Here is a 125046-nt window from a genome sequence, read left to right as displayed (position 1 = left end):
GTGAACGGAGTTGCCATTCTCCACAGGAATACATATATGTATCCAGGAAGCCAGCTTATAAACTCATTGTCCCTGTAATATACCTATAACAACCCCATAACATCTCTAAGGAGAAATGGTGGCATAAATGTTCTAGATCAGTGTCGGCCAAGCTAAAGTCCCGTGAGCAAGATGCAAAATGGAGAAAGTCTTAATTTTGCCCACAAAATCATACATGGTATTTGGTCTCATTCGCTATTGCCCTGGGGTAATCTGCTTGGAGCAAAGTGACCAAGTGCAGTGCAAATATTATGTAGAATTCACCTCTGTATGTCAGTAGAACCTTTTGCTATCTAATAAATATGGGTATTTCCCCTGTTGTTTGACAGGTGCAGCATTTTGTATTTGGTCATCAGGAATGGAATGGAAACAACACAAGGAAGAAGGCTTATGTCCCACCCACAGTTGCTGTCACCCTCCCACCTGTCCCCACCCGCCTTGCAGGAAGCACCCACATTGGAGGAGAACCTGCCATTCTCTCGTACCCCCCCATTGCTGAGCAGTGCCGCACCCGTAGCCCACCTTCTTGCCTCTCCATGTACCTCAAGGCCTATTCTACAGCACCCGACCTACAGTCTGTCTCACCCTAGTGGCGTCGTTACCAAGTTGCCGTGGGCATCAATCCCCGCCTCATACCCTCCCCAACCATCCATCAGACTCAGTTCAAACCAATGGTTCCATCCCATTCGTACATCATGGCGTCCAATGAGCCTACGAAACTCAGTCAGTATCCATACATGTGAGATCTCAAGAACGCTCGGAGGAAGATCAAAGATTCAGACTTATTTCAAAAAAGAATTTAAACACATGGCCTTGTAGCAAATATGCCATGGCACAAGAAATTAAGGATATTTTTTAAAAATCATGTAGACGGGTGCAGTTTAAACAATATTAAGCTATAAATAAAGAAAAATATTTGCACATTTGGTATAAATTGTCTTTGGTCCTGTTCTCTTCTTCTATAGTAAATCTAGACAGGTGACTTAAGGTGCCCATACTCGGGCCGATTGTAGCTGCCAATATCAGTCCCTAAGACCAATTCGGCAGCTTATCGGCCTGTGTAGGGGCACAAACGACAGGCCTGCCCAACCGACATCTGACCTGAAATCATCCACATAGCGATCGGGCAGGTTAAAAAATGTAAGTTGCATTGGGAACCAAATCGCCTCGTTAATGCGGTCCCCAAACCAACTGGGCCTATTCCGGTATTTTGTCCCCTGTCTGTGTAGCTACAAACCATCCCGTATCACCACACGTTGTCCCTTGTGCTCATTAAGGAAACCACAAGGCAATGCTGGAAAAAAAATACAAGCAAATTGAAAAAAAAGATAAAATAGTAGTATATTCCCATTCCAACAGGAGGCCCAAAGTTTCCCAGAAGCCTTATACTTGATAGGCCTTATTTCTTATAGCTTAGTCCCCCCAGCTCTTGTGCCAAGTCATTGCTGCAGTCTCTATCTCGCCTATGTGACAATAGTACTCAGCGCTAAACGGGTCCCTTTAAATAAAAACTTCTTATCATGTGCTGAAAATTGCTTGCAGCTTCCTTGCAGTCCACTTCAATAATGCCTCAAGACGTATCCGAAACAACCGTATAGGAAGCGCATGAAAAATAAAAACAATATAAAACAAATAGTGTAAAGGCTAAATATAAGATATTACACCCTAAGTGTATGTGTAACACGCTAAAACCCTTTTAAGTGCTTAGTGCAACTTAAATTCCTCCACCCGGATGGTTAGGTAAGTGTGCGCACTTACAACAAAAGGTCCAATTGTTAGGGGTGAATGAACTCCTCCTCTCCAACAATACGATAAAAAAGAGAAACAAGTGTATATAATGTAACCCTGTTTATTAGAAAAGGTAAAATCCCGTACAGTGCAGGCTACTCACAAGCTTGTGTTATAAATGGAGCTCTCTCTTTCTTTCATCCTCCTGAGGAAGCGCGGCGGCATCACGTGAAACGCGCTGAGCTATAGCTATATTGGATCAAGATCGCTGTTTGAGCTGGATTCTGATCACGCTTCCTCAGGAGCACAAAGAAAGAGATAGGCTCCATTTTATAACACAAGCTTGTGAGTAGCCTGCACTTACGGGATTTTGCCTATTCTAATAAACGGGGTTACATTATATACACTTTAAGCAGACTTGGGCCATAAAAATACTTGTGGAGGGCCATATCTGCCCCTGGAGCCTCCAGTTGGACAGCTTAGACTAACCCATTCAATGATTATGTGACCTAAGGGCTAAGTCTGATTCCCTGTCTCTTAGTTAGTGGCGCTCAGACATCTTTTACCGTCACTGCCATACAGTGGCAAACAGTGACCATAAATTGCTTGTGTCTGTTAATTGCGCTTCCTGATGATGTTCTGCGGCTGTACCTCCTTACATGCCAGTAGCTTTCAGGCAGATAGCTGGCGAGTGGAGAAATCCAAATCAGACTGCCGTGTCCATTCTGGCCCTTTACTGCCATAGAGCCCCTAACAGCACCATAGTTTATCCCCCAGTTCCTTGGGGATAGTGATGAAAGGATTTAGGCAGTAGAGGGCTGTTCATTTGCTGGGCTCTGGCTGCTCATGGTCAGTAATACAATATATAATCACTTTATGGCAGAGAATGTAGAATTCCCTTTCACTGGCCACCTGTTGCCACATACCTTCCTATTATATACTGCCCCCTAGAGGAAGTAGATAACAGGTAATGGTAAGTGGGAATTTTGATTTGCTATGGTGGTGCAAAAAATACTCTCCCATTGGCTGCTGGTTGCTCGGCCCCAATGGCTAAACTTGCAGGGTGTTTCCTCCTGCAGAAACTCCTCCTTAATGTGCAAGTGTGTGTATATGTGTGTATGAGTGTGGGTGTATTATATCATCATATAGCCCATATATATAAAGGTTTATGTAAGTGCCCTGTAATTTGGGAAGGCCTTTAATGAACCTTTTAGAATAAAATCCTTTTGAACCTCTACAAAAACCACCTTTATCCGGCATTGGCCTCATACCTGCCCCCATGTTACCCTCTCCCTTTGCTGGGTGGAGCTGCCATACCACTTGCCTCTTCCATTTTTCATTGACACCAGGAAAGCAGAGTAATTAATGCTCCTGTGAATGAACACTCAGATGTGGCAGCAATATGGCAATTTCTACTAATATGTCAGATGTGAGTGTGTTGCACAGTGTGAGCTTAATGCAGTTGGTCTGTTCAATAGGAAAATAAACACAACCATAATTCTAAATTGGTTTATTTCTCATTATTGTAACGCTAATATCCCAGTGACTCAAACAGGGGTATCCAATGGTGCCTGAACTTTTATGTTACCGCTCGGCAAGTCAGGGGTCGGGAATGATGGGAATCTTCAGCCGAGGGGGGGGAACTCATCGCTGGGAACCTTTTGTGATATTTTTATATTTATTATACCTACTGTGGCTCCATCATTGGGCCGTCATCTAATGTATCTTTCTCTTTTTAAACAGCATAATTTAAGGGACAGGTCTCAGCCGCCATTTCCCTGCCACCAACGCTCACTCTGGCACTTGCACCTGATTTCTCATTTTTATTTCTGGGATCAGAGGTGGGTGGAGCACTGATACACTGGGGGGGGGGGGGCATTAAGGGAAATAATGGCAGAAACTAGAGAGGTACATTTCCTGAAGAAAATGTGAGTGGTGCTTGTCGTGGCAAAAACTCGTGCCACAATATTACAATGTTTCACACTTCACAATGTTTCACACTTCAGTGTTGCTGAAACATTAAAATCAACATTGCCCTTGCGGGGGCAATTAACCGCCCACCCCTCAGAAAAGTCATAGCACCCCATTCCTGAATAAGCCACACGGTTTGAAAACTCATTCATGGCTCTACAACAAACTAGTTATTCGCCAAAATCCCCATTATAAAAAAAAATCAATAGGTGAAGTCTGATTGGCTGTTGGTGGCTCCACCCACTTTTTCTAATTCTGAACCACAGTTACCAGGTGACTAGCTGTGCAAAGCTTGGAGACCTTAGTATTAATATTTAAAGAATGGCAGCAGTTTAAATTTAAACATATGAAGTCTATAGGTGAAATCTGATTGGTTGTTGTTCACCCCGCCCACTTTTCTAAACTTGGAACATAGTCACCCAGTGACAAACTGTGCAAAGTTTGGGGACCCTGACATGAAATATGTGAGAATGGCAGCAGTTAAAATTTCCCCACTGGAAACAATGAAAGAAATGTGATTGGCTTCTGGTGGCCCCGCCCACTTTTTCTAACCTTGAGTACGAAGTCACGCAGTGACTGACTGTGCAAAGTTTGGGAACTCTGGCATCAAACCAATAAAAATCAATAGGTGAAATTTGATTGGCTGTTCACAGCTCCGCCCACTTTTGGGAATCCAACAATCATCATATTTTCATATATTTGACCTTTCTACAAAATTCGCTCTCTCTGCTACAATCCGTCAAAGTTGGTCTCAATGTTAAGTCCCGCAGGGGGCAATTAACTGCCCACCCCCTCAGAAAGGTCATAGCACCCCATTCCCGAATAACCCGCACAGTTTGACACCTCATAAAACATATACCCTTGTGCGGGGTATCTTCTGACACAGGTTGCAAACCTCTTCAAATGTGGTAAATTTCACCACAGTTTGACACCTCATTCATAGGTCTACGACAAACGGTGTGGGACTCAGTCAAAGTTGGTCTCAATGTTAAGTCTATGGGTGGATAATTGCCCCCTGCTGGGGCAATTAACTGCCCACCCCTCAGAAAAGTCATAGCACCCCATTCCCAAATAAGCTGCACAGGTTTACACCTCATTCATGGGTCTACGACAAACGGTGGTTAATTGCCCGCTGCTGGGGCAATTAACTGCCCACCCCTCAGAAAAGTCATAGCACCCCATTCCCGAATAAGCCGCACGGTTTGATACCTCATTCATGGGTCTACGACAAACGGTGGTTAATTGCCCCCTGCTGGGGCAATTAACTGCCCACCCCTCAGAAAAGTCATAGCACCCCATTCCCGAATAAGCCACATGGTTTGACACCTCATTCATGGGTCTACGACAAACGGTGGTTAATTGCCCCCTGCTGGGGCAATTAATTGCCTACCCCTCAGAAAAGTCATAGCACCCCATTCCCAAATAAGCCACATGGTTTGACACCTCATTCATGGGTCTACGACAAACGGTGGTTAATTGCCCCCTGCTGGGGCAATTACCTCCCACCCCTCAGAAAAGTCATAGCACCCCATTCCCGAATAAGCCGCACAGTTTGACACCTCATTCATGGGTCTACGACAAACGGTGCGGGACTCAGTCAAAGTTGGTCTCAATGTTAAGTCTATGGGCGGATAATTGCCCCCTGCTGGGGCAATTAATCGCCTACCCCTCAGAAAAGTAATAGCACCCCATTCCCGAATAAGCCGCACGGTTTGACACCTCATTCATGGGTCTACGACAAATGGTGGTTAATTGCCCCCTGCTGGGGCAATTACCTCCTACCCCTCAGAAAAGTCATAGCACCCCATTCCCGAATAAGCCGCACGGTTTGACACCTCATTCATGGGTCTAGGACAAATGGTGGTTAATTGCCCCCTGCTGGCCATATGGTTTGACACCTCATTCATGGGTCTACGACAAACAGTGGTTAATTGCCCCCTGCTGGGGCAATTACCTCCCACCCCTCAGAAAAGTCATAGCACCCCATTCCCGAATAAGCCGCACAGTTTGATACCTCATTCATGGGTCTACGACAAACGGTGGTTAATTGCCCCCTGCTGGGGCAATTAACCGCCCACCCCTCAGAAAAGTCATAGCACCCCATTCCCGAATAAGCCACATGGTTTGACACCTCATTCATGGGTCTACGACAAACGGTGGTTAATTGCCCCCTGCTGGGGCAATTACCTCCCACCCCTCAGAAGTCATAGCACCCCATTCCCGAATAAGCCGCACAGTTTGACACCTCATTCATGGGTCTACGACAAACGGTGCGGGACTCAGTCAAAGTTGGTCTCAATGTTAAGTCTATTGGCGGATAATTGCCCCCCACTGGGGCAATTAATCGCCTACCCCTCAGAAAAGTAATAGCACCCCATTCCGGAATAAGCCACACGGTTTGACACCTCATTCATGGGTCTACGACAAATGGTGGTTAATTGCCCCCTGCTGGGGCAATTACCTCCCACCCCTCAGAAAAGTCATAGCACCCCATTCCCGAATAAGCCACATGGTTTGACACCTCATTCATGGGTCTACGACAAACAGTGGTTAATTGCCCCCTGCTGGGGCAATTACCTCCCACCCCTCAGAAAAGTCATAGCACCCCATTCCCGAATAAGCCGCACAGTTTGACACCTCATTCATGGGTCTACGACAAACGGTGGTTAATTGCACCCTGCTGGGGCAATTAACCGCCCACCCCTCAGAAAAGTCATAGCACCCCATTCCCGAATAAGCCACATGGTTTGACACCTCATTCATGGGTCTACGACAAACGGTGGTTAATTGCCCCCTGCTGGGGCAATTACCTCCCACCCCTCAGAAGTCATAGCACCCCATTCCCGAATAAGCCGCACAGTTTGACACCTCATTCATGGGTCTACGACAAACGGTGCGGGACTCAGTCAAAGTTGGTCTCAATGTTAAGTCTATTGGTGGATAATTGCCCCCTGCTGGGGCAATTAATCGCCTACCCCTCAGAAAAGTAATAGCACCCCATTCCCAAATAAGCCACACGGTTTGACACCTCATTCATGGGTCTACGACAAATGGTGGTTAATTGCCCCCTGCTGGGGCAATTACCTCCCACCCTTCAGAAAAGTCATAGCACCCCATTCCCAAATAAGCCGCACGGTTTGACACCTCATTCATGGGTCTACGACAAACGGTGGTTAATTGCCCCCTGCTGGGGCAATTAACCGCCCACCCCTCAGAAAAGTCATAGCACCCCATTCCCGAATAAGCCACATGGTTTGACACCTCATTCATGGGTCTACGACAAACAGTGGTTAATTGCCCCCTGCTGGGGCAATTACCTCCCACCCCTCAGAAAAGTCATAGCACCCCATTCCCAAATTAGCCGCACGGTTTGACACCTCATTCATGGGTCTACGACAAACGGTGGTTAATTGCCCCCTGCTGGGCAATTAACCGCCTACCCCTCAGAAAAGTCATAGCACCCCATTCCCGAATAAGCCACATGGTTTGACACCTCATTCATGGGTCTACGACAAACAGTGGTTAATTGCCCCCTGCTGGGGCAATTACCTCCCACCCCTCAGAAAAGTCATAGCACCCCATTCCCGAATAAGCCGCACAGATTGATACCTCAGTCATGGGTCTACGACAAACGGTGGTTAATTGCCCCCTGCTGGCGCTGCCATAAGTCTGGCGCCGCCATAAGTCTGACGCCGCCATAAGTCTGACGCCGCCATAAGTCTGACGCCGCCATAAGTCTGACGCCGCCATAAGTCTGACGCTGCCATAAGTCTGATGGCTGACGGTTGGTACTTGCCTGGGAGAGACCACGGGCTGAAGTAAGGGAGACAGTAATGATTGTCTTTAATTGCTCTGCTCCCCAGTTTAGTTTTAACTGTCACTTGGTTGCTAGGGTCCCACTTACAAGTGTAGCAAACTTGCAGCCAATCACAGTGGGAATAGGAAAGCACATTGGCCGCACGGCTTACTGTCAGTTAAAATAACGGTTTTCTCACTTTCATTTCTGGCATCAGAGGTAAGTGGAGCGCGCCACACGCTGGGGGGGGACATTTCAGGAAAATAATGGCATAAATGCATAAAATGGCTATGTAATTGCGTCACTAGGTAGCGCCTGGGATATTGGCGTTGGTTTTGCACATATTCTGTCAGTTTAATAAATATAAAATGGGATTATGGGAGGGTTGGGGTTGGGGAGCAGGGAGACTACAAACCTCTCAGGATAAATACAAGGAAAACATCATATTTGGGGTTCAGATTCATCTTCTAATATTAATATTCACATTTCCCTGTATTTTTATGTGTATTTTAAAATGTGTAAGTTTAAAACTTATTGGGGAAAAGTCTGGAATGTCCCATTGTCCCACCCACTAACGGGCGCTCTGGTTTGGGGGACAGTTGGGCACTTGGTCTTCAGGTTCCGCTTCTAATGCTATTAATACTCCTATTTCTCTCTGTATCTCACTTTGTATATTAAATTACTTTCTGTAAATGATATTTAGGGAGAAATCTCAGAGTTGTCACTTCCCAGACACTAATGCTCCCCCTGACGCTGCCTGAGGCTGGTGACAGTTAATGACAGTTAATGACAGTTAATGGCAGCCATTGCTTTCCTCTGATCTGAAACTTACAATGCTCCCTCCATCCTCCAATCAGACCTGCAGCCTGTAGTCCTATAACTGTCACTGACCTACATGTCCCAGCATCCCCTATCAGACCTTCTGCCTGTAGTCCTGTAACTGTCACTGACCTACATGTCCCAGCATCCCCTATCAGACCTGCAGCCTGTAGTCCTATAACTGTTACTGGCCTACATGTCCCAGCATCCCCTATCAGACCTGCAGTCTGTGTCCCTTGTCATCTGGTTGTCGGTGTCCCATTCACTTTTGTACCATTTAATGATGTGATCCAGCAGCCAATTACAGTTGGGCTATGAATGTAGACTGTGATTGGCTGTTACCCATACAGGTATATTAATCTGTACTATAGAGGTGGGTGGAACATACAGACACTCACACAGGGGATACAGTTAAGCAGCCCCATCATTCCCAACCCATTGGCCTTTATATTTCATGAAACCCAAATAAGTGCCTGTAATCCTCCCCTCGCTTTCTATGGGATCCCCTCTATTTGAGAGCTGCCATTATTGCTACTCCCCCTATGTGCAGATTGATACCCCCCGGCCCATGTATTGGTACATTCTGTTTAACACTCAGACTCTCAGTATCTCTTGCTAGTAATGATGGCATCACATGGGCTGGAGCAAGGGATTGTGGGAGTTCTAGTAACAGCTGAGCGCTTCATGTTATGTAGCCATGCTCTCTAACAGGAGGGCCCCCACCAATCACAACTGGCATATACCACTACCCAAAGGCCCTGCTTTATCTATGCCCATTCTAATGGGAACCCCTAAAAGCTGGGGGGGATTTAAAGGGGCAAATGATCAGATATTATTTTACAGATGGGTGAGATTTAGATGGGAACAGATCAGCAGGTCCCCTCACTATCCGGCATCAGTTTATAGGCCCGGCCATTTGTTTCCTAGAAGTTCTGCTCTGCCCAGAGATTTGCCCACAGTTATTTTGCTCCTATATATATATATTAGGCAGGTAGGAGGTCAGTACAAGATGGCACATCTGCCCCATCAGCCGCTCCTTACAGCTGGGTGCCATGTATAATGCCAGGCATGACAGGAGCGCATTGGAGTATAACAGTGTCAGTTCCCCAACCTGTGGCCCCCCAGCTGTTGCTACGGCTCCCTGCTTCCCTGTCAGATCTCCAACCTATGGCGCTCAGTTGTTTGTGACCAATAAAGTATGGTGGGGATATCGTGCTGCTGTGAGGCTGCTCCCCATCAGCAGGGACTGGGCCTCATGTTATAATAGAAGGGAGGAGGGATGGTGCCAAATACAGGGCAATGCTGCAACCTGTTTCACTCTCATTTCAAGGGGAACTTCACCTTATATGCTGTTATTGCACAGATTTATGTTTAGGATTCAAACCTGAGACAGTATCACATTGCAGAAAAATATCATCTCACAATTTTTACTGAACAACATATTCATTTAGGGTCTGTTTGTAAAATGAGAGAACTGGTCGAGGGTGTGAGTACTTATATAAGGCAGTGTATCCTGATGTGTGTAGCAGAGAGGGCCGGTATATATGAGCTCACAATCTCTTTTTTCCTTCTCCCCATAAAGTGAAAACGAGTGACCCCGAGAGATTCTGAGCGATTCTGAGCGATTCCGATCGACTCTGAGCGACTTTGGCGAGATTTATTGTGATTTTTTTTTTTAGAGATATTCAGCGAGTTTCCAACTCATTTTTGACGCTTTTAGGAAATAACATCTTCCATAGACGTCTGCTGATATCTCTATTTTATACCCAACTGCTCTTTTAAGAGCAAGAAGACCGGGGCGCAATGCCATCCTGCGCCCCCTGGAGGAAGGTAAGGGAGCCGCTACGGTTACATTTGAATGAAGGGTCTGGATGTACAGAGTATAGAATGTAACAGAATCTTTCTCTTTTCCCTCAGCGAGAGGCAGGATCAAGACCCCTCTCCGAGATTTATAAGGTGAGTAGAAAAGAGGGTAAAACTGTGCCCCACTCACTGCTACTGCTGTAGGGGCTGCAGGTTTTGTACCACCGGGGAATATTATGTCATCAATAAAATCCCCCTTTTATTCTATTTTCCAGCCTCCTGATGGTCGGCTGACCAAGGGTGTGCTCCTCGGACAGGGCGGCGCTGCAGCCGTTTACAAGGTAAGGGGTCAGGGGTGAAAGTGCTGCCCCTGCTGTGCCCAGAAACCCATTGATTTGGCTCATCACACATTGGGCTGCTTTAGGCAGGCATATCAGACTGCTGTTTTAGGGCCACATGGGGCCCTTTCTTGAATATAAGTGACACCTTTCTGTCTGTGTTACAGGGTCTCCATCATCGCAGAGGAGTGGTGGCCGTGAAGATGGCGAACATCAGCTGGGTAGGGAATCTTTCTAGTTCCATTCTCCATAATCATTCCTATTGGTGGGGTTGCCTATGGGAGCTAAAGGGGTTTTTTATTATTCCACCCCAGGATGAGGAGTCGGTGTGTAGGGAGCTGAGGTTTCTCCGGCAGTTCGGCGGCCACAAGAACGTCGCCGATTTCCACGGAGCCTATTACCAGGCTCCACTGAGGGAGGGCCAATCGGAGTTCCTGGAAGTAAGGAATTATTTGCTGTATCTTGTTCCTCCCTCTTGTGCCAAAGAGATCTCCATTGGAGGAGATATAATCCCCGGCCTGACACCATTTCTTTCTATTGTAGGTTGTTCTTGAGTTCTGTGAGGGAGGCTCCCTCCACGATCTCATCAACAACAACGGCCAATCCCTGAAGGAGCCCTGGATTGGCTACATCTGCAGGGAAGTATTAAAGGTAAGGCCAGAATAACCCCTTAAAGACTCATCTATGATTCTGCATTACATATATATTTATTTATTTTTTACAGATCATCATTCTGCTAAAATGTCTTACACTCTTGGGAATATTTAGATTTATGTCCGTTATATTCTTATAACCTACATCTCAATCCCCCCAGGGGCTCCACCACATCCACCAGCACCGGGCCGTACATAGGGACATCAAGGGCCCGAACATCATGCTGACGAAGGAGGGGAGAGTGAAGCTGAGTGAGTAAAACTTCACCATTCAGGTTTTTATTATATTGTATTTAAAAAAATATATTTTTTCATTGATAAATATAATCTGTCATTTCAGTCGACTTTGGACTCTGCTGGGACCTGGACCCACAGACTGGACTGTGCAAGGAGCCTGACGGGACTGCACACTGGATGGCACCCGAGACCTTTAGGTGGAACGGCGAGGAACCGGCATATGACACCAAAGTGAGTTGTATCTATAATACTTGCACAATGCACAACAGGGTGCATTTACCTATCAATGTTAATGGGACATAGAAGCAGTGGGAGGAGCCGATGGCACTTTCCTTCAGCCTCTCCCCTCCTCTCTGCACAAATGGGTGCTGCATTCAGTTAGGGGCACTTCAGGTTACAAGGGAACTAAACATAAAGCCATTGGGGCCATTTCTTCCATCACTGCTAAGCAGGCCCGGATGGGGATTCACTATAGGCCCTGCTATTCCAAGTGCACAGAGGCCCAAACAGCCCCCCACAAGCCCAATAAATAGTGACTGTCTATGGCATCTTACAGCAGCCCCTCTGGCATTTGCCAGCATCCACAGATTGCCAGTCTGGGCCTGGTGCTAAGTGACCCAGTTCTAATTGATTCTACATTTTCCATTCATTGTATGCAGGCACTGATGGAAGAACCACCCCAGTAACAACTGAAACACCCACTAACCCAGTTCTCTCCTTCTAATGCTCTTTGGTGTCTCTTTTTCCAGTGTGACATCTGGTCGCTGGGGATAACCGCCATCGAAATGGCCGAGGGAAAGCCACGTAAGTAAATCACAACAATTGTGGGTACTTGTGGATATTTATTCTATACTTTGAGCAGCCGATATTCTGTAGCAGAATGGGAAGAACTGGGATTTATTCGCTATTTTCAGCTAAAATACCCACTTTTTTCTTTAGATAAAATAAATAGTATAGTATATAGACATGGATGGATCTGATATATGCGTTTTTGTCTTTCAGCACACTACAACCATAAAAATCCAGAGGACATCATAATCCAGAGCCGACCACCGCAGCTTCGAGCCAACACCTGGTGAGTCCTTCCCAGCTCATGTCACTAGATGTTCCCATAACTCAGAGCTGAATGAAATGGGCTCTGTATTCACCAGATAAAGCTAAAAGCTCTTTTTCCTTTTTTCCCAGGTCTCAACAATTCGTGTCCTTCTTGGACTCCTGTCTGAAGAAGGATCCTGCGGAGCGATGGAGCGCTGAGGAGCTCCTGCAGCACCCCTTCATCGCTGGACTGCTGCCTAAGAAGATTGTCAGGGCTGAGATTCGGGAACATCTTCAGGTCCCGCAGAAGCGGCCATCCAGGATATACACCATCCTATGTGGTACGACTGCACCATCACGAACACTAAACTGAGAAGCTGTTGGGCTTATTATAGTGGCACTAGGAATAATGAACATATTTTGAGGGCTACATCACCTTAATATTACATTTTAGTATAAAATTGACAAGACAACTTTCATTGGGTCACAGATTGTTGCAGTTGCCCTCACAACTGTTGCACCAGCCAGAGGTTACACAAGATGCAGCAATACCCATACTAATTAGCAGAGTTTTTTCCAAGATGAGTGCAGATTGGTCACAATTTCTGACAATTCTGTGTGATGATTGGTTTGTGTGCAGGGACCCAAGGGAGTAATATGGCCGATTATACTGGTACCATCACACCACAAGTTTGGGTCTGGCCATGCTCATATTAAAGTATACTCTGTCTTATGTATTTCGAAATAACTGAACAAAAGGAACGTAATTTTGGCTATTTCCTTACTATGACTTTATTTTCTATACAGGAGTGAAGGAAGCAGCTCTGCGGGCAAGAGCCAGGGCCAGAAAACAGCTGCGTCGCACTTGGGACTTCTGCGCACACAAGACCTTGGCAGAAGAAAAAGCGGCTCAGCAAATGGCACTGGAGGGCTTTCCTTGTTGTTGAGCCTGTGGCCAATAACATCTAAAGCCCAGGATGAGTCTCCGCAATAAGATCCTCGGAGAAACACCCACAGAGAAAGGTACCGTCTCCATTAAATATCCCTATACATTGGGCCTACAGAGCCTTAGGCCAACACTTCCTTTGCCGATGGACAAATTCCAATTTGGGCCCCTATTACCCACTGTGTGTGTGTGTGTATTGGCAGGAATGTTAGTGTCTAAGAGGTGGATTTTGGGTAACGAGTGCATTTCTTGGCTGAAATATACATTATTTTATATATGTAATCTCTGGCACCCATTGTACTGTAAACCAGTCCTGTGCAACGGAGCATTCAGTGTGAGCATAAAAGTATTTTTAATGCCATTGTTGTTAATGAATATTTATAATAATATATGACTTTTTTATTTTATGTTACAGCTCCAGGATCAGCCGCTACTTGTGAGACTACCGGAGCTACATCAGTGATGCCTTTGCTTAAGATCATGCAACACAAGCAGCAGTCTCACTTTCAAGGGCCACATCTCCACCAGTGGTACTTTCCAACTAACACCATTCCACCCATGGCTTTTACTTTTGATACAGCTCTGCCTCCAGCCCCTTCTCTGTCTACTGCTCCTCAGTTCCATCATGTCACCACAGCTCCAGCTTCATCTGCCACAACACCTCCAGCACCTACAGCTCCATCTGCCATCATACCTCCAGCACCTACAGCTCCATCTGCCACCACACCTCCAGCACCTACAGCTCCATCTGCCACCACACCTACAGCTCCATCTGCCACCACACCTCCAGCACCTACAGCTCCATCTGCCCCCACACCTCCAGCTCAAACTGCCACCACACCTCCAGCACCTACAGCTCCATCTGCCACCACACCTCCAGCACCTACAGCTCCATCTGCCACCACACCTCCATCTGCCACCACACCTCAAGCACCTACAGCTCCATCTGCCACCACACCTACAGCTCCATCTGCCACCACACCTACAGCACCTACAGCTCCATCTGCCACCACACCTCCAGCTCCATCTGCCACCACATCTCCCACCATCTCTCACCATATTTATTTCCACCAGTGGTGTCTTCTATTGACAGTACTGCAACTCCACACAGGGGAGGGCCAAGCTGACTGGGCGCCCTAGGCAACCCGGCCGGCTCCTCTGCAGGCAGAACATCATGCTGATACACCACCAGCACTTCCACCTACCTCAGCTCAAACAGTGCCTCCTTTTACAGCTTAATTATCATTATCTTATTTATAGACTACCACAGCTCCACTAGTGGAACCCTAATTACTAATTACTATACCTCCACCCATGGCCCCCTTTCTTCATTCAACATTAGCTCTGTAAAAATGCTGCCCATACATTATTTAGCTTAAACAAAGGATTACATACAGGGACACTGACATAAACATATAAACCCATAGTAGAAGTTGATACAGGGACTTGTCCGATTGCCCTTTGGGAGTCAGGAAGGAATTTTTCCCCCTCTGAGGCAAATTGGCTCCGGCTTCAAATGGGGGTTTTTGCCTTCCTCTGTATCAACTACTAAATAGGAACCTTCCATCTACACTAAAACTTTAACTTAATGGAAGTAAGCCCTTTCCAACCTAAATTGATATAAATAACTCTAAAATACATAAATATAATATCTATTTTATAAATAAATATTTTAATACATATTTGAATGGTGTTTTGCATTTTTATGGTATTGCTGGGGAAGTTTACAGAGGGTGGAGACCTGTGGGGCAAGGGGAAAGGGTAACTAAAGAGAAAGTGAAATCAGGCGGCAGGGGAGGGATATAAAGGATAAAGAAATAAAAATCAGAGAATAAGTCTGAACCCAGTCATAGTGATCTTTATCATAGCGCCTGCTTTAGTCTTACGACGGGGGAGGGAGATCTTGGGACGGGGGAGCGCCACAGAGATTGGGTCTGGGGCAGGGGAAACTAGGGCCCCGGACCCACTGGGGTTTTTTCCAGTGCCCCTCCGGCCCACTCTGACCCTGAAGAGGAATCAAACTACAGCGTTTTGAATTGGCATCAGTAGGAGGGCTGGGTGGCAGTGCCTGTAGGTCAGATCCATTGGGCACATGGGGTCTTCAGCCCAAGACTTTGTGTGCTTTATGTCTCTACATTTCATTGCTACTAATAGTCCCCCAGTACTGTGCCTCGTGGTACTAATTTAGCCTGATATGGAACAAGGCTGGGCTGTTGGCTGTCCTGATGGTGTTGAACATCTGTATGAAATACCTTGTAGCTCGGATATGTGTTTCTCTATATATCTATATCTCTATATGTAATATGGATTTATAGTTTGACCCTGTATAACCGTCCCCCTGTATATTATACTTAGTCCCTTCTATACACACAACCCATCCGTTCCCACCAATATAACATAGCCCCTCCTCATATACTTCTTACTGTACTACACACAATACCATCAATTTTCTGTGATGAAACCAACAGGCAAAAAAGTATATTTGGCCCAAGCCCTATTCATTGCACTACAACTCCCTGTACCTGCAGTGAGACAGGAGAACAGGTGAGGGCAGTAAAGTTCTAGCTAGTTTAAATGGGAAATACTACCTATTATTCTGAAATCAGTAATATACAGTCATTGGATCCATTATCTGGAAACCAGTTATCCAGAAAGCTCCCAATTACGGGAAGGCCATGTCCCATAGACTCAATTTTGATCAAATAATTCAAATTTTAAAAAAAAGAGATATTCTTTTCCCTGTAATAATAAAACAGTACCATGTATGTGATCCCAACTAAGATATAATTAATTCTAATTGGAGGCAAAACAATTATTATTATGTCTGGGTTCTATGTATAAATTATTTTTTAGTAGCCTTAAGGTATGCAGATCCAAATTATGGTTAGATCCCTTATCCGGAAAACCTCAGGGCTAAAGTATTTTGGATAACAGGTCCCCATGGTTGCTATCGGTGAGGCCCACTAGGGTCAGGGCTCCCGGTTAGTAGGTGGGCCAGTCCGACCCTAATCAAGGGCATGGCCGTGTGTGCGCATCATTGTTTTGTTATTGGGGCCCCATAGTGTCATTCATCTGGTCCCCCTCACACACATGGTCATACCCCTGATCTGCCCTAGTCATTCCAAATTCATGCCCATGATCCACCCAAACCCCATCCAGCCATTTATTTGAACATGGAGAACAGCCTAACACCTTACTTATAGGGTCAGCTTAAAATGCCTGGACCTATTATTATAATCACACATTACATGCTCCGCACATGGAGGATACCTGCAATGCATTGTGGGATTAAATACTGCTAATGCTCTGCTGGGATCTGGCAATATATAGAATCTGGCAAATGCCAGGGGGGCTGCTGTAAGGTGCCATAGACAGTCACTATTTATTGGGCCTGGGGGGGTCTGTTTGGGCCTCTGTGTGCTTGAAATGCCAGGGGCTATTCTGAGTCTGGGCCTGGGTATTTATACAGTAGGCAGCCTGGTAGCCTTCCAAGGGCAGTGCCCTATAGTATCTCTCTATACAGGCTATGGGCACAGTTAGGGGGCTGTTCTTTCTGAAATAGACACACTGCCATGGTGTTACTGTATCTCCCCCTATATACAGGCTATGAGCAAACACAGAGGGCTGTTCCTGCTGGCTAATGCTTAGTACCAAGGAATACCCTTGCTGGTATAGTGTTATGGCATCTCTTTGTACAGGCCACACAAACTCCTCATATTAGAATTGGTATCAAATTTGGCCCAGTCTGGTGCTACTGGTGCCATGTGCCATGGATGTGACAGTCAAAGTGATATTAAAGGGGCAGTTAGGAGAGTCAGGAACTCACCCAGACTGGCATTATAGCTTTGCAACAGCGCAGAGTTACATACAGGTGTATGTGAGTGGGAATTGCCAGCATCAACATCAGTAACACAAGTGAGACAGCATCAGGTTGTTCTTTGGGGCAGGGATGTGTATGAACCTCTACGCTCCTATAGACTCCCATGAATCTCTATGCTCCTATAGTCTCCCATGACCCTCTGCGCTCCTATAGACTCCCATGAACCTCTGGGCTCCTCTAGACTCTCATGACCCTCTGCTCTTCTATAGACTCCCATGATCCTCTACACTCCTATAGACTCCCATGACCCTTTACACTCCAATAGACTCCCATGACCCTCTACACTCCTATAAACTCCCATGACCCGCTACGCTCCTATAGATTAACAAGAATCTCTACGCTCCTATAGACTCCCATGACCCTCTACGCTCCTATAGATTAACAGGAATTTCTACGCTCCTATAGACTCCCATGACCCATTACGCTCCTATAGACTCCCATGACCCTTTGCGCTCCTATAGACTCCCATGACCCTTTACGCTCCTATAGACTCCCATGACCCTTTACGCTCCTATAGACTCCCATGACCCTTTACGCTCCTATAGTCTCCCATGACCCTTTACGCTCCTATAGACTCCCATGACCCTTTACGCTCCTATAGACTCCCATGACCCTTTACGCTCCTATAGACTCCCATGACCCTTTACGCTCCTATAGACTCCCATGACCCATTACGCTCCTATAGACTCCCATGACCCTTTACGCTCCTATAGACTCCCATGAACCTCTGCGCTCCTATAGACTCCCATGACCCTTTACGCTCCTATAGTCTCCCATGACCCTTTACGCTCCTATAGACTCCCATGACCCTTTACGCTCCTATAGACTCCCATGGCCCTTTACGCTCCTATAGACTCCCATGACCCTTTACGCTCCTATAGACTCCCATGAACCTCTGCGCTCCTATAGACTCCCATGACCCTTTACGCTCCTATAGACTCCCATGAACCTCTGCGCTCCTATAGACTCCCATGACCCTTTACGCTCCTATAGACTCCCATGACCCTTTACGCTCCTATAGACTCCCATGACCCTTTACGCTCCTATAGACTCCCATGACCCTTTACGCTCCTATAGATTCACATCTGTTCTAATATTTGCATTCCGCTACCCTATTGCGCCCGGCTATGCACTTGCACTATTCCGCCACTAGGTGTCTCCCTTCCCCAGACGTTCGGTGTCCTCACATTTTCCTGCCTGCGACGTGATCCCTTTCTCAATGAAAAGCCGTCTCTAGGCTGCAATGACAGTTTCATCCCCAAAGCAACAGCAAACGGTGAGCGATCGATCCCACCTCCAGCCGGCCAAGCCAACCCTACCTGGGCCGACCTGTCCCCACCTGAGCCAGTGCCAAGCCGGCAGTATGTGCCCCTAACGCTGCAGCGGAGGATCTCCCGGGGGGCCGGCAACCTGACTGCCAATGAGTCGCAACGTTCCGGAGCTGTGACCCAGAGGGGTTGGATCCCCTGGGGTAGATGTGCGATCCCCCCACTGATGGCTCCGGCGGGGACTGTGGGAGATGAGGGGCGGTGCATTGGGTGCATAGGCAGAGGCTGGCAGGGGTGCCCGACAGCTGCAATGCCATGGGCAAGGTGGGCATCGCTGCTCCTCTTTGTAGCTGTGATGGCAGCTCTGCAGATGCCCGTACGGGCCATGGAAGGTAAGACTGGCACTAATGGGGGCCCTAATGTACCTGTGTAGTCTTGTCATATTGCAGGATTCCCCTATCTGCCCCATACACCGATACAGGCATATCCCAGTTACCCCCCCTTAGCCTGGCTGCTGCCCCTCTACCCCCATCCAGGGGCTTCTGTTTCTCCCACCAAATGCTTTTGTCTCCTTATCCCCAATGGTGTGCTACCTCCTGATGTTAAACCACAACTCCCACCATAGGCTGATGGGGGATGCTGGGAATTGTAGTACAACAGCAGCTGGCAATTAGACACAGATTGGGCAGATCTGAATTGAATGATGCAAGCTTGGGGGTTGTGCCTGCACTGTGCCCTTATTGTATGCCAGCCCTGGCACCACTGTGTTGTACCTTCTTAGTAGGCATTTATTTGCAAGCATGTGTAACCACTGCACAGCACTGATGGGGTTAAAAGTCAAACTGCACATACAGAGTTAAAATTGCCATTATGTGTTACATAGTTACATAGTTACATAGTTACATAGGGTTGAAAAAAGACCTGTGTCCATCAAGTTCAACCCATCCAAGTAAACCCAGCACACCTAACCCACACCTACCAATCTATACTCACATACATAAACTATAAATACAACCACTAGTACTAACTGTAGATATTAGTATCACAATAGCCTTGGATATTCTGATTGATCAAGAACTCATCCAGGCCCCTCTTAAAGGCATTAACAGAATCTGCCATTACCACATCACTAGGAAGGGCATTCCATAACCTCACTGCCCTCACCGTGAAAAACCACCTACGCTGCTTCAAATGGAAGCTCCGTTCCTCTAATCTAAAGGGGTGACCTCTGGTGCGTTGATTGTTTTTATGGGAAAAAAGAACATCCCCCAACTGCCTATAATCCCCTCTAATGTACTTGTACAGAGTAATCATGTCCCCTCGCAAGCGCCTCTTTTCCAGAGAAAACAACCCCAACCTCGACAGTCTAACCTCATAGTTTAAATCTTCCATCCCCTTAACCAGTTTAGTTGCACGTCTCTGCACTCTCTCCAGCTCATTAATATCCTTCTTAAGGACTGGAGCCCAAAACTGCACTGCATACTCAAGGTGAGGCCTTACCAGGGACCTATAAAGGGGCAAAATTATGTTCTCATCCCTTGAGTCAATGCCCTTTTTTATACAAGACAGCACTTTATTTGCTTTAGTAGCCACAGAATGACACTGCCTGGAATTAGACAACTTGTTATCAACAAAAACCCCTAGATCCTTCTCCATTAAGGAAACCCCCAACACACTACCATTCAGTAGATAGTTTGCGTTTATATTATTTCTACCAAAGTGCATAACTTTGCACTTATCAACATTGAACCTCATTTTCCAGTTTGCTGCCCAGTTATCTAATTTTGTCAAATCGCTCTGCAAAGCGGCAGCATCCTGCATGGAACTTATAGTTTTGCACAATTTTGTGTCATCAGCAAAAATAGAAACAATACTGTCTATGCCCACCTCCAGGTCATTAATAAACAAGTTAAACAGCAAAGGCCCAAGGACTGACCCCTGCGGTACTCCACTAACCACACTGGTCCAATTAGAAAATGTTCCATTTACAACCACTCTTTGTACTCTATCCTTCAGCCAGTTCTCTATCCAATTACAAATATTATGTTCTAGGCCAATATTCCTTAATTTGATCATTAACCTTCTGTGAGGTACTGTATCAAACGCTTTAGCAAAGTCCAAGTAGATGACATCAACTGCCATTCCAGCATCAAGGTTCCTACTCACCTCCTCATAAAAGGCAACTAAATTAGTCTGGCAAGATCTGTTACGCATAAAACCATGCTGGCACAAACTAATAGTATTGTGAACTGCAATGTATTCAAGTACCCTATCCCTTATTACCCCTTCCAAAAGTTTTCCTACTACTGATGTCAGACTAACAGGCCTATAGTTTTCAGGCTGAGAACGGGATCCCTTTTTAAATAACGGCACCACATTAGCAATCCGCCAGTCTCTTGGCACCATGCCAGACCTCAATGAATCCTGAAAAATTAAGTGAAGAGGTTTGGCAATCACAGCGCTCAGCTCATTTAATACCCTGGGATGAATCCCATCCGGCCCTGGACCTTTGTTTACCTTTACATGTTCAAGTCTCTTTTGAATTTCCTCCCGAGTGACCCATGCGTCAGTAGCTAAATTACTAGAACTGGGCATATTACAAGGGAAGCCTTCATTATCTGGCTCCTCAGATGTATAGACAGATGAAAAATAAGAGTTCAAAATTTCAGCTTTTTCCCCGTTTTCATCAACCAACGTACCCCCCCGTGATAATAAAGTTCCCACCCCTTCTTGCTTCATTTTTTTACTATTCACATAATTAAAAAATAATTTTGGATTCTTTTTACTCCTAGCAGCAATATCCCTTTCCATCTCTATTTTAGCTTGCCTGATAGCTTTTTTGCATGCTTTATTTGCTTCCTTGTACCTGATGAAAGTTTCTGCTGTCCCAGCTAACTTGAATGCCCTAAAAGCACGTTTTTTCTTACCAACCTCGACAATAACACTTTTATTCAGCCATAAAGGTTTTGCTTTGCGATGCCTCTCCTTGCTTACTAGGGGGATATACTGTTGCGTATACCTACAAAGCACTGTTTTAAAGATGTTCCATTTTCCTTCTGTGTCTAACCCCATGAAAAGCCTTTCCCAGTTGACACATTGCAGAGATGCCCTTATACTGGCAAAGTCTGCACGTCTAAAATTGAGTGTTTTAGTTACTCCCTTATAGCGCTGTCTCTGCAGCATTATCTCAAAGGAGACCATGTTGTGATCACTGTTCCCCAAATGCTCACCCACACAAATGTTAGAGATAAGTTCATTATTATTAGAAATCACCAGGTCCAAAATAGCGTCATTCCTAGTGGGTTCTTGAACCGCCTGAAATAAAAAGTTGTCATTTAGCATATTTACTGAATATATACAGTATGTGCCAGTGCAGGGTATGAGTGGCTATGTGCAGGGTGCCAGTGTGAGTATTGGCCCAATAGAATAGTCCCTTATATGATGAGAATGCCTGTCCCTAGGCTGTATATATGGGGCCTATTCACTATATGTGTAGCGTCTTCTGTGCGCAGTGTCTGTGCTGTGGGACCTTCCATGCTAAAACCCATTGCAGAGCAGAACCCCCCCAGGAGGGGCCTATAGGGCTTTATTGATGGGATCTATTCTTTATATATAGCAGGCATTATTCAGTGAGAGAATAAACTTATCGGAATTGGCCGCTTTATTCCTATTGGCTCCTAAACCTAAAGAATGGCAATATAAATACACATATAGGGGCTTGTGCCCCCCCCTTTGCTTTGCTTTGCTTGTGTATTGTATATTCTGGCACCTGATTTATTTAAGAGACTCACAGATACAATGATAAGAGCCGGCACTAATGGCTCTGTTTGTCCTGCTGCTGCCTGTAATTCCCATATCAGCCTCTGCCCAGAATGGAGAGACAAGGTTGGTTTTGGGGTAGGGCAGAAAGGAATTTCCTGGGGGGGTGTGGGGTTTTTTTTCTCAATGGGCAGTAGTCATCTTTGGCCACTTACAATTCCACTGGTTAGCCACATTGGCTATTAGAGCCAGGCAGGTCTGAGCACAACTGTTTGAATGGATTAGTCCGTTTCCCATAGGCAATGATTGGTGCCACTGGCAGAACTGGCTCGGCCCATCCTATCAGATCTTGCTTTCATTGATAAAGGTGATAAGTGGAAAGAGTTAATGTCAATGTAGAATATATTGACTCAAATTATTCAGAGAGTTAAGAGGGGAATTATTCTCCTTTTTGTTTATGGGACATTTTCCATTGGTTTCAACACAGTGGCGCTTTGTATTGTATTTGACTCTGTTACCATTTGTATCCTCACTATTCCAATGCTCTGATTGGCTACAGGTTGGTTCTGTACCGCTGTTTCAACACTTTGGGTTTTACACACTGACACAGAACAAAGTGATTACTTGACAGTTTAGGGGCACTTGTAAAACACGCAAGTTGCAGGGCGTCTGCATTGAATGCAAGATCTGTAGCTGAAGTTTTCCCATGAAACAGCACCTCTAGTGGTCAACAAATAATACTTAGCAATCCTGATGCAAACTATGGAGAATGTTAGTTGGAGCTGTGGCACTGAGTAGTGACTGGGGGCAATGCTGGGGGTGCCAACTGGGTCCTAGGTGCAGTCCTGGTCCCTCCCGCCCCCTCACCTATGCATTCGGCACATATGCAGGGCACATAGGAGAGGGCTACTTACCCTCCACCTCCATAAACCCACCATGAATGAATAAATGAGATGAATGGTTCCGTATTTATCCAAAAGTGTGGCAGGCACAGGGATTTTTAAATATTGCATTTTTTTCTGTATATGCACCTTGGGTGCCTATATAAAATATATGGCCCTGGCTGGAGAAGACCTGTCTGAAGGTGAGATGTGGGTAGAATATCTAGTTGCTCATCTACTGTAGATACTCCTGGAAGCCCAGTTTGACGGTCACTTAGGGTAAGAACTGAAATGAACACTCACTTGCTGTTCTAGATAGTCTGGGAATTATGAGGGAATGACCCATACAGCAATGTCTTCCATTTAATGGGGACCTGACCATATTTTGGACCTCAAAGGTGGGCAGATTTCAGAAAATCACCAACCTAGACTGTAGAGTGGGCTAACAGGGAGCTTCTAACATTATTATTGTAGTCATACATGTCCTTTACAAAGACATCTGTCAGTCATTAGAAATAAATGGTATGTGGGTGGGGGTGCTGATGTTGTGGTGTTTCAGGTTCTCGACACGGCAATATCTCTTTCTGGGCATAGAAACGTTCTACTGGGATGGGTGCTTGTGTGTAGAAATAGTGCTGGGAGCTATCTCCTACACATAATAGTGTGCTACACATTGGTCATTGACAATGGCCACACACACTGGCAATGCACCCTATATAATATCTAATCAGTGGATAGGGCTGTGGCCCATTTGGTTCCATCGCTTGGTGTAAGAGCAGTAAGTACCGTCCCTACATGGCCAGTTTGGGCTCACTGGTTCTCACTATACTGCTCAGCCACCTGGGCATGTATCTTATTCCAGGGAGTCGGACACCTGCAATGAAGGGGACAACCACCATCTTCTCCCTGGCTCCCAGTTGTCTCCTGCTTGAGTTCACACATGGCATATGTTCTGTATTGCCCGTGATTGTGCCCTGGAAAGAGGACACCCGACAGCCAGGAACAAGATGGCGGTGGCCCACTCAGCAGAAGAGTAGTACCTTGGGATGGTGCCCTTTTTAAAGAAGAGGTTCACCGGACGGGGTAGGAGGTAAGACAATTAGTGTCGCTAGTGGGGAACAATTTCCCCTTCTATGAGCTGATATTTCCTTCTATTTAAATGAAAGAAGAGGCCATAGCTGATCCCTCACAGAGGGCGACACGTTGGCTCTTAGAAGGAGAATGTGCCCCCGGTGAGTAGGTGAGACCCATATACATGAATGTATTTTTAGCTGCCAGTGTGCCAGTCATTACATATTTAGCAGAGGTTGCCAAGGGGCCAAAATCAGTTTATTAAAAACCGCAGGCGATCTTATACCCAGGGCACAATTTCATGCTGTTATGATACCGGCAGTGGCATTGTGCTGGGAATTTAACCATTAATTGTTTTATTGAATAATAAAACTCATTGTTTTATTGAATAATCATTCAACCAATCAGGCTTCCGAAAAACATACAGGCATAATGACCGTAGTGTGTGTGAATGTGATAGGGACCTTAGATTGTAAGCTTCTCTGGGCAGGAACAGATGTGAATGATGAATAATCTCTGTAAAACACAGCGGAAATGTGTCGGCGCTATATAAATAACTGGGAATAAATAATAATAATAAATAAGGTTTCTGTTAATGTAGAACTGAGGGGAACCTGAGGTATTTTATGTCTCTAGAGCTGCAAAGGGGAATTAACCTATAGAGTGCCATGGAGGCATATAAGGATGCGGCCCCTTAGCGGAATAACTTAATTTGATTATTTTAACTACTTCCCATCATTTCCATTGCTAAACCCTCACCCCCCTGTGCCACTGTGTATCTTGGCAAATGAAAAACCTTTTCCCCAAACCGGTCCCCCCACGAGGGCCAGGGCCCACCAGACTAGTGCCCCAATGTCTTGGCCCCCAGTCAGACCCAGTTTTTCTCCTCGCCATGCTTTGCTCTGTATCGGGCACTGGATTTTTTCATTTTAAAAAACACACTGGCACTGCGTCGGCCTGGGTGCAGATACATGGGGCAGATATTGGCGTGAAAAAGGGCAACTAGGCATCGGGCATCAGAGAAAGCGCAGGCGGAGAGAAGCCGAGGCACAGCTCTGTGTGCCATATAGTAACTCTGCCTGTGTGTATTTATATGTATATGTGTATATCCCCCTCTGGCAGCGGCCCCATGCACAGTTACTTACTGTCTCTTTAACTTCTGACTTTTGCCTATAGGCACCAGTGTTGCTGGGGAGAGGGGTCCGTGTGTATTCATGGGATGTAGAACTGGGGCCGTAATGGGCGGCACTATGGCTGTGGCTACATAGCCATATCAGTATGAAGGCAATGGAAACAAGGTTCCTACTATAACAAGCATAGGCAGATTTTCAATAAGGCTAGAGGGTAAAGCTGGCCATACACGCACCGATACTATCGTACGAAACCTCGTTTCGTACGATATTCGGTGCGTGTATGGCATGTCGGCGAGTCGACCGATATCACAGGAAGCTGCTGATATCGGCCGACTCGCCGATTGACCAGGTTAGAAAATTTTGATCGGGCGCCTGACCAAAATCTGCCGGCAGGACTGAATCGGCACAAGGAGGTAGAAATCCTATTGTTTCTACCTCCTTATCTGCTGTTTCAGCCCTGACGGTGTGTGGCGGATCTGACCGATGGTCGCACGAAACATCGTCAGATCGCCACGTGTGTGGCCACCTTAAGCCTCCCCAAACCTTCATTGGCACCTTAAAAAAAAAAAAAAAAAACCTGGCTCCGTTTCTGCACTGCCCTGCAAATCTTCTCCGGGTTCTGCAGAAATTAGCTGTGCTCTGATCTTTTGACCAATCAAGGCGCAGATGCAGACAGGGATCGGGAGATTTTGCAAACTGGAGGCAAGTGCAGAATTGAAGACTAAAAAAAGAAGAATCTGCAGGCTGTAAACTTTACCCAAGAACCAACTTTGAACTTTTGCTGCAGTTTTCATCCCACAGGTACTATACACAGGTACTATACTGTATATGTTCTAAAGACTGACCCACTAGCTGAAATTAAATTGTTTTTTGTCACCTGACATCTACAGTACCTAAGAGGCGGGGCATACAATGTATGATTGACATCTGGCATTTATTAATGAAGTTATAATTTGTATGGATGTGTTAATAAAAAATCATAATTTGGCTTTCATGTTTAATTTGAAAAGTACTTTTATTGTACAGCTTTTTATATCTGGGTGAGGGGTCCCCTTTAAATGGCTAACGAAATGTTAGTCAAGGGGAGTTTTTAGCACTCAATAATAAGAAATCCAAGTCTGGCTTGGGACTCCTCCAGTTACATGGGAGTAGGAGAAACAATAGGTTAGCTGAAAGCAGTTCTAATGTGTAGCGCTGGCTCCTTCTGAAAGCTCAGACTCAGGCACAATGCACTGAGATGGCGGCTACACACCAATATTACAGCTACAAATACATTTGTTGGTTCAAGAATAAAATGTTAAATGGCAGAGTGAATTATTTGCTATAAAAACAGTGTAATTTAGAAATAAAAAGTACCCCATAAAAATCATGGCAGTATCCCTTTAAGGATGTCTGTAGCATGGCTGTTATTGGGTTTATATAGAGCTCAATTAGAATGATGCATTTTGGGACCTCCCCTAATCTGTCAAACTCGCTGCAGAGATTTGTAAGCTGTGCACCCATATAAGTTCCAAATATGAAAAGTAAAAATCTAATGATGTCATTTTACAGAATTTAAAAAATAATCCAGACACCACCTTTTATTCTTTTTACCTGCACTTATTCCAAGCCCCACATTTTTATTTATATAATACCAGACAGGCCAGAAATACAGGGGAGCTTTGTGTAATACCATGTACAGACCCGGCAGCATTACTCTACTTGGCTCCATGGGCGTCCGCAGAAAATTTTCCAAGGGGGGGCAAGTAAGCTAGCATCATCCTGCAACAGATAAATATATATATATATATATATTTTTTTTTTTTTTTTTTGCAGGATGATACTAGGGGAGGCTAAATATGGCCCATACACAGACTGACCTACAGCTAATGTGACACTTAGTGGATTCGCTGCTGACGTAAAAAGTTAACCTCCAAACTACCTCTTGCCGTTCCCACTGACTTCCAGGGATACTGTACAAAAGTGCGGGTGGGGGTGCTTTTTTTTTTTTACCCTAAAATGTTTAGTATTAGTAGTAAAAGTATTCATACGCGCACTTCTGTTAGGGGATCTGCAAACATTTGTGTTTGTGATCAGTTAGCTTAAAGGGGTAGTTCGCATTCGAATTCACTTTTATTTTTAATGGTTTTTCAGTTATTTAGCTTTTTGTTCAGCAGCTCTCCATTTGGTATTTCAGCAGCTATCTGGTTGCTAGGGTCTTATTTACCCTAGCAACCAGGTAGTGATTTAAACAAGAGATGGGAATATGAATAGTTAAGGGGCCTACTTGGAAAAATAAGTAATACAAAATTATAATAATAATAAAATTGTAGCCTCACAGAGCAATATTTTTTGGCCCCCATTTGAAATCTGTATAGAGGCAGAAGAGAAAGGCAAATTATTCAAAAAAATTAATTAGGAAGACCAATTGCAAAGTTGCTAGGAATAGGCCATTTTATAACATACTAAAGGTTAACTTAAAAGTGAACCACCCCTTTAGATGTGTTTATGTTAGTTTTATAGCAAGAAAGGTAGTGGGTACTGACTCCCCATTATATACAGTGAGACGCAGTCTGTATTTACAAACCCAGCACATTATATACAGTGAGAAGCAGTGGGTACAGATGGCAGATATTCAGGCCCTGGCACTATAACACTGGCACTGATACACAACATTGGCCCCACTGTAACTTACTATAAATGAACAAAACAATGACAAAAAAAAAAAATAGTAAGTGCAAAAAACAACAACACATATATAAACACACAATGAGCTTTTTCAGAGGGAAAGAGTTAACTTACCCTCCATCTGTTAGGGTAGGGGATAGATTATATATTATTATAGATGTCAGGTCAGGTAAAAAACAATTTAATGTCAGCTAGTGATTCTTTAGAACTGTATAGTACCTGGGTATAGTACCTGGGTATAGTGCCTGGGTATAGTGCCTGGGTATAGTGCCTGGGTATAGTGCCTGTGTATAGTGCCTGGGTATAGTGCCTGGGTATAGTGCCTGGGTATAGTGCCTGTGTATAGTACCTGGGTATAGTGCCTGTGTATAGTGCCTGGGTATAGTGCCTGTGTATAGTACCTGGGTATAGTGCCTGTGTATAGTACCTGTGGGATGAAAACTGCAGCAAAAGTTGAGAGTTGGTTCTTAGGTAAAGTTACAGGGGCAGATTCTTCTTTTCAGTCTTTATTTCTGTTTCCAGTTTGCAAAATCTCCCGATCCCTGTGTGCATGTGTGCTCTGATTGGTCAATTTTACTGTCTGTCAAGGAAGCTGTGCTCTGATTGGAGAATCCACAAGAAGAAAGATCCAATCGGAGCACAGCAAAAACGGGCTTGAGGGGACTGCAGAAACGGAGTAAGGTTTTTGTTTTTTTTGCTACTTTTCCAGGGGGGGGCAAGTGCCCCCTCTTGCCCCCTTCTGTGGACGCCCATGGTCTGGACAGTCATCAAGTCAGCTCCGCAGGCAACACCAACAGGCTCCTGAAATGGAAAAAATAATGTTTAGTGCTGATGATAGTGCAAGACAGTGAATCTGGTGAATTTTTAAGTGATGTTGCTCTTTTTTCTGATGATGACCCCTCTGAATGTCCCCAACAACCACTTGTTACACATAAGGCAAAAACACCAATATCTCATCTTCCCACCCAAATAATGGAAGCTAAAAAAAATCGGTTCCACAAGTCACTCATTCTGATGAAAAGTCTCTGATGAAAAAAATGCACATTGTACACCTAGATTTGTGTGTTGCCACAACAGCTTACAACGACAGTCAGGCACGACAAGCCTCATACAAGGCAGCTATGTTAAATCTGCATGATTGTTTTGTTAGAAAAACAAAATGCCATTTTAGAGAACATAAGTAATTCACAACAGGAAATTAACAAAAACTTGCTAAGTGTTCTAGAAGCCAGTCGAGTAATGCCAACACGCTCTGGTACTAAAGATAGTGCAGATAGTTCAGCAAGCACTTCTGCAGTTACAACTCGACAGCTGCGTAAAAAAAAATAAATGTCCATGTTTCCTTGATGTGCTGAGGGACAGATTTCTCAAATGTTTCGTTATACTTCCTCACTGTACATTTGCAAGCAAAGTGTTATTTTGCAATTTGTAAGAAATCTTTTCCATTTTTCAGGGCAAATTTGGTATTAAGTAATAATATTAATACACATTAGTCCTATGTGCTTATAGTGCTATGTAAATAAACATTTCTCTTTTTGCTATTTGTTGTGGGGGGAAATCACCCGCTCAAAGGGACATGAGCCTTAGTGGATAAGATCCATTTATTTTTTCATATACAACTGTTTTTCATCTTAGCTGTTGCACCTTTAACCCTTTCACTGCCAGCCATTTTGGACAAAGCGGAACTTCTACTGCCAGACAGTTTTTGAACATTTTGCACTGTTTTATTTTAAGGGCCTTTCCTTGGGGGACTTTTAGTTTACCCAGGAAAACAATATATTGTTTTTTTCAGGACAACATGGTGGAATTTTTGTGTAATTCCAATTCTGTAACAAGACATAGGCTTCTAAATGTCTAAAAAATAATATTTTCCATAATATAAACACATACACCAGAAACAAAAATTATTTTATGCATAAAAATACAACAGATTTGGAAAGTCCCATGTCTTCTGAATGTGCCAATACCAAATATATATAGTTTTATGGAGATTTCTCACTTGTATAGGTCAAAAACTCCCTGCAGTACACTACCAAATTTCCAAAGCACTGCTTCAGAAAGCTGCATACTTTGGATTTCAAGGCCAAAAATTCCACTAACAGAAGATTCATCCCAGAAAATTATACATTTTTAGAAAGAACAGATTCTGGGGAATCCAGAATAGGTAGAACGGACTGTCTACTCTACTCTAGCAATGCTTTCCTAAAGTTATTGGTTTTTATCAAAATTTGTGAAATTTTTTAAAAATCGCTTCAAAGCTTCCAGTCTATAGTATCTTATCTCCTACAGGTCATAAAGTAACCAGATAAAACACCCTAAATATGAACACCAGGGGTCGACTGAACAGTTTAATGCCCAATATGCATAGGTTTACCTAAGTATGTGGCATGTAGGGGCCCCAATGTGAACATACGCCCATACGATCTATCATTTCTGTCATTTCAGCTTCTGCAAAATCAACACATTTACATCATTATATGTGGGATAACACTAGTAAAAAGTACATTCCCCCAAGAAAGTTATATATTTTTGGAAAGTACACATTCCCTCGAATCTAAAATGGGTACCCATGTCTTTCTACTCCAAAGTACCAAGCCGCAAAGCTTTCCTAAAGTTGGCAATTTTGATAACATTTCCAAAAATCCTCTCAAAGCTTCCAGTTTCCAGCATCTTATCTCCCACATATCATTAGGTACCAAGATAAAACACCCTGAATTTGAACACCAGGGGTCCACTGAACAGTTTGATACCAAATATGTATAGGTTTACCTAAGTATGTGGCATGTAGGGGCCCCAATGTGAACATACCCCCATATGATCTATCATTTGTCATTTCAGCTTCTGCAAAATCAACACATTTACATCATTATATGTGAGATAACGCTAGTAAAAAGTACATTCACCCCAGAAAGTAATATATTTTTGGAAAGTACACATTCTCCCGAATCTAAAATGGGTACCCATGTCTTTCTACTCCAAAGTACCAAGCCACAAAGCTTTCCTAAAGTTGGCAATTTTGATAACATTTCCAAAAATCCTCTCAAAGCTTCCACTTTGCAGCATCTTAACTCCCACATAGCATTAGGTACCAAGCTAAAACCCCTAAATATGAACCCCAGAGGTCTACTGAACAGTTTGATGCCCTCTGTACACAGTTTTATCAAAGCACATGGCACTTAGAGACCCCCCAAATATACCTTGTGCACACTAATTTTATGGCTTACCTAACCTAATTCCAACACATGGCAGTTTTATGAGGGTAGTAGCATGACCCCTAAAAAACCATATATTTTTGAAACGTACACATTCTGACAAATCCAACATGGGTAACGAAGACTTTCTGCACCAAAGTACCAATCTGGAAAGCTTTCCTAAAGTTAATGTTTTTTATGACTTTAATGAAAAAACATAGTACATAGTAACATAGTAAGTTGGGTTGAAAAAAGACATACGTCCATCAAGTTCAACCATAAAGCCTAAAATTGTTGCAATTTGCCATATTTATCTTAAAACATTTCTTATGTATAATGACACATCACCCTAAATATGAATGTCAGTGGTCTACTGAACAGTTTGATGCCCAATATGCAAAGATTTACCAAAGTATGAGGTGTACAGAGGCACCCAAATGAAAATAGTGCATAGGAATTCTCTCAGCTGCCAACTCAATTTCTGCAAAAAAAGCCCAATGATCGTTTATTATGTGCCGTAAGACCCCCTAACTGTGCAGAAAAAAACAGGAAACCATATATTTTTGGAAAGTACACATTCTGACAAATCCAACATGGGTAAAGAGATAGATATACCAAAGTCTGTGGTATGTACTGACCCCAAAATAAAAATAGCGCATATGGATTTCTCGCCTGCCAAATCAGCTTTTGCATACAGAGCCCCCTGACCAAGTATTATGTTCCGTAACACCCCCTAAATATACAGAGACCCCCAGAAAACCATATATTTTTGGAAAGTACACATTCTGACAAATCCAACATGGGTAAAGAGTCCTTTATACATCAAAGTACCAATCTGCAGGGGGGGGGGGGCGTGGCCGACTCAGCGCGAGGTGGACACACATTAGAGAGCGCTCCAGGGTACCTGAATCAGGTCCCCTTCATTTGCTTGAACCGAGGGCAACTAAGCTCCGAGACAGTGTCCGGAGGGTTGGGAGGACTCTAGGGCACAGATTGGGGCCACAACAAGCTCTCCAGCCGATTCCGTCACACAGCACCAATCGCGGCCTACTAAAGAGACGGAAGCCGGGGACTAAAGTAGTCGCGGCACCCGCCGGAGGCCCCACCAGAAGCGCGGTTCCCCGCAATACATTACCAGCAAGGGGAAAAAGCACAAGAGGAGGTACAAAAGACATTATATATACCCCTCACCTGCATTATAACAAATAATATAGCAAGCCCTCCCGTGGAAACTACAACTTAACAGCACTCACAACTATTTACAGGCTGGCACGGAAGATTAACCCCCAGTGAGCCACTAAACACAAACTCACTCAGACTCCAGCCAACAAAGACCCAAAACAAAATCAACACATTTTAAAGCTGGAGAACTCTAGAAGGGGCAAAAAAATCCATCAACTAATATGAAAATGTGATATATTAACCCTGTGCAGCACAGCCAGATAACGAGTGGAAAAATATCAAGATAAAGCAGCACACAACTAATATAATTTGCTAACCACCTCCAAGCCAAAATGGGACCAAAACAACAAAACAAAAAATCTCCCCAACAAGTGACGGCATACTTCACTCCACAAACACAAACTCATCCACTACCACAAGCGGACGCTATTTCAGAACCGCAAGGAGAAAGACAAGGAAAAACTATAGCATCCTCTCACGAGCTGTTCCAAAAAGAGGATATCAAACAGACGATCCTAGACCTAAAACACACGCTACAAGCGGACATTAAACAACTTTCTCGGGATATAAGGAGAAAAGTACAAGAATTGGGAGAACGCACCGCTCACATGGAAACGAAAATGGGCGAATATGCTCAAGCACATAATGAGCTAGCAGACAACACTCAGGCTCATATGGAAGCTGAATTAGAACGCTTAAGCAATAAAGTTGCAGACTTGGAAGACCGATCCTGGAGGAACAACTTAAAACTAAGAGGGGTTCCAGAGTCGGTTCAACCCCAAGAACTGGAGGCCTAATGCAAGCAATATTACCAGAAGCAACTGAAACTGAAATCACTATAGACAGAATCCACGGGTCCCAAAACCCAGGGCAGCACCCGAAACAGCCCCAAGAGATGTGTTAGCAAAAATCCACTTTTTCAAAATCAAGGAGAAGCTGCTACAAACAGCCCGTAAGAAGGAAAACTGGCCGTCTAAATACGCGGACTTACAAATCTACACAGATCTCTCCCAGGCCACATTGGCCAAAAGGAGAGCATTCGCGGAAGTAACAGCTAAACTAAGAGAGAAGAAAATCCCATACAGATGGGGATTTCCGATCAAGTTAATTATGATACAAAAACGGAGGTCCACAGATATTCAACACACCAGAGGAGGCCGAAAAATCCCTACATAAATGGGGCTTAGAACCAAACAGAACGTCACCAAGACGTACCTCCCCCAACGCTCCATCCCCACGGAAAATTGCCAGAGAATGGCAAGAAACATAAATCACAAATCATTCACGTTAATTCCTTCTCAAAATCCACTCAAAAAGAAAACAAACAACCGAAAATACCGAAAACTGGCTCAAAGCACAACTAACTTGACATTCCCTTTTTTTTTTGCTTCTACTGATAAGCTAAAGAAAATCCCCCCCCCCCCCCCACCCCCCACCCCCAAGTCCTACTGCAATCCAGCACTTGGACACTTCTTACAGGCGCAGAAAAGCCAAATACGATCCTGCGCCACAAGACAGTAGCTATATAACCCCTGTTTACAATCGTTAACTACTGTCTTGCTGATTTATATTTGAGCTATTGTTACTATGGTTGTTTATGTTATCAAGTTACTAAACAAAGTTTATAGTTTATATGCTATATATATATGGTTTATTTCTACACACCAGGTCAATGTCTATAACAAACTAAATGTAATGTATATGCCACTACTCAAGGGGAAGCAAACAACTAAATGCCATCATGGTATTTACTCCTTAAACGTTAGGGGCTTAAACACCCCACAAAAAAGAAATTTAGCACTACATGAGGCCTTTAAAGCCGAGGCAGATATTTTATTTTACCAAGAGACACATTTTAAAAGATCTAACCATCCCAACTTCATGAATAAAAGATATCCACATAACTTTCATGCCTACTCTAAAACTAAATCTAAAGGTGTCTCAATATTAATTAATGCCAAAACAATATTTCAAAAGCACCAATTGTTTGCAGACCCCTTGGGTAGATACCTAATGCTAATATGTTCAATAGAAAATCAGTACTACACACTAATAAATATATATGCTCCGAACGATAACCAACTACAATATTTAACTAAAACGTTAACGAATCTGATGGAGCACAGAAAAGGGAGATGTATCGTGGCAGGAGACTTCAACAGTATAATGGATCCACAGCTAGATATATACAGAACAATTAAAATAAACACTACCAAACAACAAATGAAAACTGCTAGATCTGTTCCACAATCTAGCCCTAGTAGATACATGGAGAGCCAGACACCCCCAAGAAAGAGAATATACTTTTTATTCACCCAGACACTCTATGTCTTCAAGAATAGATTACATATTTGCAGACCGCCAAGCCATGACACTAATACAAAAAACATGGATCGGTGTACAAAACTGGTCAGATCATGCACCGACAGGCATAGAATTAAATACAACAAAACCCACACAACATTTAACACCTTGGATCAATGATTCCATATTATCAAGATCAGGTATTCAACTACAACTTAAAACAGCTATAACAGACTACTTTCAACAAAACACAAACACAATACCAGATCCCCAAATGGTATGGCTAGCACATAAAGCAACCTTACGAGGACACATAATAGCCATAGCAAAAGGAATACGAAACCAGAGAGAAAAGAGGCAAAACAGCCTAGAACGAAACATAAAGCAAGCAGAACATGAATATCAGAATAAACCCACAAAACAACTTGAACAGCAGATACAAAAAGATAGAAAAGAATTAACACAAATAATGCTAGCCAAAACGGAATATAGATTAAAATTATTAAAACAATTCTATTATACTCAAAGTAACAAAGCAAATAGGATCTTAGCATCTAAACTGAGGGCTAGACAAGCCCAAGCAAGAATACCATACCTAAAACAAAACAATACCAAAATTACAGACCCAGTTCAAATAGCAAACAAATTTGCAACATACTATACCTCACTCTATAACTTGAAAAACCAAGACAAAGAACCCAAACCCACTAAAGCACAAATAGAACAATATCTTGATTCCTTATGCTTACCTCATCCTAGTACTGCACAAAAAGAATTCCTTAACGCAGCGTTTTTCAACCACTGTTCCGAGATGTTGCCTGGTGCGCCGTAGGCAGGGGCGCAATTTTTACTTTCAAAAAAAAATCCGGGCCCTGTCATTGGTTGCGCCCCGTGTGTACGGGTGACGTCAGTACGCACGGGGCGCAACGTTATAAAAGGGCCTGTGTGCGGTCGCGTGTAGGCAGAAGTGCAGAGGCGGCGCGCGTGAGGGGAAGATGCTGCTGAAGCCGCCGAAGAGTAAAATGCTGCTGGGCACCAATGTATTAGGGGGGGCCACGGGGCACACTGACTTATGGGGGCACTGCTGCTGGGCACCAATGTACTAGGGGGGCTGGCTCTTGGCACCAATGTACTGGGGGGCACTGCTGCTGGGCACCAATGTACTAGGGGGGCTGGCTCTTGGCACCAATGTACTAGGGGGGCACTGCTGCTGGGCACCAATGTACTAGGGGGGCACCGCTCTTGGCACCAATGTACTAGGGGGGCACTGCTGCTGGGCACCAATGTACTAGGGGGGCACTGCTCTTGGCACCAATGTACTAGGGGGGCACTGCTGCTGGGCACCAGTGTACTAGGGGGGCACTGCTGCTGGGCACAGAGTTAAATTTTTTAACATTTTCTAATGGTGGTGTGCCTCGTGATTTTTTTCATGAAACAAGTGTGCCTTTGCCCAAAAAAAGTTGAAAAACACTGCCTTAACGCACCAATAACTCAAGAAGAAGTAGAACAAGCAATAAAACTACTTAAATTAGGAAAAGCTCCAGGCCCAGATGGCTTTACAAATATCTGTTAAAAAACATATAAAACACTACTTATACCACATCTCCAAAAAATATTCCAAAACATAATGGACACAGGGAAAATTAACCCAGAATTTCTCCAAGCCCACATCACAACTATACCCAAACCAGGCAAAATGACAGATAGCTGTCAAAACTTCAGACCAATAGCCCTACTTAACACGGATCTTAAATTATACTCCAAAATATTAGCACAAAGGTTAAATAGGGTCTTACCCTCACTAATCAATAACGATCAAGTCGGCTTCGTCACACAACGTCAAGCACCAGAGAATACAGGAAAACTACACAATCTTTTACATATAATTAAAAATCAAAAATATCCATCTCTCCTTCTCTCACTAGATGCAGAGAAGGCATTCGACAGGGTCCACTGGGAATATATGGAACAAACACTAAAGAAATTCCAACTAGGAAAAACCTATATTAAAGCGATACAACATAGTAACATAGTAACATAGTAAGTTGGGTTGAAAAAAGACATACGTCCATCAAGTTCAACCATAATGCCTATATATAACCTGCCTAACTACTAGTTGATCCAGAGGAAGGCAAAAAACCCCATCTGAAGCCTCTCTAATTTGCCGCAGAGGGGAAAAAATTCCTTCCTGACTCCAAGATGGCAATCGGACCAGTCCCTGGATCAACTAGTACTAAGAGCTATCTCCCATAACCCTGTATTCCCTCACTTGCTAAGAATCCATCCAGCCCCTTCTTAAAGTTATATAATGTATCAGCCAGCACGACTGATTCGGGGAGGGAATTCCAGAACTTCACAGCTCTCACTGTAAAAAAATCCTTTCCGAATGTTTAAATGGAACCTCCCTTCTTCTAAACGAAGTGGGTGCCCTCGTGTCCGTTGGAAGGACCTACTGGTAAATAAAACATTAGAAAGGTTATTATATGATCCCTTTATATATTTATACATAGTTATCATGTCACCTCTTAAGCGCCTCTTCTCCAGTGTAAACAGACCCAACTTGGCCAGTCTTTCTTCATAACTGAGACTTTCCATACCCTTTACCAGCTTAGTTGCCCTTCTCTGGACCTTCTCTAACTCAATAATGTCCCGTTTGAGCACTGGAGACCAAAACTGAACAGCATATTCTAGATGGGGCCTTACCAGCGCTCTGTAAAGGGGAAGAATAACCCCCTCCTCCCGTGAATCTATACCCCTTTTAATACAGCTCAAAACCTTGTTTGCCCTTGCAGCTGCTGCCTGGCATTGCTTGCTACAGCCAAGTTTATTATCTACAAGGACTCCAAGGTCCTTCTCCATTAGGGATTTGCCTAGTGCAGTCCCATTAAGGGTATACGGGGCTTGCATATTTTTACATCCCAGGTGCATGACCTTACATTTATCCACATTAAATCTCATCTGCCACTTAGCCGCCCAGATTGCCAGTTGGTCAAGATCCTGCTGCAGGGATGTCACATCCTGGATAAAATTGACTGGTCTGCAGAGTTTTGTGTCATCTGCAAACACTGATACATTACTCATAATACCCTCCCCCAAGTCATTTATGAACAAATTAAACAAAAGTGGACCCAGTACAGAACCCTGAGGGACCCCACTGAGAACCTTACTCCAAGTAGAGAATGTACCATTAACAACCACCCTCTGTACCCGATCCTGTAGCCAGTTTTCTATCCATGTGCAAACGACTTCACTAAGACCAATAGACCTTAGCTTAGAAAGCAGTCGTTTGTGGGGAACGGTATCAAATGCTTTGGCAAAATCCAAATAGATTATATCTACTGCATCCCCACTGTCCAGCTTCTTACTTACCTCATCATAAAAAGCAATTAAATTGGTCTGACATGACCTGTCCTTCATAAAGCCATGCTGATTACTGCTCATAATGGCATTCTCCACTACATAATTTTGAATGTGATCCCTTAACAAGCCTTCCAAGCCCACCAAGGATGTCAAACTTACAGGCCTATAATTGCCAGGCTGAGATCTTACTCCCTTTTTAAATATGGGAATGACATTCGCCTTCTTCCAATCCCTAGGTACCATACCTGATGAAAGAGAGTCTGAGAATATCAGAAACAAGGGCCACTGCAATTCTGCCCCTAGCTCTCTCAGTACCCGGGGGTGTATTCCATCTGGCCCAGGTGCCTTGTTTACATTTATCGTGTGTAACCCTTTAAGCACCATATCCTGTGCCAACCACTGTGTAGTTGGAGCTGAGGCAACAGTGAAGCTATTGGGTGGGACTTGGCCCACTGGCTCCTCTACTGTATACACAGAAGAAAAGAACTGGTTAAGCACATCTGCCTTTTCTGTATCCGCTGTAACCATATTGTTATTATAACTCAATGGGGCCACACCCTCAACCTGCATCTTTTTACTATTAATATACTTAAAAAACTTTTTGGGGTTAGTCTTGGCCTCGGCCGCGATGCGCTCCTCATTTTCTATCTTTGCCTTCCGGATTGCTGTTTTACAACATTTGTTATAGTGTTTATAATCATTAAATGTATCTACTGTCCCCTCTGACTTATATTTCTTAAAAGCTTTCCTTTTTTTCCCTATTAACTTCTTTACCTCAGAGTTAAGCCACATAGGTTGATTCTTAACACTTCTACTTTTTCTTATTAATGGAATAAATTGAGAACAGTAATGATTTAATATCATTTTAAATGACAACCATTTCTGCTCTGTGTTTTTATCAGAAAACATAATGCCCCAATCTATGCCCTGAAGCGCTGCCCTTAAGGAGCTAAAATTTGCCTTCCTAAAATTCATTGTCTTTGTTGCCCCCGTGTAAATTTGTTTCCTGCACCAAACATCAAATGAAATAACATTATGATCACTATTACCCAGGGGTTCAACCACTTGCACATTTGCTATACATTCTGGGTCATTAGAGATCACTAGATCTAGTATAGCATGGTTCCTGGTTGGCTCCTCAACAACTTGTGACATAAAGTTGTCATGCAGCAAGTTTATAAACTTGTTCCCATTTACTGTCCTGGCAGTACTATTGTCCTAGTCAATATCAGGGTAATTAAAATCCCCCATTATTATCACTTGCCCCAAACTAGCAGCCTTTTCAATTTGCAACAGAAGCTGGGCCTCCTCCTCTTCGCTTACATTAGGGGGTCTATAGCATACCCCTACAATTAGTTTGGTAGATTCTTTACTATCTGTGAGAAGCTCAACCCATAAGGATTCAGCTCCCTCTGTTAACCCCATCACTTCCTCCTTAATATTTGCTTTTAATTCCTGCTTAATGAACAGACACACTCCTCCTCCTTTTCTATTGCCCCTGTCTCTCCGAAACAATGTATACCCCCCAATATTAACAGCCCAGTCATGAGACTCATTCAACCAAGTTTCAGCAACTCCAATCACATCATATTTCCGCTCCAACGCCAGTACCTCCAGCTCTCCCATTTTACCAGTCAGACTCCTTGCATTGGTAAACATACATTTAATACTGGTTCCGGCGTGAGAATGACGTGTAAACAACTTATGGGCCTCCCTGCCATTATCAGTATCCCGAAGCAAGTCTCCTCCCCCATTTTCCCTTACTATGCCCACTACCTCATCTATCCTGTCTACCACAGAATTTCCCACTGCACCCCCCCCCCCCACTCCTAGTTTAAAATCTCCTCCAACCCGCTAGCCATCTTTTCCCCCAAAGCAGCTGCCCCATCATCATTGAGGTGCAGCCCATCCCTGGCAAAGAGCTTGTAGCCGATTGAGAAATCAGCCCAGTTCTGGAGAAACCCAAAGCCCTCCTCCCTGCACCAATCTCTCAGCCACGCATTAATCTCCCTAAGCTCCCGCTGCCTTCTTAATGTTTCTCGTGGCACAGAAAGCATTATACTCATTTCCCACAGCCAAGGTAAATGCTTCAGGAATCCTGTCGAATGCCTTCAACATCACAAATGGAACAAGACAGGGCTGCCCACTTTCCCCACTCATATTCGCATTGATGGTAGAACCATTAGCCACAAAAATCAGACAGAACGCAAACATAAAAGGAATACCAACAACGAACGGACCACAAACAATAGGACTATTTGCTGATGACATAGTACTTACCCTCACAAATCCCCAGACCTCATTACCTAATCTAACTAAAGAATTAAAGGACTTATATCAAGTCTCATGGTATAAAATTAACTCTAGCAAAACCCAAGCTCTACCCATAAATATACCACAAGGGGACTTACAATCATTACAACAAGATTACATATATGACTGGAGAGAGACTTACATCACCTATTTAGGAGTTAAACTAACAAAAAACCCAAAAAACCTCTATAAATTAAATTATCTCACTCTACAAAAAACACTCCAATCGGATTACCAAAAATGGAAAACACAAAATATATCTTGGTTAGGCAGAATAGTAGCAGCAAAAATGAACGCACTACCGAGAATACTATATCTATTCCGAACAGTGCAAATACGGCTCCCGCCACGATACATCAAATTATTACAAACACAACTGAATAACTTCATATGGAAAGGCATGAAACCCAGAATAGCCTTCAAAGTGTTACAGCAACCTAAACTAAAAGGAGGCCTGGGCATTCCTAATATACAGCTTTATTACAGAGCCTCTTTACTAGAAACAGCCATCAGGATGCATTACCCTATAACATACAAAAAATGGCTTCTAATAGAAATAAGCCTTATACAAACAATGACACTACCTCAACTTCTCTGGCTACCACCCAAAAACAGACCTAAGGATTTACCATTGTTGCCCACAACTAAACTGATTCTCACAACATGGGATAAATTAAACAGAAAAGGAGACTTGGGCAAATTCCCATCACCGTTAACCCCAATTACTAATTTGCAATACTTCATTACAGACCTTTCGCTACAGAACTGGTTGGATAACGGCATCAACACCATCTCAGACCTATATTTCATCACAAACTATCGCACTTTCCACCAACTCCAAGAAAAATTTCAACTTCATAACAATGAGCTATATACATACCTGAGAATTACTCACTTCTTAAATAAAAACACACCAAATTATAAAACTAAAAGATAACCAACGAGAATAGAACATCTCTGCAGTAAGATTGGAAAAGGGATAAGAGGCATCCTTTCAGACTGCTATCGATTCCTACTAGAACTACCACCGGACTACATCCATTTATGCAAAAATGGGAACTGGACCTACAAATAGAAATAACCCCAGAACAATGGGATAAGATCTTTTCTGTAACAACTGGAGCATCTAGATGCACCAACCATCTAGAGTCCACCAAAAAACTATTATATAGGTGACACTTAACACCAGATAGACTACACCATATCTCAGAAACATACCCTACCACGTGCTGGAGAGGATGTGACCACCAAGGAACTCTAATACATATGTGGTGGCACTGCCCAAGAGTAAACAACATATGGCAACAAGTTTTTAAAATAATAACGGAAGATCTACAAATCAATTTGCCAAAATCACCAGAAACAGCACTAATAATGCATTTCCCTGAAACCATCTCTAATTCTCAGAGAAAATTTCTATTTCACATTCTAAATGCGACCACTACACTTATAGCGAAAGAATGGAAAACAGGAGGCCCCTATGATATTAAACAAATAATACAAAACATGGACGCAAGAGCCGCTATGGAGCAAATGGCAACCTGGAATGATAATAATAAAAAGGAGCAATACAACAAAATATGGGCACAATGGAATACTGTATATACCGTGAAACTACAGCATCCACTCCGCAAGATGGCTAACAACAATATTTAACCAAAAAGGAAAAAGAAACAAAAAACTCAACAAGGCATTAAGTCACATAGACAACAGACTTACCTGGTGTTCCCCCTTTACCCTAATTTAATCCCTCAGTTATTAATCCCTTCTTTTCATCTGTCTATTCCTAGATATCCTTTGTTATTAACAACATATATGTTAAACACAACAATATCATATGCTTTTTTTTTAAAAAAGGAAGTATTCAAACTGTCATTATTATGTATGCTCAATAAAAAATAAGTTACAAAAAAAAAAAGTACCAATCTGCAAAACTTTCCTAAAGTTAGTGGTTTTTATGACATTTCAGAAAATCGCAAAAAAATGTTGCAGTTTGCCGCATTTATCTCACACAATTTCTTGCATACAAAGGCAAATCACCTCAAATAGGAAAACCAAAAGATAGAGCAAAAGATAGAGCTCTTTGAATATGTGGCTTTTTTTTTTTTTTTAACTTCAACTTCTACTGAACAGTTTGATGCCCAATATGCATAGATATACCAAAGTCTGTGGTGTGTACTGTCCCCAAAATTAAAATAGGGCATATGGATTTCTCGCCTGCCAACTCAGCTTTTGCACAGAGCCCCCTGACATGTGCTGTAACACCCCCTAACTATACAGAGACACCCAGAAAACCAAATATTTTTGGAAAGTACACATTTTTCTACACCAAAGTTACACATGGCAAAGCTATGCTAAAAACAGATCAGGAATACAGGAATACAGGAATAAAAATGCAATAAAACCACAAAAATTGTGCAAATTAGTGAAACAACAAAATAAGTCACACAACAGTGTAATTAGTGGTTAGAATATCTAAGCCAATAGTCACGCTGTCAAAATCAACAGTTTTTAGGGAAAAGAAACTAAAAACAAAGTGGTAAAAAGGAAAAAAATGTGTTTGTGTATACATGTTTGTACATGTGTAAAAGTTGTGTGACAGTGTGTAAGTGTGTATATGTGTGTATATAAGTGTATATAGGTGTAGATATGTGTGCAAAATGAAAAAAAAACTGCTAAATTGTGTGCTGTATGTGTGTGTAAATGTATGTAAGTGTGTATAAGTGTGTATAAATGCAAATGTCTTACCTGTCCTGTAGCTTGCCTGGTTCTGGCGCTGTAGTCCTGGAGCAGGAAGTCCCCCTAGGCAGTGGGCCGTTTGCTGCTTGGAGGTCGGCCCTACGACGATCGCGTTGCAGGGCCAACATGACAGCCCCCCTGGCTCGTTGCCCAGGGGGCTGTCATCACTAAAAACTTTCCGCAGAAAGTTATCTGCCAAACAGATAAAGCCTTTTACTGCAACGAAGTACGCCGTACGCCGTTGGCAGTTAAAGGGTTAATGAGTTAGTGTATATACTCGAGTATAAGCCGATCTGAATATAAGCCGAGGTACCTAATTTTACCTAAGAAAACTGGAAAAACCTTTTGACTCGAGTATAAGCCTAGGGTGGGAAATGCAGCCGCTACTGCTTAGTTTCAATAATCAAATAAATAACAGATAAATAAATAATAGATGCCATAGCTTCATACAGGAACATAACAGAGCTTAACAGATACACAGTTTCTCACCTGGCACAAAAAAGTATTTTATATAATATCTGTAGTTGTTCTTGCAACTACAGATTAGTTCAGACACAGTTCACATGAGGGGGTGTCCTCAGTGGACCCCAGTGTACAAGTCCCACCACGGTAGTACAATACTAGTTACTAGGGCACAATAATTCTTTATGCTGGACTTATTTACAAATTTAGATAATAGTTCATAAATGGCTTATCTCCTAAAGCAATTGTGCAATGCAAATGTATTATAATGTATCTTCTGCACGGCTGACTACAGATTCCAGTCCACGGCTGACTCTGGCTCATTGTGCATCGTTGCACACAACCCCCCTTGAACGGACGTGTGTCTGTGCGTACCTGCGCATGTGCACACACGCCCTCACGTCCGTTCATGGAGGGGGGTGCGCGCACATCCATCTGCACAACGAGCCAGAGTCAGCCGCGGACATCCATATACTCGAGTATAAGCTGAGGGTTACTTTTTCAGCACATTTTTAGTGCTGAAAAACTCGGCTTATACTCGAGTGTATACGGTAATTATTATCAGCAATAAGCAGTTACTCAATCCTAGTTCCTGCCAATGCACAAATATTGGATATTGCCAATCACAACTTGTTCTGTTCCCATCACTGTTAGAAGTGAATCAACAGGCAGTTTACTCACCCTTCAATAACCACACTGTATACGTTTTGAACTTGTTTAATGATGATGATCAAAAGAAGGTAGAACTGTAGGTACAAACAGTACAACGGTATCAGAATACATTCTGGGTATATAAAATACAGACGAAATAGAATAGAAGCATATATACATCTGATATGCATTATACAGTCCTAGTAGGGCTTAACAGGTGGCTGCTAAGGGAGAAATAGTGAATCACAACTACAACCAGAATGCACATAACAGCAAAATGCACAACTTGTAATGAGCAGGCATTAAAACAAAATGCAAACATACCAATGATGCTTGAATAGGCCTGCTTAGAGATGAGTGTGGGTGCTGATTTTACTAGCCCTAGCAAAGTGACAACAGAAATGGCTGCTTCCTCCCAGCACCAGGAAGTGATGTAATCAGAGGTGGCAGAGTGAATATCCAAATAAATAATAAACAGCTGCAAGGACTCAGTACTAGAAGTGGCCAGAGGAGGGGGGGGGGGAGAAGTGCAAGGATACATAAAGCCCAATACATATAGGAAATTGTTACAAATGAAGAGATTTGCAACACTTAAGAATTGCTGTATCTAAAATGTGGACAGAACTCCTGCTGTGGCAGCACACTCCCCATCTGGTATATTTAAGAGATACCACAATTTAACCTAAACCTTGAAGGTAACTCTAAGGAGGTAAAAGCAGGACATGTTCTGTAACTGGTCTAACTAACAAACAAACCTGAACTTCCTTCTTTTGTGTGTTTGACCTATACTTACGGACCCTACCGACCTCGTCAGGGAAAGTCTTAGTCACTCGACCCATGGGCCACTTAATCTGCCTGAATTGGTGATTTTTCAGAAGTACAATGGACATTAAGCTTGTCATACTGCCACTTCTTTCGTACATGCAGAGTAGGCAGATATTGTTTACACCATCTGTTGCAAAAAACCTTGGCCAGGTTTTGAACTTGCCTCCATTGGTGTTTGTAAAGCTCTTTACTTTTGAATTCTTTAGATGCTATCTAATGTAGATGAAGGTTGGAGCATGCAAGCATTGTCCTTTTCATGAGGTCAATGGCCTGTGTTGTAGTGGGTACAGATTTTAGTCCGTCATCAACATAAAAGTATTTTTCAACAAATCCTCTAGTATCTGCACCAAACTCTTTTTCTTCACATGCAGTGCATTGGAGGCTAAATATAGCTATTCCTGGTGATGGGCTGTTGCCAAAAATATGCACTTTCATCCGCCATTTAAAGATATCCTGTGCCTGGTCAATATCCTTGTACCAGAAGTTCTGTCTTTAGATCTGACTACGAAACAATGAAACATTTGAGCAACGTCGGCTACAAAAGCAATAGCGTCTTCCTGAAACTGGAGCAGCACCCCAAGGAGATTGTTGTTGAGGTCTGGGCCCTTTAGGAAGACATCATTAAGAGATGACCCGCAGCACTGAGCACTTGAATCAAAAACCACCCTCATCTGCAGAGGGTTTTTTTTAGGTGACATACTCCGAAGAGGGGCAGATGCCAGCGATCTTCCTCTGTAATCAGGGGTGGCACTACTTCTGCATGGCCATTCTGGATCACTTTCTCCATGAATGCTTCAGCCTAAAGGACCTTTGTAAACACCTAAAACGATGTAAAACCTGGGTCTTGTTATTTGGCAGGCGCTGTCTTTGAGGTTTAAAAGGCAGTGGGGCAACCCAGCTGTTGTCATCGTCCCTGTAGAAGCATTCCCTCATTATTTCCATGAAGGCGAGCTCGCTGAAGGACGGAGCCATCTTGTCATCCTCTTTAGTTCTTTCAAAGGCAATGTGTCCTAGAGAGTCTTCCATGCAAGAGGAGTTCCTGACAGATGAGGCCTGTGGGGTCAAGGGTGTATTCACACTGAAGCTTTTCTTCACAGTGAAGTAGTTTGGGCATGGTGTAAAAAGGGATTTCTGCCCCTCATCTAAAGTGTTGGTGTAGTGGTTACGCACCAGGTCTGGCTTGTGGACACCACCTAGACATACATTGCCTACTATTACCCATCCCAAGTCTAGTCTTTGGGCGTAAGGAGAGTCATGCGGCCCATTGATCTGGTCTCTTACTTTGTGATTCCTAATGATGTCCCTGCCTAGCAAAATGAGAATAGGAGCATTAGGTCAAGCTTGGGTATCTGACTTGCTAATGGTCTTAGGAAAGTCTTTCTTTCCTCTAAGGGTTTTGTCCTGAAGCCACAGCATTTAAGTAGAGAGTGGGGCTTTTGATGTATGGGACAACTTTGGGTAACATCTGTCATCTTGGGATTGGTGGATTCCTTCTATGATGGTGTAGCTGAAGGAATGACAGTCTTGCACACTAAAAACAGGAGTTCTGTGAGTGGTATTCTTTTGAAGGTCTCTCTCTAGTTTCTGGCCATTGAAACTTTGAGGAGCCAGAATAAACCCTGGGTCATTGCGCCTCTTTGCTTGTTGGGTGACAAAGTTCACAAAGAAAGAGAATGGTGGGAAATGCACATGATGCAGCTCTTTATAATTAGAACCCTAAGTCATCCACCTCTCTTGCAGGAAAAATGGTAGCTTTTGCACAATGGTGTTTATACCTCGAGCTGTATCAAGAACAGCTAAGCCTGGAAAGTCACCTTCCTCCTTTGCAGCTTGGAGTTCCATCAGCAGGTCTCCTAACTCTCTGAGCCTCTGATGATCTTTGTTGACGATCTTCCCAAAGCCATCAATTATTTTCCACAGTGACTCCTCTGTGATCTCAGGAGCCCTATCACACTCGTCAAGTGTCTGCCACGCCATCTGCAGACCCTTCCTAGAGTAATTCACATACACAGTGGTTATGCGTTTTACTTGTTTACCCGAATTAGAGCCCAGCCATCTCACCAGAAGATCTATTTCTTCTTTATATGAAAGATTTAGATCTGTTACAGCATTTCTGAATGAAGCTCACCAGGCCCTATAATTCTCTGGGAGATCATCAAACTGCACAAGTCCCTTAGTGATGATGTCTTGCCTAGCCATGGATCTTACCAGATCTGACATGTCTTGGTTGTGAGCTGGTAAATATAGTTAGCAGCTTGCTGGTGGTATCATTCTGGTGTCTGGTGGGCAGGTGTAAGAACCTTATTTTTGTGGAGACAGGGGATAACTGTGGTAGTCTGTAAAATCTACTTGGTAGTGTGGAGTGTCATGTCGCTTGTTGCTGGTCGCAGGATTTCCCATGCTGGCAAGCAACTGTGGCAGTTTATAGTCGCTGTGATTTCTAATCAGAGGGGCATCAGGGAGTTTATCTGCAGTGAAAGGAGAGTGTTGCTAAGCAGTGTTCTGCTGCTGGGGACTTCTCTGAAGTAGCAGGCCTGCATCACTGTGTGGACGCATTTCTCTAGGACTGGATCAGGTGGGCTGAGCGTCTGGGAATGTTCTTGTACATAGTCTTGAGTTTGCTGTATAACAGTTTCAGGCTTTACGTCAAACTGGATGTCAGGTTTATCACTGATGCCATAGTCAGTCTGTATTGCAGCCTCAAATACTTTTGCTTTTGTAGCTGCTGCTGCTACTACTGATTAGAAATGAGTGTGGGTGCTGATTAACACCAGCCCTACCAAATTGACTGTTACAACAGAAATGTCTGCTTCCTCACAGGAAGCACCAGGAAGTGATGAAATCAGAGGTGGCAGAGTTAATTTATCCAAGTAAATAATAAACAGCTAACAGCTGCAAGGACACAGCATTAGAAGTGGCCGGGGGGGGGGGGGGGGGGAGAAGTTCAAGGATACATAAAGCCCAATACATATAGGAAATTGTTACATATGAAGAGATTTGCAACACTTAAGAATTGCTGTATCTAAAACATGGGCAGAACTCCTGCTGTGAGAAATAAAATAAATGAGCATTAGGGGCGTAGCCATGCCGCTGTTCTAACAGATGCACATCTCCATCTCACCATCCCCGGAGGACTCATTAAGCCACTAAGCTCACAGAAATACTGGACACAGTCCTCAGGGCTCTAGAGCCGAGACGAGAAGTAGCCCCACTGAAAGATATAATCGCTCGTCTACATTATTACACAACGAAAGAAGCTATAATGTTTGCTTCCCGGGCTACTTCCCAATTGGAATACAAAGGCCCCAAATACTCCATCTATGCCGACCTTGCCACACTGACAATCCAAAAACATAAGCTAATGAGACTCACCATTCTCACTTCACACCGAATCCGCTACAGATGGGGATACCCGTTCAAGGTAATATTTATGTACCAAATACTCTGCGGTGACAGCTCGATTAAAGCTTCATCAACCAGTTACAATTCCACCTAATACCACTCCACAAAAAAGCCCAAGCGAGAGATCTATCTCACCACTCTGGCAGAAAAGCCCTAAAGCAAAGCACAATCTGAACTCTTAAACTTACCTCATTCCACTATCTACCAAGATGGAGTCCTCCGGGATAAATTCCCCCCTAACCGAGGTCACCCAAAAGACCTTTATGAAATCCACATAGGATTCTTATAAGTGTATACTAACTGTTTATACAATGTTTGCTAGTTATATAAATTATAAGTTATAATCCCTGTTTATGCTATGCTGTTAATCTTGTGGGTTAACTGGTCTATATCTATGGTATCCTAAGGGCCAATTTATTATACTTCCTCATTCTCATTCTTAATGTCACTAAAATTTATTTCTCATAATGTCAAGGGTCTGAATTCCCCCACAAAACGATCACTGGCATTTCGACAATACAGTAAGTTAGGGACCGACATTCTTTTCCTCCAGGAAACGCATTTCTCCAAGACATCCATACCTAAATACTTTCATCACTCATATCATCTTGTTTATACTGCTTGCGCGGATAAAAAACACAGAGGGTTTGCAATATTTATTAACAAAAAGTTAAATTTCCAAACCACCAATAATAAAATCAGACCCAGAAGGTAGATTTCTGATAATGGTGGGACAAATTCAAGATACCCCGATAACCTTGGCAACAGTATACGGCCCCAAGGACCATCAACAAGTATACTATAAGGATTTCTTTTCTATCCTGGAGGACTTGCTGGCGACTTTTTTTTTTTTTTTTTTAACAAATATCTTTATTGAACAACAAGATAATCAAGTACAACATTGGCATAGGATGTGCATTGGTAACAGTGAAAAAGATCCAAGAGAAGTCCAAGACCTAGGAGTCCTACAAAAAGTGTGGGCTATGGAGGGTTTGGGGGGGAGGATTGTTATCTATGGAGGTTCCCGTAGGGGAAAGGGGACTGGGGTACCGAGGCAGTCTGTCCAGTGGCGCCAAATTTGCATATAGGTTAGCAGTTTCCCTCTTTTGTCCAGTATAGTCCGCTCTAAAGCAGCAGTATCATCCATGGCTTTTTTCCACTCCTGCGATTTAGGGGGTGTCTGGTCCTTCCAGTGCAAGGTGAGTATTCTCCTGGCATGGAACATGGCTTTTAATATAAACAATTTTGTATGATTGTCCAGAGTATCGTTTAGGTCTACTGTTAATAAGCAGTTTCTAGCAGTACCCTCTGCCCAGCCCGGGATTGCACTTGCTGGCGACTTTAACGAGGTAACCTACCCAAACATAGACCGGCAAACAAGCCCTTGAGCTCACACGCATGCAAAAGAACAAACATTACTTTGCAAAACTAATAGACAAAGCAAAAATTTGATATAAAAGCCAACAAAGCCGACACAATAATGGCACGACAGCTATCAAACAAATTCCACAGATCCCCCTTTACCCAAATCAGACTGAAAGATGGATCTCTAACAGGAAATCCTGATCACATTGCACAAGAATTTGCCATTTATTACCAGACACTATATCAAAAATACAAGGACCTAAGCCCAAACCGCCTACAAAAGTTCTTAAATCAGGCAAATATACCTTCACTAACACTCCAACAGAAAACATTAATGTCAGAACCAATTTTCTCAGAAGAAATTAAGGAAGCTATAAAACAACTGAAAATAAGCAAATCCCCAGGCCTCAATGGGTTTTCGGGGAAATACTACAAATTGTTTGCCCCCAAATTAATTCCTTGGCTGCATTTACTGTTTTAACGATATAATGACAACCAAAGGTCATTTCACCATAGATGACCTGCAAGCACAAATTGCTGTTATACCAAAACCAGATAAAGATCACACTAACTGCAAAAACTTCTGCCCCATATCGATATTAAACCTAGATATCAAACTCCTACCTAAAATCATAACATCGGTTCTTAGGACAACACATACATAAGGATCAATCTGGATTCATCCCAAAAAGACAGGTCACCGACAACATCCCCAAGATTATAAATCTCACACACATAGCAAAAACAAAAGACGTTCTCTCCATGCTTCTATCATTAGACCTAGAAAAAGCATTTGATTCAGTTTTCTGGAATTATCTGAAGCAGGTGTTAATTGCCTACAACCTTTCTCTCTGTCGTTAAGGCCCTTTATAATTCCCCCATAGCTAAAGTAAGTCATATGGGTTTCTTGTCAGATGCATTTAATATAAGCAGAGACACCAAACAGGGGTGCCCCCTGTCACCCCTGCTATTTGCACTAGCTATTGAGCCTCTAGCTCAAACTCTAAAGCTGAACAAAAAGATCTCGGGCATAATAACAGGGGACTCCGAATACAAATGTTCACTGTATGCCGATGATATAATAATGCCATTGTCTAAACCCATGACTTCTCTCCCAATCAACCCCTCTAAGTCAGTAGCCTTTAGCATAAATCTCCAACCCCATCTCAAAAAATTACTGGAAATTAATTTTGAACTTAATGTCAAAGCAAAACTATTAAATATTTAGGAGTACAATTATCAGCCAATTATAAATCTTTAGCTAAAGATAATTATTCCAAAATAAAACAAAAGATTTTAAATATAGTGAAGTCTTGGGAAAAATGTAAACTGTCTTGGCTTGGGAGAGTAACAGCACTGAAAATGTCAGCCCTACCCTAGTTACTTTATCTACTACTCCCAACTTCCCCCCCAAAGAATATATAGAGAAAATGCAAAAAACTTTCACTAAGATTGTATGGAATGGGAAAAGACCACAAATTAACTTTACCACAGCTTGTCGCAACCGACACAAAGGAGGTCTAATTAATACCATGGCACCTATCAGAAGAAAAACCATTATGGGCTACAATTGAACAAAATTCCCTACCGAATATACCTTTAGGGAATATATTCTGAACTACCCAATCCATCCTTCTTTCAGATACAAAATAACCCAATAGTAACTCACCTAGTAAAACTCTGGGACAGATCAAAGGAGCCCTACAAACTCTGCTCTCCTGCCACAAGCCTTATTAACAACGTGGACTTGAAACCAGGCCAATCATCGGCAAGATTCCATCAAGTTCAACCCTTCCAAGTAAACCCAGCACACACAACCTATACTTACCAATCTATACACTCACATCCATAAACTATATATACAAACATTAATACTGACTGTAGATATTAGTATCACAATAGCCTTGGAAACTATGCTTGTTCAAGAACTCATCCAGGCCCCTCTTTAAGGCATTAACAGAATCTGCCATTACAACATCACTAGAAAGGGCATTACACAGCCTCACTGCCCTCACCATGGAAAACCCCCTACGCTGCTTTAAATGGAAGCTCCGTTCCTCTAATCTAAAGGGGTGACCTCTGGTGCGTTGATTGTTTTTATGGGAAAAAAGAACCCCCCCCCATCTGCCTATAATCCCCTCTAATGTAAGTACATTAGTACAGAGTAATCATGCAAGCGCCTCTTTTCCAGAGAAATCAACCCCAAAGTCATAACTTAAATCTTCCATCCCTTTTTACTAGTTTAGTTGCACATCTCTGCACTCTCTCCAGCTCATTAATATCCTTCTTAAGGACTGGAGCCCAAAAGTGCACTGCATACTCAAGGTGAGGCCTTACCAGGGACCTATAAAAAGGCAAAATTATGTTTTCATCCCTTGAGTCAATGCCCTTTTTTATACAAGACAGCGCTTTATTTGCTTTAATAGCCACTGAATGACATTGCCTGGAATTAGACAACTTGTTATCTACAAAAACCCCTAGATCCTTCTCCATTAAGGATACCCCCCAACACACTACCATTCAGTAGATAGTTTGCGTTTATATTATTTCTACCAAAGTGCATAACTTTACACTTGTTAACATTAAACCTCATTTTCCAGTTTGCTGCCAAGTTTTCCAATTTTGTCAAATCACTCTGCAAAGCGGCAGCATCCTGCATGGAAATAGAAACAGTACTCACTATGCCAACCTCCAGGTCATTAATTAACAAAAAAAAAGGAAAGGACCAAGGACTGACCCCTTCGGTACTCCACTAACAACACTGGTCCAATTAGAAAATGTTCCAATTACCACCACTCTTTGTAATCTATCCTTAAACCAGTTCTCTATCCAATTACAAATATTATGTTGTAGGCCAATATTCCTCAATTTGATCATTAACCTTCTGTGAGGTGCTGTATCAAACGCTTTAGCAAAGTCCAACTGGATGACATCAACTGCCATTCCAGCATAAAGGTTCCAGCTCACCTCCTCATAAAAAGCGACTGACTTAGTCTGGCAAGATCTGTTACGCATAAAACCATGTTGGCAAAAACTTAATTAGTATTCAAAATTTTCAAGTACCCTATCCCTTATTACCCCTTTCAAAACATTTCCTACTACTGAAGTCAGACTAACAGGCCTATAGTTTCCAGGCTGAGAATGGGATCCCTTATTAAATAATGGCACCACATTAGCAATTAGCCAGTCTCTCGGCACCATACCATACCACAATGAATCCTGAAAAAAATAGAGTAATGTCAAGGAACATTGAGCTGCACTGAATGGTTTGCAAGGATTGAAAAGTTAGCAGGAGCTTATTTTCTGCACTGTCTTTCAAATACCATGTAGCATTCAAAGTATTTACTTTGCCTTGTAGAGAGTCAATTTTGTGGGTTAAATGAGCTTTTCTGAGGCATTCGCGTTATTTGCTTCTGTTTGCCGGTTTGCTCTTTAAAGCGTTTAAAGCACATGTTACTGCAAGTGCTCTGATTGGTTTGCAAGCATGAAACGTTAGCAGGAGCTTATTTTCTGCACTGTCTTTCAAATGCCATGTAGCATTCAAACTATTTACTTTGTCCTATAGATAGTCAAATTGGTGTGTTAAATGAGCTTTTCTGAGGCATTCAGGTGATTTGCTTCAGTTTGCCGGTTTGCTCTGTAAAGCGTTTTAGCCCATGTTACTGCAAGTGCTCTGATTGGTTTGCAAGCATGAAAAATCAGCAGGTGCTTATTTTCTGCACTGTCTTTCAAATGCCATGTAGCATTCAAACTATTTACTTTGTCCTATAGATTGTCAAATTGGTGTTTTAAATGAGTTTTTCTGAGGCATTCAGTTGATTTGCTTCAGTTTGCCGGTTTGCTCTGTAAAGCGTTTTAGCCCATGTTACTGCAAGTGCTCTGATTGGTTTGCAAGCATGAAACGTTAACAGGAGCTTATTTTCTGCACTGTCTTTCAAATGCCATGTAGCATTCAAACTATTTACTTTGTCTTATAGATAGTCAAATTGGTGTGTTAAATCAGCTTTTTTTTCAAATGAGCTTTTCTGAGGGATTCAGGTGATTTGCTTCAGTTTGCCGGTTTGCTCTGTAAAGCGTTTTAACACATGTTACTGCAAGTGTTCTGATTGGTTTGCAAGCATGAAACGTTAGCAGGAGCATGTTATCTGCACTGTCTTTCAAATGCCATGTAGCATTCAAACTATTTACTTTGTCTTATAGATAGTCAATTTGGTGTGTTAAATGAGCTTTTCTGAGGCATTTGCGTGATTTGCTTCAGTTTGCCGGTTTGCTCTGTAAAGCGTTTTAGTTCAGGTTACTGCAAGTGCTCTGATTGGTTTGCAAGCCTGAAACGTTAGGAGGAGCTTATTTTCTGCACTGTCTTTCAAATGCCATGTAGCATTCAAACTATTTACTTTGTCTTTTAGAGAGTCAATTTGGTGTGTTAAACAAGCTTTTCTGAGGCATTCGCGTGATTTGCTTTAGTTTGCCGGTTTGCTATGTAAAGCGTTTTAGCCCATGATACTGCAAGTGCTCTGATTGGTTTGCAAGCATGAAACGTTAGCAGAAGCTTATTTTCTGCACTGTCTTTCAAATGCCATGTAGCTTTCAAACTATTTACTTTGTCTTATAGTCAATTTTGTGTGTTAAATGAGCTTTTCTAAGGCATTCGCGTGATTTGCTTCAGTTTGCCGGTTTGCTCTGTAATGCGTTTTAGCCCATGTTACTGCAAGTGCTCTGATTGGTTTGCAAGCATGAAACGTTAGCAGCAGCTTATTTTCTGCACTGTCTCTCAAATGCCATGTAGCATTAAAACTATTTACTTTGTCTTATAGAGAGTGAATTTGGTGTGTTAAATGAGCTTTTCTGAGGCATTCGCGTGATTTGCTTCAGTTTGCCGGTTTGCTCTGTAAAGCTTTTTAGTTCAGGTTACTGCAAGTGCTCTGATTGGTTTGCAAGCATGAAACGTTAGCAGGAGCTTATTTTCTGCACTGTCTTTCAAATGCCATGTAGCATTCAAACTATTTACTTTGTCTTATAGAGAGTCAATTTGGTGTGTTAAATAAGCTTTTCTGAGGCATTCGCGTGATTTGCTTTAGTTTGCCGGTTTGCTCTGTAAAGCGTTTTAGTTCATGTTACTTCAAGTGCTCTGATTGGTTTGCAAGCATGAAACGTTAGCAGGAGCTTATTTTCTGCACTGTCTTTCAAATGCCATGTAGCATTCAAACTATTTACTTTGTCTTATAGACAGTCAATTTTGTGTGTTAAATGAGCTTTTCTGAGGCATTCGCGTGATTTGCTTCAGTTTGCCGGTTTGCTCTGTAAAGCGTTTTAGCCTATATTACTGCAAGTGCTCTGATTGGTTTGCAAGCATGAAACGTTAGCAGGAGCTTATTTTCTGCACTGTCTTTCAAATGCCATGTAGCATTCAAACTATTTACTTTGTCTTATAGATAGTCAATTTTGTGTGTTAAATGCGCTTTTCAGAGGCATTTGCGTGATTTGCTTCAGTTTGCCGGTTTGCTCTGTAAAGCGATTTAGTTCATGTTACTGCAAGTGCTCTGATTGGTTTGCAAGCATGAAACGTTAGCAGGAGCTTATTTTCTGCACTGTCTTTCAAATGCCATGTAGCATTCAAACTATTTACTTTGTCTTATAGATAGTCAATTTTGTGTGTTAAATGAGCTTTTCTGATGCATTCGCGTGATTTGCTTCAGTTTGCCGGTTTGCTCTGTAAAGCGATTTAGTTCATGTTACTGCAAGTGCTCTGATTGGTTTGCAAGCATGAAACGTTAGCAGGAGCTTATTTTCTGCACTGTCTTTCAAATGCCATGTAGCATTCAAACTATTTACTTTGTCTTATAGACAGTCAATTTTGTGTGTTAAATGAGCTTTTCTGAGGCATTCGCGTGATTTGCTTCAGTTTGCCGGTTTGCTCTGTAAAGCGTTTTAGCCTATATTACTGCAAGTGCTCTGATTGGTTTGCAAGCATGAAACGTTAGCAGGAGCTTATTTTCTGCACTGTCTTTCAAATGCCATGTAGCATTCAAACTATTTACTTTGTCTTATAGACAGTCAATTTTGTGTGTTAAATGAGCTTTTCTGAGGCATTCGCGTGATTTGCTTCAGTTTGCCGGTTTGCTCTGTAAAGCGATTTAGTTCATGTTACTGCAAGTGCTCTGATTGGTTTGCAAGCATGAAACATTAGCAGGAGCTTATTTTCTGCACTGTCTTTCAAATGCCATGTAGCATTCAAACTATGTACTTTGTCTTATAGATAGTCAATTTTGTGTTTTAAATGTGCTTTTCAGAGGCATTTGCGTGATATGCTTCAGTTTGCCGGTTTGCTCTGTAAAGCGTTTTAGAACATTTTACTGCAAGTGCTCTGATTGGTTTGCAAGCATGAAACGTTAGCAGGAGCTTATTTTCTGCACTGTCTTTCAAATGCCATGTAGAATTCAAACTATTTACTTTGTCTTATAGATAGTCAATTTTGTGTGTTAAATTAGCTTTTCTGAGGCATTCGCGTGATTTGCTTCAGTTTGCCGGTTTGCTCTGTAAAGCAATTTAGTTCATGTTACTGCAAGTGCTCTGATTGGTTTGCAAGCATGAAACGTTAGCAGGAGTTTATTTTCTGCACTGTCTTTCAAATGCCATGTAGCATTCAAACTATTTACTTTGTCTTATAGACAGTCAATTTTGTGTGTTAAATGAGCTTTTCTGAGGCATTCACGTGATTTGCTTCAGTTTGCCGGTTTGCTCTGTAAAGCGTTTTAGCCTATATTACTGCAAGTGCTCTGATTGGTTTGCAAGCATGAAACGTTACCAGGAGCTTATTTTCTGCACTGTCTTTTAAATGCCATGTAGCATTCAAACTATTTACTTTGTCTTATAGACAGTCAATTTTGTGTGTTAAATGAGCTTTTCTGAGGCATTCGCGTGATTTGCTTTAGTTTGCCGGTTTGCTCTGTAAAGCGTTTTAGTTCATGTTACTTCAAGTGCTCTGATTGGTTTGCAAGCATGAAACGTTAGCAGGAGCTTATTTTCTGCACTGTCTTTCAAATGCCATGTAGTATTCAAACTATTTACTTTGTCTTATAGACAGTCAATTTTGTGTGTTAAATAAGCTTTTCTGAGGCATTCGCGTGATTTGCTTTAGTTTGCCGGTTTGCTCTGTAAAGCGTTATAGTTCAGGTTACTAAGAGTGCTCTGATTGGTTTGCAAGCCTGAAACGTTAGCAGGAGCTTATTTTCTGCACTGTCTTTCAAATGCCATGTAGCATTCAAACTATTTACTTTGTCTTATAGACAGTCAATTTTGTGTGTTAAATGAGCTTTTCTGAGGCATTCGCGTGATTTGCTTCAGTTTGCCGGTTTGCTCTGTAAAGCGTTTTAGCCTATATTACTGCAAGTGCTCTGATTGGTTTGCAAGCCTGAAACGTTAGGAGGAGCTTATTTTCTACACTGTCTTTCAAATGCCATGTAGCATTCAAACTATTTACTTTGTCTTATAGAGAGTTAATTTGGTGTGTTAAATAAGCTTTTTTGAGGCATTCGCGTGATTTGCTTTAGTTTGCCGGTTTGCTCTGTAAAGCGATTTAGTTCATGTTACTGCAAGTGCTCTGATTGGTTTGCAAGCATGAAACGTTAGCAGGAGCTTATTTTCTGCACTGTCTTTCAAATGCCATGTAGCATTCAAACTATTTACTTTGTCTTATAGATAGTCAATTTTGTGTGTTAAATGAGCTTTTCTGAGGCATTCGCGTGATTTGCTTCAGTTTGCCGGTTTGCTCTGTAAAGCGTTTTAGTTCATGTTACTGCAAGTGCTCTGATTGGTTTGCAAGCATGAAACGTTAGCAGGAGCTTATTTTCTGCACTGTCTTTGAAATGCCATGTAGCATTCAAACTATTTACTTTGTCTTATAGAGAGTCAATTTGGTGTGTAAAATAAGCTTTTCTGAGGCATTCGCGTGATTTGCTTTAGTTTGCCGGTTTGCTCTGTAAAGCGTTTTAGTTCATGTTACTGCAAGTGCTCTGATTGGTTTGCAAGCATGAAACGTTAGCAGGAGCTTATTTTCTGCACTGTCTTTCAAATGCCATGTAGCATTTAAACTATTTACTTTGTCTTATAGATAGTCAATTTTGTGTTTTAAATGTGCTTTTCAGAGGCATTTGCGTGATTTGCTTCAGTTTGCCGGTTCGCTCTGTAAAGCGTTTTAGAACATGTTACTGCAACTGCTCTGATTGGTTTGCAAGCATGAAACGTTAGCAGGAGCTTATTTTCTGCACTGTCTTTCAAATGCCATGTAGCATTCAAACTATTTACTTTGTCTTATAGACAGTCAATTTTGTGTGTTAAATGAGCTTTTCTGAGGCATTCACGTGATTTGCTTCAGTTTGCCGGTTTGCTCTGTAAAGCGTTTTAGCCTATATTACTGCAAGTGCTCTGATTGGTTTGCAAGCATGAAACGTTACCAGGAGCTTATTTTCTGCACTGTCTTTTAAATGCCATGTAGCATTCAAACTATTTACTTTGTCTTATAGACAGTCAATTTTGTGTGTTAAATGAGCTTTTCTGAGGCATTCGCGTGATTTGCTTTAGTTTGCCGGTTTGCTCTGTAAAGCGTTTTAGTTCATGTTACTTCAAGTGCTCTGATTGGTTTGCAAGCATGAAACGTTAGCAGGAGCTTATTTTCTGCACTGTCTTTCAAATGCCATGTAGTATTCAAACTATTTACTTTGTCTTATAGACAGTCAATTTTGTGTGTTAAATAAGCTTTTCTGAGGCATTCGCGTGATTTGCTTTAGTTTGCCGGTTTGCTCTGTAAAGCGTTATAGTTCAGGTTACTAAATTTTTAAAGTGCGTATTTTATGCAATCATGGGGATTTTAATCCGCCAACCATTAGGTTATACATTATTGCCTTTTGTTTTCTACCTCCATATCTGATAATTCAGCCCTGAATGTCAGTGGAGGGAACAAACGAAAATTGGTTACGTGTACGTGGTTTGTGTACTATAGATGAATGATTTGTGTGATTAGAGACCTGATGGTAAAAGAACAATACAATCCGGAAACATTTTACTCCCCTCAGGGAGAACAGCGGCAGTAATGTTAGTATATTAGTATACAGGGACACTGGTACGTATTACAACTATATCAAACCTTATAAAAATGGCTGCATAAATTCTACTTATAGGAAGATCTATTAATCTATGTAAGAAAATGGTCTGCGTGTAACTTAATCAGGGCAACTAATATAGCAAGGAACTGTACTAAAGGGTTGTGTACCAAAGAAATGCATTGTTTTCTGCATTTTTTACATTTTCAGAGAAGCACACCAACTACTGTGAGTACAATGTCTTTGTCAGATACCATTCAAATTGTCTATTGTGGTAAATATAAATGCTATTGATGTGTTTAAAACATTAGTTTTGGGATTATTGTGTCCTTAATATAATAAACTTGAACATTAAATGGACTCCATGTTTATTGCTTATGCCTGTTTTTAATCAAGTGTATTGGTTCCATGTAGATATAAATATATTATACATTTTAAAAGCAATAGCTGCAGTTTTTTTCCAGTTGTCTTTTATTATTAAAGTTACCCTTTACAGTTCAGCTTCAGTATGTTATAGATCACTGTATTCTAAGCAGTTTTGAAGCTGGTCTTCATTTCTTATTTATCTGCCTTTCTCTTTGACCTTTCATTAACAACACATTTAAAATGCTATCTATGGAGAGTGATCCCAGAAAACAAGACTTTAATAAATTAGATTTCTGGTAATTTTTTTTTTCATTTTTGTTTTGTTTTATTTAGGCCCTGTCTAATTATTTTTCCCTTATAAAAGAACTAAACCCTAAAAATGAATGTGGCTAGAAATGCTATCTTTTATTTATTTTGAACTTCACTTTCAGCATATCTATACTAGCAATGATCCGGGCCTTTATAGTTGTCACAGGAGCTCCCCATCTTGGATTTTTTAAGGAGTGTCACTGGCACTGCACATGCTCAGTGGGCTCTGGCCAGTTATTGCGAAGCTAAGCTTAGGGGTCATTGCAAATTATCAAGCAGAAAATGAGATTGGCCTGTAATAAAAGATGAAGCTACAGGGCTGATTATTCAGTTCTGATGCAGACTGCAGTGGTTTGAGCTGCCATGTAATGTGAACCTAAGTGAAATACTTATCAGCCTTATATGGTGCCATTTATATTATATAAATGGTGAGTGGGCCCCTAAGCTCAGTTAAGTGCCAGCAGCCCAGAGCATGTGCAGTGAATTAGCAGAAAGAAGATGAGGGGGCTACTGGGGGCCATCTTAGGGGGCACTGATCTTCCCTGCTAAAGAGTTGTGGGGGCCTTGGACTGGAACAGAAGCCCCAAACAGAATGTGCAGCATTTCTGCCCTATTTCTTAGTTAAGGTTTAGTTCTCCTTTAGGGCCAATGGCACATTGTTTGATCTGTACCCTTCCTCTCCCTGAATGCCCAGGATTAGCCCATCATTGCACACACACTGCAGATGTCTGCATGGAAACATTAAATTATGAATTTTCATGACAAAATGTGCTGTAGGGCTGATCCTGTGCATGTTGGCACACACGCATTCAGGGAGACCAAGGCAAGGGACCACCTTTCCCCCCCGCTGGTCACCAGTGCGTCATTAGCCAAAAACCACTCACAAGGTAATCTGTTGTTTCAAAGGCAAATTTTAGAAATGGTCAACAACATTTTTTTAAAAGTCCTCTGAGAAAACAACTAGACCAACCGCAGCCCATGTACATAATAGCAAAAGCGGAAGCTGGACCTTTAACTGTTTTCATTTCCTTGTATATCCGTGGCAATATTACTGGTGCTCCAAGTTGCAGTGCCTGCACGCTTGCTCTGGAACTGCCTTTCTGAGCTCCCTGTAAAAATGCACAGAATTGTTCAAGAGTTTGTCATGTATTGTCAATATTTTGCAGTCGTATCTAGTATGGAGAATCTTTCAGAATTTTTTTTATCTGAAACCAATTAAAATGGTATAAATATGTCCCCATTCCCCTATTCTACTCACTATTGCATATCTCTACCCATTATTAGAGTAATGGGAACAGGGATCCTTATTGTTTGGAACCCTACAGTCATTTGTATGTGTTCTTCTGGCCTGTAAAGCAATGTTTCTCTCCTCTCTAATTACAATCTGTCTCTCTGACAAGTAATGTAAAGGCAGTGCTGCTCAGAACCATCACGAAACATGAGAACTGGCTATAGGGGGGTGTTAATTCACCTTAAAGGGGTTGTTCAACATTGAGTTTAGTTTTAGGACGATGTAGAGAGTATATTTCTGAGACAGTTTGCGATTGGTCTTCATATTTTTTATTTTAGTTTTTTTATTATTTCGCTTTTTGTTCAGAAATCTCTCTAGTGTGAAATTTCAGCAGCTATCGGGTTGCTAGGGTTCCAGTTGCTTTGCCAACCAGATAGTGGTTGAGAGAGAGAGGACTATGAATAGAAGAGGAACGGAATAGTAAGATAAGTAATGAAAAGATCAATCACAGATCAAGTTTGTTTTCTTCTGGGGTCAGTGACCTCCATTTCATAGCTGGAAAGAATCAGAAGAAGACGGCAAATAATTCATAAACAATGAAAAATAAATAATGAAGTCAAATTAAAATTGTTTAGAACTGAACATTCTATGACTTATAAAAAGTTAATTTAAAGGTGAGCCCCCCTTTAAAGGAACAGTTCAGTGTGAAAATGAAACTGGATAAAATAGATAGACTGTCCAAAATGAAAAAAAAAAAAAAAATTTCTAATTCCTACAGATGTCTAACATAATGACGCAGAACACTAACTAAGAGGTTAGAGAGCTGAAAGCAGGAAGTAGTCAGTGACTTTAGGGGGACCACATGGGACATTATTGTTCAGTTAGTTTGTGAGCCCGCAGGTCAAATGCAAACTAACAGCAGTTTTGTCCCATATGCCCCCCGCAAGTCACTGATTGGTCTCTAAATATCGGCTTAGAGGGTTGTAAAAGGAGGAAGTAGTGTTCTGGCTATTATGTTTAGACATCTGCCTGCTCCAGTCCTTATAGATTACATTTTAGCCTAACTATGTATATTAGAAATAGGTGGTGAGAGGCAGCTAAAGGCATTTAGATGGCAACTATTATTCCTTTGTGTGTTGGTCAAACAGCACATTTAGCATCAGGCTAAGGCTTTCAGCACCATTTTTGATAACCAAGGATTTGGAGCAGGGGTGGCCAGACTCGGTCGCGATCGACCGGACTGACACGGAATGCGGAAGTGTGGCGTGAATGCGTACGTAGGCGATGCAGCGTATGTAAGCATTCACGCAGAAATCCACTGGGGATCGACTGGTGGACCGCGATCGACGTATTGGCCACCCCTTATTTGGAGCAATCATATAATACTCCGTTATATTATCCCTACTGCAGATCCTGATGCACAAAAACTGCAGAATTAACTAGGATGCACCGAATCTACAACTGATTTAGCCCAATGCGGAAACGAATCAGAACTCTTATTTGTATAGGTTACATTTGAGTAGAGTTAAACTGCTGCGCAGAATCCTTTGGGAACAGATATATACCGGTTTAATTTGTCTGGCGTATAAAGGCACCTCAATGTAATGGTTCAGATTTGGTTTGGACAAACAGCTGTGTCCGAATCCTGCAAAAAGTTCTCTAATTCAGCTCAATCCTGAAATTTGTATTTGATTTGGGGGAACCCTGGGGAAAAATAACATTTTATTAAAAGCATGTTTAAGTTGGCCTTGCATGAAAAACTTTGAGTTGAAGAAGGGCATCCTTAACCAATTTTCTGTTCAATTTCACTACAGGTAAAAGCTAAAAATGATGACAAAGTTGAAAAGGTGAGTGTCCAGAGAACCTACTGCCTCGTACATGTATTTATACAATAATACGGTCCATCCAGTAAAACTGCCCATAAACAGGTGTGTGAGGTACGGCCTTCCCCCTGCATGGCCAGATGGGCTACTGTTTGTCTGATATCTTCAGCTGCTCCACTGTAATAAACAGTGTATATACATGCACATAATATGTCTGGGGAGCTCATACATGTGAAGAAAGGATTCACCATGAAATGCTACAGGTATGGGACCTGTTATCCAGAATGCTCGGGGCCTGGGGTTTTCCAGATAAGGGATATTTCCGTAATTTAGATCTCCATACCTAAATCTGCTAAAAAATAATTTAACCATTAAATAAACCCAAAAGGATTATTTTGCCTCTAATAAGGATTAATTATATCTTAGTCGGGATCAAGTACAGGTACTGTTTTATTATTACAGAGAAAAGGGAATGATTTAACCATTAAATAAACCCAATAGGGCTGTTCTGCCCCCAATAAGGGGTAATTATATCTTAGTTGGGATCAAGTACAGGTACTGTTTTATTATTACAGAGAAAAGGGAATCATTTAACCATTAAATAAACCCAATAGGGCTGTTCTGCCCCCAATAAGGGGTAATTATATCTTAGTTGGGATCAAGTACAGGTACTGTTTTATTATTACAGAGAAAAGGGAATCATTTAACCATTAAATAAACCCAATAGGGCTGTTCTGCCCCAATAAGGGGTAATTATATCTTAGTTGGGATCAAGTACAAGTACTGTTTTATTATTACAGAATAAAAATAATCATTTTTAAAAAAGTGAATTATTTCCTTAAAATAGAGTCTGTGGGAGATGGCCTTTCTGTAATTTGGAACTTTCTGGATAACAGGTTTATAGTATATTTTAAGTATATTTAAAAAAAAAAAAAAGAAATGTTAAATCCATAGAAAAGGAAACATACGTAGCATCTAGGGAACATATGGTTCCCATTAATATTTTTGTTCTGCAGCTTTCCAGTTTGGAATGTAAGGGTCTCATTTAAAGGGGCAGTATACACCTATGTACAACTATTTTCTTCATAAGCAAAAGGAATAGTGCTAAAAATTCATTCTAAATTCATTCATTCTAATTTACTTTAATTACATTTTTTTAATTCATTCATTCATTCATTCTAATTTAATTACATTTTTTTTTAGTAAAATGTATTTTGCTTTCACTCTTCCTATCTTAATATTAATTAGTTCAGTTAGTTTAACTCAGATACCGAACCTGGTCTCTTAACCCTTAGTTGTGACTGTTTTGTCTTACAACTAAACAGTAGTCCATTATGCAGGGGGATTATCTTCCTTGCAAGGACAAGGCATGGAGTGGCTCCTTTTTTATTGTCTAGAAATAACAATGCATAGGCTTTACACAATTAATACAATAGGTAAAAAGTATGTTCAGCACAAGGCCTTTTCATTGGCCTTATTTCAAAAAAGGAGTAAGCTGCCCATGTAAGAATTCCCTCTGACTATCAATGTTTATTTTAGTGATTCCCCGACTATCCGCTTGTGATCAACGTGGTGTTAAATTGTGAATAGCATCTTGTTGCTCATCAGAGCCCAAGTTGTTACTCTTAACAAATATATGGGCAAAGGTATGTGGGCACATCTTCCCAACATCTCATTCCAAAACCAATAGGTCTTAATATCAAGTTGGTCCTTGCTTTGCTGCTCTGTTGCTCCCCTGTTCTTATTAAAAGGAAGGCTTTTCAATAGATGCTCCATCATTGTTGGTAGGGTTTGTTTCTATCCATACTTAAGAGGCTGGGTGCTGATGTTGGGATCAGGCCTGAATAGGGATTCCAGTTAAGTTCAGAGGTGTTCAGTGGGTTGAGTTCAGGGCTCTGTGTCAAGTTCTTTCACTCCTGTCTTAGCAAACCCCTCTGTATGGGCCTGACTCTGTGCCTGGGGGCATTATAGTGCTAAAATAGAAATAGGACCTTCCCCAAACTGTTGCCACAAAGTAGGAAGCACAAAGGAATGTCATTGTATGAGGCAGGGGTATGTGAGTTAGCAATGATGGCTGTGACTTAATTAGCCAATTCCAGTAATTAGAAGGGGTGTCAGGATGGTTTTGGCCATGTAGAGTAGTAGGTTCACCTTATGAAAACATGGCTGTTTCGGGTACTACAAGAACTAAAGGGTATATATTTCTCCAAAATGTTAGCCAACAGAACCCCCTCTTTGGGTGGGGGAAAAAATTCTGCCACTGACTTGACTGGAGCCTCAGCCGTTGTGCCCCAAACTTGTTGTTCAGCAGGTTAGGAGACCATTTGGGGCACAACTCCCCAGAACTTAAGTTGCTCATTTTATCTGTGGGTCCAACATTTTATTGAACCGTGGACTTGGGAAAGATTTTGTAAAAAGTAATGAAAAGGTTTGTTGTACCCTATATACACCATATGGGCAAAATTATTCATGCATTCCTTCTGATTACTGGAATTTAAAGGTTCTACACCCAAAAACAATTTTTTTTTCATGATGAAAATAGAATATATAAGCTGCTTAGAATTATATTACTAAAACTGACACAGGTGCTGCTACATTATCCAGTGTAATTCTTAAAGGAACAGTAACACCAAAAAATAAAAGAGCTTTAAAGTAATAAACATATAATGCACTGTTGCCCTGCACTGGTAAAATTGGTGTGTTTGCTACAGTAACACTACTATAATTTATATAATAAGCTGCTGTGTAGCCCCGGGGGCAGCCATTCAGGCTGGAAAAAAGGAGAAAAGGCACAGGTTTGCTTAGCAGATAACAGACAAGTTCTGTAGAATACAATAGTGTTTTATCTGTTATCTGCTATGTGCCTGTGCCTTTTCTCCTTTGAATGGCTGCCTCCATGGCTACACAGCAGCTTAATATATAAATTATAGTAGACTTTCTGAAGTAAACACACAACTTTTACCAGTGCAGGGCAGCAGCACATTATATTTTAGTTACTTTTATACACTTTCATTTTTTGGTGTTACTGTTCCTTTAACAACTCCATGCTTCCTACATTGGTCCCATTTCAGCAGGAAGATAACCCATCGTGTAAAACAAGACTCATACAGAATGGGTTTGCTGAGATGGGAGTGGAAGAATTTTTATGTTCTATACCATATATGTCAAACACAAGGCCCGGGGGCCAAATCCGGCCCCCCTGGCTGTTTTATGTGGCCCTTGGTGACTGTGTCTGACCATCCAGCCTGATCATTTTCCTCACATAGTAACTAAGACTAAGGGGTATATTTATCATGCTGTGTAAAAAGTGGAGTGAAGCATTACCAGTAATGTTGCCCAGGGCATCCAATCAGTAATCAGATTTCAATAGTAGCAAAGCATCTATTGGCTGCTATGAGCAACATCACCAGTAATGTCTTACTCCACTTTTTACACATTGTGATAAATATACCCCTTAGTATCTTACTAAGTATATTTATAAAAAATTTGGCCCGCAACTTAGCCTGTGTTTTAGATTTCGGCCCCCTTATGTGATTGAGTTTGATACCCCTGTATCTATACAGAAATCCCAAATTGGCTCAGATGTGAGCCAGACCTGATCCCTAACATTAGTGCCAATTTTCTTAGGTATGAATGGAGGCAAATCCCATTTTACAATGGAAAGAAGAAGAGTAGAGGCTGTTTAAGCAACAAAGAGAGGTCCAACTATGTAGTAATACAGAGCAGAAAGCAGATTCATTCGAAGTTTTTAATGATTTCACTTACTTATCAGAACCTGCCCTACTCATCTTTCAATTGGTCATTAAGACATTATCTAGGCTGCTAAGGTCCAAGGTGCCCTGACTTAAAATTCCAAAGCGAGAGCTGCAGAAAAATATACATTTACAGAAATGCCTGCATTAACAAAGATACTGTATTTTCACGTTACGTTATCGCCAGTGGGAAAAGAATATTTGCAGACAAAGTGCAGCTGGCAGGGAAGGGTTAATTCTAAGGGCAAGCAGTTTCAACAATAAAGACAAAAAATCCCAAATATAGCTTTACTTAGCTCAGTTTGAGCTGTTGCAAAATATTCCATTATCTGTATATGGTTTATAGGCATTGGTGTCTAATAATATCCCTATTTTATGGGGGGATTATTCACTAACATATTTTAAATTTAGGTTTGCTACCCATAATATTAGGGTACTTGCAAGCTACAATAATATTATACCAAAGCCTTACTATATGGTGTGGGCTAATCTCTGTTTCCTACTGGTTATCTCGCATCCAGCAACATTTATTCTAATGACTAGAGCTCCAGTGCTGTTAGCTTGAGGGGCCTTCCCCGTGTGTACATTGGACCAGAGGCAAACTATCATTGGAAAAAGAAATCACCTATGTGCTTCAAAGTAAAACCGAGCATTTAGAGATTAGCATGGCACTGTATCTGTAGCCCATTGGCACCCTAATATCTGCATACTAGGCAACCAGCTGCTTGAAATGGGATTGTCTGGCTGCCTCTCTACCCCCAATGTGTCTGTGCCAGGGGAGTGACCCCGTTTGAATCTGTAACTATATATGCTGTGTATCCCAATGAGTCGTGCTGCCCCAAATGATGTAGGTTTTGCTGCAATTTCATAATCACCAGCTCAAACCAGAGATTCCAAATACCCACTACTTCTATAACACACACATCAAACTTTTAAGGGTCTAAAGTTTTCTCCTCCAATTCTGTCCACAGCTGTTCCAGAGGTGCCTCATGAAAGTCTTGCACATAGATCTGTGGAAATGCTATGTGTCCTATGTGCGGGAAACCAAAGGGAAACTGCCAAGTTACAAGTAAGTAATAGGCTACAAAAATACTACGGTTTTCTTTCCTCCTGCCATGGGCTATATTTGCAACACTGACACCAAACAAATACAAGTCTTAGTTTTGTTTGGTTAGTTTAGCTTTCCTTCTGTACTGTAGCCCTCATTCTTGTTTTAGTACCGTCATAGTACTGTGCTTATCTGGTGTCTAAGTCTTTTCGCTATGGGGACCCTGGAGATACCACCAAGTCCAGGGAAGATTTCAGCCGTCTGGCAGCCGGGTAACATACTGAATCAACTGGAATTCAATGGCAATGAGCCACCTGAAAATGTAAATGTGCCCCTTTTTGGTTATCAGAAAATCACCATATTCCACCATAATCGGTTACTAATTTGTCATTCCGGCCAAGCACCGTGCGTGGCTTCTGTAAATTGCAACTATAGCCTGTCTGTAAATAGGGTTTACATTATTTTGTTTCTCTGTAAATGTTTAGTAAAATATTGACACCTGTTATTCTGCAGAGGGAATGAGATATGTATCTTTATATTGCAAAGCAACCAGCTAAATCTCATACACAGGCTCCAATGAAACAGTGGCCTCTGGTGGAAAAAGTCATCTGCCCTCCATTTTAGAGACCTGAAACTCCCTTCACTAATACAGGGCTGACTGCGTTAGACAGTGCTGTATTAGTAATGCGTGGGGCGCATAGGCATTCCCCCTTCTGTCTTGTACATTTTGCCTCATTCAGAAGCATAAGGTACAGAGCAGCAGGAGGTGTGACCTGCGTTGGAGCTAGTGGCGCCTTCTGGCCCTGCGCTCGTCACTGAGCTCTGGATTTTTCATCTGGCACTCAATGCAGAGTGTGACGCGAAGGGGGACACCTGGCACTACTTTGTGCTCTTGCATTTGTGCCCCCAGGGGTCATGAATGACTTTTTCAGAACCTTTTTGTGTTCAGAACACCCTACATGTGTCGCACCGTGACTTGATGCATGTCACTTCCAACTGACATAAGGGAGGAACTCTGCAAATGCCTTGCATTTTTTGGGCAAAAGGTAGAGGATGACCTGCATAGTTTCCATCTGATGCCAGTGGGTGATGTTAGTGCTTCAAAACAGCCAACATGGCTCTTTTTTTACTTGGGGACAGTGAGCACAGTTGGTTTCCTCACTGGCACAGAAACAGTTAAAAGACACTCAAATACAAACTTTGCCCTACTTCATCTGTCCGTCATTTGCCAGGACTGTATTAATGTCAACCTCTTTTTCACCCAGGATAGCCAGCCATTAAAGAGAGGGAGAGGTTCCGTATTGTGCCTCAGAGGCTATGAATCTTGCCCCTTTGTATACCAATGCTAATAATTTATTCTGCTTTTTCTTCTAGGGAGAAAATGGCACAGGCGTATGACTTTGCGCTTGATAAAATTGGCATGGAAATCATGTCCTATCAGGTAACTCCTTGTTCTTTTCTCAAGTCATTGCCTTATGGCTAGGGCTCCGCCTAGGCTAACGTTGCTGTTCTTCTCTCTGCAGATATGGGTCGACTACATCAATTTCCTGAAAGGAGTGTAAGTGAATGTGGAAAGCTTGATCTGCAAAAATCCCTTACTCACATTTCTTAAACCGGCTAACTCAGCTGAGCTTCTGTCTGGCTATGAGGTTTCAGGGCAAGTAGTTGAGTTATTTGCTCAAAGTTTGCCTGTTGGTCAGTAGCAGACACTGAGCTTTCCAGCTTGTCTAGTTCTCCTATTACATTCTGCAAAGCTCCATGTTCCAGACAGCAACATTAGGAACACAGTAAGTTCTGGTATCTTGGAGCAATGGCTGCGTTAAACCAAAATACCTAAATAGCATCACACAGCTATAGTTTAGCAAGCACACACTTGTTTAATGGCAGCTGCTGAGTAGCAGAAATTCAAATTTAGGCTACAGCCACATGGGTCTGATTCTCAGCCTGCGAATAAACCACATAAAGGTAAAACGTATAAAGCCTCTGGCTCCAATTATTTTTTGAATATGCCTGGGTGAAGACACCCAGAATGGATTCACTTCCTAAATCAGCACCATATGCTTGCGCTTGGGCCGGTGCAGTGGTTTCGGGTGCAGACGCATCTACAAAAAAGCCTGTTTGTAGTGTAGCCTTTGGCTATGTAGAATTAAAATGCAATTTTAGCCGCTCAAGCTCACCACTGCTACCAATGGGAGAGAGTGCTGCATGTGCCTAGGCTTTCCATACTCCCTCAAAATGTCAAATTGGAAAAAAGTGGGCAGCAACACTGTCTTCCAATAAAGATAAAACATTTTTTGTTCTGCTAGAAAACAAGGCCCGGTCTGCTCTCCACTTTTTTCCCAATTTCACAGGCCAAGAAACCATGTGTCTGCTTCAGTGTGCAGAATGGTGATCTGCACCCAGAGACGCTGTGCTGGCCAAGTAGTCAGAACCACCTTTCCGAATTTCCACTGGGAAACACGAAAGGGGAAATTAATGGATTTAAAATATATACAACAAAAAAGAAGCAGAAAGCTAATGGGGAAAAATCCCATTATTTGTGGTGTACTACTTTAAAACAGTACTTTTGAAGAAAATAATGCCATCTGATAAAAAAATGCCCAAAATTCCTTGCCACTGCCTGCCCATCCAAATGCCAGTCTGCAAACACCATGAGCTGCTTGAAATGCAAAATGCCAGGCTAAGTACAGAGCTGCCGGCTTAGTTTTTCCCAAATAATTTCCTAAATATAAAACTGACAACAGAATGTTTGACTGTCACTAAATAATAAAGGGTGAAACAAAGAATATGTTTCCTAGCTTTATACCTATAAAACAATATGCTTGAATGTCTCTATATCGTCTTTATTTTTGGCATATAGTGAAGCTGTGGGATCTTATGCTGAGAACCAAAGGATTACGGCCGTCCGCAGAGTTTACCAGCGAGGCTGTGTCAACCCCATGATTAACATCGAACAGCTTTGGAGGGATTACAACAAGTATGAAGAGGTAAATTGCATAATTTAAAGCTCTACGCCCAGAATCGGGGCAAATATAGTAAGAGAGAAACAAAAGCCCTTTTTTTGTATGAGTGCAATCAAAACGAGCGAGCAGTCCTCTAAGAAGCCTTTGTATATTGAACTGACCCTTAACTCATAGCCTAACTGGCTGCAGCTGGGGAACGGGAGGGATTTATATAGAGGGCTTCTCTGCTGATTTGTCTTACCTTTGTAGGGCAAAGAAGAAAATAGTGACTACCTTCATTCTTAGATTTTGCTTTGTTAAATGCAAGAAATAACAAATAAAATTAGATATTTCTTAATTAATACAAAAGGCAAAACAATGTCAGCACATTCACAGCAAGCCGATTCATTGCACTAGTGTCGAAAAGGGGAGTACACTGCCTCTTAAAGGCATTAAAAATGGAAATGGAAATAACTCTCTAAATATTCTTTAGGGTATCAACATCCATTTGGCAAAGAAAATGATTGAAGACAGAAGTAGAGATTACATGAATGCAAGAAGAGTTGCAAAGGTAATCCCAGCTGTTTCAGTGGATGGGCGGTTTATTTTATTTTATTCTGATCAAGTTTGAATTTACTGAGCTTTGTGCTCTGTGTGTCTTACAGGCTAGGAGACATGATATATATATATTTAATTATTGGTCTACAATCACTGCTGTATGTTCCATTCAGTTCCGTTATTGCTAGCAAGTGATAACTGATTTGTTAGGCCACAAATGTTATTGCAGTATAAAAAAAACACTGGTATGGAATCTGTTATCTAGAATGCTGGGGACTTGGGGTTTTCCTGTTAACAGGTCTTTACATAAGTTGGATCTCCATACCTGCTTAAATTCTTTTTCAGCTTTTTCTTTATTACTTAGTAAAAGGAAATCATTTTTTAACATTAGAATTATTTGCTTATAATGGAGTCTATGAGAGATAGCCTTCCCATAATTCGGAACTTTCTGGATAAAAAAAATCCCATACCTGTATTACACATTACCCTAACAATGGCTTCAGTGTCATTTAAGACTTAGCAGTCAAGGCAATACTAGTAGAATCGGCTTATCTCTTGTGTGACTGTATAAATGTATTTTGATTAAGGAATATGAAACGGTGATGAAAGGTCTGGATCGCAATGCTCCTTCCGTGCCTCCTCAAAACACACCCCAGGAAGCACAGCAGGTGGAAATGTGGAAAAAATATATACAGTGGGAGAAGAGTAACCCTCTGCGAACAGAGGACCAGACCCTAATAACAAAAAGAGGTAAAGTAACTTACAGCAGTGACTGGTTTGGAGCACTTTCCCACCCACCCACCCACCAATATATTGTTATATAAGCAACGTTTGTATTTATTTTGCAGTTATGTTTGCATATGAGCAGTGTTTGTTGGTACTGGGACATCATCCGGACATCTGGTATGAAGCCGGACAATACCTTGAACAATCTAGCAAGCTGCTTGCTGAAAAAGGGGTATGTGATTGGTTGGACTCAAGCTTATAGTACTGTTAACTGTCATTATTCTCTTTTTAGTTAACTGAATTCATTTACATGGTACTGATGATACTAATGTATGACAGATATCTTCATTCCGCTGGGAAGTACTGGTCTAAGTTGGCCACTCACAGGCTAGTGAGCGTTTCATTTGACCAAGCATTTGAATTTCCAAACAACACTGATTCCAAACAACACTTATTCATCCTTTGGTTCCAAATATTGGATATGAAAGTAGGGATGGGTGGCCTGGCCCTATCAGTTGGGTCTGACGCAGCTCCATACACCTGTTGATGGGAAGAACTAGCAAAAGAATCTACTGTCTGACAGACTGACTTATTTATAATAGGATCATTTTGTCAACACTACCTTACAAAGGCCCATATATAATGCAATGATGTAACGTTAAAGCTGAAATCAAACCCAATGTCGGGTCGTACAGCTGTGTGTGTGGCCAGCTTCACATGGGTCAGTTCAACTCTATCAGTCTGCGCTTCTCTTGATGGCTCCAGTTTTAAGGTTTTACATTTCTTCCTATCACAGGACATGAACAACGCTAAACTGTTCAGCGATGAAGCTGCCAATATCTATGAGCGGGCAATCAGTACACTTCTAAAGAAAAACATGTTGCTGTATTTTGCCTACGCAGACTACGAAGAGGTCAGTATCTGTATTGGAGATTTACATGAACAGAAAGGACACGTTCTCTTGCAAAGAATAACATGGTTTTTAATAAATAGTTAAGGTTTATATAAAGTTGCTGGACATTAGGAATATTAGTGCGTCTATTTTATTTTAAGTTAGTTAGACATGGCGACTTTAATCTTCTACTATTTCTGTCATTAATACTCAACAGCAGCCCCAATGGGGCACCATAGCGTATTTACTCCAGCTTCACTCATAAATGCTGTGGTACCTGCCTGATGGCTCTGAGTTGTTCCAAAGGGCTGTATGTTTCCATTTCACAGAAAAGGAAATAGTCGCTTGCAGGAAATGTTCATTTTTTCACAACAGTTTTCTCGGTGAAGACCACGTTGGTCAAAACATCATTTATTTAAGTTTTCAGGCTATGCAGATGTTTGATATCTTGTATAGTTTGCCTATATATAGCTATTCCATATTTGCAATCTCTTGTAAACCTATATATTAAAAGTAATCATCAGCCATCAATATTATTTTATACAATCCTTGCTGATGTGCTGACATCTGATTGGTTAAGTCCCCACCCTCGGAACGTCTATTTATAGACCTGCCCCTCACCTGCCCCATCTGATCTGATGTCACAGAGGAGGCGGGGCATGCCTGTGCCTATAAATAGACACTGCCAGAGCCGGAAGTTTGCTAGGAGAGCTGAGGGCATCAAATCTGGGAGAATGATTTTCAAGAAAGCCAGGGAAGATCCCAGGACCCGTCATCACGTTTACGTCACTGCAGCCTTAATGGAGTATTACTGTAGCAAGGTGAGAGTAAATATACATTGTTTAACCTTCTCTTGGATCAGGGGCCCACCACTTGCAGTCCCGTAACGGCCATGGGAAATGATGTATCAGTCATGCTGTGGGCTGGGTCTAGGCTCCCCTCCTAATAACAATGTACCAGTCACTGGCAAATAGTGCTGCATTTCATCAATATGTAAGTGCCTCACATCTTGTGCTGGCAATTGGCTGTGTTTTGTTCACGGCAACAGGAATGTGTGCAAAGCCTTTGACATGTTATACAACATTTTATAACTGATCATGAAAACAGAATCTCTATAATCAAAGACATTGTTTTAAAAGTTTTACTTTATCTTAATCCAGGATACATCGGTGGCCTTCAAGATTTTTGAGTTAGGACTAAAGAAATATGGAGACATCCCTGAATATGTCCTTGCCTACATAGATTATTTGTCTCACCTTAATGGTAAGTTACGTGAATACATTTTATTTATTGTAAAAGTGTAATGGTTTGTTCGCTTATGTCTTTGCAAAAGCTCTTACCACTTTCTATAATTGTATTAAACACAGGCCTCTCTATACACCACTGTAATAAATGTGTATTTCAAATAAAGGGTAACTGATCCTCTCTGTTCGTTTTTTTTTTCTAAAAGAGCACCACTTATAATGCTTGCAGCGCTCACTTCCCAGTAAATATGTGGTTTAAGAAGGTTGTTTATATGACTAACCTAAATGTTTGTAGCCTTAGGTGACAAAATATATTTTACTGGCCCCTTTAAAAGTTCTGGAGCTACTGCCTGTAAGTTTGTATGTGACAGGTTAGTGCTGGGCGGTATACCGGTTTAACCGGTATACCGTTTTTTAAAAAAAAAAACGATATGGTTTTTAAACATACCGCTACACCGGTATGCGCGCCTCCTGCTATTTTTCTTCAATTATATCCGGGTTGCGCCCGTGCGCATGTGACGTCAGCGCGCATGTGACGTCAGCGCGCATGCGACGTCGCTAGGACGCATCGCTGGAGGAACCACAAGTTGGGTAAGTTCTGCTGGGGGGTTGTGGTTGGAGTTGTGTGGGGGGGGTGTTGGGGTTGTGGGGGGGGTTGGGGGGGTTGTGGGGGGGGGTGTTGGGGTTGGGGGGGGTCGGGGTTGTGGGGGGGTTGGAGTTGTGTGGGGGGGTTGGAGTTGTGGGAGGGGGGTTGGAGTTGTGGGAGGGGGGTGTTGGGGTTGTGGGGGGGTGTTGGGGTTGTGGTTGGGGGGGTTGGGGTTGTGGGGGGCACCAATATTTATTATTTATTTTTTATTTATATACCGTCAAATACCGTGATACCGATATAATTTTGAAAAATACCGTGATATAAATTTTTGGTCATACCGCCCAGCTCTATGACAGGTCACATTTACTTACCTAAATGTGTGAAATAGAATGTTATATGTATATGTTTAGTAATTTAGGTGTGGTTTTATGATAAGTTAAATAATATTAAACGAATCCTAAATATTTTTTTTCAGTGGACAATAACACAAGAGTATTATTTGAACGAGTTTTAACATCAGGAAGTTTGCCTCCCGAAAAATCAGGGTGAATATGAATATAAACTTCGTATATGGAAGGCCAGTCATAGAAACTGCAGTGAGAGACGACAGTCTCAAGTCACGAACCTTCCCCTGCGCAGCCTTAAGCCTTTTGCTCTACACTGTCATGTAACACAGACTGCAGGGTTTATTTTATGATCCCTTTCCCAGTGCAGCATAAAAGCTTTACACAGTGGAGCCCTAAGCAGGCCTGTACCCTCAGCTATATCATGGGAAACATCATATATTTATATGGTAGAATTCCAATAAAACTCTATTCAGTTCATACACTGCCCCTGTGCAAGTTTTGCTTCTCTTGCAACAGTATTGCCATTCCCCTGCTCAGATTAAATCCTGCCTGCTCATGGCTCAGGCTTCATCCCCGTGCAAGTGTACAAGGACAACACAGGGGAAGAGGAAAGTGAAGAGGGATGGGAAGAACAGCAAAAGCGAAGCTGCATAATGCTGCTGTTATATGCTGAATGTGAACTTTATACAATGTCTGTCAAACTGGAAAGCTCACTTTGTCTCGGAATACTGAATTGTTTCTCCTTGTTTTTTCCCCCCTTGATTTCTGCAGAGAGATTTTGGCACACTTCCTGGCCTTTGAAAGTAACATTGGAGATTTAGGCTGATGCCACACCAGGCGTAGGGCCGATTTTTTCGGCAAGCGGAAAAACGCTTGCCGAAAATTCAGCCCTACGCCTGCTACTTGTGCCTGCACCCGAATGAATGGGATACGCTCGGGTGCAGGCACATGTAGCCGATATACGCATGAAAACGCGAGACTTTGCATTCTCACGCGTTTTCATGCGTATATCGGCTACATGTGCCTGCACCCGAGCGTATCCCATTCATTCGGGTGCAGGCACAAGTAGCAGGCGTAGGGCTGAATTTTCGGCAAGCGTTTTTCCGCTTGCCGAAAAAATCAGCCCTACGCCTGGTGTGGCATCAGCCTTAGCTAGTATACTGAAAGTGGAAAAAAGGAGATACACAGCATTCAAGGAGGAGTATGAAGGGAAGGAGACAGCACTTCTTGTGGATAGATACAAATTTATGGACTTGTACCCCTGCTCCACAAGTGAACTGAAAGCTTTGGGATACAAGGTATGTTGTGATCAGGGTTTGTACCTGCATATAGCTATCCCGCCTTTACTCTATTATGGGAATTATGTTAGATTCATATATTAACGTGGTGCTTGGGCTTATCTTTGGTCTCTAGTATATGTGCCAGCAGCTGCCGTCCTCTACTGCTCCCATGCCTTTATACCAAGCAGAGACACATTTATTTCTTTCACTCCCTTCACTTTTGCTTCTCTTTTTCAAGATTCTCAGGCAACAGCAAACTGCTGCTTGATTAAATAATAAAGGAACAGATATGGCTGATTGCTATTGGTGGTTTGCAGTATTGTCAATTAGCACAAGAAAATTTGTCTGCCTCACTCCTAACTTATTGACAGTAATGTCTCATTCTTATTTCTAGGATGTATCGAGAGCCAAACTGGCAGCACTAATCCCAGACCCTGTGATAGCTCCATCCATAGCCCCTTCGCTGAAGGATGATGTTGACCGAAAACCAGAGTATCCCAAACCTGACACGTCCCAGATGATCCCTTTCCAGACGGGACATTTAGCTCGTAAGCCTTTTTAAAGCTAATTGACTCATATTCATTTAACTAGGAAAACCTTATGAGGACTTTTATTTGCTGATTCTAACTAGTTGCTTCTTTGTCTACTAATCCATTCCTGGGGGTGCCATGCCTCCATGCGCACCATGTTATCTGCCTGGGAGTCCTGCACATTGGCCCGCTGCCATTGGTCAATTTAGTAATCGCTCTCCCTTTCCTTTTTATAGGGCTGATAGAATTGGATTGTAGAACAGCCGCGTGTATTAACCGCTAAAAACAATGTTTTTCTGTTCTGTAGCACCTGGACTCCATCCTGTTCCTGGCAGAGTATTCCCAGTCCCTCCAGCTGCAGTGATCTTAATGAAGCTGCTTCCTCCCCCCATTTGCTTCCAGGTTAGTGTGTAATTTTGTTTTTTTTGGCAATGTGGGGTTCTTACCTTTGCTTTGATACTGTAGCCAGGAACAATGTGAGAGGAGGAGAGGGCCGCAATGCGAAAAGGCTGCAAAGGATACGTTGTTTTGTTTATGTTGATGGCCCCATCACTACTGGGACCAGGGCTTCCATCAGCAATCACGCAGCCCCATTCTAAGTTAGTAGGACTCGTCCCCAACAAGGGGGCCCAAACTATCAATCTATTGGTCACCTGCGGCCCTTGGACCCTGCCAGCAAGAATAATGTGGCCCTAGTTAAAATAAAGTGACCTGCAGAAGGAAGCATGGTCACACCTCCTGATCCATCCCAGTCGCCCATTATACAAAACCCTCCCTTCCCTTATACTGTGCCCTCCCTTCCCCTGCACTGCAAGTTCTACCCAGCCTTCCCCTGTCCCACTGGCTTTCTAAAACACAGGGTCTGCTTCCCCTATAGTTCCGCCACTGACTGTCCCAGTTTATAATAAAATGTGATACTTCTGGGCAGCCAATAAACTGTTAGTCCTTAAAAATAATTCATAAAATTCCATTTTATTTCTTTTCAAAGGGCCCATTCGTACAGGTTGATGAGATTATGGAAATCTTGCGGAGGTGCAAGCTGCCGGACAGTAAGTGCTTTGTTGGTGCACCTATAAACCGAAGCTCCAGAAACACATACGCATTTACCTGCAGCTCTTTCAGCTCGGTTCTGCTTTTGCTCTTGTCTTGCTAAGGAGGATGGGAGTTAGATTTCCAGGGCTGCAATGGGTTATGGGTATTGTAGTTGAACAACATCTGGGTGGCTGCAGATTGCCCTTGGCTGAATGAGCCTCTTTCAATGTATGTGTATCTGTCTTTGCAGCAGTGGAAGAGGCGGTGAGGATCATTACAGGAAGCCAGGCAGAGATGAACATGGAGGGGAACGGACCAGTTGAAGTCAACACACTACTAAATAAATCTGTGAAAAGACCCAATGAGGATTCCGACGATGAAGAAGAGAAGGGGTCTGTGGCCATCTTTCCTTTCTCAGTGATTCCTTGTGGCTGGGCGGTGCACATTGCTTGTAGATTGCAACGTAGAAGCTAAAAGCTGAACATTTACACTACTGAGCCCAGGGCCAGAGGGATGATCCAGAGAAAGGAAAAAGATGGTGCTCACTAGAATACAACTCTGGCTCTGAGGTAACGGATAATAATTACTGGGGGTACCTAACTAGTCAGCAAGCCAAGTGATTCAGTCTTTCCTTGTCCTTAAAGTGGCCATACATGGGCTGACCCATACTGGATGGAACAGGTGGATATCATACAAGGTATGGCCAGATTTATATTGTTCTTTATTTGCCATACATGCCCAGAGGGTCAGGTAAAATTAGCCAAAATGCCTCACCAGATGTGGGCATACATGGCAAGCTTAAGGCCCCATGCACAACGCTGGTTTTTGTTCATTATTGCAATCATTCGCACTGTCCTTACCAAGCTGCCGCATTTCAGTGGAGGTCACATGGGTACATGAACAGCATGCAGTCGATGTCCAGGCAACCAATCAAGCCTCATTTTATAAAAGGGGTTTTTACTGTAATATTTAGCTAAACATTTGCATTTTTAGACCAATCATTCTGAGCACTGTTGGGTGGGATTATGGATAAAAAGTGCTGAGTTTCAGTCTTACATCTCTTTACCCCCAACTTACACATCCGCCACCTTACCAATGAGATTGTGCTATACCATAGCATCGTACAACTATTTAGTAGCGCATTGTTACAAAGGAGAGACCATATAATGTCCATAGTGATTCTACAGGGTGCTGAGCTTGGTTTGCCTGCAGACCTGATTGGTTTATCCCGGAACAGGCCCCATTGCCTTTCCAACCAATGACACTTTCGCATTCTAAAACACAGGAGAACTTTTCAGCAGCACCAAAGCGCATGTGCTAGGGCAAAGTTATAGTGAATGGTGGGTTCCTAACAAATGGCCCCCCACCCACTAACAGCCTCCAGTCTCTACATTAAAACTTATGGCGTGACTGCTAATGATGAAAAGCCAATGCAGATCAAGGGCATGTCCCCCCCCCCCCATGCAGTTAAATCACCTGTTTGCCTGTTGGGACCTGCCATTTCTCTGCCCCAACAATAATACTCATGGCAATGGCGTGTTTATCAGCTGCTTTCATCCAGGGCAATAGTCTTCTGCTGACAGTGCCATGTTAAGGCTGATGCCACACGTGGCGTAGGGCTGATTTTTTCGGCAAGCGGAAAAACGCTTGCCGAAAATTCAGCCTTACGCCTGCTACTTGTGCCTGCACCCGAATGAATGGAATACACTCGGGCGCAGGCACATGTAGCCGATTTACGCATGAAAACGCAAGACTTTGCATTCTCTCGCGTTTTCATGCGTATATCGGCTACATGTGCCTGCGCCCGAGCGTATTCCATTCTCCTCACCCATTTCTCCCACCCCTGCCCCCTGATTCCACCATCTCTTTTTAATTACCCTTTTCTCTTGCCCCACAGGTCTCCTTCCTCTCCAAACTTTCCCGGCTATACTATAAAAATGCAAAACACCATTCAAATATGTTTTAAAATATTTATTTATAGTTTAGATATGATGTATTTAAGTTATGCATATTTAGGTTGGAAAGGACTCATTTATTTTAAGTTTTAGTGTAGATGGAAGGTTCCTATTTAGTAGTTGATACAGAGGAAGGCAGAAAAAAACAATCTGAAGTCGGAGCCAATTTGCCTCAGAGGGGGAAAAATTCCTTCCTGACTCCCAAAGGGCAATCGAACAAGTCCCTGTATCAACTTCTACTAAGGGTTTATGTCAGTGTTGCTGTATTTTTACCTTGCTAAATGGCTTTGTTAAAGCTATCTAATGTTTTGGCAGAATTTTTAGTGGATTGTGAAGGGAGGAGCCTCTGTAGGGGGCTGTGAGGGGGTGTTGGAGCTGTGCTTGTCTGAAATGTAGATGTTGGAGGCTAAAGGCCCCCATACACGGGCCGATAGAGCTAATCGGCCCGTGTATGGGCAGAAACGTGCGGCCTGGCCGACCGATATCTGGCCTGAAATTGGCCAGATATCGATCAGCCAGGTTAGAAAATCCGGTCGAATCGGGGAGATGCGGTCCAGGAACCGACTGCCCATGGCTGCAAATGTAATCCGATCGTTTGGCCCCAGGGCCAAACGTTCGGATTATTTTTTTTACAGCAACTTCCTACCCGATATCACCCACCCGTAGGTGGGGATATCGGGTAAAGATCCGCTCGATTGGCGACATCGCCAAGCGAGCGGATCTTATAGTATATGGGAACCTTAAGACTGACGGTGGTGGATGCACTGTTTGAGCTGAGGTTGGTGGAACTGCAAATACTGTATGATGTATTAGTATGGTGGTCTGTTGGTAGAGGAGCAGCAGAAAAAGAAAGAGGGGCTGGTGGTGGAGCCAAAGAAAGAAAAGGAGAATGAGAGCTACAAAGTGAGGTGCCGCTGCTGGAATTGTGCTCTCTAAAAGCAGGAATCCAACTGGTGGAGCTGCAGATATTAAAATTGGGCTGGAGAAAAAGTGCCACTGGTGGAACTATGGCTGAAGGGGAGATAGAGATGATGGGTGGAGGTTGTGTATAGAGTGTTACATACACTGCTGGTGGTGTAGCTGTAATTGGGAGAGGAGACGCCACTGGTGGAGTAACAGGTATCTGAGAATTAGATACTCCTGGGGCTTCCGATGGAGGTGCAGCCACTGCGGCTGCAGCGCCCGCCCTGTCCGAGGAGCACACCCTTGGTCAGCCGACCATCAGGAGGCTGGAAAATAGAATAAAAGGGGGATTTTATTGATAACATAATATTCCCCGGGGTACAAAACCTGCAGCCCCTACAGCATTAGCAGTGAGTGGGGCACAGTTTTACCCTCTTTTCTACTCACCTTATAAATATCAGAGAGGGGTCTTGATCCTGCCTCTCGCTGTGGGAAAAGAGAAAGATTCTGTTACATTCTATACTCTGTACATCCAGACCCTTCATTCAAATGTAACCGTAGCGGCTCCCTTTCCTTCCTCCAGGGGGCGCAGGATGGCATTGCGCCCCGGTCTTCTTGCTCTTAAAAGAGCAGTTGGGTATAAAAAAGAGATATCAGCAGACGTCTATGGAAGATGTTATTTCCTAAGAAGCGTCAAAAGTGAGTTGGAAACTCGCTGAATATCTCACAAAAAAAAAAATCACAAAAATTCTCGCCAGAGTCGCTCAGAATCGCTCACAATTTTCACTTTATGGGGAGAAGGAAAAAAGAGATTGTGAGCTCATATGTGCCGGCCCTCTCTGCTACACACATCAGGATACACTGCCTTATATAAGTACTCACACCCTCGACCAGTTCTCCCATTTTACAAACAGACCCTAAAGGATCTGACAGGGAAGCAGGGAGCCGTAGCAACAGCTGGGGGGCCACAGGTTGGGGAACTGACACTGTTATACTCCAATGCGCTCCTGTCATGCCTGGCATTATACATGGCACCCAGCTGTAAGGAGCGGCTGATGGGGCAGATGTGCCATCTTGTACTGACCTCCTACCTGCCTAATATATATATATAGGAGCAAAATAACTGTGGGCAAATCTCTGGGCAGAGCAGAACTTCTAGGAAACAAATGGCCGGGCCTATAAACTGATGCCGGATAGTGAGGGGACCTGCTGATCTGTTCCCATCTAAATCTCACCCGTCTGTAAAATAATATCTGATCATTTGCCCCTTTAAATCCCCCCCAGCTTTTATGGGTTCCCATTAGAATGGGCATAGATAAAGCAGGGCCTTTGGGTAGTGGTATATGCCAGTTGTGATTGGTGGGGGCCCTCCTGTTAGAGAGCATGGCTACATAACATGAAGCGCTCAGCTGTTACTAGAACTCCCACAATCCCTTGCTCCAGCCCATGTGATGCCATCATTACTAGCAAGAGATACTGAGAATCTGAGTGTTAAACAGAATGTACCAATACATGGGCCGGGGGGTATCAATCTGCACATAGGGGGAGTAGCAATAATGGCAGCTCTCAAATAGAGGGGATCCCATAGAAAGCGAGGGGAGGATTACAGGCACTTATTTGGGTTTCATGAAATATGTATGTATGTATAACATGTAGGCCAATGACAGTTATAGGACAACAGGCTGCAGGTCTGATAGGGGATGCTGGGTCATGTAGTTCAGTGACAGTTATAGGTCTAAAGGCTGCAGGTCTGATAAGGGATGCTGGGACATGTAGGTCAATGACAGTTATAGGACTACAAGATTTAGGTCTGATAGGGGATGCTGGGACATGTAGGTCAATGACAGTTATAGGACTACAAGATTTAGGTCTGATAGGGGATGCTGGGACATGTAGGCCAATGACAGTTATAGGACTACAGGCTGCAGGTCTGATAGGGGATGCTGGGACATGTAGGCCAATGACAGTTATAGGACTACAGGCTGCAGGTCTGATAGGGGATGCTGGGACATGTAGGCCAATGACAGTTATAGGACTACAGGCTGCAGGGGATGCTTCCAGTCACACAGTAAACAGTAAACAAACAAGCTCCCATAAAATATCAAGGGGGATAAAAGTGGATGGAGAGGCTCAGGGGGTGTAGGGACCCACGGGTAGGGCTGGTATTTTACAGTAAAACATGTTGTTTGATGCCAATGTTATTAATAGGGAAAAACATAAACATATAGGAAGGCCCTACCTGTGGGTAGCTCAGCTCAACTATCAATTGGCTTGTTGCTTCCAGCTGCCATAGACACTGTGACAGGGACATTTAATAGATTTGTAGCCAGTAATTAAAAAGGACAGCAATGTTTTGCCATTTCTAGGCGCCATCATTGCTGGGACATTATGAGGTTAAGTGACTCTGTCCAGGGTCACAAGGTAAGGGGCCCAGTGGGGCCGGAGGTGCCTTACAATTGCTGGGGTATGAGTCAGATTCCCCCGTCCCAGGGGCTCTGCTCAATTTGCAGAGCTCCCAGGCAGGAATCGAACTCAAGCTGGCCCATACAATCATACGCTGGGTATGAGTCCCAGATTCCCCCGTCCCAGGAGCTCTGCTCAATTTGCAGAGCTCCCAGGCAGGAATCGAACTCAAGGCCCATCGGTGTAAAGCAGTCTCCCTACCGCTGAGCCATCCTTCCTCCTCCCACTTGTACCATGTTTTTTCGTAATCTTGTCTTTTACATATTGGCGGTTGGTGTACCCTAACCGACTGACTGAAACACTCAGGGTTACAGCCTGCTGCTTGCCCCAAGCCCTATATAACTAGGGGGGCTGTCTTTTAAAGGGCATTCGGGAATGGGGTACTATGACCGTTCTGAGGGGTGGGCGGTTAATTGCCCCAGCAGGGGGCAATTAACCACCGTTTGTCGTAGACCCATGAATGAGGTGTCAAATCGTGTGGCTTATTCGGGAATGGGGTGCTATGACTTTTCTGAGGGGTGGGCGGTTAATTGCCCCAGCAGGGGGCAATTAACCACTGTTTGTCGTAGACCCATGAATGAGGTGTCAAACTGTGCGGCTTATTCGGGAATGGAGTGCTATGACCTTTCTGAGGGGTGGGCGGTTAATTGCCCCAGCAGGGGCAATTAACCACCGTTTGTCGTAGACCCATGAATGAGGTGTCAAATCGTGTGGCTTATTCGGGAATGGGGTGCTATGACTTTTCTGAGGGGTGGGCGGTTAATTGCCCCAGCAGGGGGCAATTAACCACTGTTTGTCGTAGACCCATGAATGAGGTGTCAAACTGTGCGGCTTATTCGGGAATGGAGTGCTATGACCTTTCTGAGGGGTGGGCGGTTAATTGCCAGCAGGGGCAATTAACCACCGTTTGTCGTAGACCCATGAATGAGGTGTCAAACTGTGTGGCTTATTCGGGAATGGGGTGCTATGACTTTTCTGAGGGGTGGGCGGTTAATTGCCCCAGCAGGGGGCAATTAACCACCGTTTGTCGTAGACCCATGAATGAGGTGTCAAATCGTGTGGCTTATTCGGGAATGGGGTGCTATGACTTTTCTGAGGGGTGGGCGGTTAATTGCCCCAGCAGGGGGCAATTAACCACCGTTTGTCGTAGACCCATGAATGAGGTGTCAAACTGTGCAGCTTATTCGGGAATGGGGTGGTATGACTTATTTCAGGGGTGGGTGGTTAATTGCCCCAGCAGGGGGCAATTAACCACCGTTTGTTGTAGACCCATGAATGAGGTGTCAAATCATGCGGCTTATTCGGGAATGGGGTGCTATGACGTTTCTGAAGGGTGGGCAGTTAATTGCCCCAGCAGGGGGCAATTAACCACCGTTTGTCGTAGACCCATGAATGAGGTGTCAAACTGAGCAGCTTATTCGGGAATGGAGTGCTATGACCTTTCTGAGGGGTGGGCGGTTAATTGCCCCAGCAGGGGCAATTAACCACCGTTTGTCGTAGACCCATGAATGAGGTGTCAAATCGTGTGGCTTATTCGGGAATGGGGTGCTATGACTTTTCTGAGGGGTGGGCGGTTAATTGCCCCAGCAGGGGGCAATTAACCACTGTTTGTCGTAGACCCATGAATGAGGTGTCAAACTGTGCGGCTTATTCGGGAATGGAGTGCTATGACCTTTCTGAGGGGTGGGCGGTTAATTGCCAGCAGGGGCAATTAACCACCGTTTGTCGTAGACCCATGAATGAGGTGTCAAACTGTGTGGCTTATTCGGGAATGGGGTGCTATGACTTTTCTGAGGGGTGGGCGGTTAATTGCCCCAGCAGGGGGCAATTAACCACCGTTTGTCGTAGACCCATGAATGAGGTGTCAAATCGTGTGGCTTATTCGGGAATGGGGTGCTATGACTTTTCTGAGGGGTGGGCGGTTAATTGCCCCAGCAGGGGGCAATTAACCACCGTTTGTCGTAGACCCATGAATGAGGTGTCAAATCATGTGGCTTATTCGGGAATGGGGTGCTATGACTTTTCTGAGGGGTGGGCGGTTAATTGCCCCAGCAGGGGGCAATTAACCACCGTTTGTCGTAGACCCATGAATGAGGTGTCAAATCGTGCGTCTTATTCGGGAATGGGGTGCTATGACTTTTCTGAGGGGTGGGCAGTTAATTGCCCCAGCAGGGGGCAATTAACCACCGTTTGTCGTAGACCCATGAATGAGGTGTCAAACTGTACGGCTTATTCGGGAATGGGGTGCTATGACTTTTCTGAGGGGTGAGCCGTTAATTGCTCCAGTGGGGGGCAATTAACCACCGTTTGTCGTAGACCCATGAATGAGGTGTCAAATCGTGCGGCCTATTTGGGAATGGGGTGCAATGACTTATTTGAGGGGTGGGTGGTTAATTGCCCCCAGCAGGGGGCAATTAACCACCGTTTGTTGTAGACCCATGAATGAGGTGTCAAATCGTGCACCTTATTCGGGAATGGAGTGCTATGACTTTTCTGAGGGGTGGGCGGTTAATTGCCCCAGCAGGGGCAATTAACCACCGTTTGTCGTAGACCCATGAATGAGGTTTCAAACCGTGCGGCTTATTTGGGAATGGGGTTGCTATGACTTTTCTGAGGGGTGGGTGGTTAATTGCCCCAGCAGGGGGCAATTATCCGCCCAAAGACTTAACATTGAGACCAACTTTGAGTCCCGCACTGTTTGTCGTAGACCCATGAATGAGGTGTCAAACCGTGCGGCTTATTCGGGAATGGGGTGCTATGACTTTTCTTAGGGTTGGGCAGTTAATTGCCCCAGCAGGGGGCAATTAACCACCGTTTGTCGTAGATCCATGAATGAGGTGTCAAACCATTGCGGCTTATTCGGGAATGGGGTTCTATGACTTTTCTGAGGGTTGGGCGGTTAATTGCCCCAGCAGGGGCAATTGTGACAGAGAACTGAAGGAAACATTGTAAGATCGGGGCACAAGTTTTGCCACGGCAAGCGCCACTCACATTTTCTTCAGGAAATGTACCTCTCTAGTAATTATTATTCTTCCGTACAAAAGTTCGGCGCGTAACTAGTCCCACACCGTTTGTCGTAGACCCATGAGTGAGGTGTCAAATCGTGCGGCCTGTTCGGGAATGGGGTGCTATGACTCTTCTAAGGGGCCCGCAGGGGGCAATTAACCAGTCAAAAATCCCATTGACTTAACATTGAGGCCAACTTTGACGGATTGTAGCGCAGAGAGGGAATTTTTTAGAAACGTGAAATTTACCACATTTGAAGAGGTTTGCAACCTGTGTCAGAAGATACCCTGCACAAGGGTATAAGTTTTACCCCCGGGGCAAGAGAGATACCCAAATATGCCCCATTGACTTGTAATGGGGATTTTGGCGAATAACTAGTTTGTCGTAGACCCATGAATGAGGTGTCAAACCGTATTCGGGAATGGGGTGCTTTGACTTTTCTGAGGGGTGAGCGGTTAATTGCCCCCGCAGGGGGCAATTAACCGCCCCAAAAAGTCCCATAGACTTAACATTGAGACCAACTTTGATGGATTGTAGCAGAGAGAGCGAATTTTGTAGAAAGGTCAAATATATGAAAATATGATGATTGTTGGATGCCCAAAAGTGGGCGGAGCTGTGAACAGCCAATCAGATTTTACCTATTGATTTGGCGGAAATTCAACCTGCTGTCATTCTCACAATAATAACACCAGGGTCCCCAAACTTTTTACACTTGGTCACTAGGGGACCGCAGTTTTAGATTTTAAAAGTGGGCAGAGCCACCATTAGCCAATCAAATTTCACCTATTGATTTTTATTGGTTTGATGCCAGAGTTCCCAAACTTTGCACTGTCAGTCACTGGGTGACTGGGTGAGTGGGAGGGGCCAACAACAACGAATCAAATTTTACCCATTGACTTTTATGGGAAAATTTAAACTGATGCCAATCTTACAGCTTTGAGGCGACACTCCCCAAACTTGAATCACACAGTCAGGGGCTCAGCCTGAATGAAAATATGATGATTGTTGGATGCCCAAAATTGGGCAGAGCTGTGTACAGCCAATCAGATTTTACCTATGGACTTGTGAAAATCCAACCTGCTGCCATTCTCACAGTAATAACCCCAGGGTCCCCAAACTTTGCAGGGTTATGCCCCAGGTAACTGTGGTTCAAGGTAAGAAAAAGTGGGCGGAGCCACCAACAGCCAATCAGAGTTTACCTATTGACTTTCAATGGGGAAATAAAACCTGCTGCCAAACTTTTCACAGTTGGTCACTAGTGGACTGCAGTTCTAGTTTTTAAAAGTGGGCGGAGCCACCAACAACCAATCAGATTTCACCCATTGATTTTTATTGGTTTGTTGCCAGGGTTCCCAAACTTTGCATAGTCAGACACTGGGTGACTACGCATTTAAGGTTTTTTGTATTTTTGTAAGTGGGTGGAGCCACCAACAGCCAATCAGATTTTACCTATTGACTTTAAATGGAGAAATTCAGCCTGCTGCCATTCTCACAGTAATAACACCTGGGTCCCCAAACTTTTCACAGTTGGCCACTAGAGGACTGCAGTTTTAGTTTTGGAAAAGTGGGTGGAGCCACCAACAGCCAATCAGACTTCACCTATTGATTTTTTTTATGGGGATTTTGGCGAATAGCTAGTTTGTTGTAGACCCATGAATGAGGTGTAAAACCGTGCGGCTTATTCGGGAATGGGGTGCTATGACTTTTCTGAGGGGTGGGCGGTTAATTGCCCCCGCAGGGGCAATGTTGATTTTAATGTTTTAGCAACACTGAAGTGTGAAACATTGTGAAGTGTGAAACATTGTAATATTATGGCACGAGTTTTGCCACGGCAAGCACCACTCACATTTTCTTCAGGAAATGTACCTCTCTAGTTTCTGCCATTATTTCCCTTAATGCCCCCCCCCCCAGTGTATCAGTGCTCCACCCACCTCTGATCCCAGAAATAAAAATGAGAAATCAGTGCAAGTGCCAGAGTGAGCGTTGGTGGCAGGGAAATGGCGGCTGAGACCTGTCCCTTAAATTAGGCTTTTTAAAAAGAGAAAGATACATTAGATAACGGCCCAATGATGGAGCCACAGTAGGTATAATAAATATAAAAATATCACAAAAGGTTCCCAGCGATGAGTTCTCCCCCCTCGGCTGAAGATTCCCATCATTCCCGACCCCTGACTTGCCGAGCGGTAACATAAAAGTTCAGGCACCATTGGATACCCCTGTTTGAGTCACTGGGATATTAGAGTTACAATAATGAGAAATAAACCAATTTAGAATTATGGTTGTGTTTATGATTTATTTTCCTATTAAACAGACCAACTGCATTAAGCACACGCTGTGCAACACACTCACATCTGACATATTAGTAGAAATTGCCATATTGCTGCCACATCTGAGTGTTCATTCACAGGAGCATTAATTACTCTGCTTTCCTGGTGTCAATGAAAAATGGAAGAGGCAAGTGGTATGGCAGCTCCACCCAGCAAAGGGAGAGGGTAACATGGGGGCAGGTATGAGGCCAATGCAGGATAAAGGTGTTTTTGGTAGAGGTTCAAAAGGATTTTATTCTAAAAGGTTCATTAAAGGCCTTCCCAAATTACAGGGCACTTACATAAACCTTTATATACAGTAATTGTCACTTGAAAGCCAGGAAGTTTCTGTTGATGTTCCAGGTTTCTCCACTGTTAGAGCAATAAAAGTCTAGAACCCGGCTAACAAAAGAGCTGGTGGTATGCAATTTGTGATGCATTAGGGAGGCTCAGAGTGGCTTAGATGCCTTTAAAGCGGCTGAAAAGTGAAAAATTAACACATTCTTTAACTTTTCATTATAAACTCATATATATCCAGTGTGCCAGCAACAGTGATGTCTCCAAACGGTTGCATATTAATTGGATAGATTGCAGTTTTCTGCACAATTAAGAAAGTGTAAAAATATTTAAGATAATAAATGATTAAAGTCATTTTCTATGAAAAATATGTTATTATTGCCCACTTTGCCTCTTTCAATGAAAAGCCCTTAAATACAAGCAATGGGGAGCTCAGAGGGTTCTATCATGTTTAGTGAAGAGCCAATGTGGCCAAAAATGAGAAAAATTGTCAAAAGGCGACAATTTCACACGTCAGAAATCCCTGACAAAGCTGCTCTTAAAGGGGCTGTCGTGTCCTGAAGAATCAGAACTTGGGGAGCCAGTCACAGTGTCGCAGCCGCTCTCTGGTTCATCATCGGATATGCTGTAACAGTGACAGGAGCAGCCTGCTGTTAGGCCTGGGGTGCCAGAGGGAAACCAATGCTGCCGTGCTGCTATACACAGTGCTGGAATAGCCACTAATACACAGAAATGATTGGCATAAAATGGTGTTCATAATCGGCTAATCTATCTCTTCAGGCTTTGGGTTGGGCCTGTAGTCCTGTCGGGGCCACAGGAAGTAGGTTAGAGGTGCCCCCCAGTTGTTATTCCCCGCTCAGTTCACTCACTCAGGAATATTCTGGAGGTTGGTTTTGACTTCTTCCAGTTCAGAGGAGATTGATGTTTGGCAGAAGCGCTGTTGGGCTCAGGTTGGGGTGACTGAGGATCTGTAGTAATCTCATGGCTGTCTCTCCAGGTGCCACCATTTTGGGAGGGCTGCCTAGCGAATGTTTCTTGCTTGGATGCCATGTCACATCTTGGCTTTGAATTCTGTTGCTCCCATCGTGCAGTCGGTGTGTTATGGAGTCAGGAGTAAATGTAGCAATAAGGTCCGGCTCGTAAAGCTGATAACCACGAATCGGTACACAGAGCTCTCATGGATGTGTCCACTTAGCTTGCAGGGAAATGTGCTGCAGGTAAGTGCTAAGGTACAGTGCTGAGTACCCAGGAACTAAAAGTGTCCCCACTTCCTTTACTTGTCATCCCCTATCAGACCTGCAGCCTGTAGTCCTGTAACTGTCACTGGCCTACATGTCCCAGCATCCCCTATCAGACCTTCTGCCTGTAGTCCTGTAACTGTCACTGACCTACATGTCCCAGCATCCCCTATCAGACCTGCAGCCTGTAGTCCTATAACTGTCATTGGCCTACATGTCCCAGCATCCCCTATCAGACCATCAGCCTGTAGTCCTATAACTGTCACTGACCTACATGTCCCAGCATCCCCTATCAGAACTGCAGCCTGTAGTCCTATAACTGTCACTGACCTACATGTCCCAGCATCCCCTATCAGAACTGCAGCCTGTAGTCCTATAACTGTCATTGGCCTACATGTCCCAGCATCCCCTATCAGACCTGCAGCCTGTAGACCTAAAACTGTCAATGAACTACATGTCCCAGCATCCCCTATCAGACCTGAAGCCTGTAGTCCTATAACTGTCATTGGCCTACATGTCCCAGCATCCCCTATCAGACCTGCAGCCCTATAACTGTCACTGGCCTACATGTCCCAGCATCCCCTATCAGAACTGCAGCCTGTAGTCCTATAACTGTAACTGACCTACATGTCCCAGCATCCCCTATCAGACCTGCAGCCTGTAGTCCTATAACTGTCACTGACCTACATGTCATCATCATCCCTATCAGACCTGCAGCCTGTAGTCCTATAACTGTCATTGGCCTACATGTCCCAGCATCCCCTATCAGACCTGCAGCCTGTAGTCCTATAACTGTCATTGGCCTACATGTCCCAGCATCCCCTATCAGACCATCAGCCTGTAGTCCTATAACTGTCATTGGCCTACATGTCCCAGCATCCCCTATCAGAACTGCAGCCTGTAGTCCTATAACTGTCATTGGCCTACATGTCCCAGCATCCCCTATCAGAACTGCAGCCTGTAGTCCTATAACTGTCATTGGCCTACATGTCCCAGCATCCCCTATCAGAACTGCAGCCTGTAGTCCTATAACTGTCACTGACCTACATGTCCCAGCATCCCCTATCAGAACTGCAGCCTGTAGTCCTATAACTGTCATTGGCCTACATGTCCCAGCATCCCCTATCAGACCTGAAGCCTGTAGTCCTATAACTGTCACTGACCTACATGTCCCAGCATCCCCTATCAGAACTGCAGCCTGTAGTCCTATAACTGTCACTGACCTACATGTCCCAGCATCCCCTATCAGAACTGCAGCCTGTAGTCCTATAACTGTCATTGGCCTACATGTCCCAGCATCCCCTATCAGACCATCAGCCTGTAGTCCTATAACTGTCACTGACCTACATGTCCCAGCATCCCCTATCAGAACTGCAGCCTGTAGTCCTATAACTGTCACTGACCTACATGTCCCAGCATCCCCTATCAGAACTGCAGCCTGTAGTCCTATAACTGTCATTGGCCTACATGTCCCAGCATCCCCTATCAGACCATCAGCCTGTAGTCCTATAACTGTCACTGACCTACATGTCCCAGCATCCCCTATCAGACCTGCAGCCTGTAGACCTAAAACTGTCAATGAACTACATGTCCCAGCATCCCCTATCAGACCTGAAGCCTGTAGTCCTATAACTGTCATTGGCCTACATGTCCCAGCATCCCCTATCAGACCTAAAGCCTGTAGTCCTATAACTGTCACTGACCTACATGTCCCAGCATCCCCTATAAGACCTGCAGCCCTATAACTGTCACTGGCCTACATGTCCCAGCATCCCCTATCGGACCTGCAGCCTGTAGTCCTGTAGCGGTCACTGACCTACATGTCCCAGCATCCCCTATCAGACCTGCAGCCTGTAGTCCAATAACTGTAACTGACCTACATGTCCCAGCATCCCCTATCAGACCTTCCGCCTGTAGTCCTATAACTGTCACTGGCCTACATGCCCCAGCATCCCCTATCAGACTTGCAGCTTGTAGTCCAATAACTGTAACTGACCTACATGTCCCAGCATCCCCCATCAGACCTTCCACCTGTAGTCCTATAACTGTAATTGACCTACATGTCCCAGCATCCCCTATCAGACCTGAAGCCTGTAGTCCTATAACTGTCACTGAACTACATGTCCCAGCATCCCCTATCAGACCTGAAGCCTGTAGTCCTATAACTGTAATTGACCTACATGTCCCAGCATCCCCCATCAGACCTGAAGCCTCTAGTCCTATAACTGTCACTGAACTACATGTCCCAGCATCCCCTATCAGACCTGAAGCCTCTAGTCCTATAACTGTCACTGAACTACATGTCCCAGCATCCCCTATCAGACCTGAAGCCTGTAGTCCTATAACTGTCACTGACCTACATGTCCCAGCATCCCCTATCAGACCTGCAGCCTGTAGTCCTATAACTGTCACTGAACTACATGTCCCAGCATCCCCTATCAGACCTGCAGCCTGTAGTCCTATAACTGTCACTGACCTACATGTCCCAGCATCCCCTATCAGACCTTCAGCCTGTAGTCCTATAACTGTAATTGACCTACATGTCCCAGAATCCCCTATCAGTCCTTCAGCCTGTAGTCCTATAACTGTCATTGTCCTACATGTCCCAGCATCCCCTATGCTGGGGCAATTAACCGCCCGCCCCTCAGAAAAGTCATAGCACCCCATTCCCGAATAAGCCGCACGATTTGACACCTCATTAATGGGTCTATGACAAACGGTGGTTAATTTCCCCCTGCTGGGGGCAGTTTTTGCCCAAGTGCTGATTTATTATACAGACATTAACCCATCGCTGCCTGTGCAGGAATACAGATCCGCCATTTCAACTGCCATTTGTATCTGTAACATGAAACCCATTCCCAGCTGGGGCTGGTCACGTGACTGGCATTGTTATTCCAGCCCTATGTAACTATATGTATGTAACCCACATTCCCAGTCAGTTGCACATGTGATGTCACAATGGTTTGAACCTCACAAAGGTTGGAGTAAATGAACTGCAGCCTGTAGTCCTATAACTGTCATTGGCCTACATGTCCCAGCATCCCCTATCAGACCAATGTAATTAGTGTTTGTTGTGAGTGATGTCGTTGTGATGTCACAATGGGCACAGTCAAAGTATCCAAGCAGCGGCCAAACTGGCTCATTCTTGATCAGGCGACTGAGGTAGGTGGAGCTCTAGGGATGTTTGTGCCAACGTTAGCAGGAATAAGAGATAATAATAACTAATCAGTTTAATACTGGCGCTGTGGGGGCTTTAGTGTAGTTTTTTTTACAATGGCACAAAAATTTGGCAACAATTTGTCAAAAAAATTGACGCACGCGTGAAAAGAAATGCTGAGCGTCGTGTTTCTGACCCAAACACTTTTTTTGACAGTTTCACTCATATTTTACTCACTAATTACTGTAACTAAAGTGATATTTCTTTTTGTCGCCATAGAGAGAAATTGAGAGAAAATGTTTAGGCGTTTAATTTCGTGGCTCCCTTGTGTGCCAAGGGTAAGAACTTTATTCTTTTTACTCTAATATCACTCATTTACTGCTATTCATAGCCTTGCTATATACAGGTATAGGAGCCATTATCCAGAATGCTCGGGACCTGGGGCTTTCCGGATAAGGAGTCTTTCCGTAATTTGGATCTAAGTCTACTAAAAAATTATTTAAACATCATTTAAACCCAATAGGGCTGTTCTGCCCCCAATAAGGGGTAATTATACCTTAGTTGGGATCAAGTACAGGTACTGTTTTATTATTACAGAGAAAAGGGAATCATTTAACCATTAAATAAACCCAGTAGGGCTGTTCTGCCCCCAATAAGGGGTAATTATACCTTAGTTGGGATCAAGTACAGGTACTGTTTTATTATTACAGAGAAAAGGGAATCATTTAACCATTAAATAAACCCAGTAGGACTGTTCTGCCCCCAATAAGGGGAAATTATATCTTAGTTGGGATCAAGTACAGGTACTGTTTCTTTCTGGATAACAGGTTTCCGGATAAGGGATCCTATACATATTTATATATATATATATATTATTGTAGGGAGACCAAATCACTTGAGAATTCAGGGACACGTCTAATAAATACATGTTGCAGGGCAGCACTGATTGGAGTGTCCCTGAATTTCCAAGTGATCTGCTCGCCCTATTGTATTGCTGAATTCATTCTACTTTGCCTATTTGCTCATTTCTTTTCATAATAAAACTTTTTATTCTTCACTAGAAACGACGGAATAAACCCCCGAGCGAATCTCTTGCGGTAAGCAGAGAATAACTGATTCACTCAGTATAAAAATCCCACATTACTATTTGCCCTATTCGAGCTATTGCATTTACAATTTGTTTGCCTCTTTCTCATTTATTTTGTAATAAAACGTGTTTTTATTCTTCCTAGATTGAAAACGATGAAGTTGGCGCGGTCGTCGTGGTAAGCAGAGAGGAACTGGTTAAATATAATGATCACTCTTTGCTCACTATTTGTGCTTTTCCAGCCATTTCATTTACTTTTATTTTTTGCTATTTTTGCTCGTTTATTCTTGTAATAAAACACGATTTTATCCTTCCTAGAACCACCAAGACGAACCCGCTGGCGACATCATTGTGGTAAGCAGCAATTTGTAAAAAACACAACTTTCCTGGTTATTTGTGTTATTGAAACCTTATTATTTACTGACCTATAGATTTATATGTGACTTTGTCACAGGCCCTTAATAACACTGAGAATTTACTGGTATATTAACTACTGACCCCATTCCCCCATCATTTCTACTTTCTCACTTTTAAATCTAAACTACAAAATCATTCATTACCACAAACCATATATGGCACATTCTATAACATATCAATATATATAATAGATTATTATTGCTGGAACCCTTTTCAATATGTTTGGTTCCCTGGCAAGAGAGAGCCCCTTCCCCTTTGAATTGATATCACAATAATAAATTAATGTACAGGTGAAGGACCCATTATCCAGAATGCTCGGGACCAAAGGTATTCCAGATGAGGGGGCTTTCCGTTAATTTAACCCAATAGGGCTGTTCTGCCCCCAATAAGGGGTAATTATATCTTAGTTGGGATCAAGTACAGGTACTGTTTTATTATTACAGAGAGAAGGGAATCATTTAACCATTAAATAAACCCAATAGGGCTGTTCTGCCCCCAATAAGGGGTAATTATATCTTAGTTGGGATCAAGTACAGGTACTGTTTTATTATTACAGAGAGAAGGGAATCAGTATTAAAATTCTGAATTATTTGATTAAAATTAAGTCTATGGGGGACAGTCTTTTCGTAATTTGGAGCTTTCTGGATATTGGGTTTCTGGATAACGGATCCCACACCTGTACTGACTCTGCATTTATTTATACACATGAATGATATCTTCTCAAAAGCACTTTTTCCCAGTACTAAACACATCTTTTCAGTCATTTTGTGCCTTATATAAATCTTGATAGATGATAGGCCGTTAATTCTATAAAATAACATCACTTTTGTTTTTCCCATTCCCAGGCTCTTCCGGAGACCACCATCTGCCTGGTAATCAGAAAAGGACGCCATACATTATTACTATTCGCTCCCCCTTTTTTATTTACTAATGTTCATATTTTGTTTGTTTTCATCGCACCTTTTTTAGCCCTAAAAATAGAATATTTTCCTAATTACACCATTTTTTAAAAATAATTTACCAAGTGTAAAAACACTAATACAAAATGGCGCTGTGTAAAAGCTGTCAGTGGGAGCCGCGCCGGCCAATCGTAACAATCTGTATTGGATTTTTGGCTCTAGAGGTTTTCATGATTTTTGTATTGATTTGTATTGAATATTGTATATTGAATATTCTTGTGCAAATGAGGTATTCGCACTCTTATTTGTATTCGTTCTGCGGTTTTTATGTAACTCGGCCCAGTAACATGGTTCCCTGATTCCCTTCCATATCGGCCTCTGTGCATCCCATGTTTGTATCCCCGCGCCACTTTTCCCAGTGAATCTGATCTATTTTCCTCTCTTAATCAGGTTCCGTCGGTTGGTTGTGGCGACACCACCTGCCCAGAGCCACCGACCCCTGGTACCGACATCTGCCAGGTAAGTAGTAAAGGAACTATTTTATTTACTGAGTTAATTAATGATAATGAACTACAGAACTATAGTAAGTTGATCCCATAACTAATCGTATCGCTCTTCATCAGGAGGAGCCAGAGCAGGTTGCTGAGCCTGGCGAGGAGATTGAGGTAAGCATAAGGCTAATAGAGAGGGATAAACGCAAATCAAAGTCCCTTATCAGCCAATCGGCTTATTTACAACAGAAATCATACAACCTCGCTCATCTTTTTCATTTCCCTTTCTTACCCAGGAGCGCCCAGAAACACCCGGGGCTCAGACTCGCCAGGTAAGAAGAAATAATTGCTTCTGCTCTCGAACACTTTAGCAGTAGGGATGTAGCGAACCTCAAAAAAAAGTTTGGGCACGCGTTCGCGAACTTACACCAAAAAGCGCGAATATTCGCAAACTTTGCGAACCCCATAGACTTCAATGGGAAGGCGAACTTTAAAACCTAGGAAAAGCATTTCTGGCCAGAAAACTGATTTTAAAGTTGTTTAAAGGGTGCCACGACCTGGACAGTGGCATGCCGGAGGGGGATCAAGGGCAAAAATTTCTCTGAAAAATACTTTGTTGACACAGCGTTGTGTAAAACCGCAAAGGCAGCTGGCAGACCTAGCGGAAATACGCGGCATTTTTTGCTATGTCGCACTATTAGCACCATGGAAACGGGATTTGCTTACACCAGTACTAGGCTGAAAAACGCCATGTGTGGCTTGTGCGGCACTTTTAGGCCGAGAAAAAACACAGCGGAAAAAAAAACGCGGCGAACCCAAATTGCAAACATACGCAAAAAGTTTGTGAACTTCCGAACACCCGATGTTCGCCGGCGAACAGTTTCCCACATCTCTATTTAGCAGCCATATTAATGTCATTCCCACTGTGTCCCTTTGTGATATTTATACCCTGTCTCAAAATCCTCATTACTACATTGAATTGATCTGATCTGGGCCTTTTCTATTTCTTAACTAGGAGGAACCAGCTGACAATCCCTCCGACATTAACACCTGTCAGGTAAGTAAAAGGGAAGGGAGACATATTGTGAAAATGGCGCCACTCAGTATTATATTACTTTCCTTTATACAAGTTTTATCTCAGAATGATTTATGGGGCTAAATTAATACAATATTATTCTTTTTTCCCCCAAATCTAGGAGGGAGCAGGCGATGCTCTGCCTCAGGTAAGCAGCAATGGGCACAATAGGTTACGTTTATATGTTGTGTTGCGCTGCAATAAGGAGTTTAACTGAACTGAGTTTAATCCCCTTTTTCTGTATTCCCATTAGGACTATCAGGAGCCTGAAAAGAGCCTTGATGACGTAAGCAGAAAAAAAACCTTTTACAAACTTTGCGTTCAGTTGCGCTGTGAAATATTTGTTTCTGATCTTCTCTCTGTTTTATCCAGGAAGAACACCATCATTCGTCATCATTCCCCTTCCACCATTGCTGTCACTGCAAGGTAAGCAGAAAATAATCAATGAACGGAAAAGTGCAATTAAAGAAATTGTAAAGATTTGTTTTATCATATTCTGTACTGATCTGAGTTTTCTTATCTTAACCAGGAGAATCGAAGGTGCATGCCTCAGTTGGAGCCAAACAAACTCTTTGGGGTAAGCAGCAAAGACAATTATATTACAATTTCCATCCCGGCATCAGATCGCCCTACAGAACATTCACTTTAGCATCTTCTCTAGGGAACTGAGTTAATGTAGTTCTGTGGGGCTGAATTAATGGGAATAGTTTTATAGGTTGGGTTAGATTGCCACACGCAGACTGTAGTCTAAAGATTGTAACTGACTTTATTTTTAATCCCCTTTTCCTGTCTTTTCAACAGCCAACATCATCGGAGGACTCCAGTGACAGCGTAAGCAGAAAAAGAAACCTTTTACAAACTTTGCATTCATTTGCCCTGTGAAATATTCATTTGTGATTTTCTCTCTCTTTTAACCAGGATGACTCCTCATCCTCCCACCATTCCTGTCACTGTGAGGTAAGCAGGAAATAATCAATGAACGGATGAAAGTGCAATGAAAGAAATGTTAAAGATTTGTTTTATCATATTCTGTATTGATCGGAGTTGATCTCATAAAATAATGTTTTCTTACCTTAACCAGGAGAACCGAAGGGACATGCCCCCATTCGAGCCCTACTTTGATTCTGGGGAGTCAGAGGAGAGCAGTGACAGTGTAAGCAGAAAAAGAAAACTGTTACAAACTTTGCATTCATTTGCCCTGTGAAATATTCATTTTTCATCTTCTCTCTTTTATAACCAGGATGAACAACGGAGCGAGGAGGGAGCCCCCTCAGAGTTGATCTGGATGAGCTCTCTGGACTCATTGTTTTTTGTAACGAGACCCAGAGAGTAGCGGCAATACCATCAGCCCCCTGAGGTAGGGATAATATTACCTACTTTATTGTACCCATTATATATATTACTGGCTCATTTGTTGGGGAATTTGTTAGTTTTTCTACATTTAATAAAGTCACATATCAAATGCTCTTCTTATTTATTAATAAGGAAAACTCTTTCAGATAAAAAAAACTCGAATACCTCGAATTTACTAATTTGTAAAAAATATGGCACGACTTTGCCCAGGGCAACTCCCATTTACTTCTATATAAACTCACTCGCATTTAGATGGTGAAGTTTTACATTGGCGTTTTCAGGTTTTTTGCACTTAAATAACAGACATTTGAGCTTTCGAATCATAATTCCAATTTGAGGTTTTTCAAGCGCGAAAAATCTTAAATCGTGAAAAAAAATCAAACTCGAACTATTTATAAATTCCCCATATATGTGAGAACCCAACTAAAATGTTACCTAAGATAATGGTACCCCAACAATGAATTATTCCTTGTCCTTTATATATTTATTTCAACATTTTACCAAATACACTGAATTCATATGATAAATCCTTTTTCTCTTCCTCAGGTGGAGCAAGAACATCTGCCGAGCTGTAACACCTGCTCTATCTAGTAGAATTAGGTCTGAAGCAACTGGACTTTTCCCAGTTCATCTTGGAAACGTTTCCCCAACTCATCCGAGCGGCTTCTTCAGTTCAGATGGCAGGTAGGGAATTCCCCGGCACTTGAACCCTTGAGGGTAGTACACTCACAGACATCCAATCACGGTGGTTCTGTTGAACGTGTTCAGTTAGGGGTTGGCTGAAACTGACAGGGGTAAGAAGGTGAGATCCAGTCACAGTGATACCATGATTCTTATTGATGAGGTAGTTAATCCTTCAAAGTACATGCCTGGAAGTGTAAACTGCTGTGAAAGCGCCAGGGTAAGGGTGTCAAAGCGCCATTGTATGTTGATGACAGAGTGAGGAAACGGCTGAAACAAGGCACCACCCTCCACAGCAGAACAAGGCTGAATCCAGAACAAATTTGTTCCTTACTGGGCCTGTGTCTCAATACCTACTTCAAGCACAATGGAGTTTTCTATGGACAAAAACATGGTGGTGTTATGAGTTTGCCTGTGTCTCCAGTTGTAGGGATGTAGCGAACATCGCCAAAAATGTTCGCGAACCCGTTCGCGGACTTTCGGCAAAACTCGCGAACCCGTTCGCGGACTTTCGGCAAAACTCGCAAATATTCGCGAACTTTGTGAACCCCATAGACTTCAATGGGAAGGCGAACTTTAAAACCTAGAAAAGCCATTTCTGGCCAGAAAACGGATTTTAAAGTTGTTTAAAGGGTGCCACGACCTGGACAGTGGCATGCAGGAGGGGGATCAAGGGCAAAAATTTCTCTGAAAAATACTTTGTAAAAAAAACGCCCAAAAAAACCGAAAAAAAACCCCCAAAAAATAATGCCAAAAAAACCCGCAAGCTATTCCTATGTATACGCAAAGGCGAAAAAACGCGGCGGAAAAAACAGAGGCAAAAAAATGTGGCAGGCTGAATCCAGAACAAATTTGTTCCTTACTGGGCCTGTGTCTCAATACCTACTTCAAGCACAATGGAGTTTTCTATGGACAAAAACATGGTGGTGTTATGAGTTTGCCTGTGTCTCCAGTTGTAGTGATGTAGCAAACATCACCAAAAATGTTCGCGAACCCGTTCGCGGACTTTCGGCAAAACTCGCGAACCCGTTCGCGGACTTTCGGCAAAACTCGCGAACCCGTTCGCGGACTTTCGGCAAAACTCGCGAATATTCGCGAACTTTGTGAACCCCATAGAATTCAATGGGAAGGCGAACTTTAAAACCTAGAAAAGCCATTTCTGGGCAGAAAACTGATTTTAAAGTTGTTTAAAGGGTGCCACGACCTGGACAGTGGCATGCAGGAGGGGGATCAAGGGCAAAAATTTCTCTGAAAAATACTTTGTAAAAAAAAGCCAAAAAATAACGCCAAAAAAAACCGCAAGCTATTCCTATGTATACGCAAAGGCGAAAAACCGAAGCAAAAAAATGCGGCGGAAAAAAACGAAGCAAAAAAACGCAGCACAAAAAAAAAACGCGGCGAACCCAAAATGGCGAACATCGCCAAAAGTTCGCGAATTTGCGGACTTGCGAACACCTGATGTTCGCGCAAATTAGTTCGCCGGCGAACAGGTCGCTACATCTCTAACCAGTTGTAGTGAACTGTTACATGAAAGAAGTGGAAAAGAAAGCCCTGGGCACCTTCAAGGGAACTGAAAGAGCAGTACTTGCTGTTTGATTCCCACCGCCCTTTGGAACATAAACTTGGCGTTATTAGGACTTGGCACCATTGGGCTGAAACTGTGGCACCCAATGCAGAGGCTGAAGAGAAGGAATACAAACCTCTAAAAGGAGCTCTGAGAACTTGTGGGCCCCCAGACTGGGCCTTTATGGAAACTAAATGAGAGACAGGTTGCGATGAGCAAGTTTTTTCGGCAGGCATGGATTCACAGCCATTGGCTCATCAATAAAGACAAGCAAAGAGACCAGGCCAACACACACCGAATAAGTTTAATGGAATCGTCGTGATTGGACGTCTGTGACTGTTCTGCTCCAGTCGTACTTTGAAGGATTAAAACCCGCATCAATGGGAATCATGGTACCACTGTGACTGGATCTCACCTTCTTACCCCTGTCAGTTTCAGCCAACCCCTAACTGGATACGTTCAATGGAACCATTGCGGTTGGATGTCTGTGACTGTTCTACCCTCAAGGGTTTAAGTGCCGGGGAATTCCCTACCTGCCATCTGAACTGAAGAAGCCACTCGGATGAGTTGGGGAAACGTTTCCAAGATAGACTCGGAAAAGTACAGTTGTTTTACACTTAATTCTGCTACAAGGCAGCCATCGGGGGGTGGGGTAGGGGCACAGGGGCCCATTTATCATCCTCGGGCCCCACAATAACATCTGGTCCCCGATGGCTAGCCTCTTCTGCAGCAAAGGAAAGAAATATGGAATTCAGAAAACACTTGCAAGCGTTTGTAAGTGCATCTGATGCTAAATCAAATAGAGCTTTGGAGGATACTCTGTTTGTTTTTACTCCTATACTACTACTGTACTGTAAGTAGCCTGCAGAGCGCAGGGCCTTTTATATTTATTAAACAGTTTTACACTATATTTGCCTCATTTTCCATTCTATATACATCGCTGAATTGGATCTCACTTCAATCAAAAGCCCAGCTGGGTGTGGTTTATATGCTCTTTTGATACGTTGTTCTGGTGAGCAGTTTGAACATATATATAGCTGGGGTCACATATATTGTGGTGTTCATCCAAAAGCACTCACCATATTTATTATTGTGTTCAGTATATTTTGCACTATATATTTTATTTTTTATTTTCATGCGCTTCTATCAACATTCTGCACATCCCTTTAAGGATGTCTGTAGCATGGCTGTTATTGGGTTTATATAGAGCTCAATTAGAATGATGCATTTTGGGACCTCCCCTAATCTGTCAAACTCGCTGCAGAGATTTGTAAGCTGTGCACCCATATAAGTTCCAAATATGAAAAGTAAAAATCTAATGATGTAATTTTACAGAATTTAAAAAATAATCCAGACACCACCTTTTTATTCTTTTTACCTGCACTTATTCCAAGCCCCACATTTTTATTTATATAATACCAGACAGGCCAGAAATACAGGGGAGCTTTGTGTAATACCATGTACAGACCCGGCAGCATTACTCTACTTGGCTCTTTGTATTTCTTCCCTCCATCAGGCCAGTAATGTTGTGCAAAGGACTTATAGTAAGTATGGTGTAATATGCACAGTGTAAATGCAGAAAGAGCAGAAATACAGTGCAGTGACGTTTCCTAGACCAGCAAGAGGGACATTTCAGTAGACTGTATCTTATACCAGACAAGCCAGCAATACAGTGTAATGCAGTGTTCTCCCCAGGGAAAAAAAGAGGGGCAGGAAAAAATTGGGCTTATTGGGGGAGAGAAATATGTGCCTCCCCAATCCCTCCAGCGCTAAAATAATTGTTTTTACAAACACAATGCACTTCTGCACTGTGCATGATGTAAATACGTGTTCTCTATTTTGATGTATATTGGGCCACGTGCAGCTTTGATCGTTTTGTAGTCAATTCTGATATTGTGGGGCCATTTGCATCTATAGTCAAGGATATAACCTGCAAGCTCTTGGGGCAATGACCTTCAACTTCAGAGAGACCGTGTTCAGGTGACAGTCACCACTTAAGGATTGTGCCTTCATATAGTTTTTTTTTCTTTGTTGTTACATTATCTTTGAGTCTATTACTTCTATACCATCCTATTGTTATTGCCTACCTAAAACTTTATAGCTGGCTGACCAGAAATACTCATAATACCATAATGATTACATACTACTCAGGCATTACAGACATGTTTAGGGTGTTGTGTTTGGGTTTATAGAAGAGCCTTTCCCAGCGCTTCTCAATGTTGTATTGTTATTCCTAAATAAATGTCAGACTGGTGCCTGCTGGTTGGCTACACTTGCTTTCTGAGGTTTTATAATTAGTTGATTATTGCTCTGTGCACTCCTGGGTAAAACTGGGCCCCTTAAAAATTCATGGTGGGGGGCAATATCCAGCCTGCAGTCCTTCTCTTGGGCAGCCCTGACATTAAATAAAAGGTATTGGGTGTGTTTGAGCAAAGCTGCTTACTGTATGCTTTCAGTTCACTGAAGGTTCTCTTTCATAAAGGTGCTGGATGTGTGAATGCCATATTACAATTACACATCCAGAGCGACTTAAACTATATAGTAGTTTTTATATAGTAAATTTTATGGAATGTGTTGAATGTTATTGCTGAATCGGTACAGGCAAAATGCATAAAAAACTGCTTGATACACGGATAGCCAAATTACCTGTAATTCTGTTCATAATCCTGTTATCTGTTTTCTCCCCACAAGGCTGCTGAATATGTTCCGGAAAAGGTGAAGAAAGCGGAAAAGAAATTGGAAGACAATCCGTATGACCTTGATGCATGGAGCATTCTCATTCGCAAGGCACAGGTTTAGTGACATAGGGTTACATTATGTATTCTCTTGAGTACCAAAGGTGGCTGTATTCAGGAGATTCTAAAATGTTTCCACACAGTCATAATATTGTAAATGCTGTTTATTTCAATTTTAGAATCAGCCTATAGACAAAGCACGGAAGACATATGAGCGACTTGTTGCCCAGTTCCCGAGCTCTGGCAGATTCTGGAAACTTTACATTGAAGCAGAGGTTAATATTTTCATTTTTTTTTCTTACTAATTGATTTTTTTATTTCACAAACACATTCTAGGTCTGAGTTGAGAAATAACTGGTAGGACACTATATTAGTTAATGTTCCTTACCTTGTAATCTGGGGCTGAAATTGCAAGCGCTGACTTTTAAGGTGTTTAACCGCAGCGATGATTGTTGCATAGTGTTTTTGCAACAACATTAAAACATTTTAATGGTATGGAGTGCTTTAGACTTTTATTTATTTGTCGTGTCAATTTATTGCCTCCTGTGTCGTTTATTTAGTACCGGTAATTCATTTCCTCTATATTTACCCCAACTGACTAATTTGAATGGTATCCTAAGGGGCTGATTTACTTACCCACGAACGGGTCGAATGGAGTCCGATTGCGTTTTTTTCGTAATGATCGGTATTTTGCGATTTTTTCGTATGTTTTGCGATTTTTTCGGATTCTTTACGAATTTTTCGTTACCAATACGATTTTTGCGTAAAAACGCGAGTTTTCCTATCCATTACGAAAGTTGCGTAAAAAGTTGCGCATTTTTCGTAGCGTTAAAACTTACGCGAAAAGTTGCGCATTTTTCGCGTAAGTTTTAACGCTACGAAAAATGCGCAACTTTTTACGCAACTTTCGTAATGGATACGAAAAACTCGCGTTTTTACGCAAAAATCGTATTGGTAACGAAAAATTCGTACAGAATCCGAAAAAATCGCAAAACATACGAAAAAGTCGCAAAATGTTCGTTTTCAAGTCGGAACTTTTCCAATTCGGGTCGGATTCGTGGGTTAGTAAATCAGCCCCTAAGTCTATTAGCCTTAACAATAAAATGGCATGATGTTCAAATGTTTCTGGGTGGGTTTTGTTTTAACATACTTTAATATTTTTAAGGTCTTAACATATAGAACATGCACTTACAAAAGAACAATTATAGGAAAGAAATGTTATCGGCATAATTTATTATTTGCAGCAACCATTCTTGGAACAGGACAAATGTGTGGCTTACGGTGCATAGAATTACACTGCAAATGTAGACAATTAAAAATGATTGTATGCACAATATTGAAAACATGTTTGTATACTTGATTAATGCAGTTAACTATACGACTCATAATAAAACCACAGAGGCAGAAAATCTGGGAATTTGGTGTGCATCCTATGTTATTCTGTTATTCTGCTGCTTATGATGTCTGGTTAATCCTGTGTAGCGTAAATGGTTTTGTTCATAACTTTTAGGCACACTTTATATTTTCCATTATTTGAACATTATTGGGACCCTTTGGTTCTCATACTCTACCTTCCCACTTCACCCATGTGAATAGTATTTTCTTTGGGATGCTACATCTATTTTATATTTTTATACAATATTAAAAGAAACTGTGATTGTAGGCTATGCATACATCATTTATGGGAACTGTACTTTCTTTACACAAATACCATTAAAATCTGGGGCTAATGCTTGTGCTTACCCTTATTATTTTACAGTAATGTGCACAGCAGTGCGCAGTATTTAGTGACTTTTAAACTCACAATTTACTTTATCTAGTAGGTTACATCTGAAATATGCTTGTGTTTTCTTTCTTTTTCACCTATAAAACTTAAGAAACATTGGTAAGATATATTCATTTTTATATTAGTGGGATGCTGATGATTTTATAGTATCATTTTTATTACTGCTTAAGTGCTAAAATTTCTCAAAGATTTGCATTAAAAACTGTGTTGGTGGAATGTCTCTTTACTTTAGCGCTGCTAAATTGGGGTGTATAAGGCTTACATATTCTCAATTGCTTTTGTTAATCTTTTAACTGACAAACTTAACTTCCATACAAAATAAAAACCTCAGTCTGAAGTGTAACCTATAATTTAGAGCAGTGTTGGCCAAAGTTTTTGTCCTTGCCTCATAAAGCTGAGCCTTGTGAATTAGAGTCTTAAGGTGGCCATACACGGGACAATTTTAGCTGCCGATATCGGTCCTTTAGACCAATTCAGCAGCTTATCTGCCCATGTTTGGCTCGAATGATAGGCCTGCCTGACCGACATCTGCCCTGAGATCAGCTAGATCTCGATTGGCAAGGTTTGGTTTTTCCGTTAGATTGGGGACCGCATTGGCTCGTTGATGTGGTCCCCGAATCGACGGCACCTATACCTGCCATTTCTATTCGGTCATTTTGGCCCTAGGGCCAAACGTCCGGATTAGCCCGATATTGCCCATTGGTAGGCATATCAGGAGAAGATCCGCTCACTTGGCAACCTTGTGTCATTAGTAAAAGCACTTACCCAAGGAGTTCTGTGACCAGGTCACTGGCTGAATGCTTTTGTACAGGACATGAAACTCCAAGGGGACGTCTTTTATATTCATATTATTTTATGTGGGATACTTTTATTTTTATATGCTACCATTACAAGCTTCTTAGGGGTCATTTGGGATGTCCCTCAACTGAAGTACAAGAGCCATTACCCTTAGTGCCCATGCGCAGAGCACTTCTGGATGGCGAGTAGCTGCACTCTGCACCTTATTCACACGTGCAAGTTGGGGGTAAGGAAAGGGGGAAACTTACATCTGTACTCGAAAGAGCTCAGAGACCTGCAGCAATTCAAGGAGAGAGGAAGGAAATAAATATTCAGTGCTGTAACACTAAGGCAGATTATCCATTGTATTATAGATGTTATGTTTACACAGAAGCAATGGCTTTTTGACAGACAGGGATGCTAGTAAAACATTTGCATGCATGTTAGAGCCTATGGTACCATTACAAAATATATAACTGTACATTTAAAAATCTTAGTTCCTGAAAATAACATTTTATATGCAACTGCATTCCTCCCATCCACCTTTTTTATTTTTTGAGGGGTTGCATTGTTTGCCAACTTGGTCTGAAGGGTCTGAGTTGGCAGCTTCTAGCAGCCCATATATGCCCCCGTTTTCACTATTACACTAAGATTGTACATTAGGCACATCAACCTCTATCATATACACACACACTCGCGCACACTCAAGTTTCTGTATGTATGAATGTTGGAGAACTTGCAAACTTTTTGCAGATTGTCCTCTAGTTGGATTTAATAGCTGGACTAAAGTAGACCTAAAAGGTTTTTACACACACATTGCCACTTGTTTTTACACTTGGGATGGAAAAACAGTGACACTTTAAAATCATGTTCCCAAATAAACCTGTAGCCCCCTGTCCATCTTTGTATTGTCTCTGCTTACATGGCCACTTGTGGACTTCTTTTCACTGCTCATTCTTACACTGGACTTATTCACTTGCCTAAAGCAATGTGCATTACAAGATGTGGACAAAGTCATAGTGCAAAAGGAAAGGTAAGTGTTGAACTCTTTGCACTGCAGCAGCCTCCTTTATCCCCTGTCATGTACTGCACACTTAAGACAACAGTAAAACTAGTTTTACTGACCATTTTTATTTCTCCTTAATGCCTACTGGCAAGTAAGATGAGTGTGAGGAAATATTACATATATTATGTGCTTGCACTACTTTGCTCCAGTTTTGCAAAGGCCATGTTGTCTTTGTCAGACTTTTAGCTTTGTGGACTTTAGGTTAATAACATTAAGAAAATTAGTACAAAATTCACTCACAAGAGTCTGTTCAGTCCTCTAGCTTGTATTTTAAAGTCTATTATACAACTCGTTGCACAAGTAAACATTTCTAAATTGCTTAATAGGCAAAACAAACATTTAATTTTTTTTTTGTTTTTTGCAGACTGCTGTGAATAATGAAACTAAAAGTAGTAGAATATAATAAACGTATGATTTAGGCTGCTGACACGTGAGATCCTCTACCGCGAGCGACTAATCTCCTGCAAATACTTTCCCGCTGTCAATTAATTCAATTGATGGTGGGAAAACCTACGCTGCACTTTATTCCGAAGTTGCCTTGTGAGGAAACTATTGGCAACTTTGCAAAAACTAAGCGATGCATATATTTTCCCACTGGCGATTCACTTTATTGCCGGTGGGATAGAATTTGCAGGAGATTACGTGATAGAGGAGATTTATCGCAATAAACTCGCCTATAATCTTAAAAAAACCAGAGATAGAGGAAGGAATGAGATCATTTATAAGAAAATTGTTCATTAGATTTAAACTAAAGGAGAGGGTAAAACTTTTTATTTAATTTATAATTATTTTGAGTACTTTGATTGTAGGTTGATATTGCCAACTAGTTAGTGATTTTAATTACTAACTTAGTACTCTGGGTCACTGCTCCTCCTCCTTGCAGATCATATGCAACTGTTTTAGACCAATGAATGTGCTCTCCTTAGCACATGCACAGTACAGGAATATCTGTACTCCTGTACAAACCATTATTTTAGCTCAGGGGAACACTGGGCAGAAGAGTTGTAATGGCCGCATTATATTCTGCATGAGCCATTTAAACTCTTACTTTTTCCCAACTTAGTGATCAGTACCCCCAGGGATTTTGGCTTTTATTGTCCTTTAAAGGGGAGCTCCGGCTTACGAACCAACATTTGTTAGAGCGCAACACAGAAACCTCTAATATACTTATCACTGTAACCTGTTCCTTCAAAAAGTATGAATACCTAACATTTTTATATGCTGAAATCCAGGCGCAAAATCGTTCTCTTTCTGCATCATTTGCAATCCTGGCAGGGGAGGAGGGACTAAAACACTGATGTTACAAATTGTAACAACTTGTCCACAGCTTACAGACAGCATGCAGGGACTATGTAACCCACAATGCATTGCAATGTTCCTTTCCTTATTAACATTGTGTGTGCAGGGATTGGGGGGGATGCGCGCAGAGGACAACCAGCTACTGTAACATTTTATTTGAGTCTCAAAGTAGTCAGCCAGATCAGCAGGGGGCGGGGCTTAGCTAACTGTTCCAAACTAGATTATTACATAAAAAAATTTCAGTCTTTTCATAATTTTTAAATTATGCTTATTGCAAAGGTGCTTGAAGTTACATTCTCTTTTCAAAAAGACTAAATTCTGTTTGGGTGGAGTTTGCCTTTAAACTACTGTGCATAGAGTTTAGATTTTATTCTTCAGTTGTAGTTTATGGTGGATATCTGCTTCCCTTTTAATGTGATTTTTTTTTCTCTCTACAATGCAAAGTACTAAGCGACCTCTCGTATACTGGTTCTAAACCAATGTTTGTGTTGTAAAGCACATACCACAGCTTACTTGAGAAAACATTTAAGAAACACTGCTGTAGAATCTTCCTAATTATAGAAGGTTAGTCGTATTTTTACAATAGAAGTTTATTCTGCAATAAAAAGCTTTAATTACCATTTTGCTTCTTCAAAGAAATACATGCTGATATTGGAAATAAAAAGGAAAACTATGACCCTAACTGATTACTGTCCTTTGTATGGAGTTATTGGATATTTTCAGCTAAACCTAAGTCTAGGCATGATGCCTCCCTTGGAAAGGGGTATGTACACATAATTGCCATAAATGCTAATAGAATCACAGCTGCCTTGCCCTAACTGCTTATTATCGCTATAATCCTGCCATGTCAGTAATTAGTCATTATTAGGAAGCATCTTCCTAATACTGAGGGAAAGCCTTTATAGCAAATTGCTGTCGGTCAGAAAGCACCATCTATATATCGGGGTTACCCCTTGACGGTATGGCCTCAGTCAGTGAGCAGTACACTCATTTTAAGGGTCACTGCGGGGTGCACATATGTATCAGACCAACCTTAGTGAATTCTTGGATTTGCACTGCCTTTATGCAACCCCTGAGTTGGCAAATGCACACCTCATACTGTGTCATGACTCCTTTCTGCTCACTTTGCTCTTAACCTCCATCATTGCTAAATAAGTGAATATTTGTTTATTCATTTATATGATTTAACTTTCCTAACCAAAGTGTTTTCCCACTGGCTTTAGTGGTCATCTTAACCTTTTTTGTATCATTCTATCAAAATGTTTCATCATCTTAAATGAGCCTGCTTTTTTTAATTTCATTTTCTACTTTTTAAATGAGCTTAACCACAAATATAGGAATAATCAAAATCTGGTGTTTAACTTGCCATTGTAACAGACAGGGTCACCTTGTATTATCACCTAACCTGGATGCCACCTCCTTGTTGGTTTCAGTGGTTTATGATGTTTACATTATATCTGGAGGAGCAGATGAAAAGAACTGTACGCCACAAGAAGCTGTAAGGTAGCAAGGAGATCTGGACAGTGGATGCTTTGTGAACTATCCTGTCAAGAATAGTGGAATATGAAGGTGTTATTTTCACCAGAAGAAAAGGAAATCTAAGATGATTGATGAAAACATGCTACTTTACTCCTACCAAGTAGCTGGCAAAGAAACAATCCCTTCAGTGGATCCCAAGACTTGCTCTTTCTAGGATTTGCAGCATTCAAGAAGATATGGTCGAACTGGATCTGATGTGTATCACAGGATTTATTTAATTCATTTCAGTTCATTTGGAAATGTGACTTTTTTGAGGTCCCTTAAGATTTATGCTGAGCCTTCTATCTACAATATTTTGAAATGCCCAAATCATTTGGCCAGCAAGCAGCTCTGCTTTAAGAACATTAAGACGGGTATGTACTAAAGTGCTCAACAAAAGTTTGAACAAGCGATGTTAGAACCTTGTGGCACTAGTAATATCTTTTTATTCTTGCTGCCTCAGTTCCTTTGCATGAAGTATCTGTTCTAGAGATTGTTATTGGTTCTTCATTCTGTTGCCATATTTCTCCTTTTGCCAACATCAGTTTAAAGAGTGGCACTCAGTGGGCAAAACTGGACGGGATGGATATCAAAGAATGTTATTTGGATCTAACTTCTCTGCATGGTTACATAGACACCATATCCCTCTTAATGAAAGCAACAGTTTTAACTTAGGCCTTAAGTTGGCCTTTGAGAACATGCCTGCTTTTATTTTCACAGAAAACATTTCATCACTTTTCTTGTGGTCTCGTCAGTCCAGGATTAAAATTTTTTTTTTTAACCGCAATAATACTGGCGTTATGATCAGGAAACCTGTTGCAGAATAAGGGTTTATCCCACAGTGCAACACATATTAAAGGCTGTTTTTATCAATAGAAACTTGACTTTATGATTTTAGTGTCCGTCAAGAAGGATATTACTGAAGATATCTGGACTCCACTTGAGGAAGGGTTGCTTGAGTAATTATATCTGTGACTATATGGCCTATGGACTCTTGAATACTGCTTCTGAAGATACTAGTGTTCTGTCCTCTAGGATTCCTACAATTTTCCAGTTTAAAACCAAAGACAATGGGCTCTTTATCCATTTCAAAGTTAATACAGTGAGGCGTAAAAATACAGGGAAGCTTTTCTTCACACACATACAGTTTTACTGGACCAGAATGCTCTGCTCATGTTCCTGTCACATGAACAACAGATTTTGCAGGAGAGAGATTTGTGCTGGGGATCTTTCTTTCACAGCCATTAAAGGTTACATCAGCTGATCAGTTGTGTAAGTCAAAAGCAGGCCCATATGTGGTCTGTCTTGAGGGGCATTTATTCAGCTGAATTTTTTCATATTAATCCTTGTAAGAATGCATTTTTCTGTTATATGTTTTGTCACATATCGCTGCCTCTGTATGAGTAACAAAGCTAGAAAGCCCATATGAAACAGGGAGCCAAAGCGGTCCCTGACCCAATGAGAAAATCATACCTGCCCGTCTTTCGGCCAGATATCAATCACGGAGGCCTGTTTAAGGCAGATAAGCCGGTGAATCGTTCCAAAGGACTTGAATCAGCAACTTAAATCTGCCATTGTGTGGCCATTTTAACTACCGATTCGGCTCCTTCGGTCCAATTCAACAGCTTTTATTTGCCCGTGTATGGGACACTGGCGGGCCAACCCGACCGACATCTGGCTAAAAATAAGTGACTTCACCAAAATGAGCAGATCATTCTGTGTATGGCCAGCTTTAACTTGAGGGGCTAGATGCCATCTGATATTGGTCTGTGTATGGCCATCTTAAGTCAATGCTTAATCTGCCACCAGTAGAATTATTGACTTAACCCTGTATGTGCTGGGTGCCATCAAGTAATCTGTTTCTTTTTCTGCTGCTTGCATTCTGGTCCTTAAATTGGTAAAGGAGCTTGTCACAACCTCAGGGCCGTGAGTTCCCAGACATAGGGCAGGACCCAAAGAGCAAACAGTTGGTATCACAGGATGAGGCGTTTATTGGAGAAATGGCAAGTAGCCATCAGCAGGTTCCCATAAGCCAGTAGGTGGTAGCCAGCCTGCACTCTTGTTCCTTAGGGAATAGGGAAATACACACAGTTGGGGGGAATCTTCTTGCCGCAGCTAAGGTAGATTCCAGGGAACACAGGGGAGGGGGTCCTGCCGTAGCTAAGGTTACACCCCAGACAAAAGGCTCCTTGGAACTGTTGGCAGCCACCTTTGTAGCCAGAAAGGGAGCAGCCCCTGTCGTAAAACCAAAACAGGATTTGACTCCTTCTGCCAACCCAAAGGCAGCTTCCAGAGGGGCCAATCATAGCTAATCCCACTGGGCCTATGGGAAGCCACCTAGGGAGCATGCCCAGTTCAGTCTTTTGCATTTACTAGACAGAGCACTGCTCTCACAAGGGGTAACTATGTGTATTGTGTCACTATGGGGTCTGGCTCTGTGTGCCCTCACAATAGGGGTAATTACATTAGAAGGGCCAGACAGAGCCGGCTGGCTACACACAATACACACCTAGATGAGATTAACCTACACAATGCATTTGCTATAACAGGTAGGAGGGGGCAGGGGGTATATTTCAGCATAAACAGAAATATCTCTTGGTTTCATCCAACTTATACAGTTGGTTATGTCACAGAGCTGTACTGTCCTTGATTAACATGATCATGTTCAGTGAATGGTACCTGTACTGAATATATTTTTTGTCTGTTTTAATCGTGAAGAATGTTTTTTTTTTATTTCTTACGCTGAACAGGGTTACTGAAGATACTAAATGTTTGGCCCTTGCGAGCTAGATAGATTACCAGTGCACAGGTAACATGGACTATCGTCAATTTCCCTGTCTAGCATTTTTTTCTTGTTTAAAACAGGCAAAAACTCTATTCAGCACAAGCCCTATTCATTGATTTCATTTCATTTTAAGGGAGTATACTTCCCCTTTAAGGCATTTGTTCTAATAAAGACAAGCAATTACATACGTAAAGGCAATTACACATTGCTGTGCAAGATGCTGAGTGTAGTAATGTGTGTGGCGACTATGCATACATACCTGCAGATGCCACCCTAGGTTGCAAAGTACATTTTATGGAGGCAGTGTAATGCAATAAAGAGGATAACAAAACAGACACTGAGTTAAGAATATACATTTTTTATAAAATAGATTTAATTGTAGGTGTGCAAAAATCACCACCAACAAATAACCTTTAACAGCACTTATTTGGGTTATTTGACCAATTGGCCCATGGGCTGTATAGCCATGTACACTTTAATCTTTGTACCTTCTGGTTTTCTTTATCTTCCAACTACTGCTGGCACTGATAGGCAAGATTTGCTGTTCAGGCAGACTGTCTGTTTTCAAAACTGCCAACTGAGGGTTCCATACATATAGCCATGATTGTAGAGTAAAGCTGGTCATACGTGCACTGATTTGTTTGGGTCTTTTTCCAGTAGGTGTATGCTAGCCCAGACATCTGACCAATATCTAAATACCATAGATAGCGGTTGGTCCCTCAATCAGGTAGATTTAAAATCATCGGACAGTGAAGTAAAGAGGAGCCTCGACAAGTCTTTGCTTCGTGTTTTTTTGGTCATTCGGGCCATCCATCTAAATGAGAAGTGCAATAGGCGGCTGTACTGTATGTGTGTGAGTGTGGCCCTTCAAACAGTATCAGGGCATTTAGCTTGATATCTTCCAGTGTACATCCACCTTCAATCTTACACTATTTACTTTCAGCCATTCCATAGTGATTTGTGGCAGCTTCTGTATATAGTCTCATTTCCACTTTGAAGTCACACGTTTAATCAAGAAAAGCTAAAATGTAAGCGATTCAGATCTGGCTTTGTCAGCTGAAACCTGTTTGCATTGGTATTCTTGCTCTGTATAGGATTGTGTTCTTGGGTCCCATTGGTGAACATCTTGTGAGGAAGATGAACAGAGAAAAATACTTACTGGTGATGGTTCTCATCATGACAGTCTCTTTCTGATGCCTCGTTACCTTAGTTACGTTGTTTTTGTCAATCTATAATCTATTTGGATATTGCTTGGTTTCTTTTGTCTTAAGCTGGCCATACACACACCAATAATTTCGTACGATATTCGGTGCGTGTATGGAAACTTGGAGAGCCGACCGATATCGCAAAAGGCTGCTGATATCGGTCGACTCACCGATCAGGTGGGTTAAAATATTTCAGGCGCCTGAGCAAAAAATATATCGGGCGCCTGAGCAAAATCCTGCCTTCAGGGCTGAATCGGCAGAAGGAGGTAGAATACAAATGAGATATTTAATGGTACATTTCTATTGTTTTTCCAAATTATTTTTTTTTTCTCAATGTACTAAAAGGAGTGGGCTCTCATCCACATCATGTAGAAGGTCTCAGCCCTCAAAGTAAATGCATACAAAATAGTGAAAAAACATTTCCATTTTATTCTTTTAAGTGATTTATCAGACTATCATCATGTTCATGTGGCGACTCCTGGGTAGAGCCTTGTAGGCTGTGGTACTCGGAACTCTCATTCACGTTTCTGTTAAACACAGCATGCAAGGCATTGTGGGAATCTCCAGCGGAGGGGAGCTGAGTGCTGCTGTGTTGTTTCAGTGGTACATGTAGTTAGGACAGGCAGTGGGGGAATATCAAGGGAAAGACAGTTACAAGTATATATATATATAATTAAAATAATCACACTTTTTAATAATGCATATGGAAAGTTACTAAACATTTTTTTTTTTTTGGTTTTGGGTTGGATCTTCTTTTTAAATGTGGGTAGTGAGTCTACTGTCTTTGTACTTCCAAGGCATTTAGAGATTTTATTATGAACAAGCCCTCAAACATGTTTGCCTCTTGGCCAGTTGCCTGCATTGCTTATTATAAATATGCCACAAATACTTATGTAAAGAGAAATACATGTTGATTATCCAGCTCTCTTTAAAAGCATATTTTGCTAATAACAGATGAGCATATAAGGGTGGGTTTCAACTTTGTCATCCTGGAATGTAACATTAACCCCCATTGGTTCATGAAACTTGCCAGCTGCTCTTGCCAGTCTTTCAGAAGATAAATTCAGGCTTTCCCTAGAGGTCAGTGGACCAGCAAGCTTTGGCATCCCATAATTTACCTGCTTTTGAAGCTGCCCAAAAGCATAAGGATCAACTCATGAAGTTGACCATCAAGCCCAGACTTCAATAACGCACGGAGAAACCATTTGTTTTTGGATCTAGATTGCAGCTTTCAATTTGCATTGGGAATTGAGATTTGAGGGAGATAAGGCGTCAGTGCATCTGCCTTTAATGGGGCCTCCTTGGCCTTGTCAGAATGCAGCCTACTCCATTGGCAGTGCTAAGTACAATCCTCTGTATGTTTCAGTAACTGTAGCCTGTATTGATATGGTTCTGGCATTTCATGTGTTTATGTTCATTTTGAAATTCCTAACCAGTGAGCTGCAATCATTAGGTGTCCTGTTTTTGGAATGGCAAACTCATTTCTTCCAATTTTTAAATTCCTGATTGGATCTTTCATATAAACACCAATATGTCACTTCATTAGGAAGGTCTATTTTGTAATGGAAGCACACCCCTCGTGTATATATCATGCTACTGAATCCTCCAGCTTGAGGTCTGATTGGGATTTTCTGGGGAACACAATTTTAGTTGTTAGACTTGTTTTTGACCCGGTGTCCTCTCTTTGACTTTTTCTTACCTACCTGGTAGATATTTGGCGATATAAGTGCAAAACTCCATGAAATTCCTTCCCAATTTTTGCCTCTTTTGAAAGTGTTAAGTTGGGTACATCCCTAAGATCCCAACCATTTAATAAGCTGTCTGATCTCTGTGCAGTATCCAGATAAAACTCAATTTTACAAGAACACATCTCTCTTAATGAACCTCCATATTCCATTTGATAAATCTCAAAACAGTCTGAAAAAGTCAAAGCCGGATATATTGGAGCATTTCTCAAATCACATAAACACGTTATCCAATATTGGTACTGCTTTTGGTGATCTGCTTTTCTGCTGCTCCATCAAACCACCAAAGCTAAGTGTATTTAGTAACCAATCTAATTATAACTGCGTTTTGGAATGAAAATGATCCATATAAAACCCTGGTCTAATCACTGGGACTGTAAATTGATGGTGCCGACTCTACAGTCCAAATTAAAAGTAAGAACCCACGGAGAGAATTTCTTGGCCCTGATAGATCTCTGCTATTGCGGGTGAGTAACCTCTCAGAAAAGGGTTTCCATTGGCAGCAATAGAAGTCGCTGATGGAAAGCCCTTCGTAATGCTTCAATTTCCAAAGTCGCGCAATGTTGCCTGCAGGAGAGTAAGCAACTTGCTCTGTGGGTTCTTACCCTTGAATTAACTTTTAGTATGTTATAAAATGCCCAGCAACTTTGCAGTTGGTTTCCAATATTTATTTTTTATAGTTTTTCAATTATTTGCCTTTCTCATCTGCCTCTTTCCATCTTTCAAATCAAAAACTATTGCTTTTTATCATTTATCTTTCTATGCAGACCTCTCCTATTCATAATCCTGTAATAAACCACTGTCTGATTGCTAGGGTAAATAATAGCAATTAGATAGCTGTTAAAATACTACTGCTGGAAAGCAGCATAACAAAGAGCTAAATAACAAAAAAAGCATAAAAATAAAACATGAAGACCAATTGCAAATTGGTACGTGTACGTGGTTTGTGTGCAATAGATGAATGATTTGTGTGATTAGAGACCTGATAAGTAAAATAACAATACAATCCAGAAACACTTACTCCCCTCGGGGAGAACAGCAGCAGTAAAAATGTTAGTGTGTGTGTGTGTGTATGTATATATATATATATACACACACACACACACAGGGACACTGGTACGTATTACAACTATATCAAACCTTATAAAAATGGCTGCATAAATTCTACTTATAGGAAGATCTATTAATCTATGTAAGAAAATGGTCTGCGTGTAACTTAATCAGGGCAACTAATATAGCAAGGAACTGTGCTAAAGGGTTGTGTACCAAAGAAATGCATTGTTTTCTGCCATTTTTGACATTTTCAGGAGCACACTAACTACTGTGAGTACAATGTCTTTGTCAGATACCATTCAAATTGTCTATTGTGGTAAATATAAAATGCTATTGATGTGTTTAAAACATTAGTTTTGGGATTATTGTGTCCTTAATATAATAAACTTGAACATTAAATGGACTCCATGTTTATTGCTTATGCCTTTTTTTAATCAAGTGTATTGGTTCCATGTAGATATTAATATATTATACATTTTAAAAGCAATAGCTGCAGTTTTATTTCCAGTTGTCTTTTATTATTAAAGTTACCCTTTACAGTTCAGCTTCAGTATGTTATAGATCACTGTATTCTAAGCAGTTTTGAAGCTGGTCTTCATTTCTTATTTATCTGCCTTTCTCTTTGACCTTTCATTACCAACACATTTAAAATGCTATCAATGGAGAGTGATCCCAGAAAACAAGACTTTAATAAATTAGATTTCTGGTAATTTTTTTCCATTTTTGTTTTATTTAGGCCCTGTCTAATTATTTTTCCCTTATAAAAGAACTAAACCCTAAAAATGAATGTGGCTAAAGATGCTATATTTTATATATTTTGAACTTCACTTTCAGCATATCTATAGTAGTAATGATCCGGGCCTTTATAGTTGTCACAGGAGCTCCCCATCTTGGATTTTGTAAGGAGTGTCACTGGCACTGCACATGCTCAGTGGGCTCTGGCCAGTTATTGAGAAGCTGAGCTCAGGGGTCGTTGCAAATTATCAAGGAGAAAATGAGGTTGGCCTGTAATATAAGATGAAGCTACAGGGCTGATTATTCAGTTCTGATGCAGACTGCACTGGTTTGAGCTGCCATGTAATGTGAAGCTAAGTGAAATATTTATCAGCCTTACATGGTGCCATTTATATTATATATTTACTCTGTATGGTGAGTGGGCCCCTAAGCTCAGGTAAGTGCCAGCAGCCCGGAGCATGTGCAGTGAATTAGCAGAAAGAAGATGGGGGGCTACTGGGGCATCTTTGGGGGCACAGACCTTCCCTGCTAAAGGGCTGTGGGTGGAACAGAAGCCCCAAACAGAATGTGCAGCATTTCTGCCCTATTTCTTAGTTCTCCTTTAGGGCCAATGGCACATTGTTTGATCTGTACCCTTCCTCTTTGCGATTTTTTCATAAATTGTCGTTACGACTGTTTCGCAAAATGTTGCGACTTTTTCGGAGTGTTACGACTTGCGCGAATTGTCACGACTTTTTCGTAGCTATCGCGCCGAGTACGAAAGTTTCGGATTCATTCAAGCTTCAGTATTGTGACTTTCCTTGGGCCAGGTTGGAGCTGCAGAGCGCCATTGAGCCCTATGGGAGACTTTCCTTGGGCCGGGTTGGAGCTGCAGAGCGCCATTGAGCCCTATGGGAGACTTTCCTTGGGCCGGGTTGGAGCTACAGAGCGCCATTGAGCCCTATGGGAGACTTTCCTTGGGCCGGGTTGGAGCTGCAGAGTGCCATTGAGCCCTATGGGAGACTTTCCTTGGGCCGGGTTGGAGCTGCAGAGTGCCATTGAGCCCTATGGGAGACTTTCCTTGGGCCGGGTTGGAGCTGCAGAGTGCCATTGAGCCCTATGGGAGACTTTCCTTGGGCCGGGTTGGAGCTGCAGAGTGCCATTGAGCCCTATGGGAGACTTTCCTTGGGCCAGGTTGGAGCTGCAGATTGCCATTGAGCCCTATGGGAGACTTTCCTTGGGCCGGGTTGGAGCTGCAGAGCGCCATTGAGCCCTATGGGAGACTTTCCTTGGGCCGGGTTGGAGCTACAGAGCGCCATTGAGCCCTATGGGAGACTTTCCTTGGGCCGGGTTGGAGCTACAGAGCGCCATTGAGCCCTATGGGAGACTTTCCTTGGGCCGGGTTGGAGCTGCAGAGTGCCATTGAGCCCTATGGGAGACTTTCCTTGTGCCGGGTTGGAGCTACAGAGCGCCATTGAGCCCTATGGGAGACTTTCCTTGGGCCGGGTTGGAGCTGCAGAGTGCCATTGAGCCCTATGGGAGACTTTCCTTGGGCCAGGTTGGAGCTGCAGAGTGCCATTGAGCCCTATGGGAGACTTTCCTTGGGCCGGGTTGGAGCTGCAGAGTGCCATTGAGCCCTATGGGAGACTTTCCTTGGGCCGGGTTGGAGCTGCAGAGTGCCATTGAGCCCTATGGGAGACTTTCCTTGGGCCGGGTTGGAGCTGCAGAGTGCCATTGAGCCCTATGGGAGACTTTCCTTGGGCCGGGTTGGAGCTGCAGAGTGCCATTGAGCCCTATGGGAGACTTTCCTTGGGCCAGGTTGGAGTTGCAGAGTGCCATTGAGCCCTATGGGAGACTTTCCTTGGGCCGGGTTGGAGCTGTAGAGTGCCATTGAGCCCTATGGGAGACTTTCCTTGGGCCGGGTTGGAGCTGCAGAGTGCCATTGAGCCCTATGGGAGACTTTCCTTGGGCCGGGTTGGAGCTGCAGAGTGCCATTGAGCCCTATGGGAGACTTTCCTTGGGCCGGGTTGGAGCTGCAGAGTGCCATTGAGCCCTATGGGAGACTTTCCTTGGGCCGGGTTGGAGCTGCAGAGTGCCATTGAGCCCTATGGGAGACTTTCCTTGGGCCGGGTTGGAGCTGCAGAGTGCCATTGAGCCCTATGGGAGACTTTCCTTGGGCCGGGTTGGAGCTGCAGAGTGCCATTGAGCCCTATGGGAGACTTTCCTTGGGCCGGGTTGGAGCTGCAGAGTGCCATTGAGCCCTATGGGAGGCTTCCAAAATCATGATAAGTCTGAAAGTTTTGCCCGCCGTTTACGAGCGCTCAATACGAAAAAGTTGCGACCATGTACGAGCAAATCGTAACGGACACAAAAAAGTTGCGGCAATTCGCGCAAGTCATACCGCTATGAAAAAGTCGCGACAATTTGCGAAACAGTCGTAACGGTGACAAAAAAATCGAAAAATGTTCGTTCCCAATCCGAATTTTTCCCATTCGGATTCGAATTTGTGGATTAGTAAATCAGCCCTAAGGATTCAGCTGCGTCCGAATCCTGCAAAAAGTTCTCTAGTTCAGCTGAATCCTGAAACTTTGATTTGATTTGGTGGAACCCTGGGGAAAAATAACATTTTATTAAAAGCATGTTTAAGTTGGCCTTGTATAAAAAACCTTGAGTTGAAGAAGAGCATCCTTAACCAATTTTCTGTTCAAAAAAAAAAGCTAAAATGATGACAAAGTTGAAAAGGTGAGTGTCCAGAGAACCTACTGCCTCGTACATGTATTTATACAATAATACGGTCCATCCAGTAAAACTGCCCATAAACAGGTGTGTGAGGTACGGCCTTCCCCCTGCATGGCCAGATGGGCTACTGTTTGTCTGATATCTTCAGCTGCTCCACTGTAATAAACAGTGTATATACATGCACATAATATGTCTGGGGAGCTCATACATGTGAAGAAAGGATTCACCATGAAATGCTACAGGTATGGGACCTGTTATCCAGAATGCTCGGGGCCTGGGGTTTTCCAGATAAGGGATCTTTCCGTAATTTAGATCTCAATACCTTGACTCTGCTAAATAATCCTTTGAACATTAAGTAAACCCAGTGGGATTGTTTTACCCCCAATAAGGGGTAATTATATCTTAGTTGGGATCAAGTACAGGTACTGTTTTATTATTACAGAGAAAAGGGAATCATTTAACCATTAAATAAACCCAATAGGGCTGTTCTGCCCCCAATAAGGGGTAATTATATCTTAGTTGGGATCAAGTACAGGTACTGTTTTATTATTACAGAGAAAAGGGAATCATTTAACCATTAAATAAACCCAATAGGGCTGTTCTGCCCCCAATAAGGGGTAATTATATCTTAGTTGGGATCAAGTACAGGTACTGTTTTATTATTACAGAGAAAAGGGAATCATTTAACCATGAAATAAACCCAGTAGGGCTGTTCTGCCCCCAATAAGGGGTAATTATATCTTAGTTGGGATCAAGTACAGGTACTGTTTTATTATTACAGAGAAAAGGGAATCATTTAACCATTAAATAAACCCAATAGGGCTGTTTTGCCCCAATAAGGGGTAATTATATCAGTACTATACTTGATCCCAACTAAGATATAATTAATCCTTACTGGATGTAAAATAATCCTATTGGGTTTAATTAATGTTTTTTGATTTCTTAGTAGACTTAAGGTATGAAGATCCAAATTACGGAAAGACCCCTTATCCAGAATACCATTGGTCCCGAGCATTCTGGATAACGGGTCCTATACCTCTATACATTTTGTTAAAAGTTACATTTTTCGTTTTAGCAGCAGTGTCCCCTCTTTAATCCCTTCACTGACACTCGCCCCAGCTTATCTGTGCCCCCCCATAGCAGAACTACAGAGCTGCCTGACAGCATTGCCCCCCCTAACTTTAGCTGTGCCCCTTCTGTTCCCAGCAGCCCCTTGGGGATCAGCAAGCAGCACATACACACTGGCACCCAAACTGGGATATTGGGGTACTGGGAATTCAAATCAGGGGCCGTGACTGATAATGAATAAAGCACCGGCACCTTATTCCCAGCCTGAGGCCCACACTTACTGTTCCTCTTCCCCTCAGATTAAGTCCCAGTACAGCTGCGCAGTGATTGGATGGGCTGCAGGGTGAATGCTTCCAGTCTATCCAATCAGTTTTCAGCTGTACCGGGACTTAAATACTGAGAGCTGATTCGACTTCATGTTCCCTCAGTTTATCATTTTAGCCCTCAGGATTGGAAATACAGTAATTAGTGCAGAGTTTGCTCCCACACAAACCAACCAGCTTCCAGTCACAAACAGTAAACAAACAAGCTCCCACCTTGTAAAACTCGACACCCCATAAAATATCAAGGGGAATTAAGGGGGACAAAAGTGGATGGAGAGGCTCAGGGGGTGTAGGGACCCGCGGGTAGGGCTGGTATTTTACAGTAAAACATGTTGTTTGATGCCAATGTTATAAATAGGGAAAAACATAAACATATAGGAAGGCCCTACCTGTGGGGTTAACAGTTTCTATGGATGTGAAGTGCTATTCCCCTAATTCAGGGGTGGGCCATATTGACTTTTAAAATTTGACGGGGGGCCGGGCCAGCACCAGATGCATACATATTGCACCCCCAAGCTGTACCTGTGCCAGAAGCCATCATATTGCCCCCAATCTGTACCTGTGCCAGCAGCCATCATATTGCCCCCAATCTGTACCTGTGCCAGAAGCCATCATATTGCCCCCAATCTGTACCTGTGCCAGCAGCCATCATATTGCCCCCAATCTGTACCTGTGCCAGCAGCCATCATATTGCCCCCAATCTGTACCTGTGCCAGCAGCCATCATATTGCCCCCAATCTGTACCTGTGCCAGAAGCCATCATATTGCCCCCAATCTGTACCTGTGCCAGCAGCCATCATATTGCCCCCAATCTGTACCTGTGCCAGCAGCCATCATATTGCCCCCAATCTGTACCTGTGCCAGCAGCCATCATATTGCCCCCAATCTGTACCTGTGCCAGAAGCCATCATATTGCCCCCAATCTGTACCTGTGCCAGCAGCCATCATATTGCCCCCAATCTGTACCTGTGCCAGCAGCCATCATATTGCCCCCAATCTGTACCTGTGCCAGCAGCCATCATATTGCCCCCAATCTGTACCTGTGCCAGAAGCCATCATATTGCCCCCAATCTGTACCTGTGCCAGCAGCCATCATATTGCCCCAAGCCCCCAATCTGTACCTGTGCCAGAAGCCATCATATTGCCCCAAGCCCCCAATCTGTACCTGTGCCAGAAACCATCATATTGCCCCCAATCTGTACCTGTGCCAGAAGCCATCATATTGCCCCAAGCCCCCAATCTGTACCTGTGCCAGCAGCCATCATATTGCCCCAAGCCCCCAATCTGTACCTGTGCCAGAAGCCATCATATTGCCCCAAGCCCCCAATCTGTACCTGTGCCAGAAGCCATCATATTGCCCCCAATCTGTACCTGTGCCAGAAGCCATCATATTGCCCCAAGCCCCCAATCTGTACCTGTGCCAGAAGCCATCATATTGCCCCAAGCCCCCAATCTGTACCTGTGCCAGAAGCCATCATATTGCCCCAAGCCCCCAATCTGTACCTGTGCCAGCAGCCATCATATTGCCCCCAAGCCCACAGTCTGTACCTGTGCCAGCAGCAATCATATTGCCCCAAGCCCACAATCTGTACCTGTGCCAGCAATCAATCATATTGCCCCCAACCCAAGCCCCCAATCTGTACCTGTGCCAGCAGCCATCATATTGCCCCCAATCTGTACCTGTGCCAGAAGCCATCATATTGCCCCCAATCTGTACCTGTGCCAGCAGCCATCATATTGCCCCAAGCCCCCAATCTGTACCTGTGCCAGAAGCCATCATATTGCCCCAAGCCCCCAATCTGTACCTGTGCCAGAAGCCATCATATTGCCCCAAGCCCCCAATCTGTACCTGTGCCAGCAGCCATCATATTGCCCCCAAGCCCACAGTCTGTACCTGTGCCAGCAGCAATCATATTGCCCCAAGCCCACAATCTGTACCTGTGCCAGCAATCAATCATATTGCCCCCAACCCAAGCCCACAATCTGTACCTGTGCCAGCAATCAATCATATTGCCCCCAACCCAAGCCCACAATCTGTACCTGTGCCAGCAACAAGCTTCAGAACTTTCCAGGCGCCAGCTCTCTGTTTGAATGACGCGCGCTATCCCCTACTGCGCTAGCCTCACAGCGCCAGCGCGATGAGCGCGTCAGTTTACGCCAGTTTAAGGTACGTGCCGGCTCCTGGGTGATCAACACACACGCCAGAGAGGGTTGGGGAGGGAGGAGTTCAGGCCCTGGCGCTGCGCTCTGACAAACAGCAGGGCCCACCAATCAGAGACGCCGCCGGCGTCCATGTGATGGGAGGAAGCAGCCCAGCTGCCATTTTTAATACTGGAGGTATGTTTTTCACTAGCAACTTTGGCGGCTTCGGCGGGCCGAATTGAAATCGCGAACGGGCCGGATGTGGCCCGCGGGCCATAGTTTGCCCACCCCTGCCCTAGTTGCTGGGCAGAAGCCCCTGTATCTCAGTCACTCTATGGGCAACTTTAGCCCCCAAACAAAAAAATCACCCTCCACCCATGCACAGCAGACTGGGGCAGGGCAGCTGGGTACAGGGTACAGGCACCAAGGGGTTAAAGAAGTTTATGGCCAAAGTCCGGGCACCGTGTTGGGCAGGCAACTTCCAGTAGCAGGGAATAGGGGGGGCTGTAAGGTGCCACAGACAGTCACTATTTATTGGGCTGGGGGGGCTGTTTGTGCCTCTGGGTACTGGGAATGCCATTGTCCCTGCGCTGTAGCTCAGCTCACCTATCAATTGGCTTCTTATTCCTGGGACAGTTGCTTCCAGCTGCCATAGACACTGTGACAGGGACAATTTAATAGCCGGCATCATAAATCATGGAAAAAACAAAAAGAGGATTTGTGGGGAAATGTAAATGTAGCCAGTAATTAAAAAGGACAGCAATGTTTTGCCATTTCTAGGCGCCATCATTGCTGGGACATTATGAGGTTAAGTGACTCTGTCCAGGGTCACAAGGTAAGGGGCCCAGTGGGGCCGGAGGTGCCTTACAATTGCTGGGGTATGAGTCAGATTCCCCCGTCCCAGGGGCTCTGCTCAATTTGCAGAGCTCCCAGGCAGGAATCGAACTCAAGCTGGCCCATACAATCATACGCTGGGTATGAGTCCCAGATTCCCCCGTCCCAGGGGCCTTGCTTATTTTGCACGGCTCCCAGGCGGGAATCGAACTCAAGGCCCATCGGTGTAAAGCAGTCTCCCTACCACTGAGCCATCCTTCCTCCTCCCACTTATACCATGTTTTTTCGTAATCTTGTCTTCTGAATATTGGCGGTTGGTGTACCCTAACCGACTGACTGAAACACTCATGTAGGTCAGTGACAGTTATAGGACTACAGGCTTTAGGTCTGATAGGGGATGCTGGGACATGTAGGCCAATGACAGTTACAGGACTACAGTCTTTAGGTCTGATAGGGGATGCTGGGACATGTAGGTCAATGACAGTTACAGGACTACAGGCTTTAGGTCTGATAGGGGATGCTGGGACATGTAGGCCAATGACAGTTACAGGATTACAGGCTTTAGGTCTGATAGGGAATGCTGGGACATGTAGGTCAGTGACAGTTATAGGACTACAGGCTTTAGGTCTGATAGGTGATGCTGGGACATGTAGGCCAATGATAGTTACAGGACTACAGGCTTTAGGTCTGATAGGGGATGCTGGGACATGTAGGCCAATGACAGTTACAGGATTACAGGCTTTAGGTCTGATAGGGGATGCTGGGACATGTAGGTCAGTT

The 125046-nt window shown here is 42.8% G+C and overlaps 1 protein-coding gene across 1 annotated transcript; it reads left to right on the top strand.

Moving 5' to 3' along the window:
* The first annotated feature begins 18869 nt into the window (after positions 1–18869).
* Positions 18870–78722, top strand: LOC108647437 (cleavage stimulation factor subunit 3-like). The gene is made up of 19 exons (XM_031900516.1): positions 18870–18905; positions 62637–62669; positions 67369–67466; positions 68820–68886; positions 68969–69003; positions 70306–70432; positions 70881–70958; positions 71533–71695; positions 71794–71903; positions 72468–72584; positions 73211–73384; positions 73724–73826; positions 74872–74941; positions 75515–75564; positions 75896–76041; positions 76418–76571; positions 76861–76955; positions 77542–77602; positions 77836–78722. Exons 3-19 carry the CDS (start codon positions 67387–67389, stop codon positions 78057–78059), a joined length of 1854 nt encoding a protein of 617 aa, XP_031756376.1. The 5' UTR covers positions 18870–18905; positions 62637–62669; positions 67369–67386; the 3' UTR covers positions 78060–78722.
* The last annotated feature ends 46324 nt before the right edge of the window (positions 78723–125046 follow it).

Source organism: Xenopus tropicalis, chromosome 4 (assembly GCF_000004195.4).
Source record: "Xenopus tropicalis strain Nigerian chromosome 4, UCB_Xtro_10.0, whole genome shotgun sequence".
In the NCBI taxonomy this organism is placed as follows: domain Eukaryota; kingdom Metazoa; phylum Chordata; class Amphibia; order Anura; family Pipidae; genus Xenopus; species Xenopus tropicalis.
This window is presented reverse-complemented; position numbering and strand designations above follow the sequence as displayed.

Bases quoted from the DNA above. Each gene is read 5' to 3' on its own strand.
- LOC108647437 (XM_031900516.1), top strand. From the start codon at position 67,387: ATGAAAGTCTTGCACATAGATCTGTGGAAATGCTATGTGTCCTATGTG. The intron at 67,467-68,819 runs GTAAGTAATAGG...TTTTTCTTCTAG, and splicing joins GGGAAACTGCCAAGTTACAA to GGAGAAAATGGCACAGGCGT. The intron at 68,887-68,968 runs GTAACTCCTTGT...TTCTCTCTGCAG, and splicing joins TGGAAATCATGTCCTATCAG to ATATGGGTCGACTACATCAA.